This window comes from Vigna angularis, chromosome 1, assembly GCF_016808095.1.
Source record: "Vigna angularis cultivar LongXiaoDou No.4 chromosome 1, ASM1680809v1, whole genome shotgun sequence".
Lineage (NCBI taxonomy): Eukaryota > Viridiplantae > Streptophyta > Magnoliopsida > Fabales > Fabaceae > Vigna > Vigna angularis.
In genome coordinates this window covers 11,968,532-12,111,401 of record NC_068970.1, presented here as the reverse complement: position 1 = coordinate 12,111,401, position 142,870 = coordinate 11,968,532, and the positions used below count along the sequence as shown (strand labels likewise).

At 31.1% G+C, this 142,870-nt stretch overlaps 17 protein-coding genes, 1 long non-coding RNA gene and 1 other non-coding gene across 23 annotated transcripts in view; 6 read left to right on the top strand and 13 right to left on the bottom strand.

Annotated features, from left to right (window-relative positions):
- The window catches only part of LOC108323691 (protein MULTIPOLAR SPINDLE 1), a 5,960-nt gene extending 4,788 nt beyond the window's left edge, over positions 1-1,172 (top strand). For both annotated transcript variants that reach the window (XM_017556213.2, XM_052879753.1), the window contains 3 exons: positions 139-331; positions 466-536; positions 754-1,172. In XM_017556213.2, the coding sequence (XP_017411702.1) occupies positions 139-331; positions 466-536; positions 754-938 (449 nt within the window). In that variant the 3' untranslated portion in view covers positions 939-1,172. The remainder of the gene's footprint in view (positions 1-138; positions 332-465; positions 537-753) is intronic.
- Positions 1,173-2,490: 1,318 nt separating this feature from the next.
- Positions 2,491-4,050, bottom strand: LOC108323698 (F-box protein SKIP1). Its single transcript, XM_017556224.2, has 2 exons — positions 3,638-4,050; positions 2,491-3,303 (listed from the first exon to the last, which is right to left on the bottom strand). Exons 1-2 carry the CDS (start codon positions 3,982-3,984, stop codon positions 2,730-2,732), a joined length of 921 nt encoding a protein of 306 aa, XP_017411713.1. The 5' UTR covers positions 3,985-4,050; the 3' UTR covers positions 2,491-2,729.
- Positions 4,051-10,006: 5,956 nt separating this feature from the next.
- Positions 10,007-10,632, bottom strand: LOC108336688 (UPF0057 membrane protein At4g30660). Its single transcript, XM_017573155.2, has 2 exons — positions 10,453-10,632; positions 10,007-10,357 (listed from the first exon to the last, which is right to left on the bottom strand). The coding sequence occupies exons 1-2, from the start codon at positions 10,540-10,542 to the stop codon at positions 10,220-10,222; spliced, it is 228 nt and encodes a 75-aa protein (XP_017428644.1). The 5' UTR covers positions 10,543-10,632; the 3' UTR covers positions 10,007-10,219.
- A 2,964-nt stretch (positions 10,633-13,596) lies between these two features.
- LOC108341575 (uncharacterized) lies at positions 13,597-15,983 on the bottom strand. The gene is made up of 3 exons (XR_001833306.2): positions 15,803-15,983; positions 15,602-15,671; positions 13,597-13,810 (listed from the first exon to the last, which is right to left on the bottom strand). It is a non-coding gene; the product is annotated as an uncharacterized LOC108341575 (long non-coding RNA).
- Positions 15,984-16,826: 843 nt separating this feature from the next.
- Positions 16,827-19,735, top strand: LOC108336528 (uncharacterized). Its single transcript, XM_017573009.2, has 4 exons — positions 16,827-17,103; positions 17,216-17,622; positions 18,821-19,082; positions 19,167-19,735. Exons 1-4 carry the CDS (start codon positions 16,998-17,000, stop codon positions 19,511-19,513), a joined length of 1,122 nt encoding a protein of 373 aa, XP_017428498.1. The 5' UTR covers positions 16,827-16,997; the 3' UTR covers positions 19,514-19,735.
- A 2,351-nt stretch (positions 19,736-22,086) lies between these two features.
- On the bottom strand, positions 22,087-25,191 carry LOC108331765 (uncharacterized). 2 transcript variants are annotated; one of them, XM_017566682.2, is made up of 4 exons: positions 24,220-25,191; positions 23,068-23,138; positions 22,567-22,966; positions 22,087-22,468 (listed from the first exon to the last, which is right to left on the bottom strand). In XM_017566682.2, exons 1-4 carry the CDS (start codon positions 24,331-24,333, stop codon positions 22,274-22,276), a joined length of 780 nt encoding a protein of 259 aa, XP_017422171.1. In that variant the 5' UTR covers positions 24,334-25,191; the 3' UTR covers positions 22,087-22,273. The 2 variants fall into 2 exon arrangements, with proteins under 2 accessions (XP_017422171.1, XP_052735700.1); XM_052879740.1 differs by having other exon boundaries at positions 23,068-23,204; positions 24,220-24,359.
- A 1,703-nt stretch (positions 25,192-26,894) lies between these two features.
- TRNAK-CUU (transfer RNA lysine (anticodon CUU)) lies at positions 26,895-26,967 on the top strand. The gene has a single exon. It is a non-coding gene; the product is annotated as a tRNA-Lys (tRNA).
- Positions 26,968-27,497: 530 nt separating this feature from the next.
- On the bottom strand, positions 27,498-33,333 carry LOC108344809 (serine carboxypeptidase 24). The gene is made up of 9 exons (XM_017583313.2): positions 32,822-33,333; positions 30,347-30,454; positions 30,057-30,152; positions 29,865-29,957; positions 29,706-29,788; positions 29,215-29,606; positions 28,984-29,079; positions 28,011-28,116; positions 27,498-27,913 (listed from the first exon to the last, which is right to left on the bottom strand). The coding sequence occupies exons 1-9, from the start codon at positions 33,087-33,089 to the stop codon at positions 27,770-27,772; spliced, it is 1,386 nt and encodes a 461-aa protein (XP_017438802.1). The 5' UTR covers positions 33,090-33,333; the 3' UTR covers positions 27,498-27,769.
- A 5,099-nt stretch (positions 33,334-38,432) lies between these two features.
- On the top strand, positions 38,433-42,360 carry LOC108344782 (uncharacterized). 2 transcript variants are annotated; one of them, XM_052879728.1, is made up of 10 exons: positions 38,445-38,556; positions 38,680-39,671; positions 40,404-40,488; positions 40,597-40,692; positions 40,795-40,947; positions 41,046-41,153; positions 41,330-41,449; positions 41,701-41,826; positions 41,912-41,995; positions 42,079-42,360. In XM_052879728.1, the coding sequence occupies exons 2-10, from the start codon at positions 38,689-38,691 to the stop codon at positions 42,202-42,204; spliced, it is 1,881 nt and encodes a 626-aa protein (XP_052735688.1). In that variant the 5' UTR covers positions 38,445-38,556; positions 38,680-38,688; the 3' UTR covers positions 42,205-42,360. The 2 variants fall into 2 exon arrangements, with proteins under 2 accessions (XP_052735686.1, XP_052735688.1); XM_052879726.1 differs by having other exon boundaries at positions 38,433-39,671.
- A 6,056-nt stretch (positions 42,361-48,416) lies between these two features.
- LOC108341172 (early nodulin-55-2) lies at positions 48,417-49,392 on the top strand. Its single transcript, XM_017578832.2, has 2 exons — positions 48,417-48,685; positions 48,779-49,392. Exons 1-2 carry the CDS (start codon positions 48,508-48,510, stop codon positions 49,159-49,161), a joined length of 561 nt encoding a protein of 186 aa, XP_017434321.1. The 5' UTR covers positions 48,417-48,507; the 3' UTR covers positions 49,162-49,392.
- A 4,036-nt stretch (positions 49,393-53,428) lies between these two features.
- LOC108344832 (probable cyclic nucleotide-gated ion channel 5) lies at positions 53,429-62,151 on the top strand. The gene is made up of 8 exons (XM_017583345.2): positions 53,429-53,585; positions 55,165-55,249; positions 55,839-56,421; positions 56,902-57,114; positions 57,237-57,544; positions 59,338-59,449; positions 60,634-60,870; positions 61,219-62,151. Exons 2-8 carry the CDS (start codon positions 55,188-55,190, stop codon positions 61,912-61,914), a joined length of 2,211 nt encoding a protein of 736 aa, XP_017438834.1. The 5' UTR covers positions 53,429-53,585; positions 55,165-55,187; the 3' UTR covers positions 61,915-62,151.
- Positions 62,152-63,069: 918 nt separating this feature from the next.
- LOC108340472 (transmembrane 9 superfamily member 9) lies at positions 63,070-66,085 on the bottom strand. Its single transcript, XM_017577885.2, has 7 exons — positions 65,915-66,085; positions 65,323-65,487; positions 65,121-65,230; positions 64,908-65,016; positions 64,712-64,824; positions 64,474-64,627; positions 63,070-64,375 (listed from the first exon to the last, which is right to left on the bottom strand). The coding sequence occupies exons 1-7, from the start codon at positions 66,032-66,034 to the stop codon at positions 63,215-63,217; spliced, it is 1,932 nt and encodes a 643-aa protein (XP_017433374.1). The 5' UTR covers positions 66,035-66,085; the 3' UTR covers positions 63,070-63,214.
- A 4,127-nt stretch (positions 66,086-70,212) lies between these two features.
- Positions 70,213-73,661, bottom strand: LOC108333920 (uncharacterized). Its single transcript, XM_017569432.2, has 7 exons — positions 73,275-73,661; positions 72,873-72,914; positions 71,713-71,795; positions 71,519-71,620; positions 71,192-71,406; positions 70,998-71,092; positions 70,213-70,911 (listed from the first exon to the last, which is right to left on the bottom strand). Exons 1-7 carry the CDS (start codon positions 73,414-73,416, stop codon positions 70,658-70,660), a joined length of 933 nt encoding a protein of 310 aa, XP_017424921.1. The 5' UTR covers positions 73,417-73,661; the 3' UTR covers positions 70,213-70,657.
- A 1,766-nt stretch (positions 73,662-75,427) lies between these two features.
- LOC108321096 (leucine aminopeptidase 1) lies at positions 75,428-81,424 on the bottom strand. Its single transcript, XM_017552746.2, has 10 exons — positions 81,149-81,424; positions 80,460-80,874; positions 80,172-80,366; positions 79,793-80,018; positions 78,080-78,206; positions 77,613-77,708; positions 77,026-77,103; positions 76,557-76,617; positions 76,135-76,322; positions 75,428-75,762 (listed from the first exon to the last, which is right to left on the bottom strand). The coding sequence occupies exons 1-10, from the start codon at positions 81,335-81,337 to the stop codon at positions 75,625-75,627; spliced, it is 1,713 nt and encodes a 570-aa protein (XP_017408235.1). The 5' UTR covers positions 81,338-81,424; the 3' UTR covers positions 75,428-75,624.
- Positions 81,425-91,268: 9,844 nt separating this feature from the next.
- Positions 91,269-95,411, bottom strand: LOC108345657 (uncharacterized). Its single transcript, XM_017584734.2, has 5 exons — positions 94,203-95,411; positions 93,530-93,587; positions 93,346-93,429; positions 93,054-93,195; positions 91,269-91,962 (listed from the first exon to the last, which is right to left on the bottom strand). Exons 1-5 carry the CDS (start codon positions 94,666-94,668, stop codon positions 91,594-91,596), a joined length of 1,119 nt encoding a protein of 372 aa, XP_017440223.1. The 5' UTR covers positions 94,669-95,411; the 3' UTR covers positions 91,269-91,593.
- A 7,183-nt stretch (positions 95,412-102,594) lies between these two features.
- Positions 102,595-111,838, bottom strand: LOC108345804 (probable WRKY transcription factor 32). The gene is made up of 5 exons (XM_017584570.2): positions 111,373-111,838; positions 111,231-111,283; positions 109,150-109,847; positions 108,877-109,035; positions 102,595-103,176 (listed from the first exon to the last, which is right to left on the bottom strand). Exons 1-5 carry the CDS (start codon positions 111,614-111,616, stop codon positions 102,819-102,821), a joined length of 1,512 nt encoding a protein of 503 aa, XP_017440059.1. The 5' UTR covers positions 111,617-111,838; the 3' UTR covers positions 102,595-102,818.
- Positions 111,839-119,001: 7,163 nt separating this feature from the next.
- Positions 119,002-121,946, bottom strand: LOC108330205 (eukaryotic translation initiation factor 5A-2). Its single transcript, XM_017564729.2, has 5 exons — positions 121,763-121,946; positions 120,098-120,220; positions 119,969-120,025; positions 119,472-119,546; positions 119,002-119,341 (listed from the first exon to the last, which is right to left on the bottom strand). Exons 1-5 carry the CDS (start codon positions 121,883-121,885, stop codon positions 119,237-119,239), a joined length of 483 nt encoding a protein of 160 aa, XP_017420218.1. The 5' UTR covers positions 121,886-121,946; the 3' UTR covers positions 119,002-119,236.
- A 4,211-nt stretch (positions 121,947-126,157) lies between these two features.
- Positions 126,158-129,634, bottom strand: LOC108323872 (probable LRR receptor-like serine/threonine-protein kinase At2g24230). The gene has a single exon (XM_017556672.2). It carries the CDS (start codon positions 128,874-128,876, stop codon positions 126,312-126,314), a length of 2,565 nt encoding a protein of 854 aa, XP_017412161.1. The 5' UTR covers positions 128,877-129,634; the 3' UTR covers positions 126,158-126,311.
- A 6,650-nt stretch (positions 129,635-136,284) lies between these two features.
- On the bottom strand, positions 136,285-142,809 carry LOC108347487 (ubiquitin carboxyl-terminal hydrolase 23). Of its 2 annotated transcripts, XM_017586763.2 has the most exons (10): positions 142,390-142,809; positions 142,083-142,197; positions 141,749-141,859; positions 141,355-141,527; positions 140,235-140,561; positions 139,865-139,990; positions 139,002-139,619; positions 138,079-138,727; positions 137,201-137,294; positions 136,285-136,767 (listed from the first exon to the last, which is right to left on the bottom strand). In XM_017586763.2, exons 1-10 carry the CDS (start codon positions 142,660-142,662, stop codon positions 136,608-136,610), a joined length of 2,646 nt encoding a protein of 881 aa, XP_017442252.1. In that variant the 5' UTR covers positions 142,663-142,809; the 3' UTR covers positions 136,285-136,607. The 2 variants fall into 2 exon arrangements, with proteins under 2 accessions (XP_017442252.1, XP_052735657.1); XM_052879697.1 differs by lacking the exon at positions 140,235-140,561.
- Between the last annotated feature and the right edge of the window lie 61 nt (positions 142,810-142,870).

The window sequence follows — 142,870 nt, the reverse complement described above, 5'->3', positions numbered from 1 at the left end:
GATTTCTTTTTAAGGTCAATGTGTAAGACGGTAAACTACTGTAAAATTGTCGCCATTGTGATCTTTTATTTGTGGATCATTCTAATCGTTGACTTCTGTCTCTTTTTTTGCCGTTCCTTTTAAATACGTATCTTCTAGGGTCTCAATACACCGGGACCAATGCTCAATTTTGTGTTCAGCATTTGATCCGCAAACTTGGGAGCGAGCCTTATATTGGTCAGCGGGCAATTCTTTCAGTGTGTCAAAGACTTATGGTGCTAGCAGAACGTTTGCTTTTCTGTGATCCTTTTGACGATGACTTTCCTGAAATGCATGATTGTATGTTCATACTGTAAGTTCTTAGCAAAAGCGCAATAGTATAATGTCCAGATTCATAAGCCATAACGAATATCTCAATACAGGTTTCGAGGAAAGTAATGATGTTTTTAAAGACAACAATTTATCTATTTTTTATGCGGTTGTCAGGATCCAGCTTATCGAGTTTTTAGTTGCGGATTACTTATTAGAGTGGTCAAAAGCTGAAGATTTTGACAACGGTATGCTTCATACTTTATACCGAACTTAACTAATTAATTGAGATATCGAGTCTTGATTTTTCTGACGCAAAACAAATACAAGTGAGCCAACATTTAGTATTTTTCTATACTGTTACGTTTATACTGTATATTCTTTTGTTAACTGACTGTAATAAAGATGAACCAAATTAAAAAAAATTAAACTGAGCGGTAACTTGTGGTAACAATGACATTTCAGTGCTTCTTGAAGATTGGGTGACATCAATTGTGCAGGCAAGAAAAGCATTAGAACTTCTAGAAAGCAGAAATGGACTATATGCGCTCTATATGGATCGAGTCGCAGGTGAATTGGCGAAACAACTTGGTGGTGTCTCATCGTTTCTGAAGCTTAAACCGGATATTATTAATTGCCTTTTTCGCTAAGCATGATCGGATATTGGAAAAAAAATATTATGGATGAGAATGAAAAAGCGAATATGATGCTGGTAATTGAAATTGTGTAAGCGAGAACCTGCTCACGAGCGCTGCTGAAATGTCCTGCTCGAGTACATGGTGAGTAGCATTAACTGTTGGCTTTTTCATCAGGTTGCTGTCAATTCATCGCTTTTAGTTCTCTATATCCAATTCCTTAGACCTGTATCTTCATCTTGCTTTCATTACAATGCCATCCAAAAACATTATCCAACCTTCAAACTTTCTCGGTTTAATTTTCAGAGCTAAAAGCTTTTTACATGGTCTTTTAGATTAGTCGATAATAAAAAATATAATAAAATAAATCATTACATATGCAGCTTTAATTTTTATATTTGTACTCATGCTTTACTTTAAAAATGTATAATGCTATGCATAACATGTCGGAAATTTGATAAGAACAAATATTAAATGGATTTTCTGAGTTGTGAATAATCATTGTCTTTAAAGATGTATCCACAGTAGAACTAGCAAGATCTCTTTTAAAGAGTTAATATAAACTCATAATATAAAAGAATAAGAAAAGAGAAAACAAAGATATGTGAGAGGGAGAGCTCGTCAAGGTGTGTTAAGTTCTTTTGCATTGATCAAAATACCTCTATAAAGTTTGGAGAAGAAACGAGACTGGCCCAAAGTCCAAGACGTGTGGAAGATCTCCCTTGCGGCTGAAGCCAAACAGCGTCTTCGTGTTTCTTGTGGATGCGGATGTGGATAACTGGGTCATGCAAGATCTTCCAACGATTCGACTAAAAACTAAGCTCGGCCACTCGAGCTCGATCAACATAAGCTTAGCTAACATGAAGAGAGACAACAGAACTTTTGCAATATATATAAAACACAGGTAAAACAACATAACAAACGTATAACATTTATAAGTGTGTGTTGATATATGAACTCTAAAGATAAATGTTTATATTAACTGTAGAAGTGAAATTCTTATTTTATTTTTTATATTTGTAGAAGATAAATATATATCAATATAAACGGTACCAATAATAATACTCAACGACAAAAAAAAAAGCTTACAAAACATGTATACCTTTAAAAAAGCGAAACTACTTATAATACTACCATACCATAATAACAAACATTAACATGTATTTGTTAAGCTTTATTTTATACTACTATGGCTTAACTCCTACCGTGTATCTATTGAAAATAAAAAGTTTGAATAGGTATACAAAAAGTAAAGGTTGGCGAATTAAAAAAATTCTTTTGTACAGAGGCATTCTGTACAAAAAGAGTGAACTCATCTCAAACATCAGAATCAAAAACTTACTCAATGACAGTAGCTACAATAACAAGGCAATTATTCACTCAATGAACCTATTCAAATTCTAGCTGCAGATAAATGTTCTATAAGCTTATATATTTGGAAACAGTGAGGGTACTAAGATAAATTTCTGAGACAACTTATGGTACTCTGAAGAGAAACATAAAAGAAGTAATGCAGCAGCAGCAGCATCAGCATCATCATCATCAAAGGAGAAAAACAATTAGAATACTATAATGTAAATCCATTATGGAAACCTGAGACAAGACAGCACATATAGTCAAATAATTACAAATACATGGAAGGCAAACAACATATAATTACATAGATTGTAATTTCTACAATATATACTTGACTGTGACAAATTGACAAGGACCTTAGAGATCCAACTAAGATTTTCACAAAGCAGCAGAAAGATGAGGTGATGAATTCAGAGTGTTTATATCTTGGATGAATCTTCCTCTCACTGATCAGATTCGGAAAATATCTGTTTGAAACCTCTCATCATATAAACTCCAATGTCCATACCTTTCAGTGTGGAAGACAGACCTGGGGATATAGAAATTTGGCTTCTTAATTTCTTTCAAGTGCACCAAACTACAAGAAGCATTTGCAATGTCTCGACTAGTTAGGTTAGCACACCCAGACAAATCCAAGAACTCAAGGTTAGGACATCCCTGAGATATGGAATTGAGACCCTTGGCTGATAATTTGGAGAACCTAATCTCAAGATGCTTAAGATCAGGCATGGAATTCGCAATTGCAACAGCCTCATCATCTCCATCTTGTGGACAAGAATTTAGATACTCATTAGGAACAATGCCTTGGTGTTGGGAAGGATCAAGCCAATTCATGAAATTTCTTTTGAGAACCTTAAGGTTGGGACAGGTTCTTCCAATCAGCACCAATGACTCATGGCTTATCTCATAACAATAGCTGATATCCAATTCCCTTAGCTTCTTACAACTCAAAGCTATCTTACACATAGAATCGTCAGTCACACGAGGGCAGCTTCTGATAGACAGCACCTCAATATTCGGGCATCTGAGTTTCAAATATATTTTAAAAAGTGTTAAATGCTCCAACCTAATGTTCTATTCACAATAGAAGGAACATATAAACACACAGATTAAAATATTGGAATTTCGGAATCAAAGCCCTAATTTAAAAGAAAAAAAAAACGTAAAGTACATATTACTGAAATCTTAAATGCTACCATAACGAATTATGACATGTTTAATTCACGTTAAATGATCTAAAATTACGTAAAAAATACTAATTATCCTAATTTGATTTTACAAAGAAAACATTCATTACTTTCATCGAACATTCAAACATTCAAACAAACGGGTAAGGGAATTTGGGAGAAAGTTGGAACCTTTGGGCGACGAGGGCGAGAGAGCGATCGGAACAGTGGCGAATGCGTATCTGGGTGAGAGAGGATTGGGCCCATTTGACGACAGATTGAAGCATGGAATCGATCATGGCCTCGAACTGAGGGGTCCACCAGCGAGTTGACTCGAGGGGTGAGTCGAATTGGGAATCGAGGTCGAAAACAGAGTGAAGAGAGGGATCCTTGAAGGCGCTGAACCATGACTTGCAGACCATCATGGTGCCGCGCCATCGATCCTCAACGCTGAGTCGAGAGAGGATGTTGATGAGTAACTCGCGAGTCAACTCGCCCCAATCTGACTCAGATTCCTTTGGCTCAGTTTCCGCGTTCATTCTTCCTTTGGGATCAGATTTCACTCACAATTCAATCCTCTGTTTATTACAGTGTTTCCATTTCATACCCTGTTTTTAAGCTGGATATAATGAAGGATAGATTTTTTTTTTCTGAAATTTTGGCCTACGTATATTTTTTTTAATTCTCTATAATGTTTTGTTTTGCTTTATTTTTGTATATATAATTTTTTTTTAAATTTTATCTTTAAATAACGGTTATTTTAAATTAAAATAATTATATTTTTATTTGGCCTACGTATATTTTTTTAATTCTATATAGTGTTTTTATTTTAATACAATTGTGTTAGAACAAAAATAAATAACCACGTATACGTTTAGCACATATATTCCCACAAATTTTATTTTAAAAAATAATTATTAAAAAAAATGAAAAAAATGTATACATATACTAATAGTTTCTTTACATAATATAAATATCTTTTTGTTTTGTTTTACTTATTGTAATATATAAATTGCTTTTTAAGACATAATTATATGTTTTTTAAAGGGCCCAATACAGAATTCTTTTAAAGGGCCCAATACCGAATGTTTTTTGCATACCTTTTGAAGTAATGAGTTGAAAACTATTCTTTAGAGAAGCATCTGACAGAAAATAGAAAGAGTAACCGGTTAAGTGGAGGTTTGGAATAGAGTTACGTTGTACAACATGAATTTCTCTTGCTTTTACTTTTGCTGGTTTGGATAATGGAATTGACAGTTGCTTTCCAAACACACTATAATTAACTGAATTGACAGTTGAACAGAAGCTTAAACAAATTAACGATCAATTATTAGTTATTACTTTGACACCCCTCTGCAAGCTGGAATGTGGATATCCAAAACATGCCAACCTTAGAGGCAAGAATTTGAAATAGCCCAGGGGTATAAGGGGTCTTAGAATGTAGCAACCTGAGTTTTTTGGAATAGGAAGAAGAAACAAGACCAAGATTGAACCTTCTTTCACATCAATGAATGTGTTTTGGGCCATGAAACGGATTGTAAGTTATGTACAAAATGGATGGATAGTCACAGGAGATGACAGCTGAACTCGTCACAGTAAATACAGAATCCACTGTGCTTCACAAGTGACTTGAGCAAGCCACTTTTGCTTTTCCGTAAGAAAATAGATCACCCCAAGAAAAAGAAAATAACTAGTATACCTGAAAGTGCAACACTAAATCCTTGAAGTTGAGGAGCTGAGCTTGTGTGAATCTGAGAAATGGTATAGAGGTCAATCTTAGCTCATCTTTCATTAAACCTTTCTTTTAGGGGCTATTAAATGAGGGAGCTAGAAAAAAAACTCCAGTCTCAACTTTCTTTTCAAGGGAGTTAAAATCACAGTTAAAATAAACTTGACACTAGTAAAAGACTTTAATTAACTCTTAAAACAATACTTTGAATGAGTCAAAGATTAAGCTGAATTGTCACGAGCCAGTCCAAATCGAAGGTTAAGATGAGACAATTTGGACTAGTTTTAGTTGATTGTCCATATGGATCGGCTCAACCTAAAGATTGAGACAAGCTGATTAAGGTTGAAAGTCAAGATGGACCAACCTAGGCCAAAGGTCGAGATGAGGTAGACTCGATTCATTTTTTGCCAGGATTAACCAGGTCGAATTCAACCGAATTTCAGTTGAGACAGATTTAGATGAATTCGTCAAAATTTTGATTGGGGTCGACTCAGCTAAATTCTGTCGAATTTTGATCTATGCTGAAATTCGGTCAAATTTGACCAAGTCAACCCCAACCAAAATTAAGCTGAATTCATCTGAGTTGGTCCTACTCAAGACGAAGGTTGTTTCAGGCTGACCCATGTTGAAGTTTGAGACAGAGTGGCATGAGCCAGAGGCAAAGATGTGCCTACCCGAGCTGAAGGTCAATCTTAGACGATTTGGCTGAAGATCAATCTTGGGTAATTTTCTTAAAGGTCAAGATTGACCGACCTAAACTAAAAGTTCAATAATATATTTTTAAAAAATAATATATATATATATATATATATATATATATATATATATATATATATATATATATATGTGTGTGTGTGTGTGTGTGTGTGTTTTAAAAGAAAGCCTATTTTCATGTTCTAACCCACGAGACTTGTATGGTCTTTTTAATCTTATGGGCTTTATTAATAAGGGCTTTTTGACCCCATCCAACGTGGGTTAGGGTCAAACCTTGTGAATTGGACCAAATTGATAGCTTTATGTCCTTGTGAGATTAAAGACTCTCCTAACTAGTTTTTGAAGTACACTTGGATTGGATATATGTAGCTTTGCCAAACAATTCGTTAATGTGGAAATTAGCTAGACAACAAAAGCATATTCTCATTGATAAGATTGATTCCTTGTTAAGACCCGACAATTTCAGAGCCAAGGAGAAATTTGAATTAACCAATATCCTTAAGACTTAGTTTTACATTCATCAATTCCTTCACATGACTAATTTCAAAGAGGTTAATACCTAGTAACAACAAATTGATAATCACAAAGTATACAACGAGTACCAAAAATATTACATTTCTTATGCCCATGACCTTGAACGACTCAAAAAGCTAGTAAAAACTAGTCCTTTTAATAGTAATTTCAAAAGTTAATGTCCTTGGACATTGTGATGTTTTTTTTTTAGTTTTTCCTATGTAGTCAAATTAAAAAATAGAAAAATTTCTCTAAGTGAGAAATATGATTTACTTAAGTAGGTGGAAACAGTCAACTGTTAAACAAGAAAAGGCTCACTTAAGCAAGGCTTCCAGCTTGTTGAGTAAGAAGAGTAAAAAGTTCTACCAATAGGGAACATCAAACAATGAATTGAACTAACTCAAGAAAGTAAAGTAAGAAAGTTGGTTTTCAAGGAACTAGATGGCATGCTTAAGCAAGGCTAAATGATCATCCAAACGAGTAATAAATAAGTGAATGAAGTAAAAAAACACCTTATCCTAGAACATAAAGTATAGCTTAAGCAAGATGAGATGCTCGCTTAAGTGAGCAAAGATGAAAAAGACCATATGACATTGATATAGTAATTATTATCATATAAATAGGTTTGAAATAGAATTTAACTAAGTTAAAAGTGTTGGAAACTATTGAAAGCAAGGAAAGTAACAATCGAAAACACTTGAGACAATCATAATGAATCAAACTTCATTGATTTAAATTTGTAGATTATAAAAAAAAAAATGAACTTTAAATTTAACTCAATCTTACAAAACTATCATGCCAAAAAACTCAAATATGAGAAGGAATAGAGAGGGACTCAACCATGAGTGACACGATATGTTTAACTAATCTTACTCTTCATGTTCCTTAATAAATTTTGATATCATTTTTAAAAAATGAACTTTAAACTTAACCCAATCTTACAAAACTGATTTGATAAGTTTGGTAAGTTAAAGTTTACATTGTTTATAAATTAATTTTGGCCATATATCTAAATAATGAGATCTCCAATATAGATTAAGTATGATTGACTAAATTACCTATTGTTAAGGTTGGAAATCAACAAACCAAAATCGTGCGTACACTTTAGTTTCATCAATTTTCTATTCAGTAATTATTTTTCTTTTCTATGCCTAATGTTTCATTTGAGACTGATCACCTTCTAGTTGTTCTCTTCTTGAGAATTCATCGACGTTGAAAACACTCCGAATCCTTGGAACGGGAAAAGACAACTGATTGGGATTGCTCCTAGGAATAGTTCAAAATCAATTGGGCCTCTCTTGGCATTTAGTCATTCCAGCTGGTCTGTAAGCCTAGGCTTCACATATACTTCAGTGAAGATCCCCACATCGAAATCTACTTCGTACAAATACCAATTGACTGTGAAAGCAAGTGAAGAAGCCCTCCTAATGGTCCTCCAGAACATTAGACCGAGTCTCTAAATAATAAATTTCACAAGTCTACGCATACCCCCTTAGCAACTAACCAACCTTTTTACCTTTCCCCCGAGCCATCTGCATGGTGCTTCAACTTGAAAACCTAGCTTTATCTTATTGCCATCTTCTGTGGTGGAGAGAAGAAGGCGTCTAGGTTTGGTTCTTTTCCAAAGTAATTAGTTCAGTCTGGAGAGCGGTTTGACAATTCTCCAAAGCAAATAGTTCAGCCTGGATAGTGATGTCATACTTTTAATAGCTTATGCATAAGATGTAGGGTTGAGAGAAGAAGAAATACAAAAAAAGGAATCTGCGAGTTAGATAGTGGATACCTAACATGTGACTCCAAACACAAGGGTTCAGTTGTAAAGTTCTTTAAAGAACAATGAGTCGTGCTTCGATGAAGATACTTATGTAGGTGGTGTTGAACCCAGAGGATCAATTATGGAAGGGTTGGTATCATTTTTTGTTGATTGGTCAGAATTTTATTATTCTTTGAATTTGTGGTTGACTGATCAGATTTGTATTTTTTGTTAGGTTTTTTGGTTGACAGATCAAATCTGTATTATTCGTGGCATTTGTGTTAGAGGTGCGAATGAAATGTTTTAAAGAGATAACAAGTAGGCTGATCATGGGAGAATTAGTGTTTGGGAAATAAAATCAGTCTTACTGAAACTTACTCTCACAGAAGGCCACAACCTTTGGAAGAAAATTTTCTCTAATTTTAGATAAAACAAGAAATACCCTTTGTGCTTGACTTCAAAAACAAAAAAATATGCATTTTCTAGCTAAGGTCCAATTTCTTCCTCTTGGAAGGAAGACTTTCATCAACAAAAAGGCAGCTTGTTCTTTGAATTTAATCTTTAAAGCCATAGTTGAGACTTTTGACCAAGCAGAATGGTTATCTCCAACAGGTGGAGCAATGATGAAGGTTGCTCCAAGAAGTGGATCGACTATCTCAAGTTCCAAGGGAAGAATCCATTGTTTAAGGCATTAGATTTCTAGCATATGCTTTGGTTTGGATTGAAAGAAGTTTCATAAGGGGTTCTCGAATGTTTCAAGCTGGTGTTTGGTTGGAGCATGGATGGCCAAAGCTATGGTGGTTATTATGCATAACATATAAGCAAAAGAGTGTATGAGATTAATGGAAAGAATACGAAAGAACAAGATATAAATACCTAGATGAGGTTAACTTATCTTGGATGTAAACCAAGATCATGACAAAGAGAAACCAAGAATTAGAAGATTGTGCTACTCAAACTCAATGCCATAAGCAAGGTGATCAGCCACTTGAGACTTAGTCTTCAATATAAAAATATAAAAGATTGAAATTGTCAACTTCTTGTAACAAAGTATAACAAGGTCTACAAAATGGCCTCAACTCTCCTTATGTAGATTAAGGAGGCGTGTAGGAAGGGAAGAAAGTCAAACACGCCTCCTCTTATAAATGTGACCAAAATACAAGGAAGTCTTATACACAATCAAGTAATTTATTACATGAAAGCTATTATTTCTTTTCTTTACAAGTTTTCTAACTTGTAGAACTCTTCCTTTGCCTTCTTTTTTTTAAGCTTAAATATTTCCTTTCTATCCATGACCACACCAAGAAGAAACCAATAATGTACTAAGGTTTCTTCTGGATCCACGTAGAAAGGGCTAGAAGGTCCCAGAATCCGATTTGGATTCACCAGTAATCAAAGAGCGAAGAAATAATTCAAGAATCAGTGATGAAGAATTTTGTACAGCAGTAGCAGAGCATCCTAGGAAAGGAGCTCTATTGCCGTAAAAAAATTAAATCGAGAAGGAGAAACTTTCAGAGAACGAGAACCTTTTTTCTGAGATGAAAATAAAGCACTAGTGAAAGATGGAAGGGTTTTCTCTCATTGCTAACTAGATCTTGAAACAGCTACCAATCAATTGAATCGACAGTAGAGAGAATGAGAGACATACCAGAAATGAACCAAACAACTAAATCAGTTATCATTTTCACAGTTCGCAACAGCTAATAAAACAGTAAATTCCTCTTATCCGTTTGAATGAGTTCCACGGCCCCAAAAATACGCAGTGCTGATGTAAAAAGTCCAAACCCCTCAAAACTAAAGACTGTGGATGCTACTATATTACTTGAGTCATAGATCTACGCAAAATCAAAAGGCATCACAGAAGAATCCTGATTGCATAAAAATTGTGGAAGTTTCAAGAGCAAAAACAATAGATTCTACAAACCATAAGCAATTTCAATTTCAATTACAAAACCATAAGCAATTTCAATTTCAATTACAAAACCATAAGCACGTTAACTTAAATTTGCAGAAGTTACGCAACGAGCAAGACATGAACATCAATAATGCATTCGAACTTAAACTATCAGTATTGCGAATAGAGAGGACGCCTGTATTCATCAAAGTACTGGTCACGATCAACGAAGATAATGGCATAGAGAGCATAAATGATGCCAGGAATATAACCTAGAATTGTGAGGAGCAAACAGATGATGAATTCAACCTGCAAAACGAAATCACAGTTTCAGATCTCGCATATAGAGAGAGAGAGAGAGAGAGAGAGAGATCAAGACAGAGAGAAAAAGAGAGGAGACAGACGCTGCAACAACCGTGGCGAAAGCAAACTCCGATTGGAGGAAGCAAGATCGCGATCATTATCTCGCAGCATATTTCACAACGCGTCGGCATCTTCCACTGTGATGAATGATAATGCTTCTACACTTGTACTCCTTTTCTTCCTTTTTTATCTTCAATAATCAATCAGTATCAGATTGGAAACTGCGTGGTCGTTTAGTTTTGACATTAACACGCCAGGTGTACTGGTACGCAACTAATTCTCTTCCGTTAGATTTATTATTCTTTATTTGAGGGTTGAGATTTTTTGTTTCTTCCTTTTCCATATTTGCCCTTCAACCCTTCAACTCTTCTCTTTGTCCTTCCATTCTTGACACTCTACAAGTTATCGAAATTGTTGACGACATCGCGAAGCACCACCGTGGAAGTAAAACAATGATGGTGGAAATGGCTTCCGGCAGTCACGTGCGGCTGTGGAAGGAGGAGGAAGATGAGATACTTATTGTCTTGCTCTACTTAAATCACCCACCCCAACCTATAAACTCAATCAATATCCAAAATCATTTTATCACACACTTCAATGAACACCTACTAATTGCTAAACCTGCTACTACTTCTGTGAGAACCAACCAACCAACCACCTCTGCTCATCAATCACTATTCTTTCTCCTTGCAAACAAAAATAACGAATAATTTTAATATTCTCTCATCTTTTTCTTCTCTTCTATCTGTTCTCTACTATTTTCAAAATTATTTCCTTAAATAAAAGTATATTTCTAGGTAGAGTTGAAATACTCTATATAAACTAAAGCTAGAGTGTTTATTATTAAAGTATATTAATTTATATTGATTTTATTGTGAACTAAGTATTGGATGATGTGCTATTTTATGATAGATATTATATTACAAGAAATTCAAAATGTTTTTAAAACTTTTATTTCTACAACTAACTATTTTTCAAATCACAACATTTTCTTGTATTTCAATAATTTTAAAATGATAATAAATAAACATTTAAACAAAGGAATTGGGTTTTATTTTGTACCTGTTACCAAATTCTAGAAATATATGAAAAAAACATCATTGAATCATGATGGGGAGTAAAGGTGCATACTCAAACAATATGAATTGTTTAATATGAAACGAAGCGAGAAAGACGTTTCAAAATAAAAAATAAAACATAATGAAAGCACCAAACTAATAAATACAAAAAAAAAGATAGAGACAAAAAAAATGGTAAATTAAAAATAGATTATTCAGATGTATAAAATAAATATTTATTTTTAAATATACATTTAATTAAATAAAAAAGATGCTCCGATTTTAAATAAACATAAAATTAAACTGAAAATAAGAGAAGTAGAATTTGATTTTTATATTAGCATTTCATATAATTTTACATTGTATTAGTTTGATGATATTTAGTATTGTGTCAATTTATTAAAATTTAAATTTAAGTATAACAATATAATGTAGATTTTTATAATGTTAAAAGTCCATAAAATGATATTTTAATATAGACCTTAGTATCAGAAATTACTATACTATATATATTTAATATGATTTCTAAATGATTAAGTTCTTATTTTTATTGTGTTTTCTTGAATTGCAGCATTAAAATAATACAGAAAAATACAACTATTAATCTGATACTTGAATTTAAAGAATTTTGAATTCTCGGTCTATGGAGCACGACTTTTGACCCGTCTCTTCAAACAATATTTCCAACAGTAATGCTTTTATTTATTTATTTTTCTAACACTGACTACAAACTCTATTGGCAACATCTAGCGGCAACATTTGTCCAAAGTAATAATTCTTGTCAGTCACACATATCAGTGCATCATGAATGTTGCATTGTTTTACACAACCACTGCATAGCTCAAACATATTTCAATAACTTTTAATTTTAAAAATTTATTAATTATTCAATAATTATTTTTGATGGTTAAAGTCTAAGTTTTATACAAGATTTAAATTTATATTTTGAAAATTTTTCATTATCACGGCGTCTATTTTCTGTCAGGAAAGTTATAAAGTTATGCTTTTTGTACTTGGAATGTCAAATGTTGAACAAAATAACAAAATAGGAGTCTAGAGAATACAATTAATTGAATTGCCACATCACATCTTCTCTAGTATTAGTTATAATGTGGACACTCTTTTGAGAACTGAAGATAAACAAAACAGATTTGTCTGTCACCATTCTGTTGGATGGAGGAAATACTTGTGAGATATAAAACCTTTTTATTGTCTTTTTTGGTAAGTTTTGCAATAAATTTATGTCACTTTAATAATTTAGATGAATTAACTATATATTTTTTATAATTTATTGAAATGTATAATGAACTAAATGACATAATATATGAAAGCAATCGTATAAAAAATGTCCACCATGTAGATCAAGGAATCCAAAAAGAGTATGTAAGTGCATGAGAACATATTGTACCACAATAATAACTGGAATTTGAGAAAAACTTAATATCAGTTTTGTGTGAGTGAGATTGATTTTTCTTTGTAGTAAATTTCTGACGTGGATTGTTTGTATTGTATTCATCTGGTGCAACTTGTTGTGAGTAAGTAAAAGTTTATTTTTGGACTTTCTAAGTTATCTATATCAAGAAATCTAATTGAATAAAAATTTCAATTTTTCTTATTTTTATTGATCATGTAAAGTTTAATTAATTGAGTAAATTATTATTATATAAATTGATGTCGAAAAATATTAATAAATTTTGTTGAGTGTGACTGATGTTTTTTATATAAATGAATATAATTTGTAAAAAATAAAATATGTTTAAAGTAAAGGATATTTAAACAGATTATAATACAGTTTTGTGTGAACGCGAGCTTTTATAAATAAATTTTTAGCTGGATCACCACAAATCTTAATTTTAAATACAATGATTTGATATAATATATATAATATTTTTTAAATTTAAATAAAAGATATTAATATTTTTAAAAGTGACCCAACCTATGCATATAAAATTCAACCAATACACATTTAGACTTTGAACCAAAAGGAAATTTTTTAAAATTTATTTAAGTTACCAATTTTTATTGTATTTTTTCTACTTTTAAGAATTTTCAGAGTTTAAATCTATCTTCAAAGTTCGAATCTTATTAATAGATAAACAGGTTGTAAATCTCAATTATATAGCATTATAGACGTCATCATCTTAATATAATAGAACAGTTGGAGTAAGACTGATAGTTTAGTTAAGGTTACATCATCCAAAATATCACCAGAATTTGAAAACTTAAACATAAAGGACTACTAAAATAATACCACTTAATTAAGACCCTAGAAGTACTAAGCTGCAGCATCCCCGTCCTCCAGCACTTACTCCAGGGACATCTCCTCAACATCTGCTCACATCTAAGTGGATGATCATTGCAAAAGAAAAACATACACAAGCAACACACAAACACAGAAGCAATGGTGAGTTAGGTATAAAAATCATGTTATACAATCACACACAACATGCAAATCAAAGCATATATATATTAGACTACACCATCAAGACTTGTTTCACTTTAAACTTGACTCGTTCTGACTTAGAATGATTGTCGAGCTATGGCGGGTCATGCACTCGTGGTGGCTTCTACTGCTTTGCAAAGTCGTTGCCAATGGGTTTCACCTACCACCCTCACGAGGTTAGTCAGTCATCACTCACCTTGGGCCATACTGGAAGCACCCAAGACTAGGACCTCCTGCTACTACTCACTACATGGTTTAATCCTCTCTACTTGAGAATGATTGACCATTGTAGTTTCAGGATAACTCCCAAGATTGAGCTTCCATGCAAATCATTCTAAACACACTAAAAGGGCACCACCATGTATCCCTCCCTTGAGGATCATGGAATTACGTCCAATACTGATACTTTTCACTTTCAACACAACAATACATCATACCTTCACATACTTTCAATTTAACCACATTACAATAATCATACTTTACACGAAAATCATCACACACACTTAATTTACTCAAAACAATAACTAAAGAACTTCAACCGAACGCTAGGAGCTTTGGTCGAGCACTTAGAGCTTTGGTCAACGCTATGAGCTTTGGCCGAACGCTATGAGCTTTGGCCGAACGCTATGAGCTTTGGCCGAACACTTAGAGCTTTGGCCGAACACTATGAGCTTTGGCCGAGCAGTTAGAACTTTGAGACCGAGTGGCAGTACAAGACCGAACACTCATTAAGAGACTGAGTGCTAGTACAAGACCGAACACTCTTTAAGAGACCGAGTGCCAGTACAAGACCAAACACTCTTTAAGAGACTGAGTGGCAGTACAAGACCAAACACTCTTTAAGAAACCGAGTGCCAGTATAAGATCGAATACTCTTTAAGAAACCGAGTGCCAGTATAAGACCAAACACTCTTTAGACAAGACCGAACACTCTTTAGGAGACCGAGTGACAGTACAAGACCGAACACTCTTTAGGAGACTGAACGGTCATGAACTGGTAAGACTTAAAAGAGACCAACCCAGTTATGACCGAGAGCAGCACAAGACCGAACGGTCAACTGCAGCGTTCTGCATAATTCTGCAGAATTGCGAACATAACCCAACATGACCATTTCTAACCATTTTTACTAACTTCTAACACCCTTAATTCTTGTTTTATACTTAATTAAACTTATCTAAATGATTCTAAACATTCCTACTACCATTCTAAAGTGATTAAGACTCGATTTCAACTCTAAAACACCAATTTTCCCAACTTAGGGATCCAAAACCCAATCCTACTGCTTTGCACCTATTTTGATCAATTTAGTGACTCAAACAAGTCACAATACACTAGCTAAGATTTCCCCAACAGCTCAATTGCGCTTTAGGCCCCAAATGCCCAAAATCACTACCTCACTTCCCCCAATTTGCCCTAAAACACCAAAAATTCACTTAACTTTCCATTTCATTCAAGCTATAACAGATTTATCACTCCAAGCACTTTCAACACGCCCAATTACAGCAGCTAGATTCAACCAATGCAGTTTATAGACCTCACGCTACAATTTCATACATCACATGCATCAACATGTATAACCAACTTACTTTAGAGCTTAAACAAGCAAACCAAACAGCACACCCATTAAGGAATTTAACATACATACAAATACTGCAAGCAAATTGAAAACAATATCTAGCTCCCCTTACCTTAGGGTTTCACAGCTAAGCTCACAACTTGGTTCGACAGTGCTTGACTTCGCAAGAACTCAACCAAACCCTACAAACCACCCAATGGGTGATAGAACAACTCTTTAGAGCTAATTTTTTTTGACAAGAAATTGAAGGAGAAGGTTTCTAATTACATGCCCTAGGTTCCCAAAAGAGGAGGAAAAAGGGTAAACGACTTACCCGTTGAAGAACGAGAATCTAATCGGATGGTTGCGAAGCTCTCTGCGTCGCGGTCACTTGAGCACCACCTAATCAAACATGCAATGACTGAATGTGAAGGAATGATAGAGAGAAGGTGGAGAGAATGGGAAGCAACTTTCTAGGAAGAAAGAGAGAGATTTTAGAAAAAGTGAGCAGAATTTGGTAAAATTGTTAAGTTGTACGTTTTTCAGAATAAAAAAAATAACTATTCTCTTCATTTTAATTTTTTCTTTATTATTTAATATATATATATATATATATATATATATATATATATATATTTTCTAGGTCTTGATGACTTTTATTTTGTAAAAGGTTTTATACTTTTAATTTTTCAACCTTATGATTGAAATTTAATTAACTTCAGTATTTCCAACTAATGCTGACATTTATCACAATTTTAAATTTGAAACATATAAATTTCAATCCTAACTACCATATATGAAAACAAAATAGTTTTCTCATTTATTAGAGATTTTAAATTTCTTCGTTAGTCTTTTATTAGTAAATATGTCCTAAATATAGTTAATTAATTAAAGATAAATTTTCTGAAACTAATTAAAATAATAAATAACACAATAATAAGTAAAATAAATAAATGCAAAAATATAAAATATTATTAATTAGTTAATGTTTCTTTTTGAAATATTTAAATTATTAATTACAAAAATAAATATAATAATTTAATTTACTATTTACAGTTTTTTAACCACGGTATAATTTTTGACCATGAATAATAAAAAAACTTCAACCTATTTTTTTAATCAAATAAACTATGGAGATATTCCAATCAAAGTCAGACTGAGAAAAAGTTTTGCAGGGCCTACAACAGGTGGTCCCATTCAAAATTGGAATAAAAGAATAATCTTTTTATTATTTTCAAAGAGTTTAAATATAATCTGAAATATAAAAATTTGAATATCACATTGACAAAACACAATCAATTTCTACTTTCTAATGAAAAAATAAACAGAATCAATGGTACCTCAGATTACATACTCTCTTATAAAAAGGCCAGAATCAAACGCGTCAAGGGCGCGTGTCATCACCCTTTGTTTCCCTCTATTTAATCACTCTTTCAAAACATCTAGTACCCACTCAATTAGTGTCTCTGTTTTTCTCTGAACACTTTTCTTTCCTTATTTTTCTCTTTCTGCTTTTCCTTTCTTTCCGAATGGAATTCAGGTTTCGTCATGGCGAAAACCAAAGCACACTGTTACCGCAGCAGCGCACTCTCGCTCTCTCCACTGTCCCTTTGGTCTCCGGTCACCCATTACGAGGTAACGTTCACTTCTCTGATTTCAGGTTTCTTACACCATGCCCGTTTGGTTAGCTGTTTGAAAGACAACATTTTTGTTGAGTGTGTTTGTCTTATTCTTCATTTTGTATCAGGTGGTTTTTCGGGTATTATCCGGGAGACGAAAATGTACCCAACTTCGGTACCGATCAACCCGGAGGAAGTAATACGGCGAGAGATGGAAAGGGAGCAGATAAGGCGAGAGATGGAGAAAGAGGAAATAAGGAGAGAGATTCTCGCCGGGGAGATGGCACGGCGGATGGAATTGGAAGAGGAGGTGAGGAGGGAACTGATGTCGGAAAGAGCACTGAAAATGCAGATACACAGAATGGAAGGAATCACTTGTGGTGAACGAGTTTCGCTGTCTATGATCCCAGGAAGGAGACTGCAAAACTTTGTTCATAACAGCAACATATTTGGTGGACCACAACCCCAGTTAGCTCATAAAGTTGACATCACACAGTTCTATAAGCAGAAGCCAAATGAAACTCTGACTAATAATGTTAGTGATTTATCTAATATTCAATTATTTATCTCATATTTACAGTGTTGTTTGGATTGTGAAAAGTTTTTTAATTTTTATATTAAACAATATTTTTAGGAAGAAGTAGTCACATTGTTTAAGAATCTTCTTTGAATATTTTGTGGTGTTTGGTTCATTTGGTGACATCTATTCTGGAACCTTGATATCAGAAGAATATTTTTTATTTTGATAGTTCAGATTTAAATAAGTATTCAAAATTTGAGTTATATATCTTCATCTAAGTGAAAAGTTAACAACTTGGACTGCAGTTCCTTCATGGAGGTTGTATATTGAGGAACTAAGTTTAGTCCAGTTTATTTTTATTTACTGCATGTTCTCTTAGCATGACCGTTTGGATGAAAACTGGAGGGTTGAAATTGAATGTCAGAAAGTTTGTTAAAATTGTTGAGTTGATGTTAGTATAGAGTATATACTTTTACATCTTTCAAAGAAAACTTCTCTTAAATTCTTAACAATTGATTTTGCAACATTACTTATCATTTTTTACATATAAATCATCATGCTGAAAGTTGGAGAGAAATTTGTTTCAAACACATAAGTTAATAGTAACACAAAATTATTTAAGAGTGGGGAGAGTAGTGTATAAAGGGCCTTTTCTTTTTTCAGGATAAGTCAGAAACAGTTTGGGAGATGAAAAGAAGGACGACTTTTCTGGTTTATTTACTTTGAGAATATATTTTTTTGTTTGCCAGTTTTCATCCTTGTTTCAACATAGGTGGAATGCTTTGTGTTATAAAAGCAGTTGCATTGGAAATAATTTTGATTTCTCTTCCCAAAAGAAGCTACTCAAAGCAGATTTGTATAGATAATAATTAAAGTATCCTTTACAGTGGCCCAAGTCACGTGGCTATTGGAAGTGTGATTTGTGTTTTCTTCTGTTGGTCAACAGTGATTTCTCCGAGGTCCCATGCGGGGCAATTGTCTCATTAAACTTCATTTAGTTTTATTTATCAAACAGTAAAAGGTCTAGCTGTGTTCCATCCATAAACTGATTCAGCTTTTCTTTTTACTGGTGCTTATTGGCCTTTGCATTCTATCATCTTCAAAGTAGTACATTTTTCTTTCTAGTGTAATTTTATCACTAACTTTATAATGAAAGTTTAAGATCTGAATTAACTAGTTATTGTAATATATTATGTTGTTTATGACCTTGCAGCAGCCAAATGTTGTTCTTTCTGGTGCAAAGTGCAAAGAGGTGCTACACAGAGAGGTGCTAGATGTTAATCTTGTGAAGCGAAAACTGGAGGCTTCTTTTCGGGTTGATGACAAACATTCTGGATCTAGCTTGGAGAAGAAACCCAAGAATGATTGGAGATGTGCATTATGTCATATTGTTACCACAAGTGAAAAAGGCTTGAATGATCATCTGCAAGGGAAAAAGCACAAGATTAAAGAAGCATCTAGAACTCCAAAAATAGGTAAGAACACCAAAACAACATTATCATTACAGAAAAGTAACCAGTGTGTGAAATCTAATAAAGTGGTTGCTACCATGAATTCAGGATTGGTTGCAAGACGACAGGATGGTGAAACACTTCAATCTGGCATGAAGCCTGCATACAAAGGCAAACTGGAACCCGTAAAAATGGATTTGGTTGTGGAGAAAACTCAAGATTTAGGTGGCACAGATAATGAAAATGAAACCACCACTGAGGAAAAAGTTCTGAAAACCAAAGCAATGACTACAAGGAAGAAGTTTAGTTTTTATTGTGCATTTTGTCAAGTTCGAACTCACTCAGAAATTATCATGCAGAGTCATAAAAGTGGAAAAAAACATCTGGCTAATATTAAAAAATATAGCCCAAACAATTCTGCTGGTGCTGTTTGTGCTGCTGGAAATTCCGAGTAACAGACATGTTATATGTCTTTGTGCTTGCTTAGGTTCATGAATACTTTTCTCTTTGGGTTATAATGTGTCTTATTTTAGTACCTATTGAGTTGCAAAACATTTTCATTGTCATTTTTGTTTGGATTGAATAGAAGGAAAAGAAAAAATAGAAATTAAATAAAAAATGTATTGTTTGCAGGAATACAAATGAGAAAAATAAGTGCTATCTATTTCAGGAAACTATTGTTAAGTTATCTAATTTTCATTTGAGACATTATTCTATCTTTGTAATGATTAAATTTGATAGGTTGATTATATATATTTTCAGGGGAATGTTTATTGTATTGTCAAATTTTTTATTAAACATTTATTTTTAATAAATTGTTATAGTTTAGTTCGAAACAAGGTAAAATATAAGATATTGTATAAGAGAGTGAACTTTGAAATATAGAGAACTGCACAGTAAAAATTAATATAGAGAAGTACAATGTGAACAATAGAATGTGATGTTTTAAATATATTAACTATTCATAGAGTTATTTCATCAATCAAATAAATTGATTATTTTGTCTTAGTAAATTTATAAAAATGAAAACAAAACCAGTATAATTTATTTATTTATTAGTGTAAATAAGTTCATATAGGAGAGAGAAAGAAGTTTAAATGAATACTTTTGTCATGTATTTGTGTAGAGAAAGAAGTTTAAATGAATACTTTCCTCATGTATTTGTGTGCCAGGATTGATTTTGTCTTTTATGCAAAAGGAGAGAGAAAGTGATATAACCATAAAATTATCTCAGATTTGGAGTTAGTGTTCCAATCTTATACAATGTTCAATATTTACTAGTTTTTTTAAATTTTAGTATTTAATTTTTTTAGTTATGTTTCGAATTTTGAAAAATATTTTAATTATTTTTTTTTTAAATTATTAATGGTGTCAATTGTTAATTTATGATTTTTTTAAAATTTTAATTTTTTTAAAAATTTATTTTATCCACATATTTTTTTTATGAGATATGATATGACATTCTGTTATGAAATAGGATAATAATGTCACTAGAGTCAAGTATTCTCGTTTAAATTTTATTTTTTTAAAAATAAAATAATATTATTTCTTTCCACCAAATTTATTACTTTTATAAATATAAATGTTATAGAGATATTTTTATTAAAAATTAGAAATATTTAAAAAATACTTTTATTCAAAATGTATTTTTTAACTAAAAATTCAATTTTATCTTCAACTACAATTTTTTCTCAATTATCATTGAAATTTTATTAATTAATATCTAAATTTATTTTTTTCAGTCGTTTTAATTTTGAATATTGCAACATATTGCCCAATAACGTTTTTAATATAAGAAAATAAGTTTCTAATTTATACATGCAAAAAATCATAGTTTTATCAAATAAAATTTAAATTCTTACTTTTATAATTCACGTATAATTTTAACTGAATACATATAAAATAACATCTCTACATATGATAGTATATATTATATTTTTGATTTGTAATCTCTCGTTTAAATGAAACTACTTGAGAAAAAAATAACATAAAAGAAATAGAAAAAGCATAATTGTATTATGTAGTAATATATTATTCGTTGTACATAGATAATTTATCTCTCGTTTTAGTGTTGCATCTAACTGTATGATAATTTTGAAATTTAAAATGTTATGATTTTAAAATATATTCAATAGAAAAAAAAAAAAACATATCATATGTATATGATACAGAGATATCGAATTATAAATTATAATAAATAAACATATTACAATATATTTATTTATTTTTTTGTTTAGCGCAATTTTCTTCAATTTAAAAGTTCTTGTCAAAATAAGACAAAAGATAAAAGTTTAAAAACATTAAAAAAATACAAACACTGCCGAATCAATTGTCAATGAACAATAAAATACAAAATTATAGAAGTTCATTAAAAGACCAATATGACAAAAAAGAGACTTTATTAAAGACTATCAAAATATTAAAAATATATTACACATGTCAACTAAAACAAAAGTACAAACTTTATTAAAGACAGGAAAAAAGATAATCGAATCATATGGTAGAACTCGATGAGAAAAGTGCCATCACTCATTTTCTTCCAAAATTAAGCTTCATCTAAATTACTATCAACTTAATTACAAGGACAAAATCAGAGACTTTGTTCTGGTTGGTAATTGATGACGTTAATATCCAACAAAAAAAAAATAAAATATAAATAATTCTGGTACAAGACACATGTTTCAAGATTTCTTAACAACTTTTGCATAGTAGACATTCAACTACTACTCTGTTTTAGCAGCAAGGTCCCAACATCTTCGCCTAAATTCTGGTAAAATAGACAATATTCTTTTATACTTACATTTCTAATTATGGTTCATAAGTTAGGTAGAACACAACCAAGAATCTTGTGTTGCGTAATTTCAATACTAAAATGAACAAAGCAAATCTCTGCCAACTGAACTAACAAAAAGACATAGTAAATCCAGCCACCAAGCACAAGAAACTAAGATCACCCAACTTAGCCAAGGACTTTAAAACCAATTTTGGTGAACCTTTCCATGGGAAAAGATAAATCAAACAACTCATGAGAAGAAGATATGATGAATTAGGAGAACATAATTCTCCATTTCATCTCATATACATATGTATATATATATATATATTGAACATATGATTCTATAATGTATGTTTTATCTTTACAAAGGAAAACATAAAACTAGAATGGAAGGTTAAAAATATGTTGCATCGAAATCAGCCTACTGTACTTTTAAAGATCAAACCCTCAATGCAACCTGGTCTTGCCATGAAATCTTCCTCTTCCCTGCCCTATTTGCTCCATCGCCAACACTTCTACAAGCTGAAAGCTTGATGTCGTTGTGCTGCTCATCACTTCCAACTCTCTGTGTACTTCTCTTTGGTTCTTCAATCCTCATGGGCTCACTGTTGCCTTGCAACTCTTCTTCTTCTCTCTGCATCACACCACCCAAAACAGGAGAAAACTATGAGCATTACTTCAACTAAACATAAACAAGGACTTCTTATGTAAACAGCATGTGCCATTAATTACCGATATCTGGTTCAAGTCAAAAAATGGAGTTACACTCTTCTTTGTGGCTTCTTTGCTGCTGTGAATTCTTTCTTTGTGATTCAAGTCTAGTGCTGGTGAAGCAGAACCGTGAATAGTACTGTCTTTTTTACTAGAGCTAAAATTCCTAGCATTCTGGTTTAGATCAAACAGATGGCTAGTTTTTTGCAATGGCACTTCAGCCACATTGGATATCTTTCCATTAGGGTTCAAATGAGATGAAGAGTGAGATCGTGAAGTATGATCCTTTCTACTGTAATTCTTTCCCTTCGAGATGATGGGAGCTTGAATTTTGACCTTCTGGGACTTTACAACTTCTTTCTTTGGTTGAGGCTTTGGAATAGGATGTTTTAGCAAGTATTTGTATCGTTGCCTCAAAAATCTGCAGCCATAAGAGTGACAGTGATGTGGATAAGCACTAAGTATAACAATAAACTCCAAACTATGAAGATCCACAATCTACTTTGAGGCATGAATCATTACCTAACTTCATCTTCAAGTATCAACCTTTTATGCTCAGTATCCTGCAATTTCCTTCTCATGACTTCTGTTTCCTGAACATGTTAGAAATATAAATTTGATGAGAACAGCTTTTGCGTACTTATGTTGGCAAAAAACCTCTGCAGCAAAGAATTGATGAGGAAAATAGACACGTAAACATACTAACTAAAAGAAATTATCTTGACAAAACGAAAGTGAGATACCATGAAAAAGACGACTGTCTAACAATAAGTATTATTTAATTATTGAGTTCAGGATAACATAAAGTGGAAAACCCAGCGGAAAATAAATGGCATGAAACATAAACACACAAAGCTAATTAGGATAAAAGGCCAAGGGAATGGCATGGATTTAAGTTAGCAACCAGAAAAGAGAAGACCTATTAAAGATCAACTATGATTCAGTTCTTCATAATATAACTAGTTCAAATTTGGTTTACAAATCCAAAATCCACAAGAAACAACAAAACAAAGAAGTAATTGGTAGAAAAACCAAGAGGTTGAAGCTGAAAACTGTGCAGAGGAAAGGTTCCGAGTAGAGCTTTATTAAAAGTATATAAGAAAGAAAAACAAAAATAAGGGAACTCACATCACAATAGCACTACACATGCTACTGTGCTGTGTTATTAAATACCCAAGAATTGGGCATATAAGATTTTTTTTTTGTTGGAGTCCAAAAAATTGATATGTGGGGAAATAAACAGACGAAGAAAGAAATATGAGAGATGAAAACAGAGACCATAAAGAGAGAAATGAGAACAAATCCATAATCCATCAGATCGGAACGTAAACACGGATCAAATCCAGACAAACTATCATACAAGCATATTAATCGAAACACAAGATCCCTTCATTGTTCCCCCCCAAAAAAAAACCTTCAATTTTCACAACAATCAACCATCACAGACCCGTTAGACCAAACAAATACTCATACATACAAAACAAAACACACGATCCCTTTATTGATTCCCTCCAAAAAAGAAAACCCTTAATTTTAAGAACAAAAAACCATCATAGCCCCAAATCAAGAAAAAGCCCGGAATACATAAAGTGAAAAATCAGATCCAGAGAAACCCACAAGCGAAAATTTGAATCTTGGAGGAAAATAGAGAAGAGGGGAAGACGAAGGCGTTACCTTGTGCAAGTCTTCATAATCCTGCAAGAGACTGTGGTGCCTCAGCCGAGTCCTCTGATCCTGATAGAGGTCATAAGGAGGGTCCATGGAGACAACGGCTTTCATCTTCTTCATGAGATCAGAGAGAAAAAAGAGAAGCCAGAAGGGAAGAGCAAACGAAAACTAAAGGGGAAAGGCAGAAAGAGAGAAAGAAGAAGGTGGGTGGTTGGGTGGGTGGGTGGGGTGATGGAACAAAACGTGAGTGAAAGAAATAGGAAAAGAGAGGCCCAAGAAAGAGAGAAGAGGTGAAGGGGTAAGAAGGTTCTCGCTTTCCTGTTTTCTCTGTGAGAAACTCTGACCGAGACAAAGAAACCCAAAAAGCCCACATAACTCGGTGAAAAATATTGTTGTTTTGAAAGAGCAGTGATGAAGATGGGATTTTTTGGGGGCTTGCAGAAGGGCAATTCGGGGAACATAGTTGTGATGAGAGAGAAAGAGTGAAATAGAGAGAGAGATGTATGGTGGGTTTGGTTGGAGGACATTTGAACACATCTAACTTCTCTCTTTTGTTTCCCATTCTTTGTTTTTTGTTTTTCTTTGTTCTACATAAATTTTGGTCCAGCTGGGCCATTGATGAGAGAGAAAGACAGATAGAGGGGTTGGGTTGGGTGGTGTGGACTCTTTGGTTTTGATGGTAGGATGGATGCGTGGAGTTTCCATGTTTCTTCTTTCCTTGTGTGTTGTGTTGTGTCTGTGTAGATAGATAGAGAGAGAAATTGGTAATGCGAATGGGTCAGAGAGAGAAAGAGGGTATTGAAGATAGATATGGATAGATAGATAGATACATAGATTAGGGGCTGGAAAAAAGGCAAAGGGATAGATAAATGAGATGATGGGATGACGCTGTTTCTCTGCTACGCTGTAGCAGTTGTTGGTTCCAACCTTATTTTTAGGCTTTGCTTTTCTTTTGGCTTTCAGTTGTTTGGTTTTTGTTGCCCTTCTCAAACCCACCTCCCTCATCGTGCCATGGTGGCTTTTAGGAATAATACAGATCCATCTCCTTTCACCTCACTCTTCTAACCATTTTTCTATTTTTTTTTTTTTAATTCAATGGTCAATTGCTCTGCATTTACCTGTCTACCCTTCTCATTCATTTTCATGCTTCTTTTTCTGCTTTTCACCCGTGTCCTGGGTGGAGAAAAGAGAAAACCCAACATCCTTTGTTTTTTCATCATGAAGCGGGTAAAGTAAACAACAAAAATCCCACACACACACCAACCATTTGCCAAATTGCCACATTATTTTCCCATGGATTACATCATTTTAGTGCCTCACTCACTCTATACCTTTACCATAAGAGAGAAGGGTTGATTGGGTACTTTGTCTTCTACACACTCCCAACTCAATCCCTATCTTTATATTTAATGTTTCCTCCATCTTCATGAATGGAATTACGAAGATCCCACCAGCACCTACTTTCAGACTTTTGTGAGTCACACCAACCTACCTACTTAATAGCCACTAATTCTCTTCATTGAAAGCTCCATCACCATTTCTTTCTTTTCCTTTATCTCCCACATTTTCAGATCTCATCTCTTCTTCTCACCATCTCCGCTTGCACATAAATTAAAAAGTTTGGTTATAATTATTTTCAAGTGTACTGCAACTAAAGTGCATGTTATGTTGGGTGGAAAACTTGTAATGGTGGCAATGTAGTTATTGTGTGTGGTGATAGGGGTAGTATTGGTTGTACAAAAGGTGAACCCACCCACTACTCAGCATCCACAGAAACCATGGTAAGAAATTTAAAACTAGCACACGCATTGCAGAGAACTCTCCTTACAACACCAAGATTCTGAAAGGTGAGCAGTGAACAGAACTTGGGGTAAAATAAAGCTGCTGGTGTCTGTTCATGTTGGGGTTTCGTTTAGTGCACCTGTTAACGTTTTTGTCGGTCAATATTTCACCACTGCTACCTGTTAGTCTCGTCAATCACCCTTTAGCTTTCTCATATTCCCTGTTATCTAACATATATGTTAATGAAAAAAGTACTGAGCTTTTAACCAGTTAATTAGTAAAAATTCATGTCGGTAAAAAAAAATCACTAAACATTTTAAAAAAACAAAAATTTTGTTATATCTGGCTTCATATGGATATATGAAACATAAATCTACAGTTTTTACAGTTCTTTCTAAGCATCTTGTATTCAGGTTTGTGACGTAAAACTGAAGTTCGGAAGTTGAAATTAAGGGCACATTTATATTCAGCTTCTTTGAAATCATTGAGAGGAAAAGCAAGAGTGATGACCTATTTGATGAGGTGTAAATTTGACAGTAACAAGTGAGAAACACATGGCATGCGACAATGAAAGCAATTCGAAGGGATCACTTGTTCTTTACCTTACGATTGGTCCAATCTATGACTAATCTTAAACACAAGTACAAACCGAGTTTTCAGTCTCGTTGTCCAATTCATCCATTCAACCAAAGCATCTCCATTATGTACTCGCTTTCACCTTTCACCCTCCAAGCAAAAACAGTTGCCTTTTATCAATTCCTCCCCTCCCTTCATTCATTTTCCTTCGCGTTGCTCCTAAGTTCAATAAAGTTTCAAACTTTTTCCCTTTATCATTATGGGATTGGGGTTGGAAAAAACGTTTTATGTAATTTCATTATTTACAAATCTTCTCATCAAAAGCCCGTCTAGCTCAGTTGGTAGAGCGCAAGGCTCTTAACCTTGTGGTCGTGGGTTCGAGCCCCACGGTGGGCGATATTTTTCCACACTTTTTTCCTATGATTTTATAAGCAGAGATAATAATATTCAGAGTCAATGATATTTAGAGTACAGATACATTTTGAAAAGGAAAAATCTTTAGCTATGGAGTTTCTTCTTCTTCTTTTTCACAAAGTTACTCTTTTAATGCAGTTGCTTTTGTATTTTACTATTTTTGCATTCTGATAAAAATATTCAATTCATATTTTGTATACATTTTGAATTAAAAGTATTCTGTAGCACAGAACACCAATAAAAACTTGTGTCAGGTTATATTCAATTGTTTGTTCTTTGACCTTTAATCTGTTCAAAACAAGTTTTCCGTTGTCTTTTAATTTTTATCATTGCTTTTTTTTCTCCTTTTCAAAAATGTTAAAAGTACTTTCTAATCCACATCTAAAAACTACATCATTATTATTAGTTACAGTACATTAAAAACAATAACAATTTTACATGTTTTATTTATTTAATATGCACGTTCTTATTTATAAGATCTAAAGATTTTAACGTTGATGTGACTTTTCAAATAAATATGAAAGTCTTCTTAAATAGAATACATAATAACAAATAACTTTATGATAGCATTATTGTATACAGGATCTCTAATTTCTCTATTACAACATTTCTCGCTGAGTGAATGAACAGAGACTTTAATTACTAGTGGAAGTAGATTTTATCCTGTGAAAAAACGATCAAGTTATTAGTAGAATCTGTGTAATTGTGGAAGCAGAAACTATAAGATATATTAATGAATGGTGCATTGGTTTAACATGAATGAACGTGTTACAGTGCATGCATGTCAATGTTTTGGTAGTTCTTTTCCTGCCAAAAAGGACTTAAAAAGAGTGTAAGCTCGTTTTGGCTGAAACAAAGGAACTTCATGGCCAGCTCCTCTTACTGTTGCAAATGTTAGACCATTATACACCTCTGTCCATCCACCAACCTAATAAGAAACCACATATGTTAACCTCAGCGTCAAACATGGTACTTGTAATATGCATGTTTTATGGTCTTCAAATATAGTTAATTAACTGTAATACCTGTCCACCAGAGTACCATGGATACCAACGAGTTTTGATGCTTAGGTTAAGGTGGTTCAGAGAAAACCTCGTGGCAGTCACTGGAACCACAGAATCTGTGTCCCCGCTGTGTTATAGCAAAACCAAAACAGTGTTTGTGAGTTTCTATATTATGCAGATATATCAAGTGTATATATATCTGCATAGTCATACAATATTTCAAAGCTTCTTGATTCTTATTATGCTGATGCTGCTATAAGAAGGAGCTTAGGTTATGCATGTAGGGAGGGTCTAGGTTATCAGACAAAATTCTATGCTAAAAAGTAAAGATGAAGGAAAATGAAATTTTCACATCCAACAAAATTTTACACCTATTTAACATTATTTTTTTTTACAAATATAAAATTTCTTTTTTGTTATGACTATTTTATCTCTCAAGTAGGTTATTAAATAGTAATTATTTTTTCAAAGAATAATTCTAAATCTCAATATTTTCTTATTTCTTTTGTATTTTATTTTATATTTTAAAGACATAATAATGTCTTTTTTATGCAATAATTTTTTTCACAGAGTTGGTACATTTTATAAAGTAGTATGATGGTTTTTAAGAAAAATTAAAATCAGAGACTGTAAGCAATGAGCAAACAAAGTATCATATTATTTTTATTTTTTATTTATAATAAACCTATTTTAAAGTTAATCAATAATAATGAGTCTCTTTTATATATATATATATATATATATATATATATATATATATATATATATATATATATATTGTCTCCACTCATTTTAATTACAAGAATCGAATAAAAAATATGGTACTAAAACATTTGAAGTTTTCTACGAATTTCAAAGGATGTCAAACTTTGAATAGGTCGTGAATGAGATGAAGATAAATACTTTCATAAAATATATATGAAATAATTGAAACTATTTTTTATTTAACGATTATGACTATATTTGTATGTAAATAAACGATTTAAAACCGTACCTGAATACCCATATTTTCAATCCTGCACCAGTTAACTCTTTGTATATAGGCAGCACAGAAATTTCAGAATCCTTCCAATTCTTTAGGAGCACTTCACTGTGCAACAAACCAAAGGCATATTGAAACTTGTAAATTCATACAATTTAGATGAACTGAGTTTTTATTTCAATTTATTCAAAGTAAAATATTTAGTTTCTGCTATAACAGTAAAACTTAGTAAAAAAACCAAACCTGCAAGCAGTCCATTTGTAAGGAATGTCGGTAACATTTGCATGCATTGCTTTCTGCACTTCCGGAAGGTTATAGTATTTCTCTGCATAATTTTCAGTGCACGGATCATATCCTGAAATCATATGAAGATTCTTGAATCGTATGTGTTTGACAGTATTGTTCTGTGATGTTGGGCACGTTGGGGTATAGATGCTGTACTGATCTATTTTTCCAAATTCATAGTTAACTGCATAACTATAAGCATCATCACATTTTTTAGATGTTTCTTCTGAAGTGAAATTGCAGTACTTGAGGATGGATTTGTAGGACTGATCGGATATCATAGAATGGCTCCACCAATATGTGATGGTTCCAATCCCATCATTGTAGCTATCAGTCACAGCATTTCCCACCTGTAGTTTCATATTACAAGCAAAGTGCGTTGTATTACTAAACGAAAGATGTAATTTTGATCCTTAGCATATATATTGAGTGAAAAAGAATTGACTTACGATGAACCCTTTGAGATTAATAATTTGGGGATTCTTTTTATTATAGTCATGGATTGTCTTAGCCAACTGGGGGACGTAGTGCCCTAAAGCATAAAATATTAACACCAAATGTCAGATCAAGATTTTCAGACATTAATTTAAAGTTGCTAGTTCAAGTACCTGCATAGCTCTCCCCAGCAATGTAAAACTCCCTATATTTATACTGTGGAAACCTTGACATCCATCTGATTAGGAAAATCAGTGCATCCTGAGCTGTGTTACAAATTTGAAATTCTTAGGATAGAATAACAGTGGTTATGAAAATGGTGACAAACTCCCTTAAATTCAACAGCACTTCAGATTTACTTATACCTGTTCTTTTGTCCCCTGAAGTTTTGAGATCAGAGCTGGTATTTGTGTATGAGAAGCCAACACCAGCAGGCGATTCGAGAAAAAGAATATTTGCTTCTGAAAACCAATTTGAAAAAAGAAAGAAAATTGTGTTTTCATTATATATCGTCATTCTGAAAGGTGGTAGCATGGATGAAAAGAGAAATCTTAATAAAAACATGTGCTACATTTGTAAACGATGTGAATTACAAATCCTATGTAGTGAAGTGACCCAGTTTACTAATAATGAGAGTTGATTCAATGGCCATTACCTCTGTTCCATGCATCTGGGTTGAGATATAGAGAAGATCCAGTTTTGTTTACACGGAATGGCCCAATTTCCTCTGATGCACCGTATGCTACCGATGAGCATCCAGGCCCTGCACCAGAAATGTAAAAGTTATCAGTTCACTGTGATTTCACACATGCAAGAGCAATTATGCAGATGCCCTTTTGTGTATTGAGGAAACTAATGTTTGATACTTAGTTTCATTGCCATGTTTTACTTGAAGCTTTAAGGTTGTATATTCAGCCATACTTAAGACATACACTAAGAAAATTACTACACAAACTTGCATCATCCTAGTCAACTGATATGGATATGCAAGTGCTGTGTGGAAATCCTTATAATACCTACCACATTCTCTAATTAAGCCATAAAGTTTTCGGCCTTAAATTTCAACCATTATAACTTTTTGGTTTGTTGTCTAATACAGTTTCAGACGAGTGTGGGGAAAGTTCTAAAACTTTCTGGTCCCAGAATTTGGATGGGACGGGACCACAGTAGCATTTTGTAGCATTACCAAGTCTTGACTTTCTTTTGAAAATTTTGTCTTTGTCAGATGGGGTTTCATTAATGATTATACCAACAATACCTTTTGATTACTTAAGGTTTTTGTTTTAAAAAATTGCAACCACAGCTTAAAGATACTATTAAAAAAAAGTAATACTTTGTTCATATATATAAATATATATATATATATATATTGATTAGTAATTCAGATATGACATGTATATTAGTTTGCATACACAAGTAAAATGTAAATTTTAAAAATATTTAAGTAGATGTTTTTCAAAATAATAAATTATATATTAAAAAAGTTTAGTTTAATTTATACTAGCTATAAGGGTTTATTTATAATATAAAATGAATTAAAATGTGAAACATGAATATATTTTTATATAGTGTTTGTATAAATACTTTTACTGTTTTAAGTAATTGGAGATAATCCTACACGTGATTAAAGTAATTATTAAAAAAATAATGAATTTAATGCCATAATAATAATTCATGAATTAATTGAGGTAAACTTTATCCTGAACTCCAATTAAATTCTGAAAACGTATAATTTAGAAAATAAATGAAAAGGTCAAACAACTCTGGTTGAATAGTGGATTTCAAGAAAAATAAGAAATGCCCAAAAAATTTTGAGAGAGACAGGTACCCAAAAAAGGGATAATTAATGAGAAAATAAGCATCTTTTGAAGGTACAAAATGGATAATTAATGAGTTGCTGTTGTTTCTGTTTGGTTTTCTACCTAAAATACAAAGAGGGAACAAAAAGGTTTTGTTTTTTCTTGGGTAAAGTATGGAATAGGTTCTTCCAAACAGGGAATATATGTCAGAAATGGCACAAAATAGATACAGACAGAGTTAGATCACGAGGTCACACATGGGTCACCCTAGTTTTTTTTTTTCCTTATTATTTTTGGCTCTATTTTTCTTTTGTTTTCTCCAACTGTGCAGAAAGACTTCTGCTTTTTCTTGAAGTGCTTGTTCTCATTTTTTCTTCCTCCGAATCAGTGGAAGATGGTAGAAGAAAACACAGTTATTTTTTAGCAAAAGAGAAAAGGAAGAGAAGGGAAATAGTGAAGATTGTAAAGTCAAGCGTGACAGAGAGGTAGATGGGTGCATTAATAGACCAATCTAGATAGGGTTGGTCATTTCAGAGAACGGTCAACACTCAACATGTGCAATAGTGTAAGGTTTTTCCTTAATGGTTCAGCAAAGTACAAAATCACGGAAACACAAGCTATCAACACTTCAAAAATATGCAACGCTTCATGGAATACTGAACAACTTAATTACGCAAACCTACCAGAAAACTTCAGTTGTAAATATGCATAAACCAGAGTTTAATTTTCAAAATCCTTACAACTTACTTCAATTTCAGTTAACTTAATGTTGTCTTATACCGAATGTTCAACACCCTTTGGATTTTACTACAATTCATCTGTCAAATGAAATGTTCGATCGTTTTGGTTAGAAAAGCCTACTGTGTTTAGGCAGTTCTTGTGATTCTTAGCTGGTGCATGCAATAACAATTCATTTCCTCATTAACTTGCAAAGCTTTTGAGGATGCACGAAACCTTCTGCTAAGCACATACAGTTAAATCGCCAACATAAATATAATATCTTTCTAGGGTAATACATATGTAGACTAAACAGCAGTTACTGTTTATGTTGTTTCTTCCAATGATAATTATAGCTTTATTTCTATAATTTGTGTGGTATAAACTAACAGAATGAAACTCTAACTTGTATTGTAGTCAAAGGTGGAAAGAAATATGTATCTTCAACTGACAGTGCCTCGAAAAGAAAAGAAAAAGTAGGTAGAATTGAAGGTGAGGAGTTAAAGCTCTCCCTCACACACACACAATATATGTAGATATACATATACATACATATATATATATATATATATATATATGTATGTGTATATATATATATAGAATCATAGACTAACCTCCATTGAGCCACAGAACAAGAGGCTTATTCTGAGGAGAAGAGGGAGATTCAGTGAGCCAGTAGAAGAGTGCTCGACCATGTTGCTCGTTCACAGTGACATAACCTGAGAACTGAGAGAATGCCACACGTGGCTGCCCTGGAAGTGCTGAGATCCGATCTTGTTCTTGCTGTTTTGGCACAGCAGCAGCAGCAACAAGGGAAGAAAATACAAAGATTGATAATAAGCACAGGAAGAAGGCATGAACCTTCCTTTGGAATGCCATCATTATTTTGCACTCTAATTTAAATTTGTAGCTATATATTAATAGCACACGCCAGAGGGGTTTAAGGGCAAGTAGAATTTATATATATTTAATATGTTCTCCCTCTCCCTCTTTCTCTCAGTCTATATTTCTCTGCTAAGTACTAGTAAGACTCTAAAACTGTTGTTTGTACTAGATCTATATATAGAGAGAGAAAAGAGATGGGAAGGGTAGTAGTAGCTATAGCCAGAATTATATATGCAAGACAGCTTATATATATGTATATATATATATATATATATAGGCATACGATCATGGAACTGTTGAGGATGTTGATACCTCAATTATAAGGTACTCCTCATAGGGTGGACTCGGTTGCATTACTAAAGACAACTTGCATGCCAACTTGGATATGAAGAGAGAGAGTGAGAGAGTAGTACAAGGCAACTGAAACTTTAATCAGATACCCATGCCCGATGAGAACAAATTAGAAAACAAACATATATAAATACATAGTATGCATATTGCTTTCTCCGACCCTCCCTCTCTTAATCTCAATCTCAATCTCAAATGACCATTCAAAGTTTTCAAATGAATGGCCATCAGTATCACACATATGTTACATATTCTCACTTCTAGATTTTTTGGGGTTATGCTCATAAACTGGTAAAAAGTTTTAGAGTCACTGTTTTTCAAAATTATACAAGTTAGACTCAATGTGGCATAGATCAGTCTTGTATAAATGTTTCTAAATTGTAGATGAAAACTCTCTCTCGGTACTCGCAGAATAACATATGAAATTCTGTCTTATGCTTTAAAACCTTAAATCAGTAGCCAGTTGTGTCATCAATGTTGTTTGTTGATACATATAATATGGTTTTCTGAGAGAAGTTTTTTTCTCTCTTTCCTTTGCTAAGGATGCAGTGCAATGATATATCCAATATAGCCGGCTACAGTTCGCTCTGTGTTTGACTGAAATATAATAAACAACACTAAAAACTATATAGAGACAGCACACAATTGGGTGAAACTATAAGGTATACTCCAGTTGCTTCATTGATTAAGCTTCATTTTGACTAAGTTTCAATGAAATAGATATAAAAGTTGGATTGGAAGATTGTGTAACATGAGGTAGCTTAGCGATAACTTCAACCTCCTGAAGCCAGCTAACTAATGGTGTTGAATGAATGAAGAATTATTTTATCTGTGGTTTTGGAAGAGAGTGAAGAATAGTTTATTCGATGTTGACCAGGTGATAGTTAGAATGGAAAAGAGGGAGAACGAGTGTGCGGTGCATTAAGTTCTTTGTTCTGAGGCTTAAAGGAGACCTAAAAATCCACCTAATAAACTGTTTTTATCGTTTTATCACGGGACAAAAACTTGAGGAAAATGTCTTTTTTTAACAATTTTTTTAAATAAGTACGTATTTTTCCGTTTGAAATATATAAACCAATAAAATAATTATACATAATTTATTGTCAAAAAATTATTAAAAAATGTTATTAAATGGTCCAAAACTTTATTTATTACTAATTAATACTATGATTTTAATATCAGATTTTGTCTCTAAATACGAGATTTTATCACTAATCGAGACTTTATCATTAATTGATTACAAAATTTTATCACTAGTCAATGCTAAATTTTAAAATAATTGTGTTAGAGGTTTCACATCGATTAGAGATAAAATCATTTTATAGTGTATACACGTATGTGTACAGACAAATTTTGTGAGATTAAATTAAATTTAAAATTTATAATTTAACATAATATTAAAGTTATAGATTTTAGTCTATTTCAAACTGGCAATTAATATCTAATCCTATATTCCGTAATAAACATAAATTTTATTCTACAAATCGATTATGTAAGATTAAATAAGACTTAAAATTCCTTTTTATTTTAAGACGATGCAGACTTCCATCGTAAACATGGGTTCCTTGACATATAAGACAGTGGTTGGAGGTGGCCCCAACCCTTTTTGCAACCATTAAGTTGAGGGCTCACAAGAAAACGCTAGCTCTTGTCGCCTCACTTTTGTTCCAGAGTGCTGTTACTGATGCTGCAAGACTCATAAATGTTGCACGCTATTATTTTCTCAAACAAAATTCCAATCATACATTCAATACAAAAACTACTAAATCAATTTTACTTTTCACCCCTCATGGCTCAAAGTTAAGTTTCAATACTTTAATTGAATTTTTATTAAATTCTTTTTCTTATTTAATACTTAAAACTTTCATATTTTTTAATTCAGTTTTTTCTTTAATTTTTCTATTAATTAATTATTGATCATTTGACTTCACGTGTTAAAAAAATATAGGTTTTTTTATTGGTTCAAGATGATATTATGTTTTACGTAAAACGACAAATCACATATTGAATAAAGAAAACGGTCTCATTAATCTACACAACCACTTTGTTATCTTATATCACTTTTATATTAATTTTGAAATTTCATATTTCTTAGACAAAAATAAAATAAAATAACTAGACGAGAAGTTATCTAATTAAAATAAATAAATAATAGATTCGTTGAAAAATATTAAATTTTAAATACTTAGTAAAAAAATAATATTACCTCAAATTTATAAAAACTGTTAAATTTAATTAAGTCTTTTACCAAAAAATGTCATATATAGTTATTATTGAGTAACTAAATTCTTTTCTCCTCACTTTTTTTCCAATCAATCGTGTAAAAAACTAATTTATTTCCATTTAACGAGTAAATTAATAGCTAATTAAAAGTTTTTTATTACATGATGGTGGCTTCCTAAGTCTTAAATATGTACTTGTTGAACAACATTTTTTTTATTTATAAAAAGAAACATAAATTCGTCCGATGGCTGTTGATATACTATAGTCTTATAAGTATTGGAATGTAATAATGCAAAAAAGGTGTTGTTAGTTCTTAAAATTCGTCCGATGGCTGGCCTTCTTTAAATTATACATTTTCATATTTTAAATTTGTATACTATATTAATTTCATAATAAATATATTTTTAATTTTTAATATGTTAAATATAATTAGGCTAAAACTGAGAAAATGGCTTAATTACATTCATAATTAATATGTTAAATTTTTAATTATATATTTTTAAGATTGAGTTAGTTGTCATCATCATTCCATAAATCAACTCTAAAAAAAATTACAGATTACTAACAAAATACAATCCATGAATAATAACAAAAAATTTAAAGATGAATCACAAAATTCCTCCATAATTATTAATGATGACACTTTTGTCTATAAATATTTATCGATAATTATTGTTATATTTGGTAAATGTTGCAATTTAAATTTTTTTTCTTCATTCTCTCCCTCCCTTCACCTTTTTCTTTTTCTTTATATTTCTCTTATTATTTCTCCTCTTCTCATTCACCCACCCCCCTCCTCTTCCTTACACCCCTCCACCGTGGTCATCTTCTCGTGTGACTCTTTCTCTTTCTCTCCTTCCAACTCTCGCGGTCATTACACCACCGTCGTCATCGCATTATTGTCATCACACATTTTCTTTCTCTTTTTCTTTTGATTATATTTATCATATTTCTTGTATTCTTCATTATCTTATTTTTCTCATTCATTTCTTTTTAATATATAAAAATAAAATTTCATCAAAGTTAACGAAAAAATTATTGCTCATTTTATTAACGAATTTATCGATAGAAAAATTTGTTGGTAGTATAAATTACAAATTATTAATGAAATTTATTAATAAAATACTTTATTGATAGAACTATCTATTATTAATAGAAATATTTATTAGTAATTTTAATAATAAAATTCATTAGTAAATTTTGTTAATAAATTTGAGTTTACTTACGAAATTATTTTTGTCGATAAAAATAATCCTAATAATGAAAATTTTCTTCTCGATGTATATGAGAATTTCTTGTATCAAAGTTTTATGAATGCATGTCTTGTTGGGGTATAAAAAGCATAAAAGTATCACAACTAAAGTTTTTATATATCTTTAAATTATCTCCTCGATAAAAACTCATCAATATTATATACATTTAAGGATTATTATTATATGATTATTTTATATAAAATTAGTAACATATAATAGTATAAATAATAAAAAATAATTTGAATTTTTGTATGTACACTATATAATAATAGTAGTAGTAATTATTATTGTTTATTGTTACTTCGTTGTAATTTCAAAACCAAAATAATTCTTGTAAATTAATCAAATAATGAAAATACACATACATGAATATTTTAGTTAAATCGATCAAGTATTCTGAGATCATCTCGGTTCTAATATGTGAGACAACTTATATATGTTCTCGACCACCTTAAGATGTTACAAACGAAGGACAATATTGTGTCGGTCTCATTATAAGCAACAATATGTCGTCCTAGTTACAGATGAGACAATGTTGATTTTGTTATTTTTAGTAGACAAACTAATTTTAGTAACTTACAAATAAAAATCAATAAATAAAAACCTATAAACCTAGTATTTAATATAAATAACACTAATCACAAGCTAATTAATATTTTTTGTCATTACCTTTATTTGGAGTGAAGTTGTAATTTGGATTGCAAGAGCATTTAATTTAAAAAGACAAAGAAGAGTAATATCTAATTTAATACTTAAAGGAATTTAAATGATTAAAAAAAATCTCATTATGCAATTGTAATTATATATATATATATATATATATATATATATATATATATATATATATTATCTTTTCAAAATTCCATATAATTTTTTTAATAAGATAAAGGTAAACGATATATTTTTAACAATAAATAAATAAGTGATGAATATAATGTATGAAAGATATCACTGTGATATTTTTCCAACAGCAACGATAGAAAAAGAAAAAAATAGTATATTAATATGAGAATCTCTACAGAAAATTAATATGAAGTTCGCTTAAATATTTTTTGTCTAAAAAGTTCGTTCTACAGCTAATAAAAATTTAGCAAACTAATCTTATTATATTTGTTATCTTATTTATGGGATTCCGTATAACCTTTCATACTTAAATTTTTCTATTTCCATCTTCATTTTAAAAGAACTGAGGCAAATTTGATTCTTTTACCGAAATAGTTCCCGACTTTAATTTTAACATAAATTTTGAAGCAGAGAGAAACTTATTTTATCAGATTTTACTAAATCAAACCACAAGACCTAACCAATGTTCAAACCAAACAATTGTCAATATGTTGTTGAAAATATAATGAAAATGATAAAAAAAAATCAGTCAAATTGTAACTTTAAATGTTATCTTAAAATTGAAATAATAACGGTTTTAAAATGATAAAGTTTACAGATTTAAAAGACAAAACAAAAGTAAAAGATTATTATAAATCTTATAAATAAAAGGAAGAAGGGTAGTTTGAAAAATAATATCTGTCTAACCTTTTTAGAGAAAAATCAACCTCGAAACGACGTCGGCTTAGACGGTCCTAGTCAACGACGGCGTGCGCGGTTTCCACCGGCTCTGGAATCAATCAATCTAGCACGTGTCAGTGCGTGTTCCATCATCTTCTGCATTTCCCGTCTCCTCCACAAACCTAACCCATCTTTTCCATTTTTTTTTTCAATTTCCCAAATCAGAAAAAACCTATCTCAGACTGTTTGTGGCATTGCAGTGATCAAAGATGTTGGAGCAATTACTGATATTCACGCGCGGAGGCTTGATCCTCTGGACCTGCAACCACTTCACCAATGCCCTCAAGGGGTCTCCGATCGACACGTTGATCCGATCGTGCCTCCTGGAGGAGCGATCCGGTGCGGCGAGCTTCACCTACGACGCACCTGGAGCTTCCTACTGCCTCAAATGGACCTTCCACAATGACCTCGGCCTCGTCTTCGTCGCCGTCTACCAGCGCATCCTCCACCTCCTTTACGTCGATGATCTACTCGCCGCCGTCAAGCGCGAATTCTCTGGCCTATATCAACCCCAAAAAACCGAATACCGAGATTTTGACGAGATCTTCCGCCAGCTGCAGATCGAGGTCGAGGCACGCGCCGAGAATTTGAAGAAAACGAATCCCCTCCCCGCGGTGGCTCCTCAAAGGAAACAGCAAAACGGCACGTGGCAGGGGGAAGGGAAAAACGCTGGGACAGAAAAAAAGAGTGACGGGGATGGTGATGGGAAGAAAGGGCGTAGAATTGAGAATGATGGTTTTGTTGTAGCTAAGAATAATTCTAATGCTAACTTGAAGAGTAGTGGTAATGGTAGTGTGAATATTGGGAAAGAGAACGAGAGTGCTAATATAGGGGCTTTTGATGTAAATAGGCTGCAGAAGCTTAAAGGAAAAGGGGGCAATGGAAACGGGAATGGGAAGAAGAAAGAGGCTGTTGTTGCTGCCAAGGCTGAACCAAAAAAGGTGGTTAAGAAAAACAGGGTTTGGGATGATTCCCCTCCGCAAACCAAACTGGACTTTACGGATCACCTTGATGGGGAGGGAGATGGGGATAAAAAGGTTGACTTTCTGGCTAAAGAACAAGGGGAGAGTATGATGGATAAAGAAGAGGTTCTTAGCAGTGATAGCGAGGTTGAAGATGATGATGATGATACTGGGAAGGATAGCAAGCCTGAGGCTAAGAAAAAGGGTTGGTTTTCATCTATGTTCCAGAGGTAGGATTTCATTGCATATGTCGTGAAAATATGAAATTTGTCTTTACTTATTATATATTTCATTTGTTTTATTATTGTGTTTCATTTGCTTTATAATTACTGCTTTATATATTACTGGTTTGGTGGCGTGGTTCTTGAAAAATTATATATGAGCTTGCTGTACATTGGATTTTTCTACTTTTCTGTGACTATTTTGCTGTTTGTGTCATTGTTGCCTTTACACCGATACCTGGAGAATTGGATTGTTTTGATGATTATCCCTGTGATCTGGTACTGGTGACAAAAGTTATGTGATATATTTTATTGAGTAGGAACCTTGTGGATATTGATTTTGACACGTTAATGTGTAATACGTGATCTCTCTTCAAGATACACATTCATTGGCAAGATGCACAGTGATTGGTGTTAAGAAATTTAGGAAAGGAGTTGGAGGTGGGATCATAAATTGTTGGGGGAAAAGGTTAATGGAATGAAATAAATTGAGAGTTATTCGTGGTCATACTTCTAATAGAGAACTATGTGGCATTTTGAATTAAGTTCCGTTTTTCTAAATCTAGGAATGCTGCCCAGTTTCCATTTTCCTTTTGCTGGTATAGACTGGTTTGATGAAGCTTATTGTGTTGTTTTGATGCAAATAACTTGCACCTGCTTTTATTTTTAGTACTTCTTTGCAAATTCCTTCTTTAAACTCGAGTGACTTATAAGAATATTCATGTGCATCTTTATGCCCAGTATTGCTGGAAAGGCCAATTTGGAGAAGTCGGATTTGGAACCGGCTTTGAAAGCTCTGAAGGACAGACTCATGACCAAGAATGTGGTATGCATCTATCCTCGACATAGTTAATATATAAATGGTTATCAATTGTTCTATTTTTTTCTTGTTACCAAACTTGCTAATTTTGTTTACATTTTGTGTCTCTTGTAGGCCGAGGAAATAGCTGAGAAACTATGTGAGTCTGTGGCAGCAAGTCTTGAAGGCAAAAAACTTGGTTCATTTACAAGGATATCTTCAACAGTGCATGTGCGTTACTATCCTTGAGCTGTTAACATGTGATACTGGCTTTTTCTTTATATTTATTCCTTAACATTCATACTAATGCTATGGTTTGAAAAATGAATGCAGACAGCAATGGAAGATGCACTTGTTCGTATTTTAACCCCAAGGCGATCTATTGACATATTGAGGGATGTGCATACTGCCAAGGAGCAAAGGAAACCATATGTGGTTGTGTTTGTTGGAGTTAATGGAGTTGGAAAATCTACTAATTTGGCTAAGGTACAGAAAAATCATATTATTTTCTCCTATATATTTAAAATTCCATTAGTTGGACCTGCTTTTTTTAACCAGATATTCTATTTTGTGCATTTGTGTAGGTTGCTTACTGGCTTCTGCAACACAACACTAGTGTCATGATGGCTGCGTGTGATACATTTCGATCGGGAGCTGTTGAGCAGCTGCGGACACATGCACGTAGACTTCAGGTTTATACTGACTTTACTGCTAAGAGATTAATGCATGTACACATACATTCACACACCCATACCTAACCCCCCCCCCCCCCCCCCCCACCCCCACACACACACACACATGTTATATATATATATATCATGATTAGTCATTGGAAACATGTAGTCTTAGAAGAAAATTTCCTTTTCAGATCCCTATATTTGAGAAGGGCTATGAGAAAGATCCTGCCGTTGTGGCAAAAGAAGCAATTCAGGAAGCTTCACGCAATGGTTCAGATGTGGTTCTTGTTGATACAGCTGGCCGAATGCAGGTAATTATTGCAGTTATTGTTATTGTCAAGTGCTTGGTGATTTTTTGAGCGTTGTACAAAGGGACTGCTACGATTTTTTATCCCAATTTTAGGTTCCTATGATGAGCTCTGTATTTATTTCTTTGTATTTTGTATACTGGAATAGCATACTACCCTTGTTTTAGGTTGAAATCTGTTAGTCTGCTTTATTTAGCTGTCATCAATGGAATTTATTTCAATGGTTTATCTGACGTGTCACTGCTGGCTTTCAGGATAATGAACCATTGATGAGGGCTCTGTCAAAGCTCATCAACCTCAACAATCCTGACCTTGTCTTATTTGTTGGAGAAGCACTGGTTGGTAATGATGCAGTTGATCAGCTTTCGAAATTCAACCAGGTTTGGTTCTACATCATATTTGTGCTACCACATTGTTTGTTTTTCTTGCCTACATCTCAGTTATTGAAAATCTATTTCATTGCAGAAATTAGCGGACCTCTCAACATCTCCCACACCTAGATTGATAGATGGGATCTTGCTCACCAAATTTGACACTATTGACGATAAGGTACTATGGTTCAACAAGGAAGTGAAATTTCTGCTTACCATTTCGATCTTGGTGAAAATTTATTGACATGTTTCCTTTGTCAGGTGGGAGCTGCACTTTCAATGGTTTATGTATCTGGGGCTCCAGTGATGTTTGTGGGCTGTGGACAGTCCTATACCGACCTCAAGAAACTGAACGTCAAGTCAATTGTGAAGACGCTGCTTAAATGAGGGATCAAAATATGTCTCATGAATGTTTCTGTTGGATGAGTAACTTGATTATCCCCAATATCCCATCATTGCTTTGTAAGACAATATTGGAGACAAGTTTGTTGTTATTGCTAAACTTCTTTCCTCTTTCCATCAATAGAATGACGTGTTTAACTATGTATCATGTCTTATTTAATTTTCCTCAACTTAATAAGTTTATAGTCCATGCACAGATCATTCAAATATTCATAGCGTGTTTTTGTCAGATTTTGTTGATGTGATTTTCCTCTACCCACTTCTAATGTTTTATTCTGATTGTTAGAAATTGGTGTACTTGTGTTATATACTTAAAAGCCCAAACAATTGACCATTTGTGTCACACACGAGTTAAGATTAAACAACTTCATCCCAAATGAAGCAACGTAACTTGGTCTATTTTGACTTATATCATGCCGGAAAATGGATTATTACGGGCCAGAATTCCTTTTTTGATTAATCTTTGAAGAACAAAAAGTCGGAACATATTGACTCTTGTATAATTGTACGTTATAACTCCATTTAGTATGGTTAGTTATATTAGAACAATAAATTAATTTGCACTCATCAATACCACTAAAGTATTTTTATAAATCAAATAAATTGTGATTTTATTATATACTGTTTATAAAAAAATATTTGAAAAATAGCCATGGATTCACAAGAAAACATACTACTTATTTATTTATTAACATGCATTAATGTTTCTACAAAATAATTTATGTATAACAATAAACTATTTTACTTTACCAATACACTTATTTAATTTTTTGCAAGTGTTTTGTAGATAATTAAATTTATTCAAATATATCATTAATTGTTCTTTTAGCAAGTTATTAATGATAAAATGAGAAATTATAAAATTAATAAAACACAACATATCTGTCTTAAACTTTTATATATATATATATATATATTATTAATACAGTTATAACAAAAATAACCATAACAATAAATATATGTAAAGTAATTAATGATAATTATTAGACGATTAAGAAGAAAACTTTGTTGTATCATTGTCTTTCATCAAAGATGCTTTAACACCTACATTTCATTTGTTCACACCAATAAGGTAATCATCACAAAAGAAACAATATATACACAAGAAAACACCAAAGAAGCAATAGGGTAAGCTAATGTGCTAAAGAGTTTTCATAAAACAAACATATAATTATTATCATACATCACTCATTCATAAAAACAATCATATCACATATGAAGACTCGTACTAGATTCAATTATTCACATAAAGCATTGATGTGAAATCTCTGGGGTCTACACTTGTAGTGGCTTCTATTGCTTTGTAGAGTCATTGCCAATGGATTTCACCATATTACACACAAGGTTAGTCTACTAACATCTTTGACTAAGGTAAAATCTTTAGACTGGGACCTCGTGCACCTCTTATCATAGACCTCCATTCTACTCTACCTGAGCTTAAATGGTTATTAGAGTGACATAATAACCTCCAATGTCTAAACTCCCACATCAATGCTTACACTAATGAAATGCTATCATAAAATCTCCCCTCGAGATCCATGAAATTATGTCAAACACATATACAATACTCATCATCATTAGTCAATGAGCTCTCTGACTTTGCCTTCGTCCAACGACTATATTCTCGTCCAACAACTATTTTCTCACCTAACAACCGCCAAGTTAGTAGTTCTCTTTAGCTTTTACTTTGCCCAACGAGTATATTCTCGCTCAACAATTGCCAAATTAGTAGTTCTTTGACTTTAGCTTTGCCCAATGAGTATATTCTTACCCAACGAGTTTGCAAAATTCTACAAAACATAATTATGCACATTTATGTCATTCCAACCTTGCAAATTCAATAAAACAACCAACACAAATGCCAAAACATACCAAATATCATATTATACACTGCTAAATGACTCAATTCATCTAGATTGTAATATTAACAAACAACATACCTAATTTCAAAATACAATTCATATAAGCCAAATTAAATCCTAACTCAACTCTACATATTATATTTCATCAGACAACTCAATTACACAAACAACATAACGTACAAGCATACAATTATCAATTTAAAGGTATCTATTAGTTAAAAATAGTGTAATTAGTTTTCCTTGCCTGACTAATACATAACAAGATCCTAACTAGCAAAACTCTTCCCAACTTGCAAGATGTTCTATCTACACATAAAAATATCACAAGAATGATAAAGACATACCGTTATGATCACTCTTTAACAGAGATTCATATAAATGACTAAAATGACACATACACGTGAAAAAAGACTCACATACAACTAATAATAGAAAATAACCAAGAAAAAGATTTAAACTCAATTAACACAAACAAATAAAATGATGAGTCCAAACTGAAAATATCACCACAAAAAGAAAAAAACTATTATGAATAAATTAAATAATTATAGAAAAATATTTTTAGAACAATTATGTATTTTAAAATAATAAAATTCGTTTATAACAAAACTATTTATATTAAAACTTTTTAATATTAAAATAATTAAATCTCATTATTTTTAAATAATCATTTCTAAATTTTTACATTATCAATCAAGTTTTAAGTTATATAACTTTTTTTATTGACAGGTTAAATAAAATCAAAATTAATCATTGTATATACATGAAGTATACATTTTTATTTAATACATTAATTTTATATTATATTTAAAAGGCACTGCTTGCAAAATATGTACAAATTACTTATTAATATATAGACTGAAATTAATTAACTAGTTTACAAAACTAATTTAAATAGATTCAGCAATATACAACTTACTTTAAACTTTACTGGAATATTACTTTTTTAATTGATATTAAATAAATTTAATTCATAAAATTAACTAATAATAATGTACATTTATGTTTTTGACAACAAAAGTGTACCTACAAAAATAAATGATAAAAGCTTTTTTTATTCTAACGGCAGGTGAACGACCTGTCCAATCAGTCACACTTTAGTTAATATATATTTTTATTTAAGTTTTAAGTTTGTGATATATTTAGATATTTTTAATCGAGTTTATAATAAAAAAAGTTATTTTGTTGAATATTTAAAATCGGGATATTTTTTTACTGGGTTTGTCGTTTTATTTTACCGTTGTTAATTGACACGATTATATGAATATTATTTTATGTTGTTATTACTTACTAGTTGTTTACATAGAAGATAAACACACGATTTAATTAAGTTTTAAATTCATAATAAATTTAAACATTTGTAATTAATTCTCAAGTAAAAATTATATTCAATAATTAAAATCTTTATATTTTTCATTTATGTTTATTGTCGTAAATTGAAGTGTCGTGATTGTTTGATTATGTTACAAGCAAAAAAGCCATGAACTTGAAAAACAAGAAAAATAAAATTTTCACTTAGTTGATTTGATTTTCTTTTTTAATAAAATTAAAAGTCAAAGACTTAATTAAAAAGTATAATTTTTTAAATATTTAATACTTTTTTTAAAATATACATTCAATTGAAAACCTTAAATATCAAAATTTAATACTTAATTTTTTAAAACTTTAATATTTATATTATTCATTTTTAAGTTATTATTATTAGGGATCTTAAGCACTACTCAGCATGGTTTATTGCATGTCTAAAATACCTATAGTCAAAATCTTGCTCTCATTTAATTAAAACAAAAAGGACATATATTACTTATATTAAATAATATTGGTATATATGTAACATGTTAGAGCTCCTTATGTGACCACCACATTAGCATGTCTAAACCTGCATAAGTATAAATCTATCTTATACAATATTTGTTTTTATAACATTTTTAAAATAGTTTTTAGTTCTCCGATAAAAACATGCTTAAAGTACAAACAGGTAAATTAAATTAATTGTAAAATTATATTTGAAAAGAAAATTTAAATAAATATTATAAATTCATGTTAATTTTTATTAATATTAAAAATGATCTTTAATGAACTATGATTTTGTTTCAATAAATTATAATTTTGTTTTGAAAAAAGACATTGATTAGTCGTCTTTATTTTTTTAATAATTAGTTGATTTCTATCACTTACAATCAATCGTGTTTTAAGAACAATTAAATGGAGTGGTCTTATTATCCATTCAAAAATAAATAAATAAAAATTAATTACAATAATTTAATACTACAAAAAAGTTAAAAAAAATTAAATTAAAATTATGATACATCTTAACCTAAATTATTTTATTAATAAATAAAATAATTAATTCTTAAGTTTGATTAAAATCTTATGTCCCTTTTTCATCGTTAATGATGAAGTTTAATTTTTATAGTATTATTAGGGTAAAAAGGTTATACTAAGCAATTAATGATAAATCATTAGAAAAATACTTTTGTTTTTAAACGTGTTTCTATGTATACTTTTGATCAAACGAATATTCCTATATGTGTATACAGATAGTTTGATGCTCAATTGTTTAAAAATATGTATTCTTTTTTTCTATCTCTATTTAAACATTCTTCATCTTTTCTACAGCTAGAATTGGAAGATGCTAATTTATATTTTTATCTTTTGTTAAAACCAATTTTATTAATATGATTGAACTTAATTAAAATTGAGATTATATAATATATGAGATCATTTTAAACTGACTTGTTAACACAATATATATGTTAAAATAAATTACACGAATAAAAATATATATATAATGTTATTATTTATTTAGTCGTGAGAAGTTATATATGTAATCCATAGTTTTTAAACTAGGTATGAAATTATATTGTAATGTATAGTATGAAAGTATATATGTTATAATTATTAGCATGTGGCATTTGGGATTGTGATAAGTCACTAAAAGGGAACATGATATTGCCTCTACTTTCAAACGAAATAGCAGTAACTCCTCACGAAAATCAACAGTTATATATATTATGAATATTAAAAGAGACCATCCATGTTTTTTCTATATTTTAGAAAAATTATAATGGTGTTAATATAATAGTAAATATTAAATAATATCTGATATATTATGTGGTTAGAAAAGAAAAATAATAGCAATAATTGTAGAATTATAATAAAATACACATTATTTATGCAGACCAAAATAAGTTACCACCCCTTAATGTAACGAGTTAAGGCATGGAATTTTAAATTACATGTTTGTTGTGTTTGAACAAATTTGGTAAACAGTTTAATTAAATGCTTATATAATAAACTCTTTACATATATTGGAGTGAGTAACTTAATTAATTAATTGGTTGTTATTAAGTGGGAGTTTATTCTATGAAACTTATTCAATCAAGTAAAAGAAAAAACGAAAAAAGTTTTAACTAAAAAAATATATTTAAATTTATTTCTTGAAGAGATTGGTTAATTAAGAGAATAAAACTAGAAAGCTTTTATTGAAAAGTGTAGCAATTATTCTTTTTGGTTAGTAATTAAATTTATCATGGCTTTACATTCTATAACTCTTTTAACAAACATATTAAACATTAATTAAGGAATTAAAAACTGTAAAAATATCACAAATTAAATAAGTTTAAATATTCAATTTTTTTTTATCATGAAAAGACTTGAATAATAATATTTCTAACCCAAAATATGATATCGATATATTTTTTAAAAATTAACTTTATTATATTGTTTTTATTTAACATATAATCCATTATTGTTTACTTTGAAGTTTAAATTTTACGTACTCTAATATCTATACTAATATATAAAAAGAATTTTGTATTTTACTAAACCTTTTTTTTTCAATTTTGTCTTTTAAAAGTATCTGTGTTTTTTACTAAATTCAATCATTTTTTAAAATTTAAATATTTTTAAAACTAAAATAACTATTTAGGATAAAATGTTACCTACAAATTAACAAAAAATATCTATAATAAAATTATAATATCATTAAAAAAAATGAAAAATTTTCCAACAATATTTATAATATTTTTTAGATAACATATTATTGGGAAGAAATATTCACCAATAACTTTGTTAGGGATTATTCTTTTAGTAAACTTGATTCACCGACCACCATCAATGCTCTTTCCTTTTCTTTAGTATCTTTAGTAAAATAGAAAAAAAAAACATTTTTTTAAGTAACCCTTTGCCGTCTCTTGTTAATTATTATTATAAAAGGATGGTATAAAATAATTTACATTAATAATTAATTAGTGATTTTATATAGCTTTTAATGAAATTTACGTGGTTACATCCTAAAAGTTATGAAAAGGTGTTTCCAGCTTTGGTATGCCGTGATTCAGTGAAACCCGCTTTATTTATTACTAATGAGGAACAGAAAAGCCACTGCTACTACTAGCAGAGAGCTTCGCACATCTCTCAGACTATGGCTTCATCATCTCCATTTTTGGTGATGCTCTCAATGTGCTTGATAATTTGCTGCTGTGAAGCCAAACAGTATGTGGTTGGAGGCACTGCAAATTCCTGGAAGACTCCTCTCTCCTCACCAGATTCACTCATCCACTGGGCCAACTCTCACCATTTCAAAATCGGCGATACTCTCGGTATACTTCATAACTCTCTCCATTCTTTTTCAAAGTTTTCTAAGAAGCATGATTTTACGATTGTTGAAGTTTTTTGTGTATGTATATATGTAGTATTTAAATACGATGAGAGAACTGAGTCAGTGCATGAAGTGAACAAGACAGACCACGAAAGGTGCAATACGGTGGGGAAAGAACATGTCGTGTTCAAAGATGGTAACACCAAGGTCTTGCTTACGAAATCTGGATTCAGACATTTCATAAGTGGAAATCAGAGTCACTGCCGCATGGGCTTAAAACTCACAGTGGTTGTCGTCACTGCCAAAACCAAAAACAATCCTACTTCTCCAACACCATCACCATCACCTTCACCTTCACCTTCACCTTCACCATTGCCATCGCCTTCACCACTTCCAAATAATCACGGTGTTAATGGTAGTTCGAGTGGTGGATTCATTATGATGTGGTTGTTGGGGTTCATCATGTTACTGCTTTAATTTCAGACTATATTCTGTCTTTGCATCATAATGTTTTCGTGGCTAGCATTTTTATTCTTGTTTTTTCAAGTGTGAAAGATTTTCCTTTGGTGGGAAAAAGGTTGTTTGGTGATTTTGAGATTGAATAAGTCATTTGTATTTTTAAATGCACGTGCATGCAGTGGCTCTTCCAAGTCATTTTTGTTGTGTATCTTACTATTTTGCATTAATCAAAATAATTTTCACTTTTTACTCTGCTCACTTTGCATTTAGAAAAAACGACTTTGAAATCCTTCAAAGTATCGTAAAGGAAAATTCCGACTTCAAAAGACTTAGTGTAAAGAGAGGTGGATACTTAGTCATTGAATTAAAGATATTGATTTTTATTATGATATCATCTTTGCAAAGTTACTTTACTAACCAAACAAGTTTCTCTCTATGCAAAATAAGAATTTAACAATGATAAACTAATAGTTAAATAAGAACTGATATAAAAAAAGTAAATGCAGTGAATTATGGAAGAATCCATCAATAAATTAAATTGTGAATTCTATAAAAAAAATCGTGGATAAATTCAAGTTTACCAATAAACTAATCGCCGTTAATAATAATTTGTAAATAATTAAGAAAATTCTTGTAATGATATTTTTACATTAGTTATTAGGATTGACAATTATAACTTTTGATCGGTAAAAAAGTGTTATACTTTTGTGACATCAGTATTGGTAACTTAATCATAGTAAAATGTATAAAGTAGTTATGTAATAAATGTTTTGTATACTAGTGTCTTATAAATAATATTTTTGATTTATATAAAAAATCAGGAGTCTGATTTCCTAATAAGGTTCAAGAAATTAGAGACACTTGTAAAACCAATTTAATGTTAGTAAATTAGACATATATAACTAAGAACAAGTGCGTATAAATGATTCCGAAGATGTAGTAGATAGTGTGAGATCCACTCTTACATACTAAGAAATAAATCCCTGGCTATTAATCACATGTGAATGACCAGAGATTTTTGGATTTATTACATCCATAGCACTTTTCTCAACTAACTGAAATGGGATATAAAGTGTAAAGTGTAAACTAAACAACTCTTCATTTTAGTGTCTTGTTTTAGGGAGGTTCTCAATCTTCATTTTTGGATAATATTCTTATTTCTCAAAATTTTAAAACTATAACAAATACTATTAATTTATAAATAATAATCACCTCTTAAAAGTAGATATCCTAACACCCTTTCACGTATTTCAATCAAATTGAAAAGTGTAAAAAATGAAAAAGTTCTTTTAACAATTTTTATTTATGTATCAATAAAATAATGATACATAAATTATTAAAAAAATTTATTAAACATACCATGATCCTCCGGCCTAACACTCGATTATCCATGAAATCTGGATACAACATTATGGATTTTTTTCTTCTGCATATTATTTGTCTTCCAAATTAATTTCTTAAACATATATATATATATATATATATATATATATATATATATATATATATATATATATATATATATATATATATATATATATATATATAATTGTCTGGAAAGGGAGACACGGTTCCCCTTTGCTTCGTTTGATAGAAATAATTTACTATTTACGAGGATTTGAGGGAATTTGTGTATTAAGTTTAAGTCATTTATGATGATTTTAAGGAAAAGTTTTGAAAGAAAAAAAAAACGAAACATGAGATGAAGAGAGAGAAGTGGATTTTTAATTTATAATCATGACTAAAAATTAATAAATAATATTTTTGAAAGATAATTTTTTTTTTGTCTAATTCATTGAACCATGACCCAATTATATACTTGAAAGCTGGGTAGAAAATAAAGGTCAGACAGAGGTTGTTCTTTGACCTTGTCAATTAACACACTTTGAAAGTAATCTTGAAGGTCAAGCACAGTACGTGTTTGATAAAAAGCCGCCACCTGCAGACAACACATTGTTTTCCGCCTTCAATTCCTTCTTACCACTCCCACATTCTTCTCTCTCTTCAACCATAATCCATAAATTACACACAAATCAGGTAAATAGATTAGCAAAGAGTAAGAGTCAAGGAGAAAGATATATAATAAAAGTCACAGACTAAAAACAAGGAGAAAGAGAAAACAAAAATGGTAAAAGCTGAAACAGTGAAAGAGGGTTCTTCTTCTTCTGCACCTCAGCAACATTCGACAGAGGTACTTCACCAACGTAAGAAAATGCCTCGGTGTCCCATGAAAATGGCGATTGGAGGTTTTGCAGCAATCTCTGTGTTAGGTTACTTGGTTTTGTACTCCAACAAGAAGCCTGAAGCATCAGCTGTTGATGTTGCTAAGGTTGCTTCTGGAATGGCCAACCCCGACAACACTCGTCCTCGTAATTAGATATCACCAATTAACATATGCGCGCGCGCGCGCACACACACACACATATATATATATATATATATATATATATATATATATATATATATATATATATATATATATATATATATATATATATATATATGTGTGTGTTTTCTTGTATTATCACTCATCATTTTCATTGTTTTTTTAACACATGTAGTTATTATTATGTTTTAAGTACAATTAATACTTTGTCTTTATATGCTTTTTAATTAAAACTTGGACTCACTCGAATATTTACATTACAAGTTTCTTAAACAATATCTGTAATTAAGAATGAATATGAAAATTATCTAAAGTACTATAAATGTTCTTGTATAAATTTAAGGTAGCAATATTATTTTCTATTCTTATAATAACACCAACGTGTTTGCCACTGAACAAGAAGAAAAGTATTACAAATTTGCCATTTGACTTTTTCTCGATTGTTGGACAAATTAGGTCTCTAAAAAGTAATGTTAGCACGTGACGTTTTAATACAAGGAACAAAATGTTAATTATGAATGTTAATTAAGGAACTTTAAAGAGAAACAATTAAATTTGTTCATTTAAATTTAATATATATATTTTTTATGAAATTTTATATAGTGATAATATTATATCAATGATTGCTATTATACAAAAAATACATTTATATATAATACCAGTTTTAAATGTAACAATGATGATGAAAACATCTCAACTTTTAATACCAAATCATTCTCATTTTGTATTTACTATATCAAATCTATAAAAGAGGATACATCTTTAACACACAAACGGACATTGAATTAGAATGTTAATTTTTTTTAACATAAGTTTGTATATTGTTATTTTTCAAAAGTTTAAAATTTAACTGTAATACTCAATTAGTTTATTTTATATTATCATTTTTATTTATGTGAAATCATTTTGTTATGTAATTAAAGTAATACAGTAATTAAATACTTTTTTAAGTTCTAAAAAGTTGAGATATAAATGAAAAGTATTAAATAAAAATCTCATAAAATTCTTACAAGAGGATTGCATTAAATAAATTCCACTTTAGTGGTGTAAGATTGTTACATGGTTTCTAACATGTTTTGAGAAATGTTTTCAATTATTAAATGAAAATTTGTTAAAAATAATATTTTTATTCACTGATTTTTTTTTTCATAATTCTTAATAAAACTTCATTTATAATAAAATGTCGAGTTAAGGAAATATTACTAACTGTGAAGTTATAAATATGTAATAAATATAAAAAAAAAAAGCTATACAGAAATTTTCACTTATAAACTTGGTTTGTTTTACTTTTAGCAGTGCAAAAATTTCAACTATCCAAAGAAATATTTAATTTTGAAAAAAAAAATACCCAGGAATGCAATTTAGAAATTTGAAAAATTAGAAAGGTTTAAAAAATAGGAAGAAATGTTTTAGGTGAATGTCACACAATTATTGTTATTAATCAATCAATGAGATCAGAGATTAATACTATTGTTGACAATAAATCTTAGCAATATCAATCACTCAGTTTTGTATTGTTAGAAACTGAGATATAAATGATAATAGTTCATGTGCGAGTTATTTTGCAAAAATTAGTGATCCACTAAATAAGAGTTATGATATTAATAAAATAATATTTCTGGCCACTTAATAAGTATTTGTAATTACTCAAAGATGAAAAAGAATTATTACCAAGTGTTGTTAATTAATCTAGTTATAGTAAATCTTAGATTGTACGATGAATACAGTTGACTATAAGAAATTTTAATATTTCTTTAAATGAGAAAAATACAATTTGACAAACGAATAATGCAACATTAATTTGCATAATTTTAATATATTTTTTTGTTAAATTTTGTTTTCACACGTTATCGGCTGAATTACCGGTTATTACAGTGTTTTCATTTTCAATATAATTTGACAATTTTTCTTTTTGTTTCTGGCTGCGTTCCTTCCTCTTTCCTTTTTTCTGTGATGACAGCGACTCAGTCTCAGAGAAGAGATTCTGCCATAAGTGCAATCTTCCTCTGACTCCATCTTCTTCTTTCTTTCAACATCGCCATTTGTCTCACATCAGGTCAGTTACCTTTTTATTTTTCTACTATTCCTGCTCTGTATTAATGGAACCATCTTTCCAATTTCTAATCTGTAAATTAGCTTCGAGTTGCGGCTTGTCGATGGAATTTTGATTTGAATATTGGTCGGAGAGAGTTGTGGAGGTTGATGCTGTACTTTCTCTTGGTAGAACTTGAACTTCGTCCACAGTTAACCCTACCGCGAATTTTGGTTAGGCGGAGAAAATTTAGGAATCTTGTTTCTTGTTGATAAGATAAGGACTCGGGAAAGAGATTTTTATTTTTGCTAGTTTTTTCTGTTATTCTTTTTGATGATTTTTACTTCAACTTCGAATTATGAGCGTTGACGCGAATTCATCACCGGCGGCAAAATTTTTGTCGTCGGTTGCCGTCCATTCTCGATTCATAACCGAATTTTTCTCTTGATTTATTGTATTATGCGGGGGTTTTGAAGATGACTTTGCAGTGAGGTGCAGAAAGATATGTCGAAGCATAGATAGAGGCGTGGAAGGCTAACTATTGCCTCCATTGTTTAACAACAAAAGTTAATAACTCCTGCATCCGTTGAACTTGAACGACTGAAGATATATATTAACTCTCCTATGAATTCATATCTCGTTAATTTTAATTATGCACCGCTACAATTTGTGTGATTGGCTTAGCTTAGTGGCTGATTACCAACCGATAACTGGTATTATAATGTTGAAGGATGAACTATCTTTATTTAAATCTCTTGAAATAGTTGCGACATTGATCTGCTTGTGAATCTTGATATTAGAGGTGGGGCAAAGAGGTGGAGAGTTGGAAATGATTATTTCTGAATGGTGGAACATCTAAAGAATGATACTTCAGGGAACTTTAATGCCTGCTTAAGAGTATGAGCCTTTGATTTTACCATGTTGAGATGCCATATAAAAAGTAGAGAGTAAACAGCATTTTGGTTTAGAGGATGAAAATTTTCGCAAGTATCATGCTAGAAGAAAGACAATACACAACAAGCAAATGGCAACCTTAGGTACATTTGGTTGGTGCAATCGATCTTTGCTAGAAAGTAGATCTACATTTATGGTTTATTTCCCAAAGAAAGTAAACATGCGCACAAGTTTTGAATCTTTCCAATTGTATTTTTTGAAACTATACATTTTCCAGATTTTAATCAGAAACCTCTAGCCTGAGCCTTGTAATGAACATTTTGTTGGAAATCCAAGTGTATAAGACTAAGTCCCACATTAGATAGAAATGAGAAAGTAGAGCATTATATAAAAGTGAAAGACCCATTAACTCATTACCTCAAGGTTTTGGGTAAAGGGTGGTGTCAATCCCTTATATGGTTGGGCTCATATGTCATTGGTGTTTGTGTCTCCCCGGTATTCTCCTCCTCGATATATCCAACTCTGGTATTAGAGTCGATGATTTGTCTTTGTGATCGGCTCAGACGAGTATAATGATCCCTATATTGTGTTTGTGTATTTTCGGTGGACCTTCTTCTCGATAGACCCAACACATTTGGCCTCTAAACATGAAGATCCCAATATTAATTTTATGATTCATTGTTTTGAATCTTGTTTTGTTTGTCTGCAGGTTATGCATGTGATAACTATTGAATGATGTTTGACTGTGGTCGCAAGTCAGAATACATGGGTGGCCAGCGGGAAAACTTTTTGAGGTATCACCATCCAATATATTTTCATTGTAGAGTTAATGTAGATATACGAAGGAGAACATAGTGATGTTAACGGTATTTATTTGCATGTTCTTAGCTCATGTAAGTTATAGCAATTTCTAAATTCCAACTATAGAATAAATTATGTTAATATGATCCAAACTTTTGGCATCAATAGAGTGGGGAAGGACATATAAACACTGAACCATATGCTATATCACTCATTCAATCAGTTGTAAACTGTAATGGTTTTAGAAGTAGAAAATTTGCTGTTGTGAAATTTTCCTAGATGGCTGTCCAGTTGAACCACAGAGAAACTAGTTTCTCACTTACAATGCTTTGCACTTTAAATTTTAAAATGATTTACATGGATCTTAGCTTTCTTAAATAGAATTAATGTTTATCATGGTATCAACTCATTGTGACCTTCACCTTTCATGATATATGACAAAGCATTCTCTTATTTCTTAATTTCTTCCCTTTGTTTCTCTGGTCTGGAATTGGTCTTGACATTCCTGGTTATGGACATGCAATTACTTAGTTATGGTTTCAGACAAAAGTGATCTGTTTCTGTGCATTTGTTAATCTCTAGGTTGGAGGCCCTGGATTCTACACTATCTTCATCTTCTGATGCTGGAGTTATAAAATCTGGATTTAGTATTGATAAATTAGGCCATGGTGGTCATGGAAGCAGCACGACTTCAAGGTCTTTTAAAAGGGGTATGAGAAGGGGATCTGAAGGGTTGAAATCAATTGGGCGATCGCTTGGATTGGGAGTATCTAGGGCAGTGTTCCCAGAAGATCTTAAAGTGTCTGAAAAGAAGATATTTGACCCTCAAGACAAATTCCTGCTTTTATGGAATAAACTCTTTGTTACCTCGTGCATTTTGGCTGTGTCTATAGATCCACTGTTTTTTTATCTCCCAGTCATTAATAATTCATTTCACTGTCTTGGCATAGACCGAAAATTGGCAACAATAGTTACAACATTAAGGACAGTGATTGATGCTTTCTATCTTATGCACATGGCACTCCAATTTCGTACTGCTTATATTGCTCCATCTTCTCGTGTCTTTGGGCGGGGTGAGCTTGTGATAGATTCGGCACAGATAGCCAAACGATACTTGCAGCGGTATTTCATCATTGATTTCCTATCAGTGTTGCCTATACCACAGGTCAGAAAAAAACTGCTTTTATCTTGAGTCGACTTTTCTGTTTAACTGCTTGAATATTCTGACCTAAGTCCCTCTTGGATTGAAAGTGTTTGTAGCTTGTTAGCATTCACTTTGAATTGCTATTAAGTATAAAATAATATCTTGGTTGGCATCCGTTCCTTTTTTATTTGTGTTTGGATCTAGAGTTGGTATTATTAATATGTCAAAGCTCCCCAATCTTGTATTTTTGTTTTCCTGGTTTGAAACTACTAAAAATAGGGATTCTCCTTTATATTTATTTGATCTGTTTTGGCTTATGATTATAGATAATTATTTCTACTTTTGATGTCCACTGAAATTTGCAACTTACTAGACATTGATTTATATATTCAAAACACTTCGTAGATAACTCTAATGCCTGTCTTTATTGTCTCCAATTTTAAGTAGTATAACAAAACTCAACACCTACTTTTGTTTTCTCTGGTCTGTTCTTGATTTCAGATTGTGGTTTGGAGATTTCTTCTAAGGTCAAAAGGTTCAGATGTGCTAGCAACAAAGCAGGCCTTGCTATTCATTATCTTGTTTCAGTATGTTCCTAGATTTCTCCGAATGGTACCATTGACTTCAGAGCTTAAGAGAACAGCCGGTGTCTTTGCTGAAACTGCATGGGCAGGTGCTGCATGTTATTTGCTGCTGTACATGCTTGCCAGTCATGTAAGCTTGGCTTTATTTTTTCATGATGCTTAATTCACTAAAGTTCCTGTCTCGTTCTATTTGAGCTAGAATCTCACTAGTCATGCTATTGTGGGTCTTTTTCCACCAATGAGCATTTGCAGATAGTTGGTGCATTTTGGTACTTGTTAGCTATTGAACGCAATGACTCATGCTGGCAGAAAGCTTGCAGTGACACTGGCAATTTGTGCGATAAAAATTTCCTTTATTGTGGGAACCAGCTCATGAAAGGTTATAGTGCTTGGAATAATAGAAGTCAAGACATTCTAAATTCAGCATGCTCTGCAGAAGGTGATCCTGCACCTTTTGATTATGGAATTTTCGCGCAAGTCTTGACTTCTGGAATAATTTCATCTAAGAAATTCATCTCTAAATACTGTTACTGTTTATGGTGGGGGCTCCAGAATTTGAGGTAATTAATTTTGTTTTCTTTGGTGTTTGGACATCTGTGTCGGGTATTCCATAACGGGCTAATGGAGACTTGAAAGACTGAGAAAAGTATAATTTATTTGAAGGCTGACCTGAATACACAGATATAACAATAGCAAGCGATCCTCCTTATACACTGATATACACTGATAAATTATGTCTACTTTGTCTTCGAAAAAGTTCTTAGTTTAAACAAATTAGAAGGAAAAACTGTTGGTTATAGTTGTATCAATAATAGAATGGGTATTGGATAAATTAAACTCTATTTGGGTTGTACCACTTGAATATTCCTTGTGTTTCTGATGTTTGAATAAAGAAGGAATCAGGCAAGAAAGAAATAAAAGGGAAAGAAGTATAGAAATTTCTTTCTGCTTGTTTTGGATAACTAGAAAAGAAAAAAATTGTGAAAAATTATACAAATAAGAAAAATTAACCAAAAAAATTGTACTTTCTATATCCACTATTTTTGACTAAATAATTTTTTGTTATCAAAATTTATTTATCTTTTAATATTTGAAACAGAAAAGAACAACCCCCTGGCCCCATGAGGTGGCAAATTCTTGTGGTGGGATGCAATCCCTTTTCCTCTCCCCCCCCCCCCCACTTCTATTTTTTCTCCACGTCTTTCATCTCTAATTCCTTCATCCTTATTTCTTATCATCGAAATGCAGTTTGAGTGTTTGAAAAGTTTAATGCAAAGAAAATTTAAATATGTGCTAAGGCATTGGATGAATTGTATGTTCTAGTAATTGCTTGTTCATTATGAAATATTATCTTTGTTCATTGCTACTGTTGACCTTTTTTTCTTATAATCAGGGTTCAACAATCTCTCAGACTATGTTGATTTTGTTCTGTAAGGAAAACCCTAAAATTAATTTCTCAAAGTAGGTTACTAGCCTTGTCATTAAGTACAGTTAAAGGCATTACCATACCATTTGAAGAATATCTATTAATTTTTATCATTTTAGGTAGTTTGACAGCTAGGTCACTGGTTTCTTACTTTGAATCTAGAAAGTGATATGTCCTACAGTTTTGTCCTCTTTTTCGATTTGTTCTGAAAATTTGACCTTTTTAGCTTGTTTTAAATTTACCATTGATCTAGATTCAAGAAATTTATCGTTTTAATAAGCTTCTAGGACATATAAGGTTATTAATTCCATGTTCGAACATTCTTGGACTGAAGTGTTTTACGGAAATACTTGTTTGCATGAATAGTTTTAGCCACCCTCCTCTCACAAAGGTGTAAATAGAAAGAAGTTGGAAGGGTATTAAGGGAAATATAGTTGCTGAGGCTGAAGATTGTCAGAAGACAAGAGGCTTATGCCAATCTGCCTATAGTTCAAGGGACTTGGGGAGTTCCAGGAGTCCGTTAATACAGAAAAGAAAAGAGGATATGAGCATTGTTCGGGTAGAAGTCGAGTGCAAAAAGGGTGGGAGGTTTCCATGTCATTCAAAGAAACTGTTGCTTTACCTTTTATCTTCTATTTTCCAATATTACGGAAAATGACAATGACTGATACAATCCGTAACCTTTCTTTTTGATACTGGTAGTGATTCTATATCAGTTCAGAAAGGGAAAGATTTGTTTTTGTGAATATATTAACACTCATCTGATTAGTTGCTATCAAATACTGAGAAATTTTGGATATACTTTACAATTTGAAGTTTTTGTTGAAGAAATTATTTGTTCCCATGTCTTCTCCGTCCCCTACCCTCCTCCCTTTCTGTCCCTTCATTTGATTTGCCAAAACCAACTTTTCATTGACTTCACTGCAGTACACTTGGCCAGGGGCTTCAAACTAGCACCTATCCTGGGGAGGTTATCTTTTCAATAGCACTAGCTATTTCTGGTCTCATCCTCTTTGCACTTCTGATTGGCAACATGCAGGTATACTTCAAATCAATGAGCTTAACATATCATGAAAGTAAAATTGCCGGAAGTCTTATCATTCAGCTTGTTCAGAACTTGCAAGAGTTTCCATGGGCTTGTATTTGATTGGGTCAAATATACTGTATACTTGAATGGTTGAATAATGACCCAATGCTAATTTCCATGCTTATCAACAATATTTTGATATCCAAGTGATTAAATTTTACAATTATATGTGTGGTGTGGGCGGGATTAAAAGCTATTAAGTAGTGTCAGAATGTAGCAGCGAGACCCTGCTAGTAATTTAGTTACTCTTTTGTAAGAGCACTGGACATGGTATATGATCTTCATTTATTTGACTTAGAGAAAGTATTGACTTGCCACTTGACTTTTTCTCTGTCTAACATGTGTTGTTGAAGATAAATGCATTATTGGTAAATTTTCTGTCTTAACTCATGAACTACGTCATATTCATGTCGGGAAACCTACAAAGCATGATTCATTATTTTGGTCTGAACACACGAAGCCAGTGTGTTTGACATGATGCATTGATGACATTTGTCTGACATGTATTTATTCATGTACTTCTGCTTTTTTTTTTAGTTTGGGGTAACATGGTGTGAATAATCAATAAAAAAACTGAAGTTGGTTTTTTTAAACTTCTAAGCAATTTTTTATGATAATAACAAAGGCACCAGTGCTTTTTTTCGTCAGATAACAATTATTTTCTACCAACTTTTTCATTTCATGTTGGCTCTTGTGGCACCCATCAAGATGTTGTAAACTGAAGCAAGCTCTCACACACATATGATATTACAAATAATGAGTATCAAATGAAAGTGTGAGAACTAATTTGACTTTTCCATGCAAATTTAAATTATTAGCATTACCTAGCCTAATATGCTCCTTACTTGACAAACAAAGTATTTTCTTCGGAGTTGAGAACTATCCTTTTAATGTCAAGAGAGATCTAAGAACTAAGAAAAAAAAAATGGTTATGCAATAAGAAACTAAATCAAGTGGACATTCTCATGGACAGATAATGTGCGTGAGCCATTTGCTATTATAAGTTTGTTCTAAATTGTTTCTTGTTATCACTGAATAGCCTTGCAAATAAATGGCTTTAAATTTGTCCATAAAAGTATGACAGAGAAGATTGTTTGTAATTGATACTGAGGTTTGTGTCTTTCCCATGATTACAGACATATCTTCAGTCTCTCACAATTAGGCTCGAAGAAATGAGAGTTAAAAGGCGTGATTCAGAACAGTGGATGCATCATCGTTTACTCCCACAAGAGCTTAGAGAGCGTGTGAGACGGTATGATCAATATAAGTGGCTGGCAACGCGTGGTGTAGATGAAGAAAATTTAGTTCAGAGTCTACCAAAGGATCTTCGAAGAGATATTAAGCGTCATCTCTGTTTGGCCTTAGTGAGGAGGGTATGCTTTCAAAACATGAAAATAAACAAACACCAAGAATGCCCTTTATCTGAAACATGTGACTAAATAGGACCCTCTTTTCTCTGACAAACTAAGCACCAACTTGTAGTAATCTGTTCAATATTTGTGGTTAATGGTTATATTACAGCTGAACCATCACACCAGGTTATGTGTTTGGTTGTTTGCATGAGCATAACTTTCTTTAATCCACTGTCTCACACCAGGTTATATTAAATGATGCAGTTCCTCTCAGATATTTTGGCCCTGATCTCTCCTAGATGAACTTATCAAGCTATTTTTGAGCATCTGAGTTTGTGAATTCATTGATTGGTTTTCATGGATTTGTAGGTTCCACTATTTGAGAGTATGGATGAGAGATTGCTTGATGCCATCTGTGAGAGACTGAAACCATGTTTATTTACAGAGCATACTTACATCGTTCGGGAAGGAGATCCAGTTGATGAGATGCTTTTCATCATACGTGGTCGCCTTGAGAGTGTTACCACAGATGGTGGGAGGAGTGGATTTTTCAACCGCAGTTTTCTAAAGGAAGCGGACTTCTGTGGGGAGGAGCTATTAACCTGGGCCCTGGATCCCAAATCTGGTTCTAATCTCCCATCTTCCACTAGAACAGTTAAAGCATTAATGGAGGTTGAGGCTTTTGCCTTAACAGCCGATGAGTTAAAATTTGTTGCCAGTCAATTTAGACGCCTTCACAGCAGACAGGTTCAACACACTTTCCGATTTTACTCCCAGCAGTGGAGGACTTGGGCTGCATGCTTTATTCAAGCAGCATGGCGTCGGTATTCTAAAAAGAAACTCATGAAGCTTCGTCAAAAGGAAGAAGATGCTGATGAATCAGAGGGAAGTCACGAAACTGGTGGTGGTAATTCCTACAGCTTTGGTGCTGCCCTGTTAGCCTCTAAGTTTGCTGCGCACACTCTTCGTGGCGTTCATCGTAATCGACTTGCTAAGACTGCCAGGGAGTTGGTGAAACTACAGAAACCCCCAGAGCCTGATTTCTCTGCAGATGACGCTGACTAAAATTTTCATGTATGACTACTCTCTTAAAATGCTTGTTTTGACTGTGATTGAATTTGTGAAAGAAGGTTGAAAACAGTGTATTATACAATTATCCTTGTAATGACCTTCCTCTGTTACCATGTAAATTATAATATTACATTAAAGCCAACTGTCATATTAGGCCTGCCACCTGGCATGTAAACTGATATATATTGTTCTCAACTTTATTGTTGAAGTTATTGGTTTGGTTTTGCTCAATCAACCTCTGTCTTAAAGTTTATGTTGTCCAAGTTATTATAAATTATTCTTCAAACGTTATTTTGTGATTAAAACTTTTATGAGAATCATCAATTTAAAATAATAAAAATTATTATGGATTATACATTTTAGATACTATTTGTCTACATCTTTATTCCGAAGTATATTTTTTCATTATGTATATGTAACATGTAATACAAAAACTTTTAGATATATTTCACATTGCATTTATTAGAAAGTACAAGGATTTTGTCTTTATAAGATTAGTGTTTTAAATATATTTCACATTGCATTTATTAGAAAGTACAAGGCTTTTGTCATTATAAGATTAGTGTAATTGGAAGAGGTAAGAAGAGAATGCGGAATTCCATAAAACAATTCTTATAGTTATTAAGAAACATTAAAAGTATTTATTCTAAAGTTTTTTTTTTAAATTCTTTCAAGTTTACTCAAGAGTTATTAAATAAAATAAATAAATTCAATTAAACCCAGTTCAAATAAATTTAAAAATAAATAAATTCAATTCAACCCAGTTCAAATAAATTTAAGTTGGATAAAACAACTTAAATTAAGTTCAACCCAACCTGAAAAGTTATCTCTTATTGGCACAACTTGGTCTTAAGTTGTATAATGAAGGGTCAATGAGATAGGTAATAATCTCTAATAGGCAACAATCAAATAGAGTACTTATTACATATACCAATATTTAGAACAAATTTATTTTTGACAAAAAAGAAGGGTGGGGAATATTTTAATTCCTTAATAAATTCACATTTAATATCTAGTACTTGCAAAAAAGAAAATTCTTTTTTCTAGATATGCATTGAGGACCAATAATTGCTCAATAGTTGAATGTGTTGTACAAATTACAAAACAAGAATAATATTCAAGTACAGTGAGAAGAGAGGGAGAATAATATGATGCAAGAATACAAAATATGGATACTAGAGATACATTGGATGACTTAAAAACAAAACAAAAAATCAGAACTACAAGATATTCGATACTACAATTTGTGTGCTTCAACTTAGAACTATGACCATTGCACTAAAAGTGGGAAGGTTCAGTCAATTTTCACTGATGAATAGATGAGCCTGGTGAACCAGAAGCATGCACAGAAACCAATTGTACCAGTCAACAGAAAGAAAGCATACGAAAGCAGCATCATGTAGCCAAAATACAAGATTCCAGATACTGGTTTTGTGATCTCAAGTTTAGTGAAGAAGTAGAATACAGTATATAGGAAAAGGTAGAATGCAGAGGAACCTGAAGTGAGATATGACCTCCACCACCAATTGTAGTCTTCACTACACAGCTGAAAGTAGCATAGCACAACTGTGATCTCGGCACAGGTTATAATGAGGATGACAAACACAATGAACAAGAAACCAAAAATGTAATAAAATTGGTGTAACCAGATTGATGTGAGGATGAAGAAAAGCTCAATGAAGACTGCACCAAATGGGAGTATGCCTCCTATGAGAATAGAGCACATCGAATTCATGTACCAAGGCTGCACTGGAATCTGCCTAGCTATCTTGTTTGTCTTCACAGGATCCTCAATTGGTGGCTTTTTGTTAAACCCCACAAAACCACCAACAAACACAAGTGGAAATGAGATGCCAAACCATAACAAAAGAAGAGCAAACATTGTCTGAAATGGCACTGCCCCAGAAGACCTCTGCCCCCAAATCAGAGCATTTAGCACAAAGAATGCTGTGAAAGCATTGGCTGGGAATATAAAAGCTGTTCCAAAAGCTATTTTCTTCCAATCTGTTCCCTTGAACATCTTATAAAGACGCCCTGAAGTATATCCAGCAAACAGTCCCATTAGCACCCACAGCAAGAGCATGGCTGTCATCAAACCTCCTCTGTTTGAGGGAGACAGAAAACCAAGAGCAGCAAACATCATGGTCACAAGAATCATTCCGAAAAACTGAACTCCTGTTCCAACATATATACACAGTAAATCTGAGTTTTGTGGAGGCCTGAACACATCCCCATGTACAAGTTTCCACCCTGTCTCTTCTTGTGCTTCTTCTTGTGTCTCTAACTGATTGTACTTTGAGATATCACGATACAGTGTCCGCAACATTATCATAGCCACCATGCCCGAAAGAAAAAGTACAATCATCAGAGAGTTCACTATTGAAAACCAGTGAATCTGGTCATCCGCCATTAGAAGATAGGTATCCCAGCGATATGCCCACTTCACATCACTTGCCTACAAGATAAAAAAATTCCACCGAGGAAGATAAAATCAGCATCCGAATCCAATCCTCACTGGCACTTCTAGTGCTGTGAATTCTGGTGGTAACTAACCTCGAACTCAACATCATAGCTGAAAATTATTTCTTTCTTGCTTTTAATCTCTTGGGGAGATTCAGAGCTAGTGACCAGCCTTTTGGCATGGGGATCACAGGTGGTTAAGCGGGTCTTGTTCTCATTCCATTCTCCTTCATACTCATGCTTTACGCTGAATTCATAGGAATAGTTTCAATGTACAAGGTGAAATTAACAGATTATCACAAAACTACATGGAAAAGAATCACAACACAACCTGAATGGTTTAACCTCAAATCCTACAATCCTTGATAATCCTAGCTGTTGATCAGTGTGATACTTAACCACAAATGCTAAGTGGTTGTGGATGAAATACTTCTCCTCTTTGATCTGTCAACAGTTACAAGAGGTTAAGAGGAAATAAAAATAATGGTTACAAAGTATCAGTGAGTACTCAGTTAGCATTTACATACTCCAGAATACTGTCCCTTAAGACCGACGAGGAAGCCATGGAGATACACCATGGGAGATTCCTGATCAAGCCTTCTTATAGGAACAACCAAAGGAAGATTGTCTAGAATCCTGCAATGCAAGAATAATTAAATACCCTTTTGTCAGAGACATTATTTCCACAACAATGTTTTTCATGAGATATAATATAAGCTTCAGGGTCATTAGTGCCTCACATGTTCACCCGATACTCATCATCTATCATTTCCCTGAACTCTTTTGCCGTTTTGTCATCGAGAATTATACGACAAGCAATATTGCACAGCTGCGGTTCTCTCATTTTGAACTGCCAGAATTAAAATACTTCAATATTTCAGTTGTGAATCGTAATAAACAGAAGGTAGAAAGCTAGAACCTGCCCAAAATATTTAAACCAACCACATAGGGTGAATTTTCAATGCGGTCACCCCGAAGAACTTCTCCTAGATTTTCTGCACTGTCAACAATGCGTTTCGGACGACAATAAGGCAGTGAATAGTATGAATAAGGAAGCTGTGTTTTTGTGGAAGACAGTTTGTTCACTTTCACCCTCAATGGATCTCCCTGTCACCATTGAACACAACACGATAATCAATAAATGTCACAAACTACAACAAATCATGCCATGTCACTCTGGGTGATCATCAATGCGTTGATTTGATTAGGAGAATAATCTGTCAAAGAATGCATGATGGAATGATGATCGGTATAAACTAGCCAACAAAACATGGTGATTCTCTCACTATTTCTGATCACTGATCCAGATCATTTCTCATCACACATTCTAAATTGTTCATCACCTCGGCAAATGAAAATGAATAAAGCAAGAATCTACAACCAGCAAGGTAAAAAGTATAGGACAGAGAAAGCATGCAACCAACGTGATCCATAACTGATCTAACGTGAAACTGAACAGGGAAAGGAATAATAATGCACAGACTAATCAGGTTAAAAAGATTAGATTTTGAAGGAACAGAAAAAATGCAATAACCTTCCAGAAATCCTCAGGTGCAACACCAGGGAGGTAAAAACAGGAACTTTGGTGGGCAAGGAGTAGAATGCAGATGCAGACATAGATGCATAGGTCACGAGGCAGAAGCTCCCTCGCCATTGTTTCCGACCAAGACACGCTCTTTCTCTTCCCGTGTTCTGTTCTGTGGTGATTTTTTTTTTTGGTTTTGTTGGTTAGAATACAAATGTGGTTTTTTTTTAAGAAGTAGTTGAGACACAAAAAGTGAGACATTCCCAAGCCATGAACATGAATGAGATGATGACGTGCGGCACTGAATGGATTACGATGTTTTAACGGTGATTAACGAACCCTCCTCCATGTTTGGAACAAAACAATTGGTTGTTCATCTTCATGCTTTCAATTAACTTCTCACTTCCACTTAATAACAAATCTAATTACACTGCATCATCCACATTTTACTTTTTTTACACTCTCTTCTTATCATAAATTGTCTAATAATTTTTTTTATGGCCAATGCTTACAGTGTCTGGCCACTGTAAAATATAATTAATGAACCTCATTTCATGTTGTTCGAAATATGAATAATCACATTAATTAAAATAATATAAATTCATATAATAGAATTTCTAAAGAAAAAAAATATCAATTTTCTTTTTTTAGGTTATAATTGTTCTTCAAACACAAAACAACGGTTTTCCAATTTTTATTTTATTTTTTAATTTAAGTTTATTTTTTTATGTTTAATTATATTTTAATTTTTAGCAACATTAAAATGAAAGACAAACTATAAAAAGAAAGAGAAAACGTACAAAAGTATAAAAGTTTAGAAAATAGAATATTAAAAAGGAAATGTCTTTTTTAACAATTTTTTGACAACACAGACGTGGTGGCTTATGATGGGTTGGTTTCAAATATTTTTCTGAAAACAAATTCAAACAGACCAATAAAACAATGACATGTGGTCCATTGTCAAAAAATTGTTAAAATTTGTTGTTAAAAATGATAGGATGTTTTAAATAATAAAACTCCCTTATTTTATTATAAAAATTGAAAAAAAAAATAAAAAGTATAAATAGAATTTTGAGTAAAAAATTTCATTATATAAAAATATATCATCTCTCTTTGTTATCTTAGAACTTTTTATTTGTTTGAAAATCAGAATCTGCCTAAATAATTACTATGAGAAGTTATATGATCAATTATTTTAAAAAATAAGTTAGTTTTTATTCTTTTCTTTTTTTCTTTTGTATGTTTTTTAGTGATTGTGAGTTTAACTTTATTGCTTGTATTTTATGAGTTTTTATTATGTTCTCTGTTCAGTGTCTTATATGGATAATTAAAATTCCTTAAACCAAAATGATTGTTTTAGTTTTCATAGAGTCGTTTGAGTTTCTAAAAAGCAAAGAAAGCTAAATATTTTATTTCTAAAGTTTTAGTAACCTGATAATGTGTTTTGGTATGTTGGAATAATATAAAATCATTGTTGAAATTTGTTGAGTTATATGATAATGTACCGTGTCACACGGTGAATTAATAGTTTGGTACGTTGAATTATAAATAACTTGTTGATTATTAGTAAAGTTATTTCATATTTCAACAATCAATTTTAAATAATAAAATTAATTATTTCATATTTTAACATAAATATAATAAAATTAATGATCGTTAATTACATTTTAAATAACACTTTAAATAGTATCTTTAGATACTTAGCAGGATTCTTTATTTATTACTTTTTGTAATTATTATTTCAATAATTATATCAAACTTAGTGAAGATAAATTAGTAAAATTTATTAGCTGATTAGATTCAACTTGGAACCCAAATTTAAAGTTGCATTTTGAATAAATCTAAAAGACTGTAACTTGTCACACATATTTATATAATGCGGTAAATATATTTTTTTCCTAAATTATTATAAAAAGAATTTATTTTATTTTTAAACTAAATTATAAAATATTTAATATTTACATCATTTTAAAAACTTGTGTTTAATTTTTAAATGAAATTAAAATATATTTAGTCTCTACATTTTATAAACATAATGTAAAGAGTGTTTTCTATTTTATAAACAAAATTCTCTAATATAAAATTCACTTGTTATTTATTAAAAAAACATAAAAAGCAACAACAGAATATTTTATAATTTAATTTAAAGATGAAATATTTTGTAATTTAATTTAGAAATAAAATACTATTTTTTATAATAATTTGGAAACGAAAAATCTATTTAATTTATTCATGAAATATTAATTTCTATTTTTATATTATTTTTCATGAGGATGCATTTCTTTTGTGTAGAAGTTTTGGTTTAATTTGAAGTTGTTCTTTTAGAGGTAAGAAATTGCACTTGTCCACCTCATCCTCTCTGCCCAAATATATTATTCGGATTTTATTTTTTAAACTCAAGTTAAATGCAAACCTTTTCAATCTCATTTTTTGTGCTTGGTAAGAAAAAAAAAATTGTTTCCTTTTAATTGGATTCAAAACATAGATTCTGAAATGCTATTAATTAGACAATCAACTTTGTCGCTTGTAGCATGCTTTTCTTTACATAAGATATTATAATACTTTTTGATCAATTGAATGACATTAAATTTGATATTATATTTAAATTAGACGAAATATACTTATAAATTTTATAAAATTAAAGTAATGGTAAAACACTTTATATTTATTTGAGAAAAAATATAAGAATAAAACGATCATAAAGAAATAAAATTTTATATTTCTTTTTAAAAAAGAAACTAAAAGAAAGTTGTGTTAAATAAATATAAACATTGTGATTCAAACTATTGATAAAATTAGAATAAATTTTTTTAAGAAATTTATCCATGTACAACTTATAATTATATATTAACAAATATCCAATCCTTTATTACTCACATTTCAAACTTATAAATATGAAAAAAAAAACATAAAAAGTAAATATCAATGACAAAGTAAGTGTTAAAACATAAATAAATTTTAAGTGCAATCAATGTAAATATTTTACGCTATTAATCAACTAGTAATTGACTTCTATTAAATGTGATAAAAAATTTAGACTAGATAAAAAATTATGGCATAATTTCAATATTTTTGCATATATATATATATATATATATATATATATATATATATATATATATATATATATATATATATATATATATATATATATATATATATATAAAGAGTCATAAACTAAAGGTAATTTACAACAAGTTAAATAAAGAACATTGTAATGGTTGATCTATAAGTTGTATATAGCAGCTTATTTCTTTATTTTTCATAACCTTTTATGGAGAAATGTATGAATATAATCAGATAATAACATCAGAAAAACCATTATCATATCAGTTTTAGGTTTTATTCAAATACATTTTACTACAAGGTTTTACACTAGAATAAAATAAAAATAAATAAAATAACTTTAAAAAGTAATTTGTGTATAAAATTGAATCAATCTTTAAAAGTTAAATAAGTAAATCTTTATAAATTAGTCCTCCATGAATTGTTTTTATCTTACAAAAGAAGACTAAGGGAAGAAGAAAAGTATAGAAAAAAGATGGAAAAGGTGTTAAGAGAGTTTGAAATATTGTGTGAAAAAGAACGATGAAAAAAAGAGTGAGAGAATAAGAGATAAAAAAGCAAAAGAATACAAAGGTAAAGAGAAGTACAGAAAGAATAACAAAAACTTCAACATGACATTTGATAAGAAAACAGAAAACAAAATTTTCAACTTTTGCCTTTTAATTTCAGTGCCACTTAAAATTTCTCTGTTTTACTGTAAAGAATCTTCTGTAAATTTTTCATTATTTTAAAAATTATATAAATTTAATCTTATTGAAGATAAAGATAAAACAAATTTACATTAAATACAAATTTCACTCTATAAACCAACCAATTTTATAAAATTGAATTATATATAAAATTTACAATTTAATAAGATATTAGAATCATCCAAAATTTATTCCTATCAAAATTTGTTAACAACCATTAATATTTAATATTATGTTCGAAATATATACGTCTTGAAAAAGATAATAACTTAAAACATAATTTTACAAACTAATTTTATAAGATATAAATCTATTTTATAAGATTGAATTAGAATTACAGAATACTTTTTAAAGAAAAACTCCAAATAAATCATCTTAGCTTATTACATTGAGTTCAAAAGTTTTCATACAAAGACAGTATAAAGAGATCATGAGATACTACCCCTATAAGTTCTAACTAGTACAGATGCAGCATGCAACACATATTATGTAATTTTATTTAGCATAACTGTAAACAAGTAACTATTATCGAATCCTTAGTATTTAATGACATGAACAAAATTAAAAGGAATAGCTATTATTAGAATATGAAGAATCTGAATACATTAACATAATATGAAGACAAAGTTGTATGAATTACTTGAATAGACAATACAAGAGGCTGGTTGGGTAGGAAAAAATGCAGACACTCTATCAATGGATAAACAAACTTAGTTTCTGATGTCATTTAATCCATTCAGATTTTGGAGTGGCCACAGACTCACATCACACCTCATAAATATCACAACATTCTAAAATCAAAGTTGCAATGAGAAGCAAATGAAATATGTGTTTCAACAGATGATCCTCAATTATGTGGCCAGTATTCAGCTAACAAATTCTGCTGATAATGATGTATCCACATTTTCATACTTGAATACTCTTCTCCTCAATAACACTACACTATGAAAGACATGATGGAGGGAAAAAAGAGCACCACCTTGGCTAGTAAAAAATATTAGGTATCTTCTTGTACAGGTGATTCTAGGAGTCTTACAGTGCGAGGAAGCATAAACTCGGTAAATATAGGAAAATGTGATGATGGATAATACCCATCAATGTTATCATTTACCACTTCACAAGAAACAGGAATCAGAGATCTACCTCTGAAAAGGATCCAATCAATGTGAAGATCCTGTGTTTGGCGATCCCAGCAGAGGCAAAGAGCTCTAAAAATTAGCTTCAAGAATTCAAGGGTTCCTTGTTTGTCACCTGATAATAACACCAGATCTTGCTGAGTAAGAGACTTGTCATGTCAAAAACAAATTGATAGTATTAAAATCACAGGAAAAAAGTACCCTTGAAGCCATGATAAGTGCGGATTAGGTCAACATTTTTTCTCCTACGAGCACTAGGCCATGCATCCCTCATATCCCCAACAACACCATGTTCTCTGCACTCAGTTACATAAATACACAAGTTACAAACTACTCTACAATAGTCTGTGTGTATGTATCTCTTCACAAATTCAGTATATGCAATAAGAAACTACCTTGATCTTCCAAGAAGGAAGCGTCCAGTAGTTGATTCCTTTTGTGTATTAAATCCTCCACAGTACACTACTGGTAGGCTAGGGGGTAAGGATGCAATGTGCTGCCATGTAAGCAAAGCACTTCGCCGGCGGGCACGAGGACTAAACTCGTCCATGTTTGTATTTACTATCTGGAATGAGAATCCAGGAGGCTCAACTCCTTTCAGTTGAAATGTGTGGACATCATGTCAAGGAACCAAGTGATCCAAAGATTGTGCAACAAAAGTGAAACAATGTTTGAATACAATTGATTGAATCTGTAATTTCATTTCTAAATCATAAGGATATAGCCCATGTTGCAATGCAAGGAACTTCAGAACCCCATGAAATGCTTCCAGGAACAGAGGGAGACTCAGACAACCAAAAGGTTCCACCTTCAAGAAGCTCGACCTTTATTTAAGGGAGAAAATTTGACAAACCAGTTAGTTCTTCAGCCAGTTAAACAAAAAATAATACCAATAATACTGAAGGAAATCTTGTACCTTTTCCTTATCATAGAAGATAGTGCAATGCTCGTCAGTAGTGTCTTGGGGCCCTTTTCGTGATATTCCAAACTGATCATAACCTGAGTATTTTTATCAAAGAAATCTTAAGTACAAAAAATACTTAAATGGAATTGCTTATATGAAAAACAACTGAATTTACAACGTCTAAAGGTGATATTAGTCAGTGCTGAATACAAGTAAACGAAAATGAACAACAAGCACTGCCACTGGTATTCAAAAAACGCCCTTTTATATAAAGCTTGTACCTTTACACAGAACACAATCGGAGTTACTTTTATCTTGTAAGCTCACCTAAACCAAACTAGATTTTCAAGGGTAATTGAAAGACACAATCCTAGGTATCATTCTTGCGGAGAGCATTATTTTTCCTTAATATAGCTAGTTTCCACTTTTAGCCAGGTTTCGCTGAGTTTATAAATATGCTTGATAACCACAATGTTATGATAATAGTATTCTCATATTCTTCCTAGGATTTAATTCATCATTTGCTTTTCTTGCAGAATAATTTTATTGCAGTTCACAAGCCAGTCAAAACAGGACCAAATGATAAAAGAAAAATAAAGAAGTCGCAGGAGAAAGATGGCTATATTACCTGAAACAACTAATACATAGCTATGCTTACACTTATCTATGAGATTTTTCACCGAAATTTCAGATATTTTGATCATTTTGGAATTTTATAACAAGTGAAATCTTAATAAATTTCTAACACTTCTCTTCCACTCCCCCCTTGAATTTAAACAAGACAACTTTTGAACGTATCTGCCTATTTACAGATGTAAATTCTTATTCTAGTGAGAATATTAACTTATGTAACCTATTGACACCTTTTATTTAACAAAACCAAATAATCTATTTGACAGACGTCACATTAGAACATCTGCGTAGCAAGCAGTAGCTTACTTAAAATTTATGCAGATTTAAGCAACATGATGCCCTTGTTGAGATATTTCTCTTCAAAACCAGCAGCCATATTATATAATCCTTCAACAAGGCCCTGGCTATAGCCTATGGATCGTGCATTATGTCATAAGATACAAAACATGCTCGTACCACAATATGCGTGCAACAAAATTGAGGACATAAATTAATATTTTCAAAAGCTTAAGAACAACTTGTTTGAAAAGATTCTTCACCTGGCAAACCCTGCTGGAGAAAATCCAATTGTGTTTTCACTCCTGAACCCAGATGAACATCAATACAACGAAGAGGATGAGTAAATTGAATCAATCACAGTTATAAAAGGAGAAACAGAAAGCATAACATCTAATAAACAAATCCAGATCAATCAATCAGAGGAGAAAAGGGAATACAAGATACACAAACAAAGCATAAATCTTGAAATCTTGAAATCAAACAATGAATATCACCCCACCCTTAAAAAAACCGCATTTCTGCCGACAAAGAACTTGGATATTCAAAGCAAGCTTTTTCCAGAAGGATCAAGAATAATCTAGCAAAACCATAACCCAAATCGCAGAAAAAAGCAGGAAAGCAAGCATTTTGAGCAACCCCAAATGGAAATCAATAAGAGAAACCTTGTTGGGTGCAAAGAATGATGGGTGAGTGATTGGTAACCACGCTTATGCACAAATCTCTTCTCTTCTCCCACGTATTAGGACTGTCATGTGGCTCATCATCATGGAGATTGAAAGTCATCACAGTCAATGATACACTCATTTTTTTCTTCTCTCTCTTCTTCTCTCTACTTCATAGCTGATCGATTTAAGAGAATAAGGAATGCTTCAAGAAAGAACAAATGCTGAACAGGATGTCATGGTCTTATATAGATATAATATATAATCTTTGTCACAGAAACACCCTTTCAACAAAAAAACACCAGACAGGAAAAAAGGGTGATCTTTTTTTTTCCTTTTTCCTTTTTCCTTTTTATTTATTTATTTTGATAGGTGTGAAGTAAACAAGAACTTGATCTCGCATTGTATGTGTGAAATGAAGTTAGGGTGGTGAGGTTCTGTGCCATGGCTTCTTCCATTTTACAAGTTCCATTCTTCCTATCCAACCAAAATAATAAAGAGACAAGCTTGACTTTTTTTTCTTGGTTTCTGCAAAAGGAAAAGTTTCTTACTTCATTTTCTATAAAATTTTAAACATTTATAAGAAATTTTTTTATCGTGAGTTTCTAATTTATGTTGGTTAGGTTATTGTTTCAGAACAAGAAGAATCCAAATAAAAGATAGAAAAATTAAGAACAAAACAATAACAACTTAATAGTAATAAAAGAACTAAAATATTGTCTCTTGAAAAAAAAACGTATATAAATATGATAAAATTTAATAAAAAAGTGATTTCATTTTAATACATGATTTTTATTCATCATTATTATCTTATGTTATTATTTTGTTTACTTACAGAGAAAGATTTATAATTAATATAAAATAATAATATAATTAATAAAAAATAATAAGTGATGTAATAATATATAGTTAATATAAAAATAATATAGTGAATGCAAAATACCAAATCATTATTTATAATGACAATTTTTTTACTTACCATTTTATATTATTTTTATAAAACTTTACATTTTTGAACACGTGTAAAGTAAAATAATAATCTCGTCTGATTAAATAAAAATTAAACAATAAAAATTTAACTTTTATAAATACTTAATAAAGATAACAACTAAATTAAAAATACTTAAATATGTGTTTGAAAATTAATTAAGCATAAAATGTTTCGGTCTTCAATGTATCTCAGGATTAAACTCACACAGTCTACTAAATTAATAAACCAAACCTAAAATTTAATTGTATTATGTGAAATCCAAATACTTAATGTAGTGGTTCATAAACTATATATATAGAGAGAGACCCTCATAATGCCACATAAGTTAACATGCACGGGATGTACTATTATTCTGTTGGACACCAATAATTAAAGAATATTACTATATTGTGGGGACTAAAATATTAATTTTTTAAAATTGGAAAAAATTACGGTGACCAAAATTTAAAGTGTTTATTTTAAAATACAAAAGATATATTTAGTTCTCTACATATAATATGACATTATATAATATTTTTATGCTATGATATTATCATTCTATTTTTATTTTGGTTTTTCTTCTATTATTTATATAAATCTGTAAATTTAGAGAATAGAATAATGTTAATTTTGTTATATAAAATCTTCGCACAAATTTTAAAAATCATGAAGAATGAAAACAGATTAATTGTCTTCGCGTGAAATGAAAACTATTTATATTTCTTGAAAAAACATCCAAAACTATAAAATAGATTTGTTGAAATTGTGATATAGACTTATTATTCTCTAGTCTTTACAGACTCAAACTAAATACACACTCATTTTTAACATATTTATTTATTTATATCGGGATTTATTGTGCACAGCATAATATATGCTCCTTGGCATCTGCTAATTTATTTTTGTAATCCAGTAGTACATTAACATTATTATGTTTATTTTATAAATTAAAATGCTTTATTAATTGATAGTTACTATGTTTATTTTATAAATTAAAATGCTTTATTAATTGATAGTTACGAGTTCGAAAGAAACCTCTAGTAAAATTAAAATTAATAATAATTACACCTTAAAATGATTAAATATTATGTAATTTTAAAAATATGAATCAAATAAGATATACAATTCATAAATTTTTATAGCCAAAATTAATGGAACAGAAAAACCAAATTACGAGAGACAATTATAAACCAAAAAAGTTTCTTGTATTAAAAAAAAGTTTAAATACACTGAAACATCGCTCACCGACCACAATTTCCTTCCCTTCGAATAACTTATTCATATCATTATAACCAAACGAAACCTAACCGGAAAATTCCATTGAAGGAGAAACATTACAAGATGAGAGCTTCACCCGCCATGACCAAGGTTTCAAAGATTTCAGTGAGCATTTAAACCATTTTTCAAAACCCATTCCACTAAAGTAGCAATGCCAAATCCTGTTGCTGAACGTTTCTTGTCATTCCACACAGGACCAGCCATGTCAATATGCATCCATTGAACCTTTTCATCAACAAACTGCAAAGAAAAATTGGTTCAGAAAACCCTTGACATAAATGTGCAAAAGGACTACACAATAAGAAGCCAAACAATAAGAAATACACACTGTCTATATTTACAATGCAGCTATCTTTTTTCCTGTAATAATTCCCCTTGAATAAATGGTTTGTATGAGTTTATTATGCTTTCATGTGCCATTGCATGCACTTTAAGTGGACCATTTCTTGTCTGCTGTCAAAGTTTACATCGTCTTTGGAGAACCAGAGTGAGAAAATGGCCATTGGACTAATTATAATTAGTCCTCCTTAGTCATCACTTCCCAACAAGTTTGAGGAGAAAAAAAAATTAAGAATGACAGGATTTATATTATTATTAAGCTGAAATGCAAACCTGTTTTAAGAAGAGCGCAGCAATAATAGCACCACCTTGTCGACCACCAGTGTTCACCATGTCAGCCACTCCGGATTTCATTGATTCCCAGTAACTTTCCTCTAATGGCAGCCTCCATAGTTTCTCCCCACTCACATCAGAAGCTTCAAAAATTTCCTTTGCTAGTTCATCACTGGGAGTAAACACGCCTTCAAAAACAAAGTTTTCAATACAATCAGAAGTATTTTCACAGATATATCTTTAAGGCCCAGCCTCTCCTAGAACTTATTTCTTCTATTTTCCTAAAGCAGTACCAATTTTAAGTGCTTCCATTGCTGACTAAAGCATTGGTCCTCTTGTGACTCTCACAAGAAAATATTTGTATGCAGTCCATTAAAAGCTCAACTCCATGAACGACATATTATTTTCTACTTTATAATTACCTGCGATTGAGGGTCCAAGAGCAACTACGCAGGCCCCAGTCAAGGTTGCCAAATCAATAATCTGAAAAACAGTTGACCAACCTATTATTACCATCATTCTAAAAAACAATTTTCAAGCTTGAGAGAACTGAAACCAAAATCAAAATAAGGCAACAGATTATAAGTTTCTAAATACAAGATGCCAAGTCAGCACTTTTCTCCAAATTTTTTATACAGGAATGAACTTACCCAGATTATTTTAAAGAATATGCATACTCATCAGCTATTTGATTTCTTATTTCAGCCAGACATTATAATGTTTATAACAATTTCTCTAACTCTTTTAAAAAATAATTAATCACCATCCATCAAGCATACAAAAACTATTAAATGCTAAGCAATTTTTTTGGGAGAGATACCTGGAGCTTTTATGATTTATGGGGAGATTACAGGCATAAAAAAGCAAATGTGTAGCTGTATAAGGTTATACCTTTTCAACACCTTGGTTACAAGCATATACCAAAGCATCTGCCAGAGTAAGTCTACCTTCAGCATCAGTGTTGTTAACCTACAGAAGATGTTAAGTCCATCAAATCCTTAATAACAAAATGAAGTAGAGCTACTACACATGCTCTGTTAAATAAATCATAGATGTCCAAACTCCTATTCATTGATTATAAGTTTCATCATGTACATATATTTATATTTATGTTTTTTTTACAGTTAGTACCAGATGTAGCCAAAATAGGTTTGCAACAGTGACTGACTGAAAATGATAGTAGTAGTTTCCATCCCAAGACACGATTAACAATTCAAGGGACCTCAAATGGAAATAGCTTATGCCTTTCATTCAAATGTTCAAATAAAATATTCCAAGAAGCACCAATTACATTTTCACTAATCATTATATAACTATTACCATTGGACCATATGATATGTTGGTTTGCAAAATAGGAATTAAAGCAAAGTAATGGTTGAAACAGAACCAAAACGACCAAATAACATGATTAAGTATGACACAAAAGGTCAAACTCAGTGTACTAAATCTACAAACTAAAAAAAAAACGAAATTCTCACCTCTATAGTCTTTCCATTTGAAGCTGTGACAACATCTCCAGGCCTCATACCTGTTCCACTTATCATATTCTCACAAGCAGCAACAATAAAATGAACCTGCACATGCAGGATCTTTAAATCTCGGAAACGCATGCATTATTATTATTACACCACAAAAGACACTACACAATATCCATCAGAACTCTATAAATCAAACCACAGGAAATTAGCTACCGGAATGAAAACTCATTCCATAGGTTCATTATGGAAAACATTAGCTGAGCCTACGACAGAAATAAATTGCGCTCGGTTTTATGCATATGAGCCATGATTTGACACATCCAACCCATCATCAATACCCTTAAGTAAAGCCTTAACGTAACATTGGAAGATTGAAGGACACAGGAAGAGGCTTATATGTTAATCAATCATGTCAAATGCTCTTCTATGGAAAGAAAAAGTCATGACAGATGATATAAATGACTGACCTCCACCCCTGAAGGTTTGATTTGACCAAGTGCTTTAGCTGTGCCTAAAACTGCAGCCGAACCACCCATATCATATTTCATGAGTTCAATTGAACAGCCAGGTCCAGTCTTGATGTTGTATCCACCACTGATAATATGCACACATCACAAGAATACAAATTAAGGAAAATAATGTTTCATCATAATAACAAATAAAACAAATGAATTAAAAAGACAACTTTTAACATTGTGGAAGAAATTATGAAAATATATTACTAACATTGAGACAGGTTATTTTGCAGTGTCATAAAAAATTGAAAACAAATTCAAATAAAGATTGACCAAGATTACAATAATCTTAGATTTTAGTTTGTCTGACACAATATTGCAATGCATCAAAGATTTAATGATGAAATCTGCTAGGTATTACAGACCTATACGACTGAACTTGGTTAAACAGTAAAATGTAATATAGCATTCACTGAATTTCCTCTGAAGAGAGGACCCAAACAACATACAACTTTCTGGTTATTAGAGAGAACCAGACTCTCCCTCCCTAACCTTCACAAGTTACAAAATAAAGATAGAAACTACTAAAACTACCCATTCTAACTTTATAGAGGTCAGATGCAACTAACTACAAACAAGTAACTAACTTACAGACAGTTAAAATTGTCTGCCATACAATAAACTAAATCATACAGTTTTCCTTCTATTGTAAACCTTCCCTTTGTACCTATCAAAATCCAATCAAAATTGAAATTAATTTACAGAAAGAGAATTTAAAAGGAATATCAAATCATAAATAAAAAAATTATACTAAATGTTCAATGCAGGAGAAGTGGTGTCTAATGTGGCTTAATGAGGATAAAAATAACTTTAAAAAACACTCTTATTCAATAATGAGGACTCAGAATTTATAATGAATATGTTTGACAAAAGTACCTAATAAGCTATTCAAAAGCTAAAAAGTTAATTCTTAATTGAAAGCTAAGAATGATTAAGCTAACTTAAGCATTTGGTAAATAAATAGTTTAACTAGTTGATAGACGTATAATAACATAGAAAATGTGCTTACATAATTTTTTACTTTGTAAATGTATATACTTTAAAGTAATTATAGTTTTTTAGTTAGTTTTGAACTATTATTTCATTTTTTTGCAGAATAGATATTTATTAAAAAACAAAAAATAGGATAAATCATGTAATCATCAAAACAAACCATGAAATATTGAAGGGAATAATAAATAATAAATTTGATTAAAGTTGTGAAGATAAAAATGGAAAATAAAGAAATGTTAAATACTCAAAAGCTGTTTCAAGTAGTATCTTAAAAAATGCTGCTGATGACATAAATTTTGTTCAAGTTAACTAAAAATGTCTTGCCAAACACACTCAATATAGAGGTGGGAACAATGAAGCAGTATAACTAATATCTCGTATCAAAGATTTATCTACCACGAGAGCATCAGCATAAACTTTACAACTATTTGATATTATAAGACCAGAATCAAAAACATGCAAGATACGAGGGAAAAGCTGTTTGATTGATCAGTCTTGTATTGAAGTTATAATACTGGAACCAAACCAAATGATTACAAGGGAAAACCCCAGTTATGAAGTTACAGCATTAAAACCACTTGAAATTATGTCATCCAGATTGAATTTATAATACCAGTTTGTCCGTAATTGAGTTACAGATAAAATAAAAGAATAAATACGTCAAATAATTACCTGTCAAAAGTCAAACCTTTTCCGACTAAAGCCAACTTGACATTGACAGGTCCACTCGGTGGTTTGTAACATAGATGGATAAAATGAGGAGGATTTGCCGAGGCTGCAGCAACACCTAGATAAGACCCCATTTTCAGTTCCGCACATTGTTCGGCATTTAATATTTTTGCAGTGAAAACATCACTGTAGGTAGAAGCAATATTAGCTGCCTCCTCTGCCAACACCCCTGAGATAAACAAATTACCAAGCACAGATCAATTTTAGAGAACCATAATTCTCTCACAGATATGAAACTGGCCAATTGCCTGCCCGACAACTGCAAGGACTAGAAATAATATATCATATATCATATCATGTACATTCAAAATGCCATATGAACCTGGTGTGAGCACATTAGCAGGAGAATTTACAAGCTCCCTTCCAAAGATAATTCCAGAAGAAACATCTCCTGCATACTTAAGTTTCTTCTCCAGTTCAGGTCCTGTCCCTAGACCAATAATGTCAACGGACTGAAGCGTTGGTTTTTTAGCTTCCGACTTGTATCTATTATCTTCAAATAATCCCAGCACAGCCCCTGGCACATTTCAAGCCCACACATCGTCAAGCGTAACTACAAAATCACAGGCTTCAATACATTTCAAACAAAAACAAACCGCAAATTCAATACCAGACGCAATTGCATAAGCAGTGCTAAGCTTTGATGGTGCAGAGAGCCCTTCAGAAGAGGCAAGAACAACGGCAACACTGCTTGCTTGATAAGACTTGGCCGCTGCCACTACGGCCTCGCCAAGACCCTTAAAAGGTGCAGGAGTGGAAGGTGACTGTCCAAGACCAATCAAGCTAACCCTCTTTGATCCATGTCCTGTAATTCTAATAATAGTTGATTGACCAACTTTGCCAGAGAAATCCTCTTCGGAAGAGACTTCAGCTAATATACCACCCAATTTTGAGTCGATCTTGCTCAAGATCACATTCTCAAACCTCGACTTTTCATCTCTAGCCAAATCTTTCTCCGTAACACCCACTGCTAGAATGTCCCCTTTCCATTCCGTCACATCAACATCCTTAGCAGTGAAACAGATCTTCCACGAATTTCCACAAACACAAAACACGCATTTTCAGCACAACGCCAATTAAACACACAAATACAAAAAGAATATTAAAAACAAATACACCAATACATATGAAATCCAAACTTAATTTGGCAGAACCAAAAAAGTCAAATCAAAAGTAAATCCCCACAACAACAAAAATCCACAAGTTATCAGCTTTTGAATCGTTAAAGCAAATGCAAAGTTAAACAAAATATGGGGACGGAACATTGAGGGAGAAAAAAATATGTTAACGAGTTTTGACCTTGGGGGTTTCGATATTAGAAGGATGAGTGAGACCGAGAGTGGCACGTGCGAGAGTTTGAGACATGAGTTTCCTCGCCGGAGAACGCAGAGGGAATGCGGCGAAGTGGAAACGCGAGGCGAATCTAGTGAGAAAGGGAGAAGACGAAGATGATGTGAAACGAACGAAGATGGTAGCAATGGCTGCCATTCCACTGTGAAAACTCTTCCTTATTTATAATCATCCATCACCACCTTCAATCTTTTTTTTTCCTCAATTTCTACTCCAACAATTTTGCATCTTCCTATAAAATTAAATACATTTTTTCAGACTTTTTTTTCTCTTTGATATTTTCAATATAAATAATATTCTTCTTTCTGATATATATAATCTTTTAAAATGTGCTTTTAATCCATGATTTGTACATATTAATTGATAGTTTTATAAATCCTACGTTATAATCTTATATTTCAAAATGGAACGGCTTCCAAGTTTTTCGATTTGTTATTGTTTCAAGTGATATTTTGAATAATTTTGGCTCCCTTCACGTCATCGAAAAATACTTTTAGTTCTTGAAAAGAAATATATGTATTTTTGGTCATTGTTCCGATAAAGTTAAAATCATATCAAATTGGTTTAAGTTAGCAATTATGTTAAACTCCATTACACCTCTCAAAAAATATTTAAAAGGTAAATTATATTTTTCATATTTAACCTTTACTTCTTCAAGAACATTTTGTTTGTTTCTAATTCTTACAAATTAAATATGTTTTGATTAGAAAAACTGAAATTAGTATTTCTCTTTATTTATTGTTTTACATTGTTTTTATCGTTGATTTATATTTCTTTTTATTTTTTGTTTCATTAGTAGTGACAAACAAGATATTTTATTGCTAATTGTAACTTTTGCTTTGATAGATGTTCTTTTTCATTGGACGCTTTGTCATTCATTACTCTTTATGCTTTCTCGTGTTCGTGGCAGAAATTATATTGTAAAATGCATGTGTATTTTTTTCCAAAGGAATAAAGTTAACTTAAAAAAACTATTTTACAAAAAAATTAATAACTATTTTTCTTTAATATATCATAGGGTGAGAATCATGCAATATGTTTTATAACTTTTCTTAGTCATTAAATGAAGAAAATTGTTGATTTATTTTATTTTTAAAATATCTAATACGTTGACTTCTTCATTTTGAGTAATATTTATTTATAAAATTTAAATTTAAGCTTAAATAATTTGTTGTCTGCATAAATTTGTGAATTATGTATACAGTACCGAATTACACGTTTTTGTATTATTTGTCTTCTCCAAGTTTGATCATTAAATAGTAAAACTTAAAAGTAATCAAATATGCAAATCTTAGTTAGTGGTAACCATATCACTTGCATCACATTGATTTTATTTTATTTTTGTCTCTATTTAAATAGAGTAATTAAAAAATAAACAGTTTAATTTTAATCAGTCATGTGAAAATTATGGAATGCACAACCAATTGCTTGAAGGATGTTAATAAACAACAAAAATTAAAACAAAAGTTAAAAATTCACGGAAGACCTAAATGGAAATACATTATTAAAGATAAAAAGACGAAATGTGAATGTTTATTAGGAAAATAACAAATTAAATAAGTTAGTCTTACTCGATACCTACATGTAATTTAATGAACGAGGAATTACTTGCATTTTGTTTATTTAAATGGATTTGGGGAGAATAGTTGAATGTATTTGAAAGGATTTGAAGGTAAACTTTTTGTTCTTTAATTGAGTGGATGTGAGAGTGGATTTGGAAGTAAATTTTTTTAATCTATTATATCAATCAAATCCTACACTAATTCTCACAAACTTTACTTCCAAATCCACTCTCACTTGCTTCCAAATCTACTCAAATAAACAACAAAAAAATTTACCTTCAAATTTTTTCAAATCTATTGAATTACTCTCCTCGAAATTCATTCAAGTGAACAAAGTCTTACACTTGTCAACAATTATTTTATTGGTACCAATAAAAAATTCTAAATGATATTCATAGACATGGATTAAAAATGATCATAAATGAGATGTATCACCTCATTTTTAATAATTTTCAATTATTATTGAATTAAAATTATTCAGATGTAAGTATAACACCAAACACTAAAATTAATATATATATATATATATATATATATATATATATATATATATATATATATATATGATCTTGAGAAACATTCTCATTTGATCACATGATTAAGATTATCATTGTAAACAAAAAAACAAAAATAGAAGAGTAAACTAATTTAGCAAAATAATACTCTTAGGACCACTTATCAATATAGTCTTATAGAAGACTCATATGACATATGAAATCAAAGACTACTCACATGCATGGGAAAACACACAAAATAAAAAAAAAGCAAAAACTAATTTATTCTTTTCTAAAACTAATAAGATAGACTTGAAGATATCACCTAGACGATCTCTAATATTCAAACAGACGGACTAAAGGTTAGAAGACTAAGAGAGATGACGTTCTATTTATAAGTTGAACTTTAATATTAAAATAAGCGAAACACACTTTTACTTTTTAATATATTGTTTTATAAGCTCTTACACCATCTAAAAAATTAAATAAAAAAATTTCAATGTTAAACAAATAATATAAATTGAAAATTAACAATAACCTACATATTAAAGAAAATATAATTCCATAACATTATTCAAGAAAATTATATTAAGATCATGACACATTAACCTATTGAACTAACATCAATGCCCAACTCAAATTAAACTGACAATGTCACAACAAATTTGAAGTAAAAAAATGAAAAGAATAATTCAATTTGGGAAAAAATGTAATAGAAATATTTCCAAAAACAATCCTAATCTTTTAATTAAATTTAAAAATATTTAATTTTAATTAATTATGCTATTGTCATAAAATCTTAAAGATTTTATTTTAAAACTTTTTCTACCCAAACAGCGTCATATTTTATCATGTATGTTTAGTGAATGTTAGCTGCAATGTAACTAATAAAAAGACGTTAGAACATGGATCATTATATTTTATTCATTAAAAATAATATAAATAGTTTAATATTATATATATATATATATATATATATATTAATAGGTATATTTGTTTATGTTTTGTGAAATATAATTTTTATTATAAATTTAATGTAATTTTCTATATTTTGTATTTTTTTTCTTAATAATTTTTTTGTGATGATAACTAATTGATAAATTTTGGAATATAACATAATTGATATCAAATTTATAGTGATATTTAAGATGATTTTATTTGGAAATGAAAATGGATTTTAACTTTGATATCTTGTCATTATTCTAATTTGTAAAAGAAAAAAGTTTTTGTTGAAACTTAATGTTCACAATGAAACATGCTCAAAATATAATTTATTGGTTCAAACTTGTAGGTTCTAAATCAGAAAATTGGTAACCCTCCTAAATTAATTGAGTATTTGTTGTAAAGAAAACTTGTAGTGCTTTAAAATTTTCAAGTTATTTCAAGTTGTTATGTTTAATTTTATATCTAAAAATAAATTTTATACAACAATACTTACATTTATATGTTTAAGTTCAAATTTTGAAAGTTCTAAGTCCATAAAAGCTAATATAATATAGTTTTTCTAGTTAAAGAAATAGTATGATACAGTAAAATTATGTTTAGCATTTTGTCTGAAACTTTTGAAAGAATTTTGAAAAATAGAATGAGAATTCAAAATGAAGATAATTTTTCAAAAAAATCATTTGGTGAAAAAGTTATTGCAGTAGAATATGATTGTAGACAAATTTGGCCAGTAATAAAAAACAAAGATATGATATTGTGAAGCTAATAACAAATTATTATAAATCATCAAAATACTATAAAGTTCTAAAGTTTGCACTAAATATGAGATTAAAGAGTACAAAATCAAATAAGTGCAAGAACTATAAAAGAATTTGCTGATTGAATTCTTAATGTTGAAGATGGACACATGAATTTAAATAAAAATGGAGAAGGTAGTATTAAAATATACAATATTTTTTAATTGAATACAATGATTAGTCACATCTGGTGGAATTTGTTTATCTCCATTTGTTTTCATAATATAATCATGGGTTTCTTAATGATAATGATGGAAATTATTTATTTATATCTTTGATTTTATTTTATCTTTGATTTGTGACCAATATCTTTTATTTTATTTTATCTTTGATTTCTCACCAAGACGGAGAAGAAATTTATTTAAATTCAAACATATGACTTAATTGTTTAGATCAAAGTTTTTAAATGATATTAAATGCTCATATATTCCCAGTCAAAAGTTTGAAATTGAAAGTTAGTGTAATAGCTTTGAAGAAATATTAATTAAGTAAATTGTCTTTGGAATGATATAAATGTACAAGTCAATTATTTGAAAAAATAATATTATTTTTGCAACAATAATTACCAATAAAAAATTCTTACTAAATCCTTACAAAAAAATATTCATTCTAAATTCTTTATGATTTTAGATTGTCTTTCAGATTTCAAAAATCATTTTTCAACATATTTATATTTTACAATGACAATAAATAAAAATCAATATTAATCTCACTCTAAGGAGGCAAATATATGTTTTTTAAAAAGAAAATATTTTTCTATACCTTTTTCATATTATTTGTATTGTTACTCGATTAAAGTATTATTCTATATCTAAGTATCAGCATTTAAAACTCATTCTCAAATATATTCCAACTTTAATAATTGAAAACCAGCTTTGTTAAAATATACTCTTTCAACCACCCACATCCACGTGAATGCATTAGCATGTTTAGTTTCGAATCTTAGAAAGCCAATATTTATAACTTCTACTTCACAAAAAATGTATTCTTTCATTTCGTTAATATCGATATAGCATCTAAATCCATAAACATATTATAACATTCTGAAACTAAATCAGTACATAGTATCCAAGGATATTTTTTATTTATTAAACTATTTGTCCTTTTCTTCAATGTATTATCTTTTACTTCTAATTTCCATTTTTTTTTCTTTTATCAAAAAGATCAAAAGTATTTCTTCTGACTTTTTTTTACTATCTTTTCGTTCCTCTTTAAACAGAAATGAAAAAAAAATTAAACAAAAAAATTATAAAAATTTATAAGTAGTTAGATTGATATAATACATTTTTAAAAATATTATTGAATAATCAAAATATTTTTATTGTGATAATTTAACTTTAGTCAAATATTAAATTAAAATTTTATTATTAGTATTATTATCACTATTATTTTTAATTTAATTTATTTATTATTTTTACTAGTTTTCTTACTATTGATATTATTTCTAACTATTATTTCATTATTATTATTTATATATTTTTTTATCATTATTAATATTTTATTATTATTCATAATTATTATTTTGTTATATGATATAATATACTTAATTATATTATATAAAATACGTTTAATTGATTCGGAGATCCCTATTTGTGCAGTTTTGCGTTAATTAGGTCCATGTATTTTGAAATAACTCAATTTGGTCCCTATTCATGAAAAATTGAAACAAATCAATCTCTGCCGTTAAATTTTGTGGACGACGTCAAAATTGTTGCCTGATGGCTAGGTGAGGTGGCATTTGAAAAGCACGTGGCATTTTACAATTCCTAGCACCGCCACACTCAAACCCCACTACCACCAAGCCGCCGTCGCAGAAACAAAACCCTAGTCGCTGCGACTACCACGCTCATCACCATCAACACACAAGCTTCTTCATCCGGCAACCATGGCAGCCCAAAGCGTCGTCACCGTCATCCTCGTCGGCAACCGTCCTTTCCAACGCATCATCAACGCCCAAGTCGCCGTCACAAAACCACCATCTCGCACCTTCATCTTCTCCAGCAAAACCACCACAACGCTGCCACATCACTCCGCCACCACGACCCAAAATCGCGCAAGGTCGCCATCAACAACTCGTCATCCTCCAAGCTCGCATCAGACCACCACCATGAGCATCGCCGCTTCTTCATTCACACGCAACCATGGCCATCTTCCATTGACGCTTCGTGCCGCCATCCTCACCACCTGCACTTAGAAAAACCAGAGGACCAACAACCATCACACACACAAAGACCCAATTCGAAGAAACCCCTCGAACTCTAAATTGCCATCCGCAAGAGGCCACCACCACGAGCTTCTGCCTCGCACTTGCAAAGAGAGGAAAATCTAAGAAGACAACCAAACAACAGAGAAACCCAGCAACCACCCTCCAGTAACCGCGCCGCCATGAAGAAGAAACCCCCATCGCGCAACCAAACTTGCAACCAGCCAAGCATCGTGAGTGACTACCTTATCTCCATTAGCTGAATTCATTCTCTCGCGCAGAGACTCCCTGACGGCGGAAGTTTGTAACATCTCAATATCTCACACTTGATATTACATAAATAATATGAAAACTGTAACATTTCTACAGTCATTCATTTGGAAATATAAAATATTTCACATTAATTACATATTTTAAACTCAGATTTCAACTTAAAGACAACCCGAGTTTTTCTTTACTATCCTTCCTCCTCCATCTTCACTTGTACTGGATTAGACGATACTCCCTCATCTACTCCCGTATAACGAATTATACGATCATCGTACATACCCAAACACAAACAAGTAGGGTGAACTAATATGCAACAATTCATTTATAAAACATGCATAATTGCTTTGATACTAACATCATATAATAATTATGTCATACACCCTCATACCATCATACCACAATTCTTATTAGACACTCGTCCCACAATACCCAATAAACACCACAATACCTAATAGACACTCATCCGGATGATACGTTGATGAACGGTCACGGGAGGTTATGCACTTGTGATGACTTCTACTTCTTATAACAAATATACTTCCAAAATACTCCATACCATTCACAAGGTTAGTCCTCAACACTATGTCCAAAACCGGCACATAGACCAGGACCTCCTGCTCCTCTCACCACATAATTCATCCCTCTCTACTTGAGACTAGATGATTATTAGAGTATCAAGATAACCTCCAACTACAGGACCCTCAACATCAACATATACACAATTACCACATCATTACGGAATCTCTCCACGAGATTCATACAATGCTCACATTTCTCAACTCATATTATACCATTACGAAATCTCCCCATAATACTCATATCATGTTCAGACGCATAAATTTAAATCCAATATAATAAATTACAATCATCACAATTAAAATTCATAATTTCGTATCTACCACAATAACATGAATTCATTCCAACGAGATATATTGAACAATAGTTTAACAGTACATAATCTGTTCAACAAGATTTAAGTTAAAAGCTTGTCGAGTAGACTTCCAGAAAAGAGAGGTGCGTCACAATGGACAACTTAAGTACCAAGTCTTTCCTTAGCCAAAGTGTTCCTCAACTAGTTTTTAACAAATTTCTTATTCACAGATTCAAAATAACAACATAGTTTTATATAACAATATTAATACATAAATTTAAGCATGAATAAACATACACAATAATTCAATACATAAATAGTCAAACAATAATTAACATAAGGCATAGAAAGATTAGCTCCCCTTACCTCTATTCCAGATTTCTCTTGCTCCGAATTTGTTTCCCCCGAAAATTCTTCAAAACCTCTACTCTAAAATTTCTTCCTACTCCAAAAACTTCCTAATTTCTTCTTTTCTCATAATTCTCTCTACTTCTTGGTGCAAAAACTCCATTCCTCTGGTCTCTATTTATAGGTAAATTTTTTTACTATTCATTAATTTTTTAATATTATTTATTATTTTAAAAATAATATTCTAATCACCAACTTGATCAAATCTGATCCCAACTCCTTCCATGCTACGTAGGAATTCTTATCCTTTCAATTTTTTTATTTATTTATTTTTATACTATTCACTATTCATTATTCACTTTTCTTACAAAAAAATCCTAAATAAGTTATCAAAAATTTGAACCTCTCCTTCTAAAATTACTATAATTTTATATCCAAAAATTTAATTTTTTCTATCCATTAAAATGCTAAAATTTACTATTATAAATATTTTTCACGAGTCTTACAAAGTTCTTTTTCCCCAATCTGGCAAACCCTAATTTTGGGTGGGGAAGGGGATGACACGTGCCATGTACTTTTCAAATGAAATGTCACCTCAGCTAGCCACAAGGCAACAATTTTGACGTCGTCCACAAAATTTAACGGTAGGACTGTATTGCTTCAATTTTTCATAAATAGGGACCAAATTGAGCTACTTTAAAATACAGGGACTTAATTGACGCAAAACTATACAAATAGGGACCTCCGAATCAATTAAACCTATAAAATACTATAATTGATTATCCGATTATATTATTTATATATAACTTATAACAATTAATATATATAATACATAATTGATTACCTATGTTATGTATTGTAATAGGTAGACGTTGATGTATAAGAATCAAGACAAGTAATTATATATAAATGTCTTGTGTAACATTGAAAACACAAGAAATTTATATCACTATATAGAAGAGTTATATTATACTTGTCTAACTCGGTTTTTAAGATTAATTATTAGTTCTAATATTATTAATGAATTTTTTAAAGAATACTTTATTCAAAAGATTCAAAACCAATAATATTTGAGTTCAATCTCTAATCCAAAACGTTGATAAATGAGTTTCTTAATCTTCTCAGCATTTTTATATATACTAGACATAAAACTTAAACTCACATGTATTTGAAACAAATATGTATCTTATAAGTTACAAAACTAATTACCAAACAACAGTTAATATAAGTTTTTAGATTGTGTAATAAATTAAAAATGAGATATATTTTTCATTTTTATTCATATATCTAACTTAAAAAGTTAAATATTATTCATATATATATATATATATATATATATATATATGTTAATGAGGATATTTTTCCTCAATATTAAGATGGATTGAGATAATATTCACCATATTCATTTATCATCTCTATTATGAAGAAGAAGAAAAAAAATATATATATATAATTATAAATTATGTTTTTCCAGCTGACTTTCAGCTTCTTTCTTCGCGTAATTTGCGTGCGCGTAAAGTAGCTAATCTCACAAATCAGCGAATATATATATATATATATATAGATATATATGAGTCGTGCCTTTCTTTTCGTTGTATCTCGAAAACAAACAAAGCATAAGGATAGATGTATCATATGCTATTACAGACTAATTTACTTATATATTACAATATACAAAGAGAAAACACTACACAATAAGAACAGAATATATGGAAAATATTCGTTTACCACCATTGTTAATTAATTGAGTCTAGTGTTGTCATGCTTATATCTATTGCTAGTAAGCTTGCATTGTTAATTAATGGTTTCTTAGTTTGTAGATTTTGTTTGCATATTTTGTCTTTTGTCCGTGGTAAACGGTTAAATATGCAGATTACACATTCCCTCTGATTGTGGTGGTCTTCTCGATGATTCAATAAATACGCTAACCATTTTCTGGCAATATTGTTTTTTAATGAAAAGGTGACTTAGCTGTCATCATGGAAAATATAAATCAAGATTCCTCGTGCCTTAACACGCAGAAAATTATTGAGTTCATGAACACAAGACAAAAAGCTCATCATTTTCAAGGGTTGTGAAAGACTAAAAGAGACATCTTCACAGCATTGGATTTTTTTAAGATTTCGTAATTATAGTAATAGAGTGTTCTGTTGTTCGTCCGTTTGTATAAGATACTCCAGCAAGAACGCATGAAAAACGAAAGTCTAACGTTTGTGATGATGATGGGTGAAATTGTTTTGTTCATGAATCTCTCTAGCCATCAATCAACTTCTTGGTTACTAGAAAAAAGGAGCCAAAAAGATTTTGCGTAAGATTGAAATAAAAATGGAGCAGAAAGAGACATGAAACATCCATCACAATTATCACTTTCAGAGAGGAAGCAATACCCCACCAGTGCTGGTGGAATCAAAACGAAGCACACATATCTATCAGAATGAATAGTCCTGCTCCCGCGGTGACAAAAAAAAGCACGCCACTGTTCTATCATTGTCATCCATCACAAGTAGGACTCATCATTCAGTTCAAACTCTAGCTAAACAACAGAATGCGTGCATGGAAGTATGTAACTGTAATCAGAATGAGACGGTGTCAAAGTGCAGGTTATCTATCATCACCTGCTGCCACTGGCTTAATAAAAGATATTTCTAATCACCAATCTTTTTTACTGTACAAAAAATTGTACTCCAATTTGTTAAGGCCTCCCTCCAGAAGCCACATACAACATGATTAGTTAGGTACTAAGTTGATTTAATTCAACTAGCCATGCTTCCCGTTTCAGGGTTTCATGAGATGGGTACACAAGCTCTCCTCCCTCACGACTCAATCTAAGGCCTAAGTAGTATGAATTTGGTCTACCAGATGATCTCTATCAGCCAAGACAGTTGTTTGTTGAGTCGTCATCAATCACTCTGACGATAAACTCAAATTATCGATGGCAATGGACAGATCAGATTCCATCACATGATCACACTGCTTTTGTTGGGAATCATCTTTGGTGACATTCTCTTCCTTCCCTTCTGCAGCAGCCATACAATCTTGGAATCTGAAGCAACTGATGAGGTGGTCATTTGTTAACCCCACGACCTGCATGAAGGAGTATATGACCGTGGGACCCACACCTCGGAAACCTCTTCTCACAAGGTCTTTGCTGATAACATCAGCTTTTGGTGTTTTTACAGGAACCTGTCGAGGATATCGGAATCTGCTAATTATAGGCTTGTAGTTTACAAAACTCCAAATATACTTGTCAAATGACCCGAACTCTTCTATTACCTGGCATCAGTAAAACCTGCAAAAAGTTAGTTGCAATGATAATCATAACCATGGTGCAAATTGTGCAAAATGTAATTATGACCGTTTAGTGAAAAATAAAGCATTGTAGCGTTTTATGTTTAGAAAAGTATCAAGACTGATAGGTGACTAGGGACATACCAGCTAAGCATGCTGGCTGGTTAAAGAATAAATATAATTAGGTTGCATATCATTGTTGTAAATTAGAATAAAAGCAGCTCAGGCTGTACAGCGGATTAATATCATGGTTTGTCCCATATGGGTCATAGAAATTGAATAAGGGTGAGGACCACACAACCTTTATTACCTAACCTACCTGATCAACTTATCATTAAACACCAATTTAAGTCATTCAGTGTATCAATGCATGGGGAAATGGGATGAAAAAATAAAGTCTTTCAATTAATCTTGCAGAAAATTTCAAGACATCTCCTCGGGTAATTACATGAGTTAGGAAAACCGTACTGAATCACAGAGGAAAATTGTTTAAAAATAAAATAAAAAGTGCTTCAATTATTAAAATGGAATTAAATTATTCAGCTTGCGTGGTTGTTATGGATATGGCCTTTAAGTGTAATACTCTCGAAAAATAAATCAGCAAGGATGATCGCTTTTATACTTTACCAATTATATACCTTCTGTTTTCTTTTTTAAAAATTATTAAACTTCATTTACGCTTTAGGAATTTCTCCCAAAGACCAATTGCAGAAAATAAAGAAAGATTTAAATTAAAAAACGCTTTCACGCTTGAGAAATATAAAGTAGCTGATTATATTCCTAACTAGAATGCCTAATAAGGATAAACATGCAGACCCCAATACTCCTCTATTTCTTTGATCATAAATAAGGAAGTACGAAGTATCACCTAGATCACTTGCTCCCTGGACATGTTATTAAATCCAGAGACACCTAATATAGAATGAGAATGATTTTAGGGTATGACGGTGCCATAAACACCAAGGGTTTAGTCTTGTCTTTGAATGGTCCAGCAATCAACAAGTAATCATGATCCAACCCAAGAGTTTGCATATTCCATAATGAAGGGTTCAAAAGTCATGAGAAGAATAGCATACCTTTGATATTTGACGTGCATTCTCAATTATGGCACGCAGTTTAAGGTCAGAAAGTAAAGAGCTTGCAGCGGTTCCTGGTGCCATTATCTTCTTATCATTAAATTTTGAGACAGCAACTGGATCAAAATCCGCAAAAACTTCCCTGCAAAGAACTTTGTTAACAAAAATAATGTAAACAGTCAAAGAGAAAATAACGGGCTACAACTGATGTAGCAGCTAAACATGTTTGAGGCCAAGAATGAATAATAATTTTACAAATTAAATAAATTAAGAACATCTACAAAGGCAATACCTAAAGATGTGCCTTTGGCTTAGAATAGCTGGCCAAGTGAGTTCTGACAGAGCACTCGAGAGAACAAGAATCTCAAATAGTTTCCTGCACAAGATAAGGAGCGTCAAGAAAAACATAATACAAGAGGCGTATTCCCTTTCCGGCCAATATAACAAGATTACTTTCTGAGAATCACATCACGTACTTGTCATCATGCACTGGAATTCCCCATTCTTCATCGTGGAAAGTAGCGTAACATGGTTCTAATATGAATGAGTAAACTTGGTCAGGAAACAACTTTGAAAAAGGCTATGTAGTTCAGAACTTAAAACTCAAAAGAATAATTATAAAGGAATTTACAAGAAAGGTAGAACTTCTGTTCATTAGACTCTACTGCTGTCAAGCTAAATCAGACTCATAAAATGCATTCACTCAAGATTCCCAATTTTCTCTTTAATGGCTGAAAATTTTCAAACCAAAATCTGAAAAAAAAAAAAAAAAACATATATCCGTTGCATGCTATATTACGCCTTCAGCTACAAACGCATGCATGTTGTATTATATTTCAAGCGAATGAAGACAACTCGAATTTCTAAGTTGATAAACCCGACTTCACTCTCATTTCACAATAATTCATATTAAAGAATACACTGGCATACAAATGGAATTACACACTCAATTTTCAAGAACTGAAGTTCATCCTGTAACCGAGTGAGAATCACACAATTCACGCTACATCAACATGAGCTCCAATAAGACCAGACAACAGAAACTGTCTGTCGAAAGGCCTATGGTACAATGAATTTATCGTCATAGCATAACAAGTCTTCATACTGTAAATTTGGAGGGAGTGAAAGAAGATAGAGAGGAATACGAACCAGTATTAGGAGTGATCCAAGAGCACCTCTTCTTCGATTGTGACCCATGAGGAGGAGACTCCAACACACCATCAGAAGCAACACTCCTAGGCTTCGAAACAGAGCGCTTCCTTGTGCACCCCAAGCTAGTAGACCGAGTCAGTCTTCCAGTAGAAGCACGGCTACGAAACGAGTCAGTAGATGCATCAGACGAACATGAAGCATTGAGAGACAAATTGCTGTACAGTAACTGCTCGTGCCGGCGCAGAACACTTGCAGAATGTGACTGTGGAGAAGTAAGAACCGTAGACACTTCCTGGGATTTCTTCTCTTTGTCCTCATTGTGCAATTTATCAGCTTTCCTCAGTGGCTTTGAAGCTGGCTTCCGGGAACTCCATGACCCTGTCTTGTTCCCACCCGGTCCAAACACAGGCCTTCCAGCCTCTGAGTCACCAACATTCACAGACCTCAATCTGGGACCCGACATTCACACAAATTTTTTCTTCTTCAATTCACCACTCACCCCTTCAGATGACTCTTTAATCTCTAACTATCCAGTTTTGGAAGCTTGAGACGCAATAGAAAAGGCATAAGCATTTGAAACTTTCATCGAACACCTGGCATACAGTAACGAGGGTTTCTAAACAGATCTCAGAATTTCACCCCAAATATGCACTGAACTGGGTATCACTTAAATCAAATCCAAAACCCGCAATTTGACAGACATTGAAACACGAAACCGCTTTCCTCTCTGACCAGATTCCGAAATCAGCTCAAAACCCAGAAAGGTTGGAGCCGGTAACAGAAGCTGCAGACACAACAGGATCAAGGTGTCGACCCTTTTGAGCAGAACTAGGGTTTAAGCCAAGTTGCACCGTGCAGTGGTGCTGGTTTGGGAAATGAGGCTAAGAGAGTCTTCAAAGGTTGAAATTCCATTCTGCATTGTAGAGAAGGAGGCTGCTCCCAGCACTACAACCTCGTTTACACGCATTCCTCGGCAAAGTTTATGTTTTTTCAATTTTCTTTTCGTTCCCAGAGAAAAAGCAAAGAAATTTTCCAGGAAAAGAGGCGAGGTTTGGGAGTAAGAATAACAGAAATGATAAAGATTGGAGAGAGAGAAAGAGGGTCGATGAAGACAAAGGAAGATACAAAACAAAATGTGGGAGATGAGACGAGAAGAAGGGAGAGAATAGGAAGAACAAAGCCTCTTGAGTTTAGTGAATGAGTGACGCAACGTCAGTAACCATCCTTTTCCTTTAATATAATACACTTTTATCATAATCACAATCAAAATAACTTAATTAATTTTTTTGTATATATAAACTATAAAAAAATCAACCACTTTTCTTAAAATTTATTTAATTCTATAATTAGAAGGAGAGAAAATATTATTTAAACGAAGTTTGGTAAGAATAATTAAAAGCTGTATCTTGGTCTTTGAAATAGATTCATTGAGTTCAACTAATTAGGCTATCATTCTTTCTTAATATTGGCACATAGAAGAGTGGTAGTTATAGGAAAGATTTTGAATAAATGCGAAAGGACATGCCTCGTTTTTATTATGTATAAACAGCGGTGTTAGAATAATTATTATGTTAATAATTCAAGTATTAGTTTAAATTATATAGATATAAATAGAAAGAAGTTGAGTATCAATTAATAAAAAAAAAATTATTATTTTTAAGTTTTAGGTTAAAAGTGGTATTAATTTTTTATATGAATTAGGTTTTGGTTATATTTTTGTATTGTAAGTAACATATGACATTAAACTTATAAGATCTCTTCCAAATTTTGTAAGCCCATAAAGTCTCAATCACCTTGATCAAGAACTAATAATACAAAAGAATATGAAAAGAAAAGGCAATATCATCTAAATAAATTTAGCTTCAAATTGTAAAATAATATTGATGGCATGCTTTTTGTAGAAAAACTCTTAACAAAAGGTTTTCCACGATACAAAACTCTCACTTGAAGCATTTTAAAAGATTTCTTATGTTTTAAGCTCCATTTTATTTGTATTTGAAAAAAAAAATTAAAAGTCTAACTTGTGGTCGTTTTAGCTAATGCTAAAGAAAAGTCTGATTGGTTGGAAAATAATTATCCTTTAACTTTCCATGATTTATTAAATACTTTTCAAAAGAAATATTATACCTTTATAGTGATAAATTAGTTAATTAGTTAATTGGACTTTTATGTGATTTAATGTTTTACTTAATTTTTTTTATAATAAATATAGTTTGTTTATGTTTTATGACACGTAATTTTTATCATAGATTTAATTTAATTTAAAAAAATTATGTATGATAAAATATTATTGGAAGTTAGAAAAAGATTACGTGAAGTCTCTCACAATTTTAAGTAGTTAAAATACATTAGGAAACTAAAATGATCTTTAGATGATTTGGGTCTATTAAAATTACTTTTTAATTAGCTAAAACAACGTGAATTTCACTCTTTGAATAATTAAAACATATATTTAATCAACTAAAATATTATCTTTTGAAAACTTATGAAATTTAAGAATATTTTTAATCAATTAAAACATAAATAAACATTTCAATCTATATTTTTATATATATCATTCTTACCATAAATTTCTCTCAAATCATCTCACTGAGTCAACCCCGAGGCCCAACCCAACTCACCAACAAACACCAACACCTACCCTATATGGGTACAACTTAATAAATATATTGATATTTCTAATAACTCTTTAATTAATTGTTGACTATTCAAGGGACTTCTCAATGGAATTTTTATTTCATAAATGAAGTTCTGTAGTTGCTATGTCAATATTTTGTCTTTAATTGAAATTGAAGTTAAAGTAGGTTGTTCCTTTCATTTCATCTTTATAAATGTAATCCCTTTCAATGGATAGGTTTTACCATTTTTCTCCTTCTTACCTTCTTTTTTTCATGTACTTGTGTTTTATTTGTTTTAAAAAAAATACTCTTTTAATATAACTGAGTTAACATATATTTACTTATTATCAATTAGTGGGGAGTAAAATTAAATCAAGATTGAATATCACAATATAATTTAATTTTAGTAACTTATAATTAATAAAATAAGATGTTATAAAATTAATAAAACAAAACAATTTATTTGAAAAATATAAATATACAATTATCTAAAAAAAATAATCATAACAATAAATATATAAAAGAATTAAAGATCATTACTTGACTAACAAATATAAGATATTTTTGTATCATCGTCTTTGGCTAAAGATGCATCAATATCTATCTTTCGTCTATTAAAAAAAATTATCATCACAAAAATAAAAACACATTAAAAACATCAAAAGAATACAGTAGGGTAAGCTAACGTGCAAATGAGTTTTCATGAAACAAACATATACATATAATCATACATCACTCAACGCTAAACATTTCGCAAAAGGTGGCCTCGTCGCTATTCTTGTGTTGGAAGTCCCACATCGACTAGAGATAAGGCCAAATTATAATACATAAGTGGGGTTCAAACCTCACCTTACAAGCCGGTTTTGTGAAGTTGAGTTAGGCTTAAAACCACTTTCTAATATGGTATCAGAGTCATGGTTGAAGCCTATCCTAGCGAGATCTATGTGCACATTCTGTTTCACTTGTTGTTGGGCCACTATCGGTCCATCCATTAATTCTACTCGAGATGTCTATACCTCGGCGTGAAGGTGATGTGTTGAAAATCTCACATCGACTATATATATATATATATATATATATATATATATATATATAGGGGTTGAGTTAGGCACTCGATGGTCTAAAGCTAAAATGCTCCTAGACCTGTGTAATAAACAAGTGCTCAATGTCCGTTTGTCACCCCTTAGCCTTGTATCATATATCCACCGAGTAAATTTTATGATTGGGGGAAAAAAGAACATGTTCAAATTGGTATTCTTTATTCAGTACTTTGGTCAAAACAACTTTTAATGTCAGGACAAATACCAAATTGCTCATTTGATCATATCCTAAGTTCCTCAACTATACATCACTCCAAATTAATGCAACCAACATACAAACATCCAACACAAACAAACCCAATTTTAGTTGTTCAAACATCGTCATATCACTTAATCATGCAAAAAAGAATTAAAAACATTTATAACTTAGAAACAATTGTAATTAGCTTCCCTTATATGAAATACATATGAACATGCTCTAAGTAATCCCAAATATCTTCAAGCTCACAGGATGCCTTAACTAAATCTAGGAGTAACACGATCAAAATATATTGTTATGATCACTAATAAACAGAGACTCATATAAATGACTAAAAATAGATATGCAAGTGAAGAAACTAATCAGTCTAAATTAAATAACTCATCGTAATAATTAATCTTACGTTCTTCAATCAGATAAACGAATAGAAAGAACCTTTAAATATAAGTCAAATAACTCTAAAAAATATTCATAGAAAAATAGTATGTTTTGAAAATATAAAATTCATCCGAAATTATTTATATTAAATTATTTTAATATTAAAATAATCAAGTTTTATTACTTTTAAACTATTTTTAATTTTAAAATATAATTTTTCATGTCTTTACATTAATCAAATTATTTACAAAAATAAGTTAATATGGATTGACTTTAACAATGGACTGATTTTGCTCCTTATTAATGTTTATTTAAATGAAGAATAATATGATTATTTAAAATATAATTAATTACTAAATTAAGTTTTAACACTAACTTTATCAATTATAGAAAATTAGAGACGTTAATTTTGAACGACTCAATCAACTCGACTAAATAGAATTGAATTATTAGATAATAACCTTTTAATTTAAAGGTTTGAATTGAAATAAGTTAGAGTTCATCTTTCACATCTACTATAAAAAAATAAAGTATATTTCTTCAAAATAATTACTTTATTTTTTTCTTTTTATAACCATGTTATTAATATAGATTACCTTCCGATTTTATTGAAAAGTATCCTCTTCTATTTTATTTTTCTTTTGTGAATCATTGATTTTATGTGTGGAAGAAAAAAATAGGTATACATAAAAAAAAATTCCATTTTTTTAGAGGTCAAACTAAAAGAAAGAGAGAAATATTGTTATTTGTTTTTTTTAATTGCTTGAATAATTGATTTTGTAACTATTTATGAAAACAAAAAGTATAAATAACAAGTATTTTGGCCAACAAAATAAGCTTTGTATCCAACTCCAATCCAATCCCAATAAGGAGACTTACACTTGTTTGTTTTTTATTATATATTTACCTATTATTTTAAAATAAGTCTTGTATTATAATATAAAATTCATCTAATGAATAGATAAAAGAAAAATTACATCTACTTATTTCTAAGATTTAAAATAAATATTTACCTATTAAGTTTTTAAATAAGTACTTTTTATCTTTATATTTAGACTTGAAAACAAACATGTGTATTTAATTTTTCTTTTTATTAAAAAATATTGAAATTATAATTATAAAAATAAATATAAATAACTTTTACAATTTAATTATAGGTAGTTTATTTATTTATTTATTAGATAATTTTTATTTATTTAATTTAAAAAATAGTTAAATTAAAAAAAATAGTTAAATTAATTTTTTTTAAATGAACATCAAAATGGAAAATCCCACATCTATTTTTTTGTGTAAGTTAAATTTATATTTGTTATTTTATTTAAAGTAATGAAATACAAACTTAATTTTAAATAAAAACTATGAAAATTAAATATTTTCATTGAAAAAGTAAACAATTTACTTATTATATATTAAGAATATCTAAACGAATTACATTTTCAATCAATTATAAATTATGTTACAAAAATAAATTATATTTTTAAGAAAATTCTGCTTTAATATAAAAGTAATTAATAATTATAAAATTTGTGACTAAGATTATTAACATTTTAAAATATTTAAATTTAATTTTAATATAAGTATAAATGTATAGAAAAAAAATACAGATATAAACCTACACCATACGAGTGACATTTTATTAATAACATAAGAAATGATAACATTTATTTTAAAATTACAAAACACATATGAATCTCATTTAAAAAAATATAAGGAAGAATGAATATAAATATTTCATAATTAAATCATTTAATTATTATATTTTAAAAAAATATTTTTAATTTTTATAACTTTTAATATAAAAGAATGTGCACAATTTTTTATATATATAAAAGAATATTCGACATCAACTTTATATTTTAATCATTCTTATAATATAATTACTGCAGTATAAAATATATCAAATATGATATTTATTTGGTACTGGAAGCTTATAGTACAATTATTATTCGAACAGCTCAAGGGCTAATACATATGTTTAATCATATCCTTGTTTGCTATATGCAATTAAGAAAAAACATGACTTTAGTCTTAATCCTTCACACTCAACTTTAATCTCAATTTTTTATCTTAATCAATTTAATTTTCCCATTAAAATTAGGAAGTAACTCCATGAATAGTTTAATATATGTAGAATGATAATAATTTGTTGACAATAAAATATAAAGGAATGGAAATATTTTTACACTTAATAGAAGAAACACCCACTTAAAAACTTAAAATAATATTATTTTAATTATATTTATTTTATTTTTTAACTTAAAGTTGTAATTCTCATCATTATAATTATTAAAATGAGTAATCAAGTAGATATATATTTTTTAATATAAAAAAATGTGTGAATAGACAAACAAAATAACAACTTTTTGTGTATAGGTTTTCCAAGTCAAAATTGTTGTGATTTCAGTGTAGATAGCTATGTAATCTATGAAGAATATTATATGCAGTAACCATGTTTTATATTACAACTACCAAATACCAACTCCAAGGACAATTAATCATAATATTCACCAAAACATTAAACAAAAACTAAGTAGTTTTGACTTTGAAGTAGAGAAAAAAAAACTAGTGGTGTGTGTGTCCCTTTTTTTTTATTTTATCTATCACTTAATATTTTCTCACATATATTGAGAATAAATTAGGTAGTGAATAAAATAAAATTCAATAAAATATCATTACAAAAAAAATTATTTCATTATTTGTAATTTTATATTAAAAAGGCCAAAAAAGTATATGGTTTTATTTTTTTTATGAATACATTATATACTTAGTATTATTCTTCTACCTTGATATGGTAAAAGTGAAATTAATTTCTCCGTAAATAAATTAATCTATAACAATTCTTCTATAGTTTTTTGAAATTTTTTTATTTTTAATATATACATAAATTGAGTTTAATTTATATTAAAAAATCGATTTGGTTTGATTTTCACATTATTTTCTTAAAGTTTTTATAAAAAAGTTTGTTGACAGAGACTCTATCATTTACAACTCAAATAATAATAATAATAATAATAATAATAATAATAATAATAATAATAATAATAATTATTATTATTATTATTATTATAATAATAATAATAATAATAATAATAATAATAATTGCTTAACAGTATTGTCTTACACTTAATTCATTTACCATTAACAATTTTATTACTGTGAATATTTGTTTAAAGTAATGTTTAAAATATAATTATAGTTATTCTAATGATACAACTAAATAATAGTCAATGTAAACAATTAAAAAAATTGTAATGGAGACTAATGAAATTCCATTTCAATAAAGTTGATTTTCGAAGTTTATTGAAATAGGAATAAACCAGAGAAAGATGAAGAAGAGAAGATGAACGGATTTCAATAAATATTTTGTGGGTATCAAATTGTCTTACAATTATATACAAATTTAAGAAGAGTAAATATAGAAAAGTATATTAACATTTTTAAAAAATATTTTTATTTATATATTAATTTATACATGTAAATTTAAGGAGTTGATTGAGTACATACTTGTGAATTGTAATTACACACTCTTAATCATAATTTGAACACTGTAAACTAATTTTGATATGAGAATCAAAATCTTAATCAAAATTTGAACACTGTAAACTAATTACACACAACTAAGTGAAAATTAAAATAGCTTTAAATTCTAAAATATAATTTAATCAATGGTTAATACAATTTTTAACTCACTATTATAGTGAACTTTTTAACCTATTCCAATATTTTAAGTGCTTTTAATTTAGCCCTACCTCCTTTAAAGACAAGTTAATGTAATTTTTTTCTGAGATTGAAGATTAAACACATTTGTAGTATCTATTACTTCCACCAGAAGTCAGCTTTTATTTATGTTACATGTAATAGTTGTAATATCGTTAAGATCAATACAACATAATAGATTAGATTGACCTGTTTTGAAGAAAAACGAGACAAAATTGAAAATAATAGTGAGATTAGGAGGCATTTAAACCTTTAATTAACAGTTTCTCTTCAAACCAATCACAGTTTTTATCTGGGATGAATTAAGCAATGGAGGGAAAAGAGGAAATGAAAATGGGAAAATGATTGTGTAAGCCTCGAGGAACATGAGAATAAAATGATGTCAATCAATCAATTCTATATTTGATCCACTACTAGCAAACTGTTTCAGACAAGTTGAAGCGGTGTACAAGCAAAAATACACACCAACTGTTCCACTAGAAGCCTACGTGGGGAAGAAAAACATAAACAAGAAAGGATAAGCATGGGAAGCAATGAAATTACAGGAGACCCCGCCAATTAATTTAGTTACACCTGCATGCATGGCTTCTCAAACATGAATTCAGCAAGGCTTAATTTCAAAACCTATGCTCAGAAGCGTTCGAGCTGATTCCATTGCTTTCTCCCCCCCAAGCTCAAGGGCTTCCCCAGTTAGTTCTCCTTCTGTGTCCACCGACCATTGAGTAGAAACTTTCTTCTTCTGTGGGGAATCGGGTTTCTTCACCTGCAAACTGTTCATGGACGCGGGTGCTGCAGCTGCCACAAGAGGAGCACTTGGTGGCCCATGTCGTTTCTTGGGCACAGGCATGTCATGGTCATGTACTCCCTTGTATGTTATAATCACGGCATCTGAGTTATTTACGGCAGATTCAATGTGTTTTCTGACAGGGCATCCAGCAGAAGTGCATCTGTAGTAGTTCCTGAAATATTCAAGAGGTGATCAGAAGAAAAGGAATAGATTACAACTTCAATCGCCAAATTATAAAAAACAAAAAAGAGGAAGTCAGCATGCCATATAGAAGACGAATGGGGCAGCTGTTTGATTACTTTTTCAGAAAGTAAGTTCTAATTGTTAAGGGTCAACAAACAGAAAAATCAGTTTAGCAAGCTGAAGCTATTTTGTTCAATTTTAAAAATGATTTGTACCGGTGGTATATCACTGTAAAAATGGTAAACTTGTGAAACTTAAAAATCATGTCTTCACATTCTCTTCTCCCAAATGTGTTTCTCTTCTCCGCAAGTATGCCTTCGGACCTGCTTTTCTTCCCATGGAGTAAGTTGTGAAGCTCTCAATGGTTTAGATTTCTTCATACCAATGGTGACTCAGCTGTACCCATCACTTCTGGGTTCCGGTGGCATGGCAATACCTCACCCTATAACAGCTCGCACCCCCATTTCATTTACAGCCCACCGTAGTCTCACTGAAAAAAAAAAAAGCAATTTCAAACAAGCCCTAATGGCTAGCATATTGCATTTTACAGAACTGCTACTTCACCACTTAGACATCTGTCCTTATCCATTTGCCCATAGGAGGCAGCACTTATAAAGAAAGAATGGAAACTTGTCCGTCCATGATAATGTGAATCTCGATTTTTAGACGAGTACGAAGATATTGATAATATTTGGGTTTTAGATATTGGGCTTGGAACCCATTTTGGAACAATAAACCCTGATATGACAGTACCACTACCCCACTACTCCTATGCTATGGAGTGGAGAATAACTGTTTTTGTCTCTATAAAAATCCACCACACTACTAAAGGGATAGACACAATGAATGTTTCTGGCCTAAGTCTATTTCAAATTTAGCAGAAACATTTTGGAGCCGAAGGAACGCTTCCCAATGCCACCACCGTATCCAAAGTCCTTGCATTGTCAAAGGAAAGTGACCTCTAAGGAAACATTAGCTTCAATTCTCCTTCTCATCTTCACAGTCATTATTGAATCCTCTGAATGCGTAATCTACCTATCGAAGCTAGCTGCAGATGAGCAAATCCGAGTACTCCCTTAGTACGGACAGGGATCCCATGTTAAGTGCATGGACGCCTGGCTTAAATCGCACTCCCCCTGCGCGACAAAGCATGGTCGGATTCCGACACCGTCATGCTCTAGCTCTTCACTCCCACCAGGTGTCACAGTGGTGGCCATTATTAATGGTGTTATTTGTTTAACCAATTATCTCGTCGAGTACTTCAAATATTCACCAAAAACCTCTTTGGCACACTCCCCGTGCCGCTGATATTGTTTCATTTCCCATCATCCTCCTTCGCTTTCAGCCTGACCTCTGCGGTGAAATCATCCACGTGCAGTGGTGTGTTGCGCAATCTTTCTTCGGACCCGCCTAAGGCGTCACTCGATCAAAACGCATAGGTGCATGGCGTCAGTGGCTTAATCCAACAACCATACGCAAAGAAGCACGGGATCGTTGGACTGTGATAATGGGATTCTTCGTCAGTATATTCGTTCTAGTTTACTCATTCACGTGCTTCGCGGAGACAAGGAGGAAGCATAGGAAAACGGAAATCGGCAAAGTGCAGTGAAGGTGCCAGCAAGGGTGCCTAAAATTAAGGAAGTAACTGTAAGTGCGGAAGTGGAGCCCTGTAGCTATTCCACTCAAACACAACATGCGGATTTTGGAAGGTGAAACTTTGAATTATCATTATATTTTAAAAATAATAAGAGTATTACCATTAAGATTTCAAAGTTGTTTTTCCCGAAGAAAACAAATTTCATTATTAATGTTTATTAAATATTATTTTGGCCCATTGTTAGTTAGCATGTATATAAACATATTTATATATAAACGCTTCTTATTTTTTGTTTTTTATTTTATTTTTACAAGGTCCTATGATTTAACATATGAAAGTTTTCACATAAAATTCATATATATATATATATATATATATATATATATATATATATATATATATATATATATATATATATATATATATATATATATATATATATATATATATATGCACACCCACGCTTTTTCTTATTTTTATAAGTTGTGTGCTTCTATAATCTTTGCACTAAATGACCATTTGATGATGAAAAATAAAAAAACATAATAAAGCCTATGTGCTTAGAGAAATTATATGATTGTCTTTTGCATCCAACTCAAAGACCGCGCAAATATGCCTATGTTATTATTAGCCTTAATGTGGGGTTGGCATGTGTGCCAGGAGTTAAATCGCCTTAGTGTGAGATTGACCTTTGTGTCAGAAATTAAATTGTCTTAGTGTGGGGTCGGCCTTGGTGCCAAGAATTAAATCACCTTAGTGTAAGGTTGACCTTGGTGTCAAGAATTAAATCACCTTAGTGTAATGTTGACCTTTGCGTCAAGAATTAAATCACCTTAGTGTAAAGTTGACCTTTGCGTCAAGAATTAAATCGCCTTAGTGTAAGGTTGACCTTTGCCCAAGGAATCAAATCGCCTCAGTGTAAGGTTGACCTTTGCCCAAGGAATCAAATCGCCTTAGTGTAAGGTTGACCTTTGTCCAAGGAATTAAATCGCCTCAGTGTAAGGTTGACCTTTGCCCAAGGAATCAAATCGCCTTAGTGCAAGGTTGGTCTTTGTGAAAGGAACTAAATCTCCTTAGTGCGAGGTTGACCTTTGTATCAGGAATTAAATCGTCTCAGTGCAAGGTTGACCTTTGTATCAGGAATTAAATCGCCTCAGTGCAAGATTGACCTTTGTGTTAGGAATTAAATCGCCTCAGTGTGGGATTGGCCTTTGTATCAGGAATTAAATCCCCTCAGTGCAGGGTTGACCTTTGTATCAGGAATTAAATTGCCTCAGTGCAAGGTTGACCTTTGTGTCAGGAATTAAATCGCCTCAGTGCAAGGTTGACCTTTGTGTCAGGAATTAAATCGCCTCAGTGCAAGGTTGACCTTTGTATCAGGAATTAAATCGCCTCAGTGCAAGGTTGACCTTTGTATCAGGAATTAAATCACCTCAGTGCAGGGTTGACCTTTGTGTCAGGAATTAAATCGTCTCAGTGTAGGGTTGACCTTTGTGTCAGGAATTAAATCATCTCAGTGTAGGGTTGACCTTTGTGTCAGGAATTAAATCGCCTCAGTGCGGGATTGACCTTTGTGTCAGGAATTAAATCGCCTCAGTGCGGGATTGACCTTTGTGTCAGGAATTAAATCGCCTCAGTGCGGGATTGGCCTTTATGCTAGGAATTAAATCACCTTAGTGTGGGGTTGACCTTTGTGCCAGAAATTAAATCACGTTAGTGTGGGGTTGGCCTTTGTGCTAGGAATTGAATCGCCTTGGTGTGGGGTTGACCTTTGTGCCATGAATTAAATCGCCTTAGTGCGGGATAGACCTTTGTGTCAGGAATTAAATTGTCTTAGTGCAGGCTTGGCCTTTGTGCCAGGAATTAAATCGTCTTAGTGCAGGCTTGGCCATTGTGTCAAGATTTAAATTGCCTGAGTGCGGGGTTGACCTTTGTGCCAGGAGTTAAACCACCTTAGTGCAGGATTGGCCTTTGTGTTAGGATTTAAATTGCCTTAGTACAGGGTTGGCCTTTGTGCCAGGAGTTAAATCACCTTAGTACAAGGATGGCCTTTGTGCCAGGAATTAAATCACCTTAGTGCAGGATTGGCCTTCGTACTAAGTAAATCTTTGTTCTAGGTGACTTATAGGTCTAAACTTGTCCTCATCCATGATTCGAGTATATTTAGACTCTTCGCCTTCCAAACTTGAGCTTAGGGGGCTATGGTCCATCTGGGATAATAAATCTCGGTCTTTAGATGAGTATGATAAATTAGGCTTTTCACCTTGCAGGCTTGGAGCTATGGTCTGTCTGAGATAGTGTGAATCTCGTCTTTAGACGAGTACAAGATATTAATAATATTTGGGTTTTACATATTGGGCTTGGAGCCCATTTTGGAACAATAAACCCTAATAACAGTATCACTACCCCACTACTCCTAAGTTGTGGAGTGGAAAATAACTATTTTTGCCTCTATAAAAATCCACCACACTATCACTAAAGGGATAGACACATTGAATGTTTCTGGCCTAAGTCTATTTCAGATTTAGCAGGAACAGAAACAAAGGTCTACACCACTCCACCAACACATCTTTGACTCAAGACAAGAAATCACATCCTCCCTGTTTTGGAAGGAATGTACTGATAGTTATTTGTTGAGCAAATGATGTAACCACAAACTAAGGCTGCATAAACTCCAGTTTCGATTAAATTACTTTTGCAAACTGAGTTTGTGAAAACAGCTCTCTTTAATTCTATATCAAACTCAATTTCAAGGCAAAACTATGCTTAAACACACTTTAAAATCATCTTCAACTGAAAAACAAACAAGATGGTATTTTCCTGTTACTTTTTAAACGTACTTTTGTGTTTTCCAACAGAAAACCAGACATGCAAAACCAAAAACGAAAATTAGAGAATATTAGCATCCAAATGGTTTTGGACAATAAAGAGAACATGTATGCCCCACTTATGGACTCTAGTTGATTTTGAGAATAGAAAACAAGTGAAAAATAAATCAACGTTCTATGTAAATTAAGATGCTTCTTTCATTACTTGTTGCACCAAGGATAGAGGAATATGCATCTAAACACAATACAGAATATCTGAAACTCCAAACTAAGTTGGAAAATAGACCTTCCCAATATCTCACTAGAGCTGTTAAAAAAACTTCCAGAATTACTGATTGGGCTGTTCAGAGATAATCTTCATGAAGGGAAAATATATCAGTATTTGGCTCATACTTTGACTAACTATTTACAACTGATTGAAGGTTTGCATCGATGAGAGACAGGAAAATATACACAGACTCCAACTCTTTTATTGCACAAACTCACCCAATCATTAATGGTGTGGAAAAATCCACCGATCCATTTTATTTTTGAAAAAATCACCTAAAAACTAATCTGTGGCTGCTAATAATGTAGTCAACACTCAAAAGATCAACAACGAAATAAAAATCAACTATTTTTTAATTTCTGACAATTGACTTTACTATGTTCTATGGAAGCAGGCCTAAAAACGCCTGTCTTTGTGCAAATGAACAACAGCATTCAATTTCAAAACAAAACATGTGCCAATTATCACAAATAGAGTTCCACTACTATATTTTCATCAGAAAATTCAAGTTATTTTTTATTTTGACTCTACAAAGTTTTCTTTAACTAAGTACAAATTTTGCAGTCAACAGCTTTTCACCTGAAGATAATAGAAAATACAGTTTTCTGGTTATTATGAAGCTCAGCAGTTAGAAAGAACTTCCACAGAAAAAGGGAAATAAAAAATGTGTATGGAGAGAGAAGGGCAATACTATTAAATATTAACCTAAATGGAAAAAGAAGCACAAGCTAGAAATAATGTATTCGAATTGTACATCATTGACTTTGAACTGCATGCAAGCAAATAAACCCCACATACAATTTCTTTTCGGATTCTACAGTTTATCGGATTTTTTTTTTTAAATTGACACCCTTTAAATCTAAATACAACTTATTTTTCACTAAAATTGTGTAAGGATACTGCTAACTTGTCAATGCCAAAAATAAAAAACATGCTAAGGACTGGACATATTAAAAGGAAAAGAAAACAGAAAGTAAGCAATATTTAGACATGCACCTGGGATGCAGATTTCCCTTTACCATTTTCTGCCCATACTTCCGCCATCGATAACCATCACCAGATATCCCCACATCCCCTGCTGCATGTATGACAAACTTGGGCTTCTTTCCAGGTTTTACAGGAGAATCCATGTCTGTTAAGTCACCTTTCTTCATTCTGGATATCAAATTAAAGAAAAGAGGTTAAATGCTATCCTGCCACAATTAGAAGAAAATGGGCTTATTATCTTCTTCTTTTTTCCGTAAAGTATGAATTCATATGCAGACTTACCTTTTTTTCGGCTCTGGCTCATTTACAGGTTCCTCTTTCAAAATAACTTTACCATTACTCATACTAGACGAGTTTGGCCGTTTCTTATCAGTGCTGCAGGGTGCTTCTTGTAGAGATTCTTTTGAGGAAATGGATGGATCAGGATCCTTCATAAGTCTGACAGGCTGGTCTGGAATACTTTTTTCTACAATTGGTTGGCTGGCAGACAGAATCTTATTTTCCCTAAGAGAATTAATCTTCCGTGGGGGATCATGACTGTGCTCACTTTTATAAACAATCTCTATCACATGACCTGAATGATCACAACATTCAATCTTCTTAGCACAACAGTCTGAATGGGTACACCTGTAATAGCTTCGAGAACCTGTAGGACTCTTTACTTGCTTCTGACCATACTTCCGCCAGTTATATCCATCAGATGCAGATGACCTTGCAACAGAAACAGCAGATAATGTTTTGCCACCAGAGGAACTTTTCTTATCTACTTCTGGCAAACGTGCATTATTGACCTTTGGAGAAGATAATTTTTGTTTTGGTACAGTTGGACTAGAAACAGATGTTGAAGAATGTATAACAGAAGTTGGTGGCAGTTCAGACAATGGAGTTGAACACACAGACAGCTGAAGTCGATTTGTCTGAGTTGGAAGTGGTTGTGCTTCTCCTTGAATAATTTCTTTTTCAGGAGGTGCATCTGTCTCCTGAGTATGAAATTATCTACTTTAGTTCCAAAGAAGTGAAATATATGGCCTTTCAGATGCTTAATTCAAACACTACAAATATTTCTTTACCTTAGGAATTCTTAATTCAAGAAAAGCAATCAAATTACTACTTGTTAATGTTTGTTCGGTGTACCATAAATTTCGATGTGGGTTGTGTTAATTTTTACAATCAGTTTAAGGAAATTAGTTGTGTGTTTCACTTTCATATTATAGTGCATAATCTGAACTGTCCTGTACACTGATACACAAACCAGAATAGAACTCTGAACCCATCATCAGTGCTCCAAGGTTGAATTGGGTTAGGAAGCCAAATTCCAAAATTAAAAGGGCTAAGTACCTCTCCAAAAAAATCCCTTAGTTAAGTGAAGTCCAAAAATGGTTTACAAATACCCCAGTCACACTAACACACAAGCCCTACAGAACATGGTGCATTGTTGACCATACCTGGTAGTCATGCTCAAATTCAACTTAATTGTGAAAAAGGGTCATAATAGACAAACTCATGGGTGCTTTAGTAGATGTCAAGGATCAATTCACCTAAATTCTTCAAGTTACACAAAAGCTCAAGAATGGTTTATATATCTACTGTATTTTTTTAGAAATAAATGCATCATTAAATATGAAAATGCAGGGTAAATCACAGGGATAAGAAAACTATTCTAAAAATCTTCACAGGCGTCTTGCAGGAGCAATACACAGATTCAGGTCTCAATTTTGTAACTAGTCAATTATTAGTTGCAGCAGGCACCTTTGATAGGATTTTTTATTACTGCAGCTCGTTATCAGTTTCTTGATTTTTTTTTGTCCATCAACAGTATACTTCATAAGGAAGGTATGAACTCTTTTTTATGTTGAAACTACAAAGCATTTGCTTATACTTTTTAAACAGATATAAAGGGAAACCAGGAAGCGTGATAAGTATTCTCCCAGAATAAGTTTCATAATTTCTAATCCGGATGGAATGATTTATCCGTATTGTTCTCAGACTACTCACTCAAAACTAACCATCATCATCCTGAACACCTATGAAACAAAGACAAAAATGAAAGAAAGAAAACAGAGGAACACCCACAATTCATTCTACCTTTCTCAAGAAGTGAAGATTTTAAAGCTACAGTAACACTTCCGAAACACTAGGTGCTTTAAAACAATATCCAAAGATCCAGTTAACCTATAAGTAGCAACTGGTAAGAATTGCAACTGAGCAAAACTCTTCAAACGGGTTACACTTGCACTACATACCAAATCCCTAACCACAAGCACAACTACAAGAAAACCCTTCAAACAAACGATCCCACAAAACAACACTCAACCTCGTCCAAAATAATTAAATTAAATATCCTAAGATAAATGCTCTCTAACCTTACTTTCGGCTTTGCCACTGGAATTCGACGCAACAGAGCTTCCGTGCAAATCTGTCACATCAAACAAGTCACCGAAATATAGATATTCATTTCCATATAGGTGTGCGGAAAAAAAGGACACCGCTGAACGAAATCATTACCGTCACTGCGATGGTGTTGCACAGCAAGGGTTTGCACCGAAGAGGTAACGGCACCGCCTAGGGTTTCTAAATTGGACTCCGTGCGACGCTCACCGAAACTTCGTAACTCGCGGCGCTGCAACTCGGCAGGGGAGGGCGATTCGGTGAGTCGTTGTGTCTGGTTGGCGTCGTGCGGCTTTCTGTCGGAATCATTTGGTTCGGGGTTCGGGTCTGGGAGAGCTTGGGGACTGCGGCGCTCAGCCATGGCGCAGTAGCGAAGGATTGAGAGAGAGAGTGAAGTTTGAAGCGGTTGTTGGTTTTATGGTGTTGAAAAGCGAAAAGTTTCGGGTTTCGAGAAACGCCACTGTTAGTGTGAGAGAGTGTTTGCGGGGGAGATGGTGTGTGGGTTCGTGTCTCTGACCTGCATTGACTCAGGTGCCTCTTTTCCTTTGCAAGAAACAAGAAATTCAAGAATACTTAATCAATGTTTCATTTATTAAAACTATTTTATTAACTCTACAGTTTAATATTTATGCCTGTTCTTCATCACATTCTAACTTCCTTCACTTCAATGTCAATCCTATCAACTAATTTTTCACACATTAAAAATAATAATAATAACAAATATCCCACTTTTATTATATTATTTTCATTCTTCCAATGAAGACGTTATTTGACTGAAACTTATAAATTTTTTGCTTTAAATATGAATTATAAAAAAATAATACTTGATTAAAAAATAAAAGTACCATCCTGTTTAAATTTCTTTTAAAAATTAAATTACAGTTGTTTTAAGAGAAAAATATGTGTTTTGATTCATTTTCAACTACCAACAAATACACTTCAAATTATTATACAAGCACGGATTTGCATAAAAGAAAATATTAGAAATTATATGTCAATAAGAAAAAGCAGTTTATATTTTTTGAATGATAAAGTTTAATATGTTAAGAAAAAATATATTTTTGAACAAAATATTAATAAAGAAAAACTAATTAAAACAAATAAATTCTCATCTAAGATTATTATTCTTTTGTGTTGATACATCATAGAAATAAAAAAAAAATCGTATACTAATAGTTATTGTTTAATTTTAAAAAAATTGAAATTTTGTGAGGGACGTCGAGGGTGGTAAACATTGTATTAAAATTGATGCTATTAAAACTTTTATAAGTTTAAATATTGAATTGGTTAATTAAAATATTTGGAGAATAAAATATATCAAACTAAACATTAAAAATAAAACAAACATGTGTGTAAGTTACTAAGTGACAAACAGTGATGTACATGAAAATCACAATAATAGACTTTAACATAGGTCTAAGTATTCAGCCTATAAAGACTTAAATGTCACAGAAAATTCAATGACCTACATCTTACCTTTCATAACTTTTACAAAATTGAAACAGAAATTAAAAGATTATCTTTTATTTATAAAATTAGTAAATTTATTTTAACAACAACTTTACACTATTAGTCAGTATATTATTTATTTAAATGATTTTATATGCGTTATAATTTAATATTTTCATTCAATTGCATAATCTCGTGTACTTTAGAGTAACTATTTAAAAAATAACTAATTTTTCAACCACTTTATTATTAAAGACACTTAACAAACTATCAATCTATTAATACTATAAAATAGCTATATAACATTTAACTTAATATAATTTTGACTTTTAATACTAAGTTTTTATTTATTAACTTCTGTAGTTACTATTATAATGATGGTCAATAAAAACTTTCATAATATAAATTAAAAATCTGCCGGTCAACATTTTTTTATTGAAATGCTAAATACATTAATAGTTCATTTAATATTTTTACGAAATATTCGAGAAACATCATACTTTATATTATTACATGTCTTCTTCATATTTGCACTCTCCCCCATAAGCAATAAAATGTCAATTTCCAAAAATTAATAATTATTAATAAAAAAATATAAAATTTTAGGTCATTTTGTATGGGTTTTATTTGTTTTACTATTAATATAATGAGAAAACAATAACGTCCTAATTCATTTTGTTTATTTTCTGCTCTGAGAGAAAGTAACATAGGCAGTCTGTTCCTCCGTTACTAACAGTGTTTGTTGAATTAGGGTTCTGTTGACGCCGTCAATTCTGTATGTAATGTTCCCGATTCTTTGACCAGCTTTTGCTTTTGCTTTTTGGAGCATTAATCGCTCTTGAATCCTATGTGGACATTTCTCTGCCTTTCTTTATTGTCAAAGGTTTAATCATTGATTTGATTATGTGATTAAGATTAGTAAAATGTTAAGCCATTATTTCATGTGACAAGTGAGATGAATATCAGCAACATAAATTCAAACAAAATTAAATTTAAAAATAAAATTTAGGGGCCAACATATCAACTTTTAACATTTGAAGTGATTAAAAAAAATAATATATATATTATGAAATTTGTGCAATACATTATGAGTTATTGTCTCACAATCACAGAAGAAATAACATAACGTTCTATTCAAATAAGAGTTGACACTATTTGGGTCAAACAGTTTCACATATTAGACTATAGTGTTGTTAATAATCAATTAATTGAATGAAATTAGTTAAATAAATTAAAATTATTACACTAATTAGTTTTTTAATGAATTATGTATAATGACAAAGGCACTTATAGTATAGTAGAATGAAAATTAGATTTGACATAAAAAGAGGTTTGGGGAGGAATATAATATATTGTATGATAAGATTAGAAATGGTACCAACAAGTCAATAAAGTTTGAAGCTAGCTGATGCCAAAAGTTGATGACGAATATGACCTAAATAAATATTAATATTGTGTTTTATGAGATGTAATTGCATTTTTGTTATTTGATTTTAAATAATAGTGGAAGCATAATGTTAAAGAATTAAATAAAAGGAGAAGGGGCATCAATTAGGAACCAATGATAATAAGGTTTTGCAACTTTCATGGAGGGTTTTTTTTCTTCTTAGTGTCTCCATTTTCTTTTTCTTTTTCAAGTTGAATTTATTTAGGTTATGGATTAAAAAAAAGATTTTAATGGTTCTTTCTCAAAATCAATGGTTTAGAGTCATTAAGTTGTGAAAAAATGACAGAGATTTATAAATTAAATTTGATTAAGTATATAAACTATACTATTTTAGTGTAGGAATTTGTTGATGATGAAACATGTTTAATGCTGATGTATTTAAATATAATATATATATATATATATATATATATATATATATATATATATATATTTTGTAACATGCACAATTTAGCATACATAATGAACGAGATTAAATTTATAACAACTTAAATTTAACATAAATCTTTAATTTTTTAAACTTTTATACATGTTTGATGATGATAAACAAGATTTATGAGTATGAGATTGAGTTAGAAATAAAAATAATTATATAAAAAATATCAAAATAATATTTTATGATAAAATAAACAATAAATTAAAATATTTTAAAAAAGCAAAAAATATTAAAAAAAATATTTTGATACATAATTGAGTGAAATTGCACAAAAATAAATAAATATATATAAATAAATATATAATTAATGGTATAATAAAACAAAAAAAATATCTTAGAAATTTAAGAAAAAAAACATTCATATCAAATTACTCGAACTATTGATAGATAATGAAAATTATTTTAGGAAACAAAATAATTATTCAAATAAAACAAAAATTAAAATAAAAGAATAAATAAGAAATAAGTTTTTTATATTATCAAGTAAATGATTTATGCTATATTGAACCCTTAAATTGAGAGTTAAACATTTCATGTGAAAAATATAAACAATAAATAAAAATATTAAAAATGAGGGGAAATATTCAAATGTGAAACCTAAAATTATTTAATTCACATACATAATTTGAAGACATAATGATATTTTTGAAAATGTTTGCACAAAGATTTCACTTTACCTTCGTGTCAAAGTATATTTGTGAATTTTTACAACTTGGGAAAGGTCTTATTGTATATAGCGTTGCTGCATTATTCTTTTTTACACAAACACCAATAACATTGGAACCAAATATATAAAGGATCGGCACCACTCTTTACCCAAAACCTTAAAGCAATGGGTTAATGGGTCTTTCATCATTGTATATTGCTCTACTTTCTCATTTCTATCCAATGTGGGATTTAGACTCACTCTTGGATTCCCAACAGGGACATCATAACATTACAAGTTTGTCTTGGTCTTGGTCTATTGTGTTTGGGGCACACCATATCATTCTTGTTGTCTTTGTTGTTGGTTCACATTTGAACAATTGATCTTGGTCTTTATCGCTTTCGTTTGACTGAAGCCTATTTTTTTATTATTTATATTTTGGTTGTCTTACCAACCGAAGTCTATTCTTGACGTGTAGGCTTTATTTAGGAATCGAAACCTAAACTTTTTTTTTTTACTTCGTCTGAATATGTTCATCACTAAATATCAATAAGTAATCATCACTATTTTTTTTATTGGTAAATATTGTGATTAAGCCTTCTTCATTCTTCTTTGTTGTTGTTGTCCATTTTCGTTGTTACCATCTTCATTCATCATCGCCTTTCACCACCTTTGGCTCCTCTTCCTCCCTCTCCTCCATCGTTGTCATCGTCATTGCCACTACCACCACCTCATCTTTCTCTTTCTTTTCCTTCTTTTATTATTCTTCTTACTTATCTTCATTTAATTTACAATACACATCTCGTTAGATTTAGTGGAAAAATTGGCGTCCAATTTAGTAATGGGATTTATGAACAAAATTAACGATAAATTTTAAAACACACAACTACTAATGGATTTACAAACAAATTTTAAAAAATTGAGTTACCTACAAATTTATTGATTTTTTTAAAAATTTAATCATTAATGGATTTTACTACCACATAGGCAAGCTAAAGCGAATGCTTTGATGCTTATTTTACCTAGAAAATTTATCGAAAAATCATTGGTAATAAAAATTATGTATTACTGACGAATTTTACTGATGAATAAAAATTCTTATACCATCATTATACTATAATGAGACATGTTTGCTTGAACCTCTTATCATCCACACACTTTGATACCACTAGTAAATCTTTTGAGAGAATTTCACCATGAAAACTTGACACCAATAAAATACAAATATAAATCCACATAAAAAATTGATATTACCTCTAACTTAAAACTTTAAAATAATAATTTTTTTTAATAACTAATTTTTTCATTTGTACTTATTCTAAAACTTAAACTTATTAAATTATCAACTGTACTATATACCCGTACAGGCGAGCGAGAGATCGCCCGACCAAGGAATAAGACAGTTGGGCGGTCCTAAATCCTATACAACCTTAAGTACAACCTTTAATCAAGTTTACTTATTAAGTATTGGACAATGATTACGGTTTTGCTAATCATAATATCATATCAAAACCTATAAATACAAATATGAGGTAAGGAAGTAAGTGATTGTATTTATTGCAAATTTAAGATTTTTTTGTGACCCTTAATTAGTTAGATTACTAATTTGAATGTCAGATTATCTTTGATAGGTTTCGACCATACAATTTAGAGTGCAAGCATTGAGAACATAGAAGAATTGGATTAAGTATACTCAAGATAACAAAAGCTAACAAAAATGAAATATAAAAAAGTGTTTAATAGTGATTCTCGACCTCATATCCGAAACACCAACATTTATTTAAGTTTCGATGGAGTGAAATGAAATATGAGTATGAGAATTGTATTTGAATGTTTTAAACACGGTGACATCAATTCCCATCAAAAGAAAGTAATTTATCTCAAAAACAAATATCAAATATTAGAATATGCGTCTCACTCTCCATTTGTGATGAAATGGAGATTTGTTTAATTATTGTGGTATAAAAAAATGTGTTGCACTAACATGATATCAACTGAGGGAATCATTTAAAATCTTTTTCTTTTATTAGTATATTACTATAATAATGATGATGAGATTTTTCATATCATTGCAAGGAAGTCCAATCTGCTGAATGGAAAGCCATGAATGCTGGTAAAAAGGGAACCAAATTTCTCTCCTTTATTACACACAATTTACTTCTCTTAAACCTAAATCCTTTTGCCATTCTCAACACAAAATTAAAATATAATGCCTTTTTGCATTCTTACATTACAGCTAGGTCAGTTAAGTATATTGTTTATTTTTTTAATTAAATTATTGATTATTTTCATTATAAATAAACTATTTAAAAGATATTTGAATAGATAATATATATATATATATATATATATATATATATATATATATATATATACACACACACGTGTAGATTCATTAATAAAAAGAAAAAAACTAATTTTGTATTCATGAAATATTAGAAATAAGAATAAATATAATTTTCATCGTAGCATACATGCAGTGAAGAAAAGGGGCAGCATTCGTTGATAGAGCATGCAAAGGCTCATGCTTTCATAGTGGTTCTGTGATGTGTGACAAAACTTAAAGTATATATTTTTAGATATCTTATATTTTGTGACATTGCACCAATATCATAATTTCTTTGACTTTAACACGTTTCATATACATGCCAATAATGTCTGTCTTCAGTGAAAGGAATCCACCAGACATCTTAGTCCAATGATTCTTGCGTATATACATAATTGGATACGTATTTAAGAGTTTAATTAATGGTGGAGTCTAACGTGAGAATTAATTAAGAATGTTTTGGTCATTTTAGGCATATTTTTTATATAAATAAAAATTTGTTGTCTTTGGATGCTGTTTTTGGAGGGTGATGATATTGATGGGGTGTGATGTGATTGAAGTCTTACTTTAATTGCATGTTATGTTGAATAAACAGAGGTGGTTGTTGTTGTTGTTGTGTGGATTACAATAGCAGCCAGATTGAAAAGAAGCAGCACTGTCAGACCAATTTCATTATCGTTATTATTAAATGTTGATTAGAAGACATGGATGAATAGTGTCGCAGCCAAACCGATTGCAATGAAGAGGCATAGTTTGGCCTACTTGCTAAACACAAACTGGTTTAATTATTTGAACCCCCTGTTCTTATCACACACAAAAGAAAGAGACAGAAAATTATTATTATTGTATTTTTTTTTCTTAACTCAAATTCATACATGAATTCAAAGCTGGATAAAATAGCACGTGAATTCAAATATGTAACTATTCCTTCATCAGAAATCGATTAATAAACAAATAAAGATAATTGATCCAACTTCAAATTAAAGTCAATTTAACATTCTAATTTTAATTTCAAGTGTATTTATATAATAAATGTTTAGATGATCCGAGCTTTCAAACATAAGCTAGATTTTTTAAGTTAATTTGCCAAGAAAATAGAGCTTTGAAGTTAATTTGTCAAGAAAATTGGTTTGTTTTCGAAGAAGGTTTGTTTTCTTTTTAAGAAATTAATTATATTCGATTAGATTTTAAAAATAGTTGTAAATAGAATATGAAATGAAAATAATATGACATGCATAATATTTCTTTTACCCAAAGAAAAAACATTGAAATACTTTTGTTCCTCAAATACTTTTTTTTATATAAAATTGATAGGAAGTAGAATTATCGTTAAAAGTAGTTGTTAACTTTACCACTAATCCCAAAATGAAGATGGCTATCCAGAAATTCACTAGTCACTATCCTACATTTATTCGTGTATCATCTGATAAGTGCACAGAGAGTAGAAATAGTATTATATATTAAACTCAACAAACACAAATAAACATGAGACATTTATGAGAATTTCATCCAATCCAAGACCGTTGTTGTGCAAGGATTTAAGTTTTTCAAGCACAGGCAAATTTCCATCTGATGAAATTTATTTTGCACACATGCAACGGAAAATATAATACTACCTGTTAGCAACACAAGAATAAAAAGCATGCTATCAGCTACAGCTACAGCCATAGCATCATTTTAATTTTTGGGACCGATGTCCTTCAAGGCACAGATCTGCTCTTCTCCCATAGCAGACATGACAGAAACCACAAGATCTTTTCCTTCAGCAAAACCTTCTTTAATCTACATACAAAAGCAAACAAGCAATAAATTAATTAACGAGGCAGAGTTCTTATTGGGCATAAAACCATATCTCAAAATAAAACAAAATTAAGCAAGGAAAGCAACTCTAAAAATTATTTTAGCAAGACACCTGAGAAAGCAGCGAGTCATCAGTGGGAAGCCTAAGATCATCCTTGGTATTTCCGTTATCAGTCAACAGACTCACCTAAAAGAAATCCACAGCAATTGGTTAAGAATGCTTTGCTACTCTCAAAAATCATAAAAATCCAACTACTTTTTCTTGCTGATTACATTCTTGCTTTGACAATAACACTCTGAGGGTAATAATTTGGCATCCTTTTACTTGTTTAATTTAACCAAGCTCAATTATTCGACTTAAGAAATATATCAAGTTAGAAGTGCACCCAAATGCATCTTGGATTATGTACCCAAAGAGGGGACCTTATCTTGAATTGAATGTAAAGATTTCAATAAAAAAATTTCTGATAAAAACACGTGGAATCAATGAGATTCAAGTTCCTCTATGTCACGAAAGTATTTATCTTCTAAAGCAACCTTCAACAAAGAATTATCTAAACCACAAAACAATTCCACGTAACCTGGAGTTGGAAGTAAAATATAACTTACAAAGCCATCTTCAGATATATCAATCAGCTGATAGTCAGTGCGGTTCACGTGTGGAACCTGCAAAAAGAGCAATTATGATTGAAATGCATCACTAGCAAATATTACATACAAAAGTGAATGCAGTATTACATCACAGTTGTGGGAAGATGGAACGATATCTTCAAGCTTTTTCCCGTTAAAAATATCAATGGCAACAAAGTGGCATTTTGCATGTCCATGCTTGCCTGTCTTTGATGTAGAAACTTCTACGACCTGTTAAGATAAATTGAAAACCAACAGGTGAACAAAGTGATGTTTACTTAACTCGCTATCTCAAACTCAAATCAAAATAACAGACAAATAACATTCAACAACAAAAACCTTATCCCATTAGGAGAGCTCAAATACCACAGACAAATAACAGCAATACTCAAAATGTTTTGTATGGAATATGGCAAATTTGCTAGAACCAAAGAACGGGAACTAGATGATCATATATCACCATATAGAAAAATAGCAACACAAATAATAAAATATATTGTTCATAAATCATATTGTCATAACTCACTCAAGTAGAATAAGTATTTAAAGAAAAGACAAGTTTTGGAAGGAAAGAAATTGAAGTATGTAACCAAGCACTTGGGAAACCCACCCTCAAAAGTTAACCATTAAGGAGTGAGAACCAAACACCCAAATATCCAACGAGCATCCCATACTACTCGATGTAGCACTTGGGCAGCCCAAAATACCTTAGTTCCTATCAGAATCATTTGTACTAAGTAATGGTACTGAACACACATCCAATAAGGGTACAGCAGCTATCCATGAGAACCTATGCAGGATAGATTGCTTTTATGTTAAAGAACATATTTCTGAAGCATAGTTACATGTGTGTTAGGATTATGGGTGAGAAACTGCGACAGACGCAGCAATTTCTTGCGTTTCATTTTGGTATCAAGAAATTGATAAAAAGGTGCAAATTGTTGAGGAGACCTTGAGATTATTATACAATAACATACCTGAAAAAGAATACTCGTATGCGCCACAAAAATATTGAAAAAACATGCCATCAACCAGGAGAGTGGGACAGGTAAAGGTACAAAGCAACCATCTTTAGGCATTACAAAATAGAAATAGGACACATTCCATATTTTATTTTGAGTAAGGACAAAAGATCAAGCAAAGCAATCAGTGTGCACTCTCACACTAAATGGTAGACTCACACCATAAAACACCAATAGTGATATCTCCACTTAAAAAAAAATCCCTCTTCTTAAACCCTCATCAACATCATCATCCATTCACCTTTTGTTCATACTTTCTCTTTCTTCATTCCTTAATATTTGTTATCCACAATCCTATAGCTGAATCATGCAAGGTGCACGCTATTAGCATCTACCGTCACGCACAAAACATCATCTCTCCACTTAAGGACGAGATCGAATAAAGACAATCCATCTAACGTTCCAAACTTTTAGGTTCTTTCCACTTTCTGCAATTCCTTTTCAGCAACAGAAACTCCGAACTTCCTTTCATAATTTTTTAATACAAATTATTTTTAATTCTCTAATCGCTTCCTTTCTATCCAAATTATTTCTCTCTTTAAACCGAAAAAGTTCTATCCAAAAATAAAAAATTTAACCTATCGAATCTAAAACAAACAAACAGACGCTACACCGATATTTCTCAGAAAAAGCTGAGTTGAGTTCCTGCTCGATGCAATATACGAGATCAGAGTGAAAATCACAGTGAGAAAATCCACGCGCAAATAAAATCGTGTAACTGAAAAATAAAAAATGAAGAAAATTATAAAACCTTGCAAGGCCTAGATTTAATGACGATGTAACCGTTCTTGCGAATGGTACCAGCCTGCTGAGGATACGTCTTGGACGCTCCTGCATCTGCGTGAGAATCGAAGTGATGCTCTTCGTCAGACATATTCACCCTTCTCTCTTTTTCTCTCTTTTTCTCTGAACAGAAAATAAAAACTACAAAAAAAAATATGAAGAAGGACTGAAGGAGAGTCACTACTACACTCTCGAATGTGGTCCCCGTGTTTTTTATTCTAATCCCCAGATTACCCTCACCTAATTCATTGTTTTACATCCAATCCTCACCCTTCATTAACTCTTATCGTAACCGTTGCTTATTTTCAAACTAATATAATTATTTTAAAATATGAATAAGTTTTTATTTAATTTTAAAAATTTCAATGTCGTAAATGAATAATTAATAAATATTAACAATTTTAAAAAAATATAATGCAAAATATTAATTAAAAATGGTTTTATACTTTCATTTGAATTTGATATACTTTTTATAATTTTATTTTATTCTTGATAAATTTTAATTTCTAATTGTTATATTTTACGTTAATTAATAAAATTAATCGTTATCCAATTCTTGTTAAATGAATCTACGCATTTATATGTAGTCCGGTCAGCATTTTCTTATTTTCAATTGGGCCAAGCCCAATAAAAAAAGATCAAATTTTATAATGATTATTAAATGGGTATTTTATTTCTATATGTTTAAATTTGATGTTTATGTGGTTGGATTTGAAGGTGGGAAGATAATTTGTTCACACTTAAAGAAATATTATTTAAGAAAATAGTTTAAAAGTGGAATACAGTTTGTGAATGTGACAGTGTATTGTCAACAGATGACAAAAGGGCCAAAGCCCATAAAATTATCTGGCCCAGAGAAGCAGATGACTAAACTTTTGGGGGGTTACTCCCTACACCACCACACATTGTTCCCTACACCATCACATTTTTTTTAAATTCCAAAACTATCCTTTATATTTTAAAATATCCTACACCTCCTCCTTTTCTCTTGCACGGATGTCGACATCCGTTGAAGAAAAAAATTCTTCAACGGATGTGCCACATCCGTTTAGTTTTTTTTTTTTTTTTTTTTTTTTAAGTTTTTTTTTTAAGTTTTTAAATTAATATATAAATTTTATTTAATTTTTTTAAAACTATTACTTAATTATTTATAAATTAATTTTATTTTATTTTATTAAAATTATTACTTAATTATTTATAAATTAATTTTATTTTATTTAATAAAATAATTATTATTAATTTAATTTATATATTATTATTTTAAATAATAATTAAAATACTTTTTAAAAATTTATTAAATCCATGAAGTTTTTTTTTTTTTAAAGTTTTTAGTTTTTTATTTTATTATATTTTAAATTAATATATAAATATTATTTAATTTTGTTAAAATTATTATTTAATTAATTATAAATTAATTTTATTTTATTTAATAAAATAATTATTATTAATTTAATTTATGTATTATTATTTAAATAATAAAATAGTTTTTAAAAATTTATTAAAACAGTCGTAACATGAAGTTTTTTCTTTTTAAATTTTTAGTTTTTAATTTATTATATTTTAAATTAATATATAAATATTATTTAATTAATTTAAAATTATTATTTAATTATTTATGAATTAATTTTATTTTATTTAATAAAATAATAATTATTAATTTATTTTATATATTAGTATTTAAATAATAATCAAATAGTTTTAAAAACATTATTAAAACGGATGTGGCAATCCGTTAACGGATGTCGCCACATCCGTTGAAGATTTTTTTTTCTTTTTAAAAGAAATAAATAAATTAAAATATAAAATATATGAACGGACGGATGTCCGTTGAAGGTGAAACGGATGTTGACATCCGTTTTAGGGGCAAAATTAATATGGAGTGGTGCAGGAAGCATTCGGTGGCGGTGGAGGGAGCAACTGCCAACTTTTGGTATCATCTTTTTGCTGCAGTGAAACATGTAAAGGGATTTTTCCAACTGTTGGAAAAAGACTACACAGAAATTCCCACAATCTCATGTTCTATCTTTTATTCATTACCAAATGGATAAAGTATTCTAATTAAAATTCCTTCCAAACACGTCTCATTTAAAACAAAAAGACAAAATAATTGCAATCTCAACCAGAAAAGACCAAAACATAGTAAGAGGTATTCAAATAAATATGTTTCACTGTCATAAAATAAAAATACAATGGACATATTTGATTTTAATTATTACCTTAAAATTAATTGTCAACAGTTAAAACATATATAGTTTGTATTGATGTTCATTTGATACCGTGTTAATGGTATAATCATGCATTTTGTAAAATGCATCACTTACTTGAAAGCATATACTTAACTAATTTTATTGCATTAAAATTTAAAATTAGAAAATAACAGTGTTTTGATTTTAAGTTTGTCGAATCACGTCATTACGTCAATCCTTATATTTTTCTGTTTATATAACTCGATAACGATTTATCTTTAAAAGATTTCTAGAAAAGTGAAAGAAGGAAGAAATAATTAAATTATTTTATATTTCAATTTCTGAAGGATATAAGATTATTGAATATGATAGAAATAAATAGTCAATTGAAAATAACACAGTTTAATTAATTTCTTAAAATATAACTTTTAAATATTTTTCGTTTCAAATTTAAATTGAACGTAATATATGATGGAAGAAGAGGCATGGGTGGAACCAACCAAGATGATCATTCAAAATTATTTGCAATCATGGTGCCTCCATTGTTAAGCATGTGGAGATGTTATCTTGCATGCATGTGATGCTAAATGAGATGTTGTATATATTGGATAAATAAAGCCGATAAAAATATACATTTTCATTTGTGTGTATATATCAAACAACGACCGTAATATCTAAACAACTTTTTTTAACAATTTTTTGACAATAACTTATACCAATCACAAACTACCACATAAATAATTATAAAAATTATAAAAAAAATTGTTAAAAAAACATTTTCCACCAAACAAATTCATATTTAGGATTTTCACGACAGACAATAATTAATTTGTCATTAGTTTATTTGGTTTGATTGATTTATTTGTTGACAAAAGTAGTTTGAGCTGTTACACTCCACTTCAATTTATTCCAACGTCATTATCATTTGGGAGTTCTCTCATTCAGGCCGTTGGTTTTTTACCCCATTTTCAGCAACAGCAAACAATTTTTTTGGCACGGTTCATAGAATGAAATCAAACCGGTTATAATCTAATAATAAAATGGTGTGTATAAATTTATAATTAGGTATGAGTTTTAACTTCACAATTTTTTTAAATCTAAGATATTTTAATTATTTCATAAAACTGAAGAAAATTCATTTATATGTAATTTAAATAATATGTACTTCAACTTTTCGGAATGATTGAAATCTCTTTTGAAACATAAAGTAAAGAAAACTAATATAAAACAAACCTTTTTCATAGACTAAATTTACTTTATATATAAAATTAACTTTAAAAACATTTTAAAATAAATAAATTTATATGTAAATCAATTTTTAGAAGAGATTATTTTAGTCCATTTTTTTGATAAATCTTAATAAGAAAGTTTTGTTAAATATGTTTTTAATTCTTAATATTGGATGTGAAATTGAAATTTGTTTTGAACTTTGGTTTTCAAACTTTAAAGATTAATAGATGTAATCATTAACTTAATAATTTTAGTTTTTTTGGATTTGTTAAATAGTATTGAAGGTTGACATTTAAGTTGAAATGTATCAAAATGATATAAATAATAACTCATTATTTTAAAATGTGTTTGATATGTTCAAAAGAGTTTATTGTAACTGAGTTAAAATAATTATACTAATATATTTTTTAAATTTATGAATAAAAAATTATCAAAATTTGAGATATAAACGAATTTTAATTTTACATTTAAGTATAAAAATTAAAAGCATATTTAAGCCAAGAAAATTTAGTCAAAGATTTCCGTTTTTTTTCTTTTCACATTTGAAAAAGATGGCAGAGGCTACATATTACCGCAATTTTCTGTGATGGCTTTGCCGTTCGGATTCTTGCATCTGCCTTGCCTTCAACTTCACGTATCTCTGACAAACATTTTATAGTAAAACCATTTACTTATAAAATCAGCATGTATTTCTCTCAACATTGACCAATGTAAGTTTGAATTATTTTATGAATTAATTATGATTATATATTCTTGTTTTGTTTATCAGTTAATCTTAAACACCATTGTAAAACCTGGAAGGCTTAAGCAACGTTCCTTCAAATTGTGAATTTGGGGTAACTGAAACATTGAGAAAAATCACAGTAAAATCACAAGTTATAGTTGAAAGATGAGGTTTCACTGTATATTCATCATCAAAGTATTTTTGTTCATTTACCGGAAGTGGTGGGGGAAAATGAAAAGAGATCAACATTGAAGAACTCATAACTGCTTTACATTTTCTCCTAGGAAGCTGAGAAGCTCACAAGAAAAATAAAAGAGTAAAAATGGAAGAAAATGCAATGAAAGAAAAAGACCTAACTCATTCTCATAATGCTAATACTAATCAGCAGTAGGTTCAATATCCTTCAGAAGTCCAACTATCTGTTGCATGCTTGGTCGTTTGAAGGGACGGTCAGCAGTGCAAAGATAAGCAATCTTAAGGGCCTCTTCCATTTGTTCATCCGGTCCTGTGTCACGAATTTTTGGATCAATAGCATTTGAAGATTGGTTCTTTTTCACAAGTCCTCTCACCCAACTCACCAAAGTTGCATCTTTATCATCAGGGTAGTCATCTCCAACTGGCTTTTTTCCAGTTACTAGCTCAAACAGCACCACCCCAAAACAGTACACATCAGATTTTGGAGTTGGGGTGTCATATTCTGGTTGAGAAAACTCCGGTGGAACATAACCAGGTGAGCCACGCGCAATTTCATCATCCAAGCCACTTCCGAAAATCTTGGCCAGTCCAAAATCAGACAACCTCGGCTCCAAGTCATAATCCAAATAAACACTGCTAGCCTTAACTGCTCTGTGAATTATTGGAGGAGAGCAACCGTGATGCAGAAATGCCAACGCTCGAGCGGTGCCAAGGGCTATCTTGTGGCGAAATCTCCAAGATGTCAGTAACCCTTCAGAGCCAGCATTTTGAATTCCATTGTTGTCTGTTTCTTCCCATGTGTCTGTGCTCCAGTCATCTGTGCTTTGTACCCCAAGTGGCAGGTCGTAAAGCAGGTTTTGCAAGTTACCATTCTCCATGTAATCGTATATGGCAATTCTTTGGTCCCCAGCCACACAATATCCGGTTAAAGGAACAAGATTGGGGTGCTTGATTCTACCAAGAAACTCTAGCTCTCTTGCAGCCTCCTCATCTGTTAATGTAGAACCAACAACCAAAACTTTAACTGCCACGTGAATACCACCAGGCAGAAATCCTCTATAGACTGGTCCAAATTTTCCCTCAGCCAAAAGGGTGCCTCTGTCAAAGTTGGAAGTTGCAGCCAAGAGGTCTGCAAATGTGATGTTCAACAATGGCTTCTCAAAGATTACTACTGGGACTGATGTTGCTTGTTTAACATCAGCCACCCAAGTTGTTGAATCAGTCTGGAATGAAAAGGGACCTGAAATGTTTTGTTCTTCTTTGTATGAAGACTGCTTGAATTCCCACATTTTTGTTTTCCTTCTGCAACCAAATGCTAGAAACAAAAGCCCAGCCAGCACAAAGATCATTGAGAAGGTCAGTGCCAGGGCCAGCTTCATTCCCGTGTGTCCATTGTCTCTTCTTTTGAAGAGTCGTGGATTCGCAGCAATTGGACAACTGTTCAATGATCCAAAGAATGCTGTTTGCAGAATCTCGGGTTTGATTTCAGAAGCACAAAGTGTTAGGTTATTATAAGAGAAGTTGTATTTCTCCATCCCAGGGAGTTTCTCCAAGACAGATTGAGGGACTGCTCCTGTTAAATTGTTGTTTGAGAGGTCTAAGACTCGGAGGTGTTCATTCCTCAGTGAGGGAATTTTCCCACTCAGATGATTCAAAGAAAGATCAAGTGCACTCAAATTGCTTAATTGTGAGATTTTACCAGGAATTTCACCGACAAGGCTGGTTTTGGACAAATTCAGATATTCCAAATTCAGGAGCATTTCAGTTTGGGGAAATTTCTGTATGGTAAATCTATTGTGTGCAAGATTAATGTGTTTCAAATTCAAGGACTCGTTCAAATTTTGAAAAAACTCCCCACTAAGCTTATTCTCTGACAAATCTAGGTAAACTAAATGAGACCAGTTGTAACCACTAAAGTTGTATAGTACCTGTGGAATGTGGCCTTGAAATTGGTTTCTGCTAATGTCCAGAACCTCCAACCTTCCCTGAAACATGTCCACAATGGAACCCTGAAACGAATTCCCTGATATGTTGAGATTAGCAATGGACTTTAACCCAGAAATATCTGAAACACGACCATTAAAATTATTCCCAGCAAGGTTCAATATCCTAAGCTTGGGAAAAGAAGCACCAAAACCATCTGGAAGTCTTCCATTGAGCTGATTTGATGAAAGATCAATTGAAACTAGAGACTGGCACTTGAGAATCCCATAAGGTATGTTGTGTGCAAACCTGTTGTGGTTGAGTTTGAGGACCCTTAGACTCAGCAGTGAGCAAACAGTTTCAGGAATTTCCTCAGAGAAATTGTTGCTGGACAAGTCAATGCTTTCTAGCAAACCAAAGTTGCCAATGTTGCTAGTCAGTGAACCAGAAATATGATTCGAGGAGAGATTAAGGTTCTTGAGGGAGCTTAAGCTCCAAAAATCTGAAGGCAAGCCAGTGATATTGTTGTGGCTAAGATCTAGAGTTTGAAGTTTGCCTAGCTTGCCTATGGTGTTATCAGGTACAGTGCCAGAGAGGTTCATACCAGAAAAGACTAAGCCAACAACATGTTCTCTATTGGCATCACAAGAAACCCCTTGCCATGAACAGACAGAAGCAGAGAAATTGTAGGCTTGTGAGGATGCTAAACTCGTATGCTTCAAGAACGCAGATACAAAAAACTCATCAGTATTTGGTTGCTGAGATTCCAAATGCTTGAACAAAAGTACCAAAACCAGAACAGAACCAAACACTCCCAACCCCATCAAGGAGTGATGTCGGCTACTTGCAAGAGATGCAAGCCAACAGAGGAAAATGCTCCCTCAGAACTTCAAAACATATCATCAAGCATGGATTTTACAGTAAGAAAAATCTCAGCCAGGGAAACAACTTTTTTACCGCACAATATAGCATAGAAGGACAAAACACATGCAAAAGGACGCGGTAGTTGAAAGAGTAAAAGTACACAGCACGGACTTATAAAACTAATACTACTTTTTTTCAGAAAAATCAAAGCCACTATGATAAAATGAAGATTGTGGACTGTAAACAAGAGAATGTGAACCAGTTTGTCTGGATGTGAGGATCCCCGAAAGCCAACAAAAAGAAGGATAGATAAAGAAACAACCGATGCAAGAAGCAAACTATTGGCTTTGTCTGGACTCAAAGTTGCGGAAAAGCTGTGATGCTTTGGTTCTGTGGCAGAACTTTTTGTGTAGAGACTTAGTTTTCAAGAGGGCTTTTTCCCCCTTCAAAAGAGGCAGAGACAGCGCAACATGCAGTGAAGTGTTTACAGGGAAAGATATGCGAATGAACTGTGCAGTGCTTCAGCTTCATAAATGGGAAGAAACTGAACCCATTGACGAGACGGTTGGTTATGGTGTGAATATATCAGATTTGTTGGTGTGAATTCAATGATTCTTTGTTGAGTGAGGGAGGGTGTTTATCACCATTTGGAGAAAAGAAAAGAAAAAGAAAGAAAATAAAAGTCTCTTTAGAAGCTGATATCATAATTATATGACGAAAAAAAAGTGAGAACATATCATTTCTTGTTCTCTTTTTACAGAAACCTCTGCGATGTTATACTTAGTGGTTTCATTAACCTGTGTTTATTTTTAAAATAGTTCATGATTAAAAGTTTAAAGAAAGGGCTTTTTAGAAATATATTATATAACTTACCTATCATATAAAATTCTTAAGAAAAAAAGGGGACCAACAACATGACCTCGATTTTGTATGACCCTTTTGACGAAAGTTATGATCTTTGGGGTGAAAATTAATGTTTTTATTTTGACAGAGTGAAATTAATGTTGTTGGTACTAGAAAAAGCAGGAAACAGCATTGGCTTGTTGGTTGTTACCAGCATCTTTACTTTATAACGGTGGTTTCACAAGCCAGCTCCAGTCCCCTCAAGAACTTAAATAATTGTGTTATAATGAAGATCATTTCAATGGGTTAGCTAGGGTTCTTGGTAGAAATATAGTGTATTTGTTTGACTTTGAAACATAGAAAATGGCTAATTTCTAACCCCATTTTCCCAAGTGAGTCTATTGTTTTGCCCTTTTCCCACCTTAATTTGTGCTTACTAGGTTGCCAATTACATAGTGGCAGTAACCAAGAATCTACCATGTGGACCCTTTGTTTGGGTTCCATTCTTCACTTCAAAACAATAATATATTTCAATCTGGGGTTTTGAGTCCTTCGGCTACTTTGTCGCATCACGTGAACCTATGTCAAGGTGTTGATTTTTCTCACAGCAAGGTTCAGTTTATGTTTCTGAGATAATATTAAGTTGATTTTGTATTTGTTGGAAGTTTGATTGAAGGATACAAGTGAGTATAAATTTAATTTTACGATGGCTTAAGTTAAATTTAAAGTTTATTTTTTAAAATATTTAATATTATTTTACTTTTTATAAATATTTATACTTTTATTACATTTACTTATTTACTTTTATTAAATTATTTTATTATCATCGCAATTAAATATTTTTATATAAATTAAGAACAACAATAAATATATTACAAAAGCAAATTTTTTAAATTTTTTTAAGAAAAATAAACAGAATAATTAGTTTTAAAATAAATTAAAAATAATATTTTATTGAAAACTAAACATATCTCACCCTTACTATATGTACTGCACAGATAATATTTCTAACATACAGTCTTACAAAAATATTTTAAAAACATTGAATATACTTATATGAATATAACTAGACACATGTAGACATAGAATTGTGAATTTGGCACTTGCGCAAGGACTTGCCGCAAACCTACAACCTTATTGTTAGAGTAAAAGAAGAAGAGAACGAGGCCCAAAAAACCTTTCATAGGCCAAATATCAACTAAAACTCTCACATGACTATCAATTTACTAGTCATTTTTAAAAGTAAAAAAATTTTATTTAAGAATAAAAATGAAAAAAAAACTTTATATATCTTTATATATATATATATATATATATATATATATATATATATATATATATATATATATAAAATATTCACTCCATTCAAATTTAACTTCAATACGAGATTAAGTAAAAACATATTTGAGTTAAGTTAAATAGTTGCAATATTAAGTTAATTGTTAAGACTTTTTAAATCGATTTATTTAGTAAATCAATAAATAAAATATTATTTTAAAAGTAAGTTAGAGTTAACTCATAAGTCATTACTCAAATTGACATATGTATATACACGCACACACATACATTTTAGATTAAGTTTTTAAGTTAGTTATAACTCTTAAACTATACATATTCAAATCTCAAGCTACTTATTAAAACTGAGTATTTTAAATAAGTTTTATTTTTTGGATTCATTTTCCTTAAGTGGATTATTGTCTTATTTGTATTAAAATGATAATCAATATAATACTAGTTAAGTGTTTGGATGTTAAAATATTATAAGAATGTCATTATATGTTGTTTATAGATATTTTTATTGAATGATATGGGTATAAAATGTGAGAGTTAAGTATATAGGTTTTTAGAAAACTCATTTAATTGGTTTAAGATGAATGGTAACGTGATAAAATAAATAAAACTTATATATATATATATATATATATATATATATATATATATATATATATATATATAGTAAAGGCTTTAGGTCTTCGTTTGGATAGATTTGGAGGAGATGATTTGGGGGAGATGATTTGAATGGATTTGAGGGTAATTTTTTAGTTGTTTTTTTAGTGGATTTGTGGGTAATTGAGAGTGGATTTGAAAGTAAAGTTTGTCATAATTAGTGTAGGATTTAATTGATGTGATAGATTTTAAAAATTAGTTTAATTGGTAGAAATTAAAGATTACTAAAATGCCCCTAGGTATAAAAGTAATATAAAATGTTATATTTAATTGTAAAAATGTTTATAAAAAAAATTATGAATAATTTATAAAATTAATGTTTAAAAATTATAAAAATTAAATAATCAACTTATTTTTAATAAATTAGAAAATATAATATACCTAATTTTATTAAAATGTACATCTTTTTAAATTATAATATTAAAATAATTATAAAAAAAACTGAAAAAATATATATTGCGTAACCGGTTACTCGTTCGCGTAACAGGTTACGCCACCCTCCTGTTCATTGTCTTTTTCGGCTCTGAATTCATGGAATCAGCTGCTTCTTCATGCCATAAACAAACCAGGATTGGAATTTAGGTAATAACTGAAGGACACATTTGACTTTTCCATAACAATCCGCGCAAATCTCTTCATTCATGCGAGTGACAAAATTGGACTCCATCCCGCAAATCCATCCTGCCTCATCCTTGTTATTAGCTCAAACGAACAACACATGTTAATTCAATCTCCGCTCACAAATCCGCATGAAGAGTAAAATCTGTTCATGTTCAGCCTTAAAAAGTTTATATTTTAGATTTTGTTACGGGTGTAATGTAATATTTACTTAAAATATTTTTTAATTATTATATCATGGGATAAATTTTGTTGACTAAAGTTTCATGTAGAGAGTAAAAGTCAAATCTTCACGTATTTAAACCTGAAATTAATTTACCATTTTTATTATTAGAGAACACAAAAGAAAATAGATGACAAGGAGAAATATGTTGGAAAGTGATTTGATTTAGAATGATGTGATGTGATAACGAAAAAGAAAACTTGAAAAGTGATTTTACATACTGATAGAATGATGATACTTTTACAGTAACAAGAAGAAAAGAGGGTCGTTTTTGTAATTTGACTAGCAGTGGCCCACAGTCCCAAGTTTCTCTGACAGCCCACTCATTAGAATTTTAATTGGAGACTTTAGAAGAACCACCCCACTTCTTTTTTCTTTATAAATCCATATATCATATACTTTCTATGTCCTCATTTTTTAATTTTATCATTTTAACTATAATTTTTTAAATTAAAAACATTGATAATAAAAAACTATTGGTTACTTTTATCAACATGATAATTACTTTTTTAATTTATTACAAAAATTATTTACTATTTTATTATTTAGTAATTACCTATTTAATTTTAAATAGTTACTTATAATAAAAAATATATTTACAGTAAAATTTATTTTATCTATAATTATATATTTTTTGTTTTTAATTTTATCCTTTTATTTACTACTTTTAAAATATAAATAATTTATACATATTTAAAAATACGTACATACAAACTCGATAATGTTTATATTTATGCTAGGAATAATAACAAATGGAAATATTACAAAGAAAAATTAAATTAATCTTGAAGATTTGTTTTTTTCACAGGCTCGGAGCATAGGTTTCAAAATGAGTTTTCATAAACTTTTTATTATAATAGATTGACAATTAAAATTTTAAATATTGAAATGTTATTTTTGAATAGTTTAAATATATAATTTATTTGTCGTTCAATTATTTAAATGTATTTTTAATATTTAATTATTATTTCTGTAATAATATTTGATGAAATAATTAGATTATATAATCATGTGTGGATGTAATTAATTTATTGTGATAAATATATAAAATATATTAGAAAATAAAACATTATTAAACGAGTCAATTCACTTTTAGAAATTATATAATCTTTAAATTAAAAAAGTTAATTAAATCAAATTGATTGATTTCAATCTCACTAATATTATGTTATTTGGATGAATGGTACTATGTGTATTAGAGAATACAGTTTTGTGAATGAACATACATGCATGTAAAAGCAAGAGATAATACAGATTTGAGGGATGAGTGAAATTTTTTTATCTTATCACAAACCTCAGATTTACCAAACTTTTACACTAACTTTTACAAATTTTATCTATTGTTCACTCTTACTCACTTTCAAATTTTTAAAAAAATAACAATTAATTCACTCTTAAGTCCATCTATTTTTTTCCTTCAAATCCATTTACTCTTTCTTTTCCAAATCTACGCAAACACAGTCTAAATTCGACCTAATGGAACTTATTTATTTTTCAAAGACATTATTAGAAAAAGAAAAAAAAAAGTAATTTGTTTAGAGAGAGTGAGTGGAGAGGATGATGAGAGTGATGGATAATGATTTGCATTGATTAAGAGTGAAGAGAGAAAGTTAGTTTGAATAATGGTAGCATCCCACTAATATTTTAATTTATTCCTTAATCATGTCACCATACTTATATTTCAAACCACGTCAAATAAACAATCTTCCTGTTACACAGGGACCACTTCATCTATTCATAATAACTTCCATCATAAACAATTAATATACCAAAATATTACTATCAACTAATCCAGATCTATACACTCTCATAATCTTTTATCTTTAAATTTCAGCATCATTTTCAACAAATATGAATCTTAGTAATAATTTAGCTCTTCATAGGATAATTTTTATATTTATTAATAATAAAGATAAAAAAAGAGAGTTATGAAATAATAATAATAGAGGAGAATATTCCATGAATGGTCAAAATTTGTGTTTGGTAAAATGAGAAATGATGCATGAGAGAGAAGGAGTGTGTAAGAAGGTTGAAATACTTGAGAGCACTCACACACTCTTCTCAAACACTCTTCTCAAACACCATACCAACACATTACTCACTTCATCATTAAAGATACAACAACTTATTATTTCATCCTACACAAAATCTCTTCTTTTTAATTTCACCATCCACATATTCATACCATCAGCAGCAGTTGACAATCTGTAATTAAAAGAAAAGAAATAAAAATACAAGGAAAAATAATAAATGGCAGTATTGGCAAACTATGTTGTCACACTCTTTCCAATAGGAGACTCAGATTTTTCAGAAAAATCAATGAGGTCAGAAGTTTCTTACATCTACATCTTTTCATAAAACTTTTTCATTTTTCACTTTCTAATATATATAATTTTAAATTTAAAAATAGTTTTCAAATTCTAAAACATTTTTTTATTTTAATTATTATAAATGGTAATGACACATGCACTGTTTATCCATTGTTTATTTTGTCTAAAGAAAGATGTCTCAATACTAATAAGATATGTGTCTAAAAATATTCACGGATTTTTTATACTTGTAGTGTCCATAAATATTAACAAATATATATATATATATATATATATATATATATATATATATATATTGATTTAAAAAATAAAAACAAGTCTTTAAAATATAAAGGTTAAATTTAAAATACAATAAAAAAACTGCACACTAAAATCTTAAAAAAAAAATTAAATGAACTGTATCAAAATATAAATTTATAAAAAATTAAAATAACTTGTACTTCATACTTTTAAATAAGAAAATAGAAATATATAAAGTTATATTCTAAGTAATTATTTAATTATTAATTTTTTTACTTATACTTTATTTAAATTATTTAAATTTTTAAAGATAATACTCAAACAAAATCTATTGATAACTATTTGAGAATATAGATATTAGAATGTTGGATACCATGATACTCCATTTCTTCTTCCTCCAATCATCAGAAAAGCACCATCACAGCAATTCTCCACAATCACAGCCACACACCTTATACCTAATAAAATCAATTTTCTCATACCTTATAAAGATTAAACCTTTTTAAACTTAAATTTGCAAGTTTTAGTTTATATTGTTTTTAAAACAGATTTATTAAATGTGTTTTATTCAAACATTTTCGCAGAGAATTTGATACCAGAATTTTTTCATTTCCAAAAAATCAGGTGTTATGGAGGAAATAGTAAATTCGGAGAGTTTTTGTTTAATTAGTCAAAAATATTTCTGGCAATGTTCTGTAATTTCTTGAAATATATTTTTTAATTAATTGTTACATTAATATAGTATTTGTTTTAGGTAAAAAAATATTTTAGCCAAGGAAAGCTATATCTCTACATTTATCAAGAGTATCAGAATAGCTTTTTAAGTAAAACTTTTTGTTTTAAACAAGGAAAGTTAGATTTGTACATTCCTTAAGAAAATAATTGTGTGATTTTGTCAAAACCTTTCCAAATAAACTCTAATATTGTATTTTTGGAATAAAAATCACTCTTATGTTTAGAAAATCATAATTAGAATAACCATGATCCAACCCATTATCTCAATTAAAATTTAATTTTCGAAACGATAAACAATTTATCCTACATAATCCAAACGGCGGTCTTGCATTTATGAATTACAATATAATTTATCAAACATTTTCCTATAAATTAATCGTACATGCCATTCTAGTAACTAATCCAAACTTAAACCAAAAGCAAAATACAAGATGAGTGCACGATACACACTTAGTAACAAATTTGTCATACAGAATATCTTGACAAAATTTAAATCCATGAACAAAATTTCAGAGCTACGGCTTGCAGCTACTACAACAGAAATGCAATCTGAAAATGAGAAAAGTTCAACAGGTGCATAAAAACCCAACCCCTCTGCGGCTGTCACAAAGACAAATGATACAATCCAGCTAAAAAATTTGTACCGGGGAAAAGAATAAGGGAGGTTAGGTGCTCTTTCCATTTTACTTTCAGCGTTTGACAAAATTGCTACAAAAGATGCCCGCAAAACAATACCAGGCAGATAGTGTAGGACGTCATATCCTAAATGGAGGGTTCCCTGAACAAGGTTGGTCCAACTTTGCCCTTTTGCACTTTGACTTCTCGATAGCAATTTCTTGAAAGAGATTTGGCCCACCAAAGCTATGTTTCAAGCCCCTTATCTTCTTCCTCTTCCCTTTATCATATTCTTCATCCCTGCAAATTTGTAAATATATGCAAAAGTTTTGTATCAAAATGGATCCAGTCATACATAGTAATAACAAATCCTAAGCCATCCCTCCCATCAAAACTCACGACATTTTTGTAGTGGTTAACAGCTCTACTGTTTCTTAAGGACGCTAACTACATGGATACCACATTTTATATACTTGTTGAACCCAATGTACAAATTACTATTAACAAAAGGACTGAACATTATGTGCATCTCAACTATTCAAAAGCAATCATCACATCCTATTACGTAAAGGAAAATGCTTTTAAGCACAGATAGTGAAAAAGTACAGCCTTCGAAAAAAAAGTTGAGTTCCTAAACTAAAATGTTTTGCATCGCACGGAAAAAACAAACTAATAACAGTCCACATTACTACAAATAATGACCAATAAAGAAACGATGTATAGCTGAGCTCACCATTCATCCCCAACATATCCAATGCTGACAAACGTGTCGTTCTTTGAACCCAAGGGCTGTGATGAAGGCAATTCTATATCATCCCACCGTGCAACTGTTCCAAATAAAGAATAGGCATGTTATATACCAAGCATAAAGTGCCAGGCTTTCATAGGAGGAGGGGACAAGGGAGTAATTCAAGCATACAAAACCGTTAGATAAGAAATTGACTATTATTAATTGAAACAGGTAGTTTAATGAAGGATAAACATTATATATGTGGCATTGAGTATGTAGAACAATCTAGATCACATTCGAAGTACAGTACAAAACATTTGATTATACAAATGCATAAGATATTTGATTGGTTCAATTGAAGCGTTCAGCATCCATTATAACAAATCTTAACATTTATTACGTATGAAGATCCTCCTCAAAACTAAGCATTTTCATCCCACATTACCATATAATTAATACTATAACATAGGAACATGTGAGACTTGAAACAAGTGAGCAAGGTTGCCGTTCCTCAATGTGATTGAGATTTCATTGACATAAAAATTAAAAATACTTATACCCCTCTATAAATTCTCCTGACAAAAATAGGTACTTCAGGTCAAACAATCAAGGCACTAACAGAGCATGAACAGATGGATTATTACTAACAAAAAATCAACTTGTGCAGCATATTATATATGCTAAAATGTGCAAGCAGACAGATATATACTTCACCATAAAAAGGTATATCACAAATATACAAATCCAAAGACAACACATTAATAATTATGCAAGTCCATCTTACACTGTACTAGAATAAGAATAAAACCAAAGGACATGGAACAAATATTTTATGTATCTTGCCTGACAAAACTTAAAGGGAAAGATCAATTGAAGCTTACCAACTGTCTCCTCCAGACCTCGAGTAAGCATACTCATTAAACCATTATGCATTTGATCTCTTCTACTATCTTGTACATTAGCAGCCTGTCTAGCTTTAAGTTCACTTACTACTGAACCACTCCCAAGTTGTGACACTGATGCAAGCACAGTACAGTTCTGATCAATTCTCTTCTTAAATTCTCCTTCAGCACTATTTTCTGTCAGAGATTCATCATTAGATTTAACATTAACACCAGGTCTACAGCCAGCCTTTGTTGCTTTACTTTCCGAACAACTTGACATGCAAGGGAATTCATCAGTTTTTCTGTGTGTAGATGGTTTGGAATCATACGATGAGAAAGCAAACTTATCCAACTTGTCTTTTTTTGGACTCTTCTTACTCAAAGTGAGGCACTTACTTCTTTTGTGACTCTTCTTTCGTGGGCCCAAGTATCCCATGTAAAGAAAGATTGGACGAAAATGCATTCTAGAAACCTGATACTTAAGGAACTTCCGTTTCAATTTTTTTACAGGCTTTTTATCAAGACCCTCTGAATTCAATGATCTATTTACTGACTCATTCAGAACCAGTCCTTGAGAAACAACCCGATCTCCATTCACCATCCTACTTGCTTGCTCAGACACCAAACCAGTTGTTGAAGTTCCAAGCTAAAAGAATAAAAGTCAATACATGAATAAATCAGGCTTAGAGCAATAGGCACACATAATAGCACAAAAACCTGATGATTAACTTCAGGATGAAGTGGTGATTTTATAGGGGCAAATACCACTGCACATATTTGTGTTTGAATCTTGAGGTGCATCATCATTAACTTTATTAACAAGATTTTTTCTAAATGAAGACAGTTTCACTAATCTACAAAACTGAAATAGCAACAGTTCACAGCTGAAGTGAAATACTGGACAGTATGGAATTATTTACCTTCATAGACTGAGATTTTCCATCACTAGCAAGTTCATAAGTCTGTGGATTAGTGGAAGATGGCACTAATGAAGGAGAATCTGTAATGCCCTCTTTTGAAATTACATTCTCATTACATAAATTAATTTTTTCTCCAACTAGAGCAGATAAACTTTTCTGGTTACTATGGAGACTATAATCCTTTTCAGACTGGCCTAATGATGACAAACATCCATGTCCTGCTTTAGCCACGGCAAGTCCATCTGGTGAGTCCTGTGTCTGTGCCTTGGAAGGAGGTTCAGATTCATGTTTCTTACTTTGCATCAGGTTTTCTACTAATATGACACTACGATTCTGCAGAACATGACTATCGTTCATAGAAGAAGCCCCTAATGAGTCAACATTAGACATTTTCTTCTCAACTTCATTACAAAATTTATTTTCTGCAGGAACATTTGGATATTCCATCAATACATGGCTTGAAGTTGAAGATTCTTTATTTCCATTCACATTACTCTTAACATTTTCCTTCTTAGCAATGTCAACAGGCTTTCTTGGAACAATACTCTCCCTGTCGCGAACATAAAACAACATGTATGCTTGCTGATTTAAAACTTCCCGTTCACTGACATGACTTACCTGTTGCGACAATGCAAATTGAGTTAAAACTATCAAAATAATTGACTTCAATAAATAAACAACAAAAAACACACTTGCGCCTTGCTTAAATAGTATTCCTACAAAGAAAAATGTCATTCATTGATACAATATTTAAGTTATGCAGAGATCGTGAACAAAGTAGGGGTCAGGTTGAGAGCATGGATCATGAACAGGGTCCAGGACAGTTTATAAAAAAAAATAACTCTAAAGGACATTTTCAGTACCCGATTATCATCCAAAGTATACCACATGTTATTTGAAGTGCGAACATAACAGTAATAGTGTCCAGAATGAGTGCTGGAACCAGTATGAACCAGAACCCCATATAGAGAGTACTTCACATCTCCATCCTGCCAAATGTAAGAAAATTGAACACAAGAAACATGACATTAACACACAATAAATTACAAACACATGACAGTCAAACTGCATATCACTTATTTCAAAACAAGAAAGACAAAGAAATTCTACTATGTCCTTTTGAACATAATATACCTATAGAAAAAACAAAATTTCAGTTGCAGAAGTTCTTACTTTCTGCAAGTACAATAGAGGTAGATAATTTATATTAATTTAAATAATATATTTGCTTACATATGAGCCACTGACAAAAGGTTTCAAGTCCAGTGCACAGCTGAAATTAACCTTCTTTTTAATCTTTTGTCCAGGATCATGTGCATGGAACCGCTTTAAGTGAATAGTAAGCACATAAGGTGCCTTATGAATTGTTAGCTGTTTGCGAGCACTAACTTTCTGTTTGCATCGTTGGCAATAGTACTCTCTCTCCCCTCCATCCAACCATTCTGCAGCTGTGAAATTTGCCAGTGCTTTTTGCAATGAATCTGCCTTGAATATTTCAAGACTTAAATCTAGGAAAGGATCAAATTTGTTGGAGCAATAAGAACACTGGTGGCATTTCACCTGCAACAGGCAACCAAGGATATTTTCAATCATTGTAATGAAGTAGTCATACAATCTTGTCAGGATCACTTCTTTGCTGGATATTGCCTGAACACTTACTTCAATTACTCTAAGGGCAGCTTTATACTTCTTTTGCTTTAATTTTCAAACTTTTATACTGATGCAAATTGGAATTCTACAATAATTAGACAGCTTTGAACATTTTAATAACTATGTAAACATACATTTTCGAAAATATGAACTTTCATATGATCTAAAATTAATAAAGTTGAGGCTAAAATATGTTTTTGGACCTTGAATTATTATTATATTTTGTTTTTGGTTCTTAAATATCTTGTTTGGCCTTTAGTCCCTCTTGATTTCCGTTTTATGATTCACCCATTTATTTCATTCTAGCCCTTACAAAATATTATTTTGTTTTTTACCATGTTAGATATACATCATTTACTTTTAGTCCCTAGTAATATCTTTCTAGCTTACTAATTCAAAAGAAACAAAAGATTATAGATACTAAAACAAATAAATAAATAAATAGTATACAGATAATAAAATAAAATAACAACTATAGAAAAACAAAAAATGAATATGGTGATAAAAAGTCAAGCAAAAAAAAGGTAGGTACTAAATAAAAAACATGACCATATTCCAGGAACTGAAAATATATTTAAGCCTAAACATATATTAATTTTAGATGTTGAATTATATCAGTATCATGCCCTAAGATTTCTGTGCATCTTAGCTCAATTAATAATGACATTCCTCTGAAATTCACCAAGAAGCAACAAACAAATACCTGACTCCTGAGACGACCACCAAAGATTTTATGGACAAAACTTTTCTCATAGGCACTTGGTGATTCACTTGGTACTCCAGAAGGAAGACAACATTTATGCATACACTCAAGTAAGTTCACCATATACTCATGAGCATCTTCCTGCCTTGCATTTCGGAAATTTCTTGATATACCTAGTTTCATGTCAGGAATTACAAGTTTGAAACTAATAAAAACTTATAAAAGACAGTAATATGCCTCATCTAGTAGAGTCAAGCCCATGTAATCTAGTTCTCTGTTCAAGAAATTGGATCCTCATAATCCTCTGTTCAAAAATTATTTAAGCAAGTCTGACTCTTATCAACTATCTAAAACTTCAACTCGTAAATCAAACGACAAACATAAGGAAGGATACATCGTAAATTCCCAACCAGGTCCTCTGGGGATAATATCCTCCCAGTTGACTGCAGTGCCCGACTAACATGATTCTGTATTGCACACAAAGCACAAAATCCAGCAACGTGACCTACCATAATTGCAAAATATAATTAGAAACTTAGTATGAAAAACATTTCCTTCATACACAAACATCACAGCCCACTGAGAGGGAAAACAAAAAAAAAACTGAAAAAATTAAATCTATTCAACTGTACTAATTTTACCGAAGTTGAATCCATCAAAACATAAGAAACAATCACTACAAAATATTTCCATAAAAATTAGTCAGATAAGTGGGCAAAGTTGCTCACACGAAGTTTTATGCTTCCCACTTTGCAAATATGCAGCCAAAGGCTCTGTATATGTCAAACACTGCAGTACTGAATTGAGAAAACAAGTGTTCCCCAGATTTCGCAATCCAGCTCCCTGAAAATTATAAATAGCATGTCAATACTAAAAAATTACAAAAACTATAACATGCAAAAGTCTTTCAAAACCCATAATGCAAAACTATTATCTTCTTCATAGTTTAAAGGTTAGCTATAAGACAAAACAATCAAGAACAAAAATCTCCAATTATGCACAAAATTATAATCTCAAATTCTGTAAAGAACTCACTATTCTGCGAAAGGTAATCCCGATGCTGAGCTCCGGATCCAAGCCAACCTCTGAAAATTCCGTAACGTCGTGTTTCTTGGAGGTGGAACCGGATATTCCAGGTTCGGAGGAGGAGGAAGGGTTTAGGGTTTCGATGTGGAAATCGTGAGAGAAACCCTTAAATGGCTTCTTTACAGGAATGAAGACAATTTTTCTTGGTAAGGGAGTGATGCCACTGGTCGAAGGATCCATTTGATTCGGAGGTTGGATTTCCATCAATGAGACTTCAACCATTGGTGCAGTTGAGAAGCTTCTCTTTAGAAGAGCAAAAACTGAAACCAAAAAGAAAAAACGAAGAAGCTGCACAGGGGTTTCGGCTTATGGAGACAAGAGTAATAGCTGACGGTTGTGTCTACTAAACCCTACAACACTGTGGTGCCTTTTTTTATTCATATTTTAATTATTATTTTAAACTCTCTATATATATATATCCACAATTGTT

Bases quoted from the DNA above. Each gene is read 5' to 3' on its own strand.
- LOC108323698 (XM_017556224.2), bottom strand. From the start codon at position 3,984: ATGAACGCGGAAACTGAGCCAAAGGAATCTGAGTCAGATTGGGGCGAG. The intron at 3,304-3,637 runs GTTCCAACTTTC...TTTGAAACTCAG, and splicing joins CTCGCCCTCGTCGCCCAAAG to ATGCCCGAATATTGAGGTGC.
- LOC108336688 (XM_017573155.2), bottom strand. From the start codon at position 10,542: ATGCCGACGCGTTGTGAAATATGCTGCGAGATAATGATCGCGATCTTG. The intron at 10,358-10,452 runs GTCTGTCTCCTC...TTCGTTTTGCAG, and splicing joins TTCGCCACGGTTGTTGCAGC to GTTGAATTCATCATCTGTTT.
- LOC108336528 (XM_017573009.2), top strand. From the start codon at position 16,998: ATGGAATTCAGGTTTCGTCATGGCGAAAACCAAAGCACACTGTTACCG. The intron at 17,104-17,215 runs GTAACGTTCACT...ATTTTGTATCAG, and splicing joins CTCCGGTCACCCATTACGAG to GTGGTTTTTCGGGTATTATC. The intron at 19,083-19,166 runs GTAAGAACACCA...CCATGAATTCAG, and splicing joins ATCTAGAACTCCAAAAATAG to GATTGGTTGCAAGACGACAG.
- LOC108331765 (XM_017566682.2), bottom strand. From the start codon at position 24,333: ATGAAGAAGATGAAAGCCGTTGTCTCCATGGACCCTCCTTATGACCTC. The intron at 23,139-24,219 runs GTAACGCCTTCG...TAACATGTTCAG, and splicing joins ATTATGAAGACTTGCACAAG to GAAACAGAAGTCATGAGAAG. The intron at 22,469-22,566 runs GTAATTAATGGC...GGTGTGATGCAG, and splicing joins TTGACTTGAACCAGATATCG to AGAGAAGAAGAAGAGTTGCA.
- LOC108344809 (XM_017583313.2), bottom strand. From the start codon at position 33,089: ATGATGGCATTCCAAAGGAAGGTTCATGCCTTCTTCCTGTGCTTATTA. The intron at 30,153-30,346 runs GTAATGGCCATT...ATTGGTTTTCAG, and splicing joins CCCAGATGCATGGAACAGAG to AAGCAAATATTCTTTTTCTC. The intron at 29,958-30,056 runs GTATAAGTAAAT...TTTGTAACACAG, and splicing joins TTCAGGGGACAAAAGAACAG to CTCAGGATGCACTGATTTTC.
- LOC108344782 (XM_052879726.1), top strand. From the start codon at position 38,689: ATGTTGGAGCAATTACTGATATTCACGCGCGGAGGCTTGATCCTCTGG. The intron at 40,489-40,596 runs GTATGCATCTAT...TGTCTCTTGTAG, and splicing joins GACTCATGACCAAGAATGTG to GCCGAGGAAATAGCTGAGAA. The intron at 41,154-41,329 runs GTTTATACTGAC...TTTCCTTTTCAG, and splicing joins CACATGCACGTAGACTTCAG to ATCCCTATATTTGAGAAGGG.
- LOC108341172 (XM_017578832.2), top strand. From the start codon at position 48,508: ATGGCTTCATCATCTCCATTTTTGGTGATGCTCTCAATGTGCTTGATA. The intron at 48,686-48,778 runs GTATACTTCATA...GTATATATGTAG, and splicing joins CAAAATCGGCGATACTCTCG to TATTTAAATACGATGAGAGA.
- LOC108344832 (XM_017583345.2), top strand. From the start codon at position 55,188: ATGATGTTTGACTGTGGTCGCAAGTCAGAATACATGGGTGGCCAGCGG. The intron at 59,450-60,633 runs GTATACTTCAAA...CCATGATTACAG, and splicing joins TTCTGATTGGCAACATGCAG to ACATATCTTCAGTCTCTCAC. The intron at 60,871-61,218 runs GTATGCTTTCAA...ATGGATTTGTAG, and splicing joins GTTTGGCCTTAGTGAGGAGG to GTTCCACTATTTGAGAGTAT.
- LOC108340472 (XM_017577885.2), bottom strand. From the start codon at position 66,034: ATGGCGAGGGAGCTTCTGCCTCGTGACCTATGCATCTATGTCTGCATC. The intron at 65,488-65,914 runs GTTATTGCATTT...CAATGGTGACAG, and splicing joins CACCTGAGGATTTCTGGAAG to GGAGATCCATTGAGGGTGAA. The intron at 64,628-64,711 runs GTTGTGTTGTGA...CTATGAATTCAG, and splicing joins TTTGAGGTTAAACCATTCAG to CGTAAAGCATGAGTATGAAG.
- LOC108333920 (XM_017569432.2), bottom strand. From the start codon at position 73,416: ATGAGTGTATCATTGACTGTGATGACTTTCAATCTCCATGATGATGAG. The intron at 72,915-73,274 runs GTTTCTCTTATT...ATCTGGGTTCAG, and splicing joins CATTCTTTGCACCCAACAAG to GAGTGAAAACACAATTGGAT. The intron at 71,796-72,872 runs GTGAAGAATCTT...AAAAATACTCAG, and splicing joins TCTCCAGCAGGGTTTGCCAG to GTTATGATCAGTTTGGAATA.
- LOC108321096 (XM_017552746.2), bottom strand. From the start codon at position 81,337: ATGGCAGCCATTGCTACCATCTTCGTTCGTTTCACATCATCTTCGTCT. The intron at 78,207-79,792 runs GTAATTATTTGA...GCATATTATCAG, and splicing joins AAAGGTTTGACTTTTGACAG to TGGTGGATACAACATCAAGA. The intron at 77,709-78,079 runs GTCAGTCATTTA...CTGCATGTGCAG, and splicing joins TCAAACCTTCAGGGGTGGAG to GTTCATTTTATTGTTGCTGC.
- LOC108345657 (XM_017584734.2), bottom strand. From the start codon at position 94,668: ATGTCGGGTCCCAGATTGAGGTCTGTGAATGTTGGTGACTCAGAGGCT. The intron at 93,588-94,202 runs GTTCGTATTCCT...CATTCATATTAG, and splicing joins TTGGATCACTCCTAATACTG to AACCATGTTACGCTACTTTC. The intron at 91,963-93,053 runs GTATGCTATTCT...TACTGATGCCAG, and splicing joins ATGCACGTCAAATATCAAAG to GTAATAGAAGAGTTCGGGTC.
- LOC108345804 (XM_017584570.2), bottom strand. From the start codon at position 111,616: ATGGCTGAGCGCCGCAGTCCCCAAGCTCTCCCAGACCCGAACCCCGAA. The intron at 111,284-111,372 runs GTAATGATTTCG...TTGATGTGACAG, and splicing joins GCAACACCATCGCAGTGACG to ATTTGCACGGAAGCTCTGTT. The intron at 109,848-111,230 runs GTTAGAGAGCAT...TTTCATACTCAG, and splicing joins GTGGCAAAGCCGAAAGTAAG to GAGACAGATGCACCTCCTGA.
- LOC108330205 (XM_017564729.2), bottom strand. From the start codon at position 121,885: ATGTCTGACGAAGAGCATCACTTCGATTCTCACGCAGATGCAGGAGCG. The intron at 120,221-121,762 runs GTTTTATAATTT...TTATCTTAACAG, and splicing joins TTAAATCTAGGCCTTGCAAG to GTCGTAGAAGTTTCTACATC. The intron at 120,026-120,097 runs GTAATACTGCAT...CTCTTTTTGCAG, and splicing joins CATCTTCCCACAACTGTGAT to GTTCCACACGTGAACCGCAC.
- LOC108323872 (XM_017556672.2), bottom strand. From the start codon at position 128,876: ATGGGGTTGGGAGTGTTTGGTTCTGTTCTGGTTTTGGTACTTTTGTTC.
- LOC108347487 (XM_017586763.2), bottom strand. From the start codon at position 142,662: ATGGTTGAAGTCTCATTGATGGAAATCCAACCTCCGAATCAAATGGAT. The intron at 140,562-141,354 runs GTATTTGTTTGT...TGCCTGTTGCAG, and splicing joins GTGGTCGTCTCAGGAGTCAG to GTGAAATGCCACCAGTGTTC. The intron at 138,728-139,001 runs GTAAATAATTCC...TTATTCTTTTAG, and splicing joins GAAAATCTCAGTCTATGAAG to CTTGGAACTTCAACAACTGG.